General features: G+C 45.4%; 5 protein-coding genes and 1 long non-coding RNA gene across 9 annotated transcripts; 4 read left to right on the forward strand and 2 right to left on the reverse strand.

The window, feature by feature from the left end:
• The first annotated feature begins 13565 nt into the window (after positions 1 to 13565).
• Positions 13566 to 18057, forward strand: LOC122736030 (cytochrome c1, heme protein, mitochondrial). The gene is made up of 7 exons (XM_043978002.1): positions 13566 to 13756; positions 15960 to 16156; positions 16325 to 16451; positions 16665 to 16822; positions 16952 to 17112; positions 17464 to 17564; positions 17725 to 18057. The coding sequence occupies exons 1-7, from the start codon at positions 13643 to 13645 to the stop codon at positions 17827 to 17829; spliced, it is 963 nt and encodes a 320-aa protein (XP_043833937.1). The 5' UTR covers positions 13566 to 13642; the 3' UTR covers positions 17830 to 18057.
• Positions 18058 to 18884: 827 nt separating this feature from the next.
• SHARPIN (SHANK associated RH domain interactor) lies at positions 18885 to 26216 on the reverse strand. Its single transcript, XM_043975523.1, has 9 exons — positions 25894 to 26216; positions 25555 to 25741; positions 25203 to 25319; positions 24854 to 24995; positions 24626 to 24716; positions 24367 to 24535; positions 24125 to 24243; positions 22199 to 22327; positions 18885 to 22067 (listed from the first exon to the last, which is right to left on the reverse strand). Exons 1-9 carry the CDS (start codon positions 26095 to 26097, stop codon positions 21981 to 21983), a joined length of 1245 nt encoding a protein of 414 aa, XP_043831458.1. The 5' UTR covers positions 26098 to 26216; the 3' UTR covers positions 18885 to 21980.
• Positions 26217 to 38032: 11816 nt separating this feature from the next.
• Positions 38033 to 47721, forward strand: MAF1 (MAF1 homolog, negative regulator of RNA polymerase III). Of its 3 annotated transcripts, none has more exons than XM_043978096.1 (8): positions 38033 to 38345; positions 39610 to 39753; positions 43751 to 43879; positions 44018 to 44183; positions 44409 to 44530; positions 46420 to 46539; positions 46680 to 46817; positions 47118 to 47721. In XM_043978096.1, exons 2-8 carry the CDS (start codon positions 39671 to 39673, stop codon positions 47137 to 47139), a joined length of 780 nt encoding a protein of 259 aa, XP_043834031.1. In that variant the 5' UTR covers positions 38033 to 38345; positions 39610 to 39670; the 3' UTR covers positions 47140 to 47721. The 3 variants fall into 3 exon arrangements, with proteins under 3 accessions (XP_043834031.1, XP_043834033.1, XP_043834032.1); XM_043978097.1 differs by lacking the exon at positions 38033 to 38345 and adding an exon at positions 38510 to 38647; XM_043978098.1 differs by lacking the exon at positions 43751 to 43879.
• A 552-nt stretch (positions 47722 to 48273) lies between these two features.
• Positions 48274 to 109603, forward strand: WDR97 (WD repeat domain 97). The gene is made up of 23 exons (XM_043978007.1): positions 48274 to 49082; positions 49432 to 49565; positions 49832 to 50460; positions 50696 to 50817; positions 51218 to 51983; positions 52104 to 52246; positions 53333 to 53575; positions 53893 to 53983; positions 54175 to 54307; positions 54641 to 54762; positions 55764 to 55827; positions 56533 to 56688; positions 57867 to 57935; positions 64088 to 64186; positions 93379 to 93510; positions 95172 to 95321; positions 95781 to 96053; positions 101017 to 101214; positions 101912 to 102033; positions 105812 to 105974; positions 106986 to 107045; positions 108915 to 109330; positions 109395 to 109603. The coding sequence occupies exons 1-23, from the start codon at positions 48950 to 48952 to the stop codon at positions 109474 to 109476; spliced, it is 4500 nt and encodes a 1499-aa protein (XP_043833942.1). The 5' UTR covers positions 48274 to 48949; the 3' UTR covers positions 109477 to 109603.
• Positions 55159 to 110054, reverse strand: LOC122736038. Of its 2 annotated transcripts, none has more exons than XR_006354159.1 (3): positions 109787 to 110054; positions 56758 to 56880; positions 55159 to 55791 (listed from the first exon to the last, which is right to left on the reverse strand). It is a non-coding gene; the product is annotated as an uncharacterized LOC122736038 (long non-coding RNA). The 2 variants fall into 2 exon arrangements; XR_006354160.1 differs by lacking the exon at positions 109787 to 110054 and adding an exon at positions 109654 to 109778.
• Positions 110055 to 134710: 24656 nt separating this feature from the next.
• On the forward strand, positions 134711 to 141109 carry HGH1 (HGH1 homolog). Its single transcript, XM_043978251.1, has 7 exons — positions 134711 to 134780; positions 135176 to 135775; positions 136035 to 136135; positions 136225 to 136323; positions 136909 to 137000; positions 137095 to 137217; positions 139824 to 141109. The coding sequence occupies exons 2-7, from the start codon at positions 135189 to 135191 to the stop codon at positions 139974 to 139976; spliced, it is 1155 nt and encodes a 384-aa protein (XP_043834186.1). The 5' UTR covers positions 134711 to 134780; positions 135176 to 135188; the 3' UTR covers positions 139977 to 141109.
• The last annotated feature ends 397 nt before the right edge of the window (positions 141110 to 141506 follow it).

A 141506-nucleotide genomic window follows, 5' to 3' on the forward strand; every position in this document is an offset into this window, starting at 1 on the left:
TTGCTCCATGGCAGGTGTTAATATTTTATGAGTCCTTCTTCTTCTTCTTCTTCTTCTTCTTCTTCTTCTTCTTCTTCTTCTTCTTCTTCTTCTTCTTCTTCTTCTTCTTCTTCTCCTCCTCCTCCTTCTCCTCCTCCTCCCCCTCCTCTTTCTTCTTCATCTCTAAATCCCCTAATTCACCCTCCCTTTTATCAGTCCCCCTTCTCTTATCCCCTTCCCCTCCTACTTTCCTAGTGGGTAAGATAGATTTCTATACCTAACTGAGTGTATATGTTATTCCTTCTTTGAGCCAATTCTGATGAGATTAAGGCTCAAGTTCTCTTCCCACTCCCATTATTTCCATCTTCCCCTCCACTGTAAAAGCTCTTTCCTGTTTCTTTTATGTGAAATAATTTACCTCATTCTGCTTCTCCCTTTCCCCTTCTCCCAGTACATTCCTCTTTCTCACTCCTTAATTTTCTTTTTTTAGATATCATTCCATCATGTTCAATTGACAATAGTGTCCTCTGTCTATGCATATTTCTTTTACCTGCCCTAATGATGAAAAAGTTCTTAGGAGTTGCAAGTATCACCTTCCTGTGTAGAAATGTAAACAGTTGAACCTTATTGGATCCCTTATTATTTCTCTTTCCTGTTTATCTTTTTATGCTTTTCTTGAGTCTTATATTTTCATCAGGAATACTCAAAAATTCTCTATATCATTGAATATCCATTTTCCCCCTAAAGAATTATACTCAGGGGCAGTTAGGTGGCCTCAGTGGATAGAGCACTGGCCCTGGAGTCAGGAGTACCTGAGTTCAAATCTGGCCTCAGACACTTAACACTTACTAGCTGTGTGACCCTGGGCAAGTCACTTAACCCCGATTGCCTCGCTAAAAAAAAAAAAAAAAAAGAATTATACTCAGTTTTGTTAGATAGGTAATTCTTGGTTGTAATCCTAGCTCTTTTGCTCTCTGGAATATCATAGTCTAAGCCCTCTCTGATCCTTTAATGTAGAAGCTGCCAATTGTGTTATCCTGACTATGGCTCCACAATAATTTGAAGTGTTTCTCTCTGGTTACCTGCAATATTTTCTTCTTGACCTGGAAGTTCTGGAATTTGACTATAATATTCCTGCATGTTTCCATTTGGGGATCTCTTTCAGGAGCTGAGTGGTACATGATTTTCATTTCTATTTTACCTTCGGGTTCTAGGATATCAGGACAGTTTTCCTTGATAATTCCTTGAAAAAATTATGGCCAGGCTCTTTTTTCCCTTACGACTTTCAGATAGTACAGTAATTCTTAAATTATCTCTCCTAAATCTATTTTCCAGGTCTGATGTTATTCCAATGAAATATTTCATATTTTCTTCTATTTTTTCATTCTTTTGACTGTTTTATTGTTTACTAATGTGTGATAGAGTCATTAGCTCTCATTTGCCCAATCCTTTTTTTTGTGTGTGTGTGAAGCAATTGGGATTAAGTGACTTGCCCAGGGTCACACAGCTAGTAAGTGTTAAGTGTCTGAGGCCGGATTTGAACCCAGGTACTCCTGACTCTAGGGCTGGTGCTCTATCCACTGCGCTCATTTGCCCAGTTCTAATTTTTAAGTAATTATTTTCTTCGATAAACTTTTGTACCTCCTTTTCCACTTGGCCAATTTTACTTTTTAAGGAGTTCTTCTCTTCACTGGATTTTGTGCCTATTTTACCATTTGGTCAATTCTGTGTTTTAAGGTGGTGTTTTCTTTAGCATTTTTTTGCATCTCCTTTACTAAGCTTTTTACTTTTTTCATTATTTTCTTGCATCACTCATTTCTTTTCCCAATTTTTCCTCTACCTCTCTTATTTGATTTTTTTCTTATTTGATTTTTGAAATTCTTTTTTAGTTCTTTCAGGAAAATATATGTATGTATATATGTACATATGTGTATATGTATGTATATAGATATGTATATGTATATATGTGTATATGAATGGATAGATAGATAGATAGATAACCTGAGACCTGTTTTGACTTTATTGTTTAGCGGATTTGATTTTATTATTGTCTGAGTTTGTGATTTGAGCTTTCCTGTTACCATAGTAACTTTCTTTGGTCAGGTTCTTTTGTCATTGTTGTTTGCTCATTTTTCTAGGCTATTTCTTGGCTTTTAACTCTATGTTAGAGTGGGGCTGTGCTCCCAGGGTGGAGGGAGAACTGTCCTAAATTTCAAGCTTTTCTTGCTGCTGCTCTCAGACCTAGTTCTGGAGCTCTGTAAGTTTCCAGTTCATCCCAGGTGGTGTGATCTAAGGAAAGGTGTGATCGCTACTCTTCTGGCCTATGCTCTGATCTGTGAGTGATCACAAGCACACTTCTTAGCCCTAGAACTGTGACCAGGGTCCCCACTCCTCCATGGCTGCAAGCTCTGGTGTGCTAGTGCTCCTCCTCACCCTGGGACTATGACCCAGACCCACATATGGACAATGCAACAGAATCCTTCAGCCAATGTCACAAAGGGATTCCTATAATCTTCTGACGAGTTGTCCAACCCTCTTACTGTCTGTGGGATGAGAGTTCTGCAAGCAACTGCTGCCACCATTGACTCAGTCACCCCCTAAGGACTATTGCTGGTTTGTTGGGGCTCAGCCTGTGCATTCCATTCTCACCCTGGTGTGATAGACCTTTCCTGCCAACCTTATAGGTTATCTTGGGCTGGAAAATTGTTTCATTCCATCCTTTTGTGGGTTCTGCTGTTCCAGAATTTGAGGTTTTATTTTAAATGGTTTGAAGGGAATCTGAGAGAGCTCAGGTGAGTCCCTGCCTCCCCTCCCATCTTGGCTCTGTCCCCACATATGATCTTTTAAATATGTTGTATCCTCTTTGCTAATATTTCATTTAAATTTTTTGCATTGATAACCGTTGGAGATATTGTTCTATAGATTTCTTTCTCTGCTTTGTCTCTTCCTGGTTGTGTCAAGACCATGTTTGGAGTTTGGTGGGATCCTTTCTGTGAGAAGACCAGTATTTCCCTCATGTAGCTTTTTTCCTCCCACCCTAAAAAATAGGGAGTCTTTTACCTAAAGGAGAACAAAACTGCCCCTATGACCTTTCTGGCTTTCGTTTTCCTGATACCTGATTCCTGATCATCTAGGGGTATAAAAAAGCCCAGTCATATAAAGCTTAGGCTTCTGAGACTTGGAGACCACTGAAGTCACCATAACCTGATGACCTATGAATCACATGCATTTCCTTAAGGGGACAAGAGAGGCCATATTATCAAAGCTGAAGATAAGTGCCACTGCCTTGTTGCACATCCTTGCTGTGTTAGATGGAATAAAAAGCAGCCTTAAAAATTATACCTAAGAGGGGGCAGCTAGGTGGCGCAGTGGATAAAGCACTGGCCCTGGATTCAGGAGGACCTGAGTTCAAATCCAGACTCAGACACTTGACACCAGCTGTGTGACCCTGGGCAAGTCACTTAACCCTCATTGCCCCGCTCCCCCCAAAAATGATACCCATTTTGTACATTGTACTCCTTTAGTGGAAGGGATCTTGCTAGTCATTTTTAGGAAACCTTAGACATAAGCCATACCTAAAATTTCTAAGCTTTGTCTTGAAAATTTTCTTCAGAGTTCTACTTTGGGAGGGGAGTATTAAAAGTCACAGTTGGTGAGAGAAGGCTGATTTTCCTCCTTTAGGGACAGGTATCCCCCAGAAATCTAGGTTCTGTGTGAGTCAGAGCATCTTATAGAATGGGACCCTAAAAGTCACATATAAAAAATATTAAATGAAAGAAGACATGTGTGGATGAACTATGATTGTAGGCTCTACCAGAAGTATCCTGACCTCTAGAATTTTAACACTGTATTCTATTTCATTCACTCTCACTTCAGTAAATGCATTTAGCTGAATGGTCCAGTAATTAGAGTGCTGAGCCTGAAGTCAGGAGGACCCAGTTTAAATCCAGTCTCAGGTATAACTAAAATGACTTAACAACAACAATGTTGTATTAGACTTTTACTTATTTTGTTAATCCAATTACATTTTCATGTGGTTCGAGCTGCACTAATAAGGTCCTGACTTTTTGTAGTACCCCCTAATTACATGGACCTATATTTCCACATGGGCATGGAGCAGGTGTATTTCTTTTTTTTATTACATTTAATTTTATTTTCAGTTATAAATTATCTCCCTCCTCTCTCCCCATTGACAAAGCAAGAAAAATGAAACCTCTTATGAACATGTATAATAAAACCAAACAAATATATACATCAGTCATGTCCAAAAAGAATATGCCTCAGGGGGCAGCTAGGTGGCTCAGTAAATAAAGCACAGGCCCTAGATTCAGGAGAACCTGAGTTCAAATCAAACCTCAGACACTTGACACTAGCTGTGTGACTCTGGGCAAGTCATTTAACCCTCATTGCCCCGCAAAAACATAAATAAATCAAATAAAAAATAATAATATACCTCAGTCTGTACTCTGAATCAGTTAGTTCTCTGTCTGAAGGTTGGTAGCATATTTCATCATGAGTCCTTTGAAATTATAGTTGCCCATCATGTTGATCAGAGTTCCTAAGTCTTTATAATATTATTATATAAATTGTTTTCCCATTCTGCTCACCTCTCTTTGCCCATCCCCCAGTTGATGGGCACTCCCTCAGTTTTCAATTCTTTGCTACCACAAAAAAGAGCCTCCATAAATATTTCCTGGATCACAATTTTTCTCTCTTCTTCAATATATGAATCCTGTTCCTCTTTCTTTGATCTCTTTGATATATGGACCTATTGGTGGTATCTTCAGCCCACCCCCTAGTGCCTTGTGCCTTTCATCTCCTACTGGGCTCTGTATGTCCCCTAAGAAAAGGATGCAAGAAACCAGGTCAGGCATCTTCCATTGACCCCCCAAAGGACTTCTCCCTGCTCAGAGAGTTCAATACTTCTGGCCACGCCCCATTGCTAGACCCCTCAGGTGAGAAAACCTCATACTGCTGTTAAGGGTTAAAATTCTAGCTAAACTGTCTAAAATATCTAATGAGTGGTCGCCAATAAATTATAAGCTTTAGCAAGAGTTAGACTTTTAAGCATTTATTAAGGAGAATAAGAATTTGGCAAAGAGAGAGAGAAAGGCCTAGATTTCTATCTATTAAAGGGAGAGCACATTTTTAGCTCCCTTCTCCGCCAGCGTCCTCAGGAAAGAGCCCCAGAGTCCGCGCCAGTCTCTTCCTTCCTCCTCCCACTAGTCCGCGTCACTTCCTCCCGCCAAAGAAAAGACTCCTGGTCTTGCCCTCAAAGACCTTCGCTTCATGGGCAGAACTTTTCTACAGTAAGTATCCAGCAGGTGGCGTCATTCCAATCGTTACACTGCAGGAACATCTTGTGCTCTCCACCTCCAGCTGGAAGCAGCGTGTCCCCTGAGGGAAGGTCCAAAGGGGCTAGGCCATGCATCTTCCATTTGCCCCAAAGCAACCACTTCCATCTGTGCCAACATAAGACAACTTCCACCTCCTGCTCCCAACCAAATCTCCCAACTGGGATGTGGAGAACCTCCAGTACAAAGGACAACCTCCCCTTTTGCCTTCATCTCCTGCTATACCTGTTCCTTGAGGGAAAAGGAAGAGGAAAACTGGTTGGAAACAGGCATTCTTTCTCCTGCTGTTCAAGTTTGACTCCCATTCCTAGCTGTGCCCTTTTGCTGCCTAATCTCCAGCCTTTGGAGGGATGAGGAGTTTTGAAGCAGGGCCTCCCACCTGACCATCTGACTATGTGCATCCCATCTGATACTGCTCTTGACTCCAGCCCAATCTCCAACTTCCACTGGGTAGAAGAGTGGTACCCTCCACTCAGTGATGAGTATTCTCACACCTGGATATATCTTTCATATCCCCATTACTCTGAATTCCTGTAGATCATCATCAAAACCCCATTCTTCACCCCACCACCCAATTCCTTATTCCCATCCCTTTCAATCCTCCCCCCACCCCCAAACAATTTCAATCTAACTCTACCCAGCCCAGCCGCTGTGCCCTATGGAGTACCTGTTCCATAAGCAACAACTTCCCTTCATCTTAAGTCTTTTCTTCTCCCACTCCTTCCATCTACTGGCTCTTACTGAAACCTAGCTCCCTGATGATAACATAGCCACCCCCAACCCCTTTCCAGTATTGACTACACCCTCACTCATTCTTTCTTCCACTAGATGGAGTTGGGAATACTTCTTGCTCCCCATTGCCACTTTCAGGTCCAATTCCTACCTCCATCACTCAATATCCTCTCTTCCTTTGAAACTCATGCTAGTCATATATAACATGCAATCAAAAATCCTGGTAGCTATTGTCTACAAACCCCGAGGTCACTTCTTTTCGTTCCTCAATGAGTTTGCTACCTAGCTCACAATTTTTCTCTTCTCCTCAATCCCTGGCCTTATACTAGGGGGTTTCAACATACATATTGACTCTCCCTCAAATATCCTAACCATTTAATTCCTCATCCTACTCACTTCCCATGAGTTACTCTTCCACCCTACCTCAGCCACACACAAGATGGTCATATCCTTGATCCTGCCATCATCCACAAATGTCGCACCTCTATGTTCAAGAATTCTGAAATCCCCTTATCTGAACATAATCTATTTGCTTTTCACCTCTCCTGCCTTCCCTTACAAAACCCACTTCTTCAGCTGTACCATGACCTCAAATACCTTGACTGCTTAATTTTCTCTCAGGCCATCTCCTTTACACTAGCCATTTTCTCCTCCCCATCTTGACCCCTTGCTGAACCAATTCAATTTTATACTGTTCTCCTCTCTTGAATCCCTTATTATGTCACTAGTTACACTAGCCAAGCCTCAGCCTCTGACTCCCCCACTGTTGATTCCCCCACCCCAACCATTTTTCACCTTTGCTCCAACACACATGCTACTGAGCAAAGATAGAGAAAATCACTCAACTCTTCTGACTGTGTCCAATACAAATTTATATTACAGAACTTCAACTGGGCCATCATTGCTTCTAGGCAATCCTACTATACTTCCCTTGTCAATTTACCTTATTCCACAACACACAGTTCTTCTAAACCTTTTCATCCCTCTTCAAACCTCTCATGACTCTCCTTCCCACCATTGTCTCAGCTAAGATTCTTGCCTCATATTTTACATTAAAATTAAAGCCATTCGCCTCTTCTTCCCTCTTTCTCAAATCCTATCACTCAGATGCCTTATGCAATTATCTCTTTCTTCATTCCTATCTCCCATGATGAAGTGGCTTTACTCCTTGCAAAGGTTAACCCCCTATTTGTTCAAGTTATCCCATTCCATCCCTTCTCCTCCAATAGATTGCCCTGTCTGTCATCCCCACTCTATCACTTGTTTTCTTTTCCTTTTTTTTTTTTTAATAAATCTGGGGCCAAATTTATTTAAGGATAGTAGAGTTACAGATGACCAGGCCTCAGGTGACAAATGAATCATCTCATTGGTTCTCTCACTTCTTTCCAGGATAAGAAATACCTTATCTTGACTGTGGGAATCCCAAAATATATACAAGGCAATTTGGAAAGAGAGAAATTGTGGGTGGTTTGTAACTGTCCCTGTATAAAGCACTGGTTGGTTGCCTTCAGGTTGAGCTCACACTGGGTTCCCTGGCATAGTTCATCTCCAGTCTCTGACAGTATTTCTTGTGCAGTTCTGGATTGGATAGAATAGTTTACTCTTGTTTCTTTTCAGCTTTAAAAAATTGGGTAGGGGAGGAGAGAGGGCCTTTTTAGTTATTTTCTGGGATTTATGTGAGAGTTGAACTTTTCTATTATCTTTTGTGTTGCCATCCATCTTTTATTTTATCTATTTATTTATTTAGGGGAGGCAATTGGGGTTAAGTGACTTGCCCAGGGTCACACAGCTAGTAAGTGTTAAGTGTCTGAGGCCGGATTTGAACTCAGGTCCTCCTGACTCCAGGGCCAGTGCTCTATCCACTGCACCAGCTAGCTGCCCCTTGTGTTGCCATCCATCTTAAGCATAAGTCTGTTATGCACAATTTAACAATCTAAATACAAATGAGATAGTGAATTATAAGCCACCTGGATTTGATGGAGCTGCCTTGTTATCTAAAAGAATCTAATGAAACCTTGAATTAATGATATTAAAATGCCCTCCAACTGAACCCAGATAATATACAAGTGAGTGTCAAGCAAACCCCAGAGTTATTTGGGGTGTTGAATATCATTTGCCCCTTCAAATGTTTGAGAGTTTATAGCTAGCAGATAAGATCCTATCTACTGTGACTTCTTTCCCCAGGATAATTGGTAGATTTCATGGCTCTCTAACAAACACCTGTGTCTGCTGTAAACATCATGTTTTCCTCTCCAATATTCGTAAAAACATTTGGGTATCCTTATCTGTGACAACCCCTTTGAATCACATAGTCTTGTCATATTGTTTGCTTTTAAGTTGTACTATCAAAATGATTTGTATCATGCTAATGGAACTGATAACATCTGTGTACTACTAACAAGTCAGAAAAATCAAAAGTTAATCAATCTGGATCTGATTGATTTGCTAATACAAAACTTGGATGATCAAGGTCTGTAACCAGTGAGCCAAGAAGGTTTAAATACTTTCACTAACAAAGGAGTCTTGAGCTTCTTTGGAAGGAAAATCTGCACGTACATGCCTGCTTGCTAAGGGGACAAGAAACTAGTGCTGTGTTTCCCTTTTTACTCTGATATGTTCTGTGAATTTCTCACTCTGTTTTCTGTAGAAGACAGTTATGAAAATATATTTTTTCACAAGTTCAACCTACTTTTTCAGGCTTACTAGATATTATTCTACTTCAAACACTTTCCTGAGCCACCAAATTGCCTACTTGCTGTCCATCACACATGGTATTTCATCTTTCATTACTGTGCCTCTGTATGGGCTATCCCTTTTGTCTGGAATGTACAACCTCCTTACTTCTCCTTCATAGAATGTGGAGGAGTCTACTTGAAAGTTCATCTCCTACATTATCTTCTACATTAGGCCTTTCCTAATACTCCATCCTCAAATTATAGGGTATTTATTTTGAATCTACTTAAACATATATTTGGGGTTTGGGGGGGTTTTTTGTTTTTGTTTTTGTGAGGCAATTGGGGTTAAGTGACTTGCCCAGGGTCACACAGCTAGTAAATGTCAAGTGTCTGAGGCTGGATTTGAACTCAGGTCCTCCTGACTCCAGGGCCAGTGCTCTATCCACTGTGCTACCTAGTTGCACCAAACATATTTGTTGTTTCTTCCCAATATGTTGTTAGTTCTTTGAGAGCAGGGGGTATTTTGTTTTTCTTCTTTTTTTAATCCTCAAGTACGTTTTATTGAACTTGTTGATATCAATAAGAGGTAAAAAAAAGACTACATCATTAATCAAATCATTAGATAAAAGGAAAACCTTTCATAAAAAACAATGTTCTTACAAATATGCCCATGTCTCATACACACTGAAAAAACCCTCACCTGTTTCTTCCATCTTCATTAACAATTGTCCAATATCTCTTCTGCCCTTTGTAGTTAAACTTCTCAAAAAGGTCATCTAAAATAGGTGCCTCCATTTTCTCTTCTCTCACTCTCTTCTTAACCCCTTACAATCAAGCTTCTGACCTTTTCATTCTACCAAAACTGCTCTCTCCGAAGTTACTAATGATCCCTTCATTTCCAAATCCAATAGTCTTTTCTCAACCCTCATTTCCCTTGACCTCCCTGCAGCCTTTGATACTGTTGTCCATTCTCTGCTCTTTGATATACTTTTCTTTCTAGGTTTTCAGAACCCCACTCTTTCCTGGTTTTCTTCCTACCTATATAACCACTCCTTCTCTGTCTGTTTTGCTGTATCCTCTTTCGGACCATGCCCTCTAATTGTAGATATTCCTTGGGGTTCTGTCCCAAGTCCTCTTCTCTTTTCCTTAGATTTGGTGATCTCATCAGCTCCCATGAATTTAATTACCATATCTGGGCTAATGATTCTCAAATTAGCCTATCTTGCTCTAAAGTCTCTATTGACCTCCAATCTCATTTCTCCTACTGCCTTTCAGATATCTCAAACTGATCATCTTAAACTCAATATATCCAAAACAAAACTCATTATATTTCCCCATAAAACTTCCCCACCTACTTTCCCCATTACTATAGAGGGAACCACCATTTTCCTAATCCCTCGGATTCAAAATATAGGAATCATCTTGAACTCTTCAGTATCTCTTCAAGTTTTTCTGAAAGCATCTTGTTCATCTTTTCTGATAGCATAATAGTATCCTATCACAATCATATACCACAACTTATTCAGCCATTCCCCAACTGATGGACATCCCTCAATTTCCAAATCTTTGCCACCATAAAAAAAAAGCTGCTATAAATTTTTTTTTTAACATATAGGTCCTTTTCCTTTTTGTTTTTTATCTTTTTCGGATACAGACCTAGGAGTGATATTGCTGGGTCAAAATGTATACAGTCTTTTTTTTTTTTTTTTAGTGAGGCAATTGGGGTTAAGTGACTTGCCCCAGGGTCACACAGCTAGTAAGTGTTAAGTGTCTGAAGCCGTATTTGAACTCAGGTACTCCTGACTCCAGGGGTGGTGCTCTATCCACTGCACCACCTAGCTGCCCCTTGTATACAGTATTATAGCCCTTTGGACATAGTTCCAAATTAGTCTCCAGAATGGTCAGATAAGTTCACAACTCTACTAATAATGCATCAATGTTCCAATTTTTTCAAATCTCTTCCAACATTTGTCACTTTCCCTTTCTGTCACATTAACCAATCTTATGAGTGTGAGATAGTATTACAATTTGTATTTCTCTAATCAATAGTGATTTAGAGCATTTTTCATGTGACTATAGACAGCTTTGATTTCTTCATCTGAAATTGCCTGTTCATATCCTTTGACCATTTATCAATTGGAGAATGATTTGCATTCTTATAAATTTGACTATTTTCTATATTTTTAAAAAATGAGGCCTTTATCAGAGAAATTTGCTGTAAAAATTTCCCCCCAGTCTCCTGCTTCCCTTCTAATCTTGGAAATATTGGCTTTGTTTGTACAAAACCTTTTAAATTTAACGTAATTGGGGGCAGCTAGGTGGCACAGTGGATAGAGCACTGGCCCTGGAGTCAGGAGGACCTGAGTTCAAATCCAGCCTCAGACACTTGACACTTACTAGCTGTGTGACCCTGGGCAAGTCACTTAACTCCAATTGCCTCACCAAAAAAAAATTTAATGTAATCAAAATTATTCATTTTATATCCCATAATGTTCTCCATCTCATTTGGTAACAATTTTTTTCCTTATCCATAGATCTGACAGGCACACTACTCCACATTCTACTCATTTGTTTATGATATCACCCTTTATGCCTCAGTCATGTACCTATTTTGACCTTATCATGGTATATAGTGTGAGATGTTGGTTTATATCTACTTTTTTGACGAACTGCATTCCAGTTTCTCAGTAATCTTTGTCAAATAGAGAGTTATTGTCAACAAAACAGGGATCTTTGAGTTTGTAAAATACTAGATCATTATGGTCATTTACTACTGTGTATTTTGTACCTAATCTATTCTACTGATACATCACTCTATTTCTTAGCCAATACCATATTGTTTTGATAAAAGCTGTACTGCTAGACCACCTTCCTTCATATTTTTATTGATTCCCTTGATATTGGTGACCTTTTGTTCTTCCCAATGAGTTTACTATTTTTTCTAGCTTTATATAAAAGTTTTCTGATAATTTGATTGGTATGGTACTGAATAAGTAAATTAATTTAGGTAGAATTGTCATTTTTATTATATTAACTCAGCCTACCCATGAGCAATTAATCTGTGAAGATATTTAAATGCCAAACAGAGGGGTTCATATCTGATTCCAGCAATAAGGGATAGGGAGGTTATGCGATCAGATCTTAACTTCAGGAAAATAACTCGGGAGCTATATGAAGAATGGATTAGAATGGAAGGAGGCTTGAAGTTGGGAGGTCAAATTGGAGACTATTACAATAGGTGTGCACATGAGAAGTGATGAGGGTATGAACTATGGTAGTGACTGTGTCAGTAAAAAGGGAGGAATATAGGATCATAGATTTAGAGATGGAAGGGACTTCAGAAGCCCTCTTGTCCTGCCCCCTCTTTTTATTTGTTTTTTTTTTTTTTTAGTGAGGCAATTGGGGTTAAGTGACTTGCCCAGGGTCACACAGCTAGTAAGTGTTAAGTGTCTGAGGCTGGATTTGAACTCAGGTACTCCTGACTCCAGGGCCGGTGCTCTATCCACTGCGCCACCTAGCTGCCCCCCCCTCTTTTTATAGATGTAGAAACTGAGACCTGGGGAAGTTAAATGACTTGGTCACACATATAGTAAGAATCAGAAGAAAGATTTAAATCCAAGCCTTCTAATTGCAGAACCAAAGCTCTTTCCACTGCTGAGAGAGGACATAAAGATAAAACAAGGTTTGAAAATTGATTAGATATGTGGGGTGAAGAGGAATGAGGAGTCAAAAATGGCAGCAAATTTCCAAACAGCTCACTGGAAGTATGGTGGTGCCCTTGATGGGATTAAGGGTGGATTTGAATGGAAAGGTGAGTTCTGGTCTAGACATACTGAGTTTGAGATACTTATGAAAAATGCAATTCAAAATAGGCAAATGGTAATTTGAGACTGGAGCTCAGGAGAGACTGAGATGGATATTTAGATCTGAAAAACATAGACATACAGATAGCAATTGAACCCACAGGAGTTGATGAGGTCACCAGATGGGTGTGAAGACAAGAGAGAAGGACAATAACAGGGATTTGGAGGTGACGTTGAAAATGAATGATGGAGGGAAACCAAGAAGGTGAAGTTATAGATGGGCAGGGCAGCTAGGTGGCCCAGTGGATAAAGCACCGGTCCTGGATTCAGGAGAACCTGAGTTCAAATCCCCTCTCAGACACTTGACACCTACTAGCTGTGTGACCCTGGGCAAGTCACTTAACCCTCACTGCCCCACAAAAACAAACAAAAAACCAGTTAAATAGATGGGCGAACCGGGAGAGAGAAATTCAATGACAACCCAAAGAGAGTATCCAAGAAGAAAGAAATGGTGATCAATACCGTCAAATGCGGCAAAAGGGTAAAGTTCTATAGAAATGCCATCTATAATTTTTTTTTCGTTCCTTGAGGATGCTTAGGTGTATATTGAACTAGATGTCCTGCAGGAACCCTCTTACTCTCTTCCCCTTGTTTTACTTCTGTGGCCCGAGGAAGGCAGGAACTACCACATTCCCATATACTGGGGGAAGGATGCTCGTTCCTATGACAACAGAAGAGGTCCATTCACCTTCCCTCTGTTTCCATGGAAACGGAGTGGGGGTTGGGGCGGTACTCCCTCCTGCATCTCCCTCTGGCGGAAGAGGTTGCTCGAGGTTCTATTCACCTTGTACAACCTTTTAGGCCCTACTCCTTGCGCAGGCGCATTTCCCGAGGACCCTGACTCCCCGCCCCCGCCTGCTACCGTCCTCGCTCTGTGGCGCTGGGGTTGGGCAGTCTGGCCCAGGCCCTGTTCATTGAGGCCCCGCCCCGTTGCGGCGGCTTGAGCTCGGTGGCACCGCTCTCGCGAGGCTTCTCTTCCTCAGCTGGGGCCGCGTGGGCTCACGGGACGGCGGCGGCGGCGGCGTTGAGGAGGCCCGAGATGGCGGCGGCCGGGGCTATGGGGCGCTTGTCCGTACTGTGGCTTCCGCGCGCCCATAGCCGGGTCCTGCTGGGCAGCGCTAGGCCCGGTACTCTCGTGCTGCGGCTGCCTCAGGTGAGTGAGCACCGCCCCCTTCCCCTTCTCCTCCGCGAGTCCCCGCGAGACCCCGCGGCCGCCTGAAGGTCACGGCTCCGGGCGCGCGGCCTGGCCCGACCCCGGCCCGGAGAGCTCGCAATGGGACTCCCGCCCCGCTCGTGGAGCCTGCGCTACAGCCCGATCCAAGCCGGGCAACGTTTCCCCGCTTCCTGCCTTGCTGTTCCCCGCCCTGCTGCCCGGCCCTGTCCCGGCAGTATGGCCCCGCTCTGTAGCCCGGTCCCAGTTCTGGAGTCCCCTCCCTGCAGCCCTGGCCTGATCCCCTCCCAGGTGCATGCTTCCAGCCCTGGGCCCTGTCTGGAGTCACAGCCCCTGCCTAAACCATCCCCTTCCCCCAATCCCCATCATCTTCCTCCCCACGCCACTTCCCTGTCCCCGTGGGGTCCCAATCTCACCCGGCCTTTCCTCCCGGGGTCCCTTGCCTACCTTAGCCTCACCTTAAAATCCCCACTCCCCCGCCCCAGAAGTCAAGCTTGAGGGCAACCCCACTCTTGGGCCTGGACTTTGCATGCATGACCCCCTGTGACCTTTTTCTGTCCACTGAGTCTGTGGCCCCCTCCTAGGTTATTTTGGGGTCACGGAGCCCCTCAGCCTGGGCTCAACTCCCCTAGGTCCCTCTACCCTTGTCGTGGAGCCTGAGGTGACCTTGGCCCAGGACTATGGGCTAGGGAGGGAAGCTGATACAAAGTACAGAGGAGGAGGGGTAAGCACTTGTAACTACCTCCAGCACTAGGTAATGCTTCCCCTCTAGGAATTGGGAAAGGGACTGAAGTGGGAAAGAATGAGATCACACCCCAGTGAGAATCCTCCCCATCTGATCTGTGCTGGTCTGCCCTAGGTGTAGGTCCTGGCTCTTACCTGGAGCTCCCCCCTCTAATTAGCCCCCAGAGCTGGCTGGTCAGCTGGCTGACTGTTGGGAAGTGGGTTTTTGTCCTTGGATTGGTTTGTGGGTTCCTGTGGTCTGTGTCTGCCCACCCTGCTCCACTCAACATTTAGGGGTTGCTGAGGTGCACTCTTCCTCATTCCCCCTTGGATCCCTCCACCCTTGGCAGCCCACACAAGGGGGATCTTGGCCATGTATGGCAACTTGAGCTCCTGGGACCTGAAAGTGGGAGAAACTGACTGATGGTCTGCATTAGGAGAAAGAGTTAGGGGTGTGAGCATGCTGTCTTCCATCCCTGCTGCCTTAGTGTGTAGAGGAAGGATGTGTTGGAGCAGGATGAAGAGAGGTTAGACCACCACTGAGGTGTAGCTTCTTGATAGTAAGTCAGCAGGATTGTATGGTTCTTTAAAAACAGGCTAGATCCCCGTCCTTAAGCCTGTCTAGAAACAGAAGGACCCTGGCTGAGTTGTCCTCCCAAGTATTCTGCTCACAGGGGCATGGAGGTGTTCATATACCTGTACTCTGCAACGTGCTCCTCTCCACTTGTGTCGGCATGACCTCAGCATGTTCTGGTCCAGCTACCTTTGACCTTGAGCTTTTGACCTTTTCTAGGAGACCATCTGAATCCCTTCTTCCCTATGTTCCCCTTCATTCTCTAAACCTCTTAAAATTCATTCCTTGTCTAGGGCTGGGCTGGGTAAAGCCTGGGACTTCAAAAAGTTGTGGCATGAAAAAGATGGGGGTGGTCACCTTTTCTGTTTCTAAAGGGGACAAGAATGGAGCCCTAGGCCTTGTTGAAGATGGTTCTCTCTTTCCCCCAGTTAGGAGAGGTAAAATAAGTCTGAGACCTGGAATGTACCTCAACCATATAGGAATACTGTAGGATTTGGAGCTGGAAAAGCAACTTTAGGGGTCATCTTTTCCTAGTGAGAAGACGGAGGACCAGAGCAGTTAATGAGTGGACTTGCTTAGCATATAGTCACAGTGTGTCAATGGCAAAGTCTAGACTAGAACCTGGACCCAATTTTTCCCCACTGTCTTCCCTAAGGAGACCAGGGGCAGGGTGGGGTGATGAGGGAAGCCTTCAGTCACTCTGGCTATACATAAATACTTGATCTTTGGGGGTATGGGCTTTGAGATAGGCAGGCCTGGGGACTGTGGCTGTAAACTAATTGGAACTTTGTGGACTTCTGGGAACGGGAAGGGAACCATTAGGCACTGAACTGATGAGAATCCCGATTGGGGGTGCCATGAGCTCTGAGCTGAATGGGTACCTTGCAGGCTGCTACAATGTCATCATTCTCAAACCTCTCGAGGGGCCGGAAAGTGGTGCTATCAGCCCTAGGCATGCTGGCTGCTGGAGGTGCAGGACTTGCTGTGGCCCTGCACACTGCTGTAGGTGCCAGTGACCTAGAGCTGCACCCACCAAGCTACCCCTGGTCTCACCGAGGCTTCCTCTCCTCCTTGGACCATAGCAGGTAGGCCTGGGATTTTATTATTGAAGCCTGTGGAATTTAAGTTAATGGGTGAGGTGGGAAGTGGTAGAATGGGGGACTGTGTGAGTTTGCTGCCCTAGAGGTATGTATGCATCAATAGCGGAAGATCACTTGAGGCTTCCCTGAGTTCTTTTGTCTCCTCCACTCCAGCATTCGAAGGGGCTTCCAGGTGTATAAGCAGGTATGCTCTTCCTGCCACAGCATGGACTACCTGGCTTATCGCCATTTGGTGGGTGTGTGCTACACTGAAGCAGAAGCCAAGGCCCTGGCAGAGGAAGTAAGGAAAATGTGACTGTACTAGACCAAATACTGAGATCAATCTACAGGATGGGGGGGGGGGGCGCTCTTTGAAGGGGATGTATGGGAGAGAAGGCTTATGCCTGGGCTATCACCAGCGAGTCTGGGGAATTTGGAAAAGGGGATTTGGGTGACTGGGGATGGTCTGTACTTGTGTATTGCGGTGACTTTGGGGCTGGTGTCTGGTTTATAGATACAGGTTCAGGATGGTCCTAATGAAGATGGAGAGATGTTCATGAGGCCAGGGAAGCTTTCTGACTATTTCCCCAAGCCCTACCCCAACCCTGAGGCTGCTCGGGCTGCCAACAATGGGGCAATACCCCCCGACCTCAGCTACATCATCCGAGCCAGGTACTGCAACCTCTTTTTACCAATCATTGGGAAGGGAGCTAGATCCTAGACCAAAAAACTCCAGTGGGTATATCAGGAGTCTGGGCATGGAGGTTGGGAGGATCTACTGACTTCTTTGTCCTGGACCAGGCACGGCGGTGAGGATTATGTCTTTTCCCTGCTTACGGGATACTGTGACCCACCTGCTGGAATCTCTCTTCGAGAGGGCCTTTACTTCAATGCCTACTTCCCTGGCCAGGCCATTGCCATGGCTCCCCCTATCTACAATGAGGTCCTTGAATATGATGATGGTGAGCTTTATACCACCCCCATCCTCCTTTCCCCTACCCACTATGTCTTATTCTTACACCATCTCCATATGCTTTACTCCTTCCCATTCCTCACTTGTCCTAGTCCTTTTCTCCCTTACCTTATTCCCCTCTACTTACTAGCTTTGTGACCTTAGGCACTTCCCTTGCCCTTCTGAACCCCAGTTTCCTCATGTATAAAAAAAACGAAGAAGGGGTCGGGCTCTGTATTCTTATCATGTGGACCTATCCCCATGGTCCCATTATTCTGAGCCCAGTCCTTTCAATGGTCCTAGTATCAGAACCTGTTGGTAGTGCTTTGCCTTTATCATGTCACTATTCTGGTTCATTCAGGTACACCAGCCACTATGTCACAGATAGCAAAGGACGTGTCTACCTTCCTGCGTTGGGCATCTGAACCAGAGCATGATCATCGCAAACTCATGGGACTCAAGGTGATAAAGACTTGGAAGAGGCTGGGGTTGGGGAAGGAGGAGAAGGGCTGGGGGGCAAGGAGAGAGAGGGAAGGATTGGGGTATTGGGGGAAGAAGCCCTCAGCCTGTTGAGGGAAGAAAGGGAGTTCTTCCCTGAGCTCTTTGAGGTCTCTTTCCGCAGATGCTGCTAATGTTTAGCTTGCTGATCCCCCTCACCTACGCCATGAAAAGGCACAAGTGGTCAGTGCTGAAGAGTCGGAAGCTGGCATACCGGCCCCCTAAGTGATCACACCTTCATGTGGACATCTTCCCCCACTATTGGGCTTGATTCACCTCGGCCCAGCCTGGCACATCTTGTCCTACAGGCACGGTCAGCCTGGCCATCAGGTCCAGCTCAGTCTGGCCACTCCTCTTGGATGGGCAAGGGTGGGGGTGGGGCAGAAGAACTGGCTTTGCCCCACCAGCACTGCCAGACCCTTCCTCCCCCTCACCAGAAATAAATTAAGTTTCTCAATGTGACTGTGTGAATGGCTAAATGAGGGGACTGAAGAGGGCCGGATCAGAGTAGCTAGCTTAAAGTTAGGTTTGTCAGAAAACTGGGTCTTAGTAGGTTTTAGGTGCCATGAGGACTAGGATCCATGCCTATGCTCCTGAAGCAGTTTAGATATTTGTAATTTAGGGCTTAGGTAGGGGCTAACCTTTCACCCTTTGGTAGCAGGGACTTGATGCAGAGGGAGGGACCATGGATAGTAGGGTCAGTCACCAATTTCATTTTTAGAGGCCTGGAGCTATTGATGGAAACCAAGTGGAAACCAAGATTGCCTTGGAGAGGGAGTTTGGGGAAGACTGTGGGATTGACCTGAACTTCCTTATGTTCCAGAGGCACTTTGCCTTTACCCCTCACCTTGTAAAGAGGCCCTCAAAATCCCTCCTCCCTTGAGAATGAAATTTACTTAGGATGAGGGGGGACAGGACTTAGAGGTTGATGTTCACTATAATTTGAACAAAAAGATGCTCTGTCATTGAGCTCTAGGTTTGGGTGTCCCAAGATCAGTTGGAGTTTTGCCTAGGCTCTTAACTTATTCCTCCCTATCCCTCTCCCCCACCCCACAACAAACATAACAAAGACAGTATGGGGGGGGTAGTACAAGAAGAAATGTTTCCCATACATACACATCTATAGTCTTTGGAGAATTGACCTTATAAATTAAGCCAAACAAAGCAAGGGGAGTGTTGTGCCCTGCGTCAGGAGTAGGAAGATGATGGAATTTTGTCATCTCCACTGCAGTTATCATTACCCTTGGTTCCCTCAATTCTTAAAATTCACATGAAAGGGATTGGTATTTTCAAAAATGAGATTTTATTGATAACTAATGATACTTCTATTCTCCTAGAACCCCAGGTTCACACCATGTCATCTTCAGTTCCACCCTCAACTGATGACCTTCCTGGCCCCCTGCTCCCATTATTTCAAAGTCCTATGGACTCTACTTCCAATATCTCAAATCAGTCCCTTTTCCTAGTGCCACTGCCCTGGTCTCAGTCATCTGCCTTCTCTAACCTTCCTACTTTTAGGTAACTTTCCCTTCCTCAGGCACTGTTCTCATCATTTTATGCTTTTACTCAGAAACCTTCAGTGGTTTTCCACTGAGTAAAAGCACAAATAATGTGTCCCAGCATGCAAAGCCTTCCACAACTGGCCTCCAATCTACCTTTCCAGCTTTTTCTTGCTATTGCTATTTACATACTCTATTTGAGGTAAGCTGTGCTAAAAAATGTTTCTAGTCCCTTGTTCTCTCCCACAGATACCTGGACTGGACTGTCCAATCTCTCTCCCAAACATTAAAATGCTTCCTTTCCAGGAACATGGCATGTTCCCCTCCGTGCAGCATTTAGGATACCTTTCTCCTTCCCTGTGTCTTTCCCCGAAATGTGAAAATAATCTTCCTCAAGTTCCTCATAGAGCACCTTTACCTCTCCTTTGTATTCAGTATCTTGCTCTTCTGTGTGTGTTTGTGTTCCCTTCAGGATATGTCATGATTTCCTTGAGAGCATGGCAGTGCCTTATGTACAGGTGTGGTTGTAGGATGCATGAACTAAGGGAAGGAGGGGAGACATGCAAGTTACAGGGCCAGACTCTTCCAAGAGCCAGTCTCTTAGCCCCCACTGACCCACATAGCTTTTATTAAAGAGCTAAAAGAACTACACACACACACTTTCTCAACCCTTTCTCCAAAGTTTTAGCTCCTTGATTTTCATGGTCATCCCTGTTTCTTACTAAAGCCAGTTCCTCTATCTTTGCTCTTCTGACTCTCCTAGAGCTTCATTCCATTTTATCCCCTTCTTTCTTCATGCATCTTGACTTTGTTTCCATTGGCTCCTGCAAGCACATCCTTGAAAATCTAAAAAAGCCCTTTACATTTACACACATTTCTCTTCTGTTTTCAGTGTTAAAACTTAATTGAAAATAACTGGAAAACACTTGACAGATAGGATCATTTTATTCACACAACTACCCTGGGGGGAAAGGTGCTGTCATTAACCCCATTTTACAGATGAAGAAACTGAGGCAAGCAGATTTGATCTGACTCCAAGGCCAGCACTCTCCACTGTACCACCCATCTGCTTCTAAGGATAAAATTTCTACTATTTTCTTATTCTTTCCTCTCTTCATCCTCTTACCTGGCTTTCATTTCATCTCAAGTTTCTGCTGAAAAGGTTGCCAATGACTTCCAATCACACAATTCAAAGGCCTCATTCTCCTTGATTTCTCTGTATCATTTGACCACACTGATCATGGTTCTGCATAGTCCACTTGTTTCTCCTCTGACTGGATTTCCTAAATTGGGCATCCCCCTTGACTGTTGTTTCTACACTCTCCTTTTAGCAATTTTAATCATGTCTATCTAGATAAGGCTAGGTAAATAGAACACCTGGCCTGGAGTTAGGACCTGAGTTCAAATCCAGCCTCAGACACCAGCTGTGTGCACCTGGGCAAGTCACTCATTTGCCTTGGTTTCCTTATCTGTAAAAAAGAGCTGGAGAAGGAAATGGCAAATTCCTCCAGGATCTTTGCCAAGAAAATCTCAACTCACGAAGAATTGGAGACAACTGAAAAACATCAACAAATGTAGAGAATGCTCTGAGCTATGTTCCTAGTTCTAAACTTTATTCTGGGAACTAGCCAGGACATCACCTTGGATGTCCCACCAGAACTTCAAGTTCATCATCGCCAAGAATGGGTTTATCGTTTCCCTCTATGTAAACATGTTTTATTAATCTGTATGTCACCTTGGATATCTTTTTTTCTTCACTCCTTCATATCCAAACAGTTGCCAATTCCTGTCAATTCCATCCTCTCAACATCTCATGCCCATGACTTCCATTATTCCTACTGGCACCAAACTGGCATATTCTCTTATTACCTGCCTAGACATTTCCTAATAACCTTAAGTAGATCTTCCTGACTCTATACCTCTTCCAGTCCTTCACATGCCAAGTGAATATTCCTTATGTAAAAGGAGCTTGTCCCATCAGTCCTGCAAACTCCAATAGTTTTCTAGACAAGAGCCTCTTGAAGGAACCTAAAATTTCATATCCTGGCATCAAAGGCCCTCCACAACTTGGCATCCCTCGCTGCCTCTTTAGCCTTATTTTATATTTACTCCCACAACACTATTCCAGCCAAACTGGATAATTCTCATACACAAACCCTACACGTTCCCACCTCTGGCCTTTTGCTATTCCACAAATCTCTCTACATGGTGGATTTTTACCCTTTTTTTTTTTTTTTTTTTTTTTGGTGAGGCAACTGGGGTTAATTGACTTGCCCAGGGTCACACAGCTAGTAAGTGTGTCTGAGGCCAGATTTGAACTCAGGTCCTCCTGACTCCAGGGCCAGTGCTCTATCCACTGCGCCACCTAGCTGCCCCCTTTTACCCATCTTTTAAAGCCCAAGTATCTACTCTTCTAGGAAACCTGTTCTCATCCATGCCCACCCCAAGTATTACTCCTAACCCTTCTGACTTCACAGAACACCTTGGTTTTTACCTTTAATGAACTTAGGTCATATTCTCTATTCTTATTCCCTTTTTGGCCTGTGAGTTCTCTGAAGGGCAGGGATCCTGTGTAGACATGTGAAGATGCTACAGAGCACAGGACTATACACAGCAAATGTTTAATAAATAAATGTTTGCTAAACTGAACTGATTGCTTCCCAGTCCATTTAGGGGAGAGATCTCAATCATAGGAACCTGGCTTGCATGATGGATGTAAAAGTGCTTTTACACAGTCTTCTCCAAATACGATGGATTTTTTTTTTATTACTATAGTCCAATTTCTATTCAGTGGTCCATCCAGGTGTAAGTGGATAAGTCACTCTTAGACTGCCCTCAATCCAATAAGTTAGCCCCAGTCCACTGATTTGACATCATCTGGTCAGGAGAATTCACTTGACATGTGAAAAAAGGCATGCAGGGACCCGAGGTTGGAGGGAGTGGTCATGTCCTCTCCCCGCCTTGTAATCTGAGGAGGAAACATGAAGTGGAGGTCAGTTCTGGTCCTTAACACAGTGCACTGCATACAAGACCTGCTTCATAAATGTTTGGTGAACCCATGAATTAATGACTGATGCTCAACACTTTGCCAGCCCTTACCCTTGGGGGCTGCTGAGCAGGAGCCTCTGGCTGTGGGCTTCGGAAAGCTGGTCGTTCGGTGCTGCACATCTCGCACCCTGGTCGCCCAGGAACATTGATGAAGGTGCAGGAAGGGCAGGACCAGCCGACCTGGTAGGAGGACAGATGAGTACAGGGATCAATCATTCAACCACCCTTTCTCAAGCTCTGAGACTTAACGTGTCAGGTACTTTGGGTTTTTTTGCTTTTGTTTTAGCAACAAATATTTATTTTATTTTTTCCAGTAACACGTAAGGGTAGTTTTCAACGTTCATTTTCATAAGATTTAGAGTTCCAAATTTTTCTCCCTCCCTTTCCTCCCCCCTCCACAAGACAGCAACCAGGTTATATATGTACAATCCACAAGTGCTCCTTTTATCAGTTCTTTCTATGGGGTGGATAGTATGTTTTGGCATTACTCCCTTGGGATTGTCTTGGATCATTGCACTGCTGAGAGTAGTTAAGTCATTCACAATTGCTCATTGAACAATACTGCTATCACTATGCACAGTCCTCTCAGCTCTGCTCACTTCACTATACATCAGTTCATGAGTCTTTCCAGGTTTTTCTGGGATCATCCTGTTTGTCATTTCCTATAGCACAAGACCATTCCACCACAATCATATACCACAGCTTCTTCCTTCATTCCTCAATTGATGGACATTCCCTTGATTCTCAATTCTTAGCCACCACAAAGAGTTGCTATAAATATTTTTTGTGCAATTTTCCCCCCTTTTCTCTTTTTCATGATTACTATTGTTAACTGTTTCCCTTCCATTCTATTCCCTTGTGTCAGGTACTTTGTAACAGCTGTCCCAGGGGGCAGTGAAAAGAACCCTGGACTAGACTATCAGTCAAGAGTCTGGATTTAAGAACTATTTCTGGCAGGGGATGACAGTTGGGTCAGGTAAGAGGCACAGTCCTGGAATCAGTTGTTTTGTTGTTGTTCATTAGCGTCTGGCTCTTTGTGACCCCATGTGGGGTTTTCTTTTTTTTTTTTCTTTTTTTTTTTTTTTTGCGGGACAATGGGGGTTAAGTGACTTGCCCAGGGTCACACAGCTAGTAAGTGTTAAGTGTCTGAGGCCGGATTTGAACTCAGGTACTCCTGAATCCAGGGCCGGTGCTTTAACCACTTCGCCATCTAGCTGCCCCTCATGTGGGGTTTTCTTGGCAGAGATCCTGGAGTGGTTTGCCATTTCTTTCTCCAACTCATTTTACAGATGAGGAAACTGAGGCAAACAGGGTTAAGTGACTTGCCCAGGGTCACACAGCTAGTAAGTTTCTGAGGCTGGATTCGAACTCATTAAGATGGATTTTCCTGATTCTAAGCTCAGTGCTCTATCCACTTTGCCACCTAGCTGCCCCGGAATTAGGAAGACCTGAGTTCAAATCCTGCCTCAGATACTTAACTACCTGTGTAACCCTGGACAAGTCACTTAACCTCTGTCTCCTTCAGTTTCCTCATCTATAAAGTTGAAATACTAATAGTACCAACTTCCCAGGGTAGTTGTAAGGATAAAATGACAGTATTTGTAAAGTGCTTTTTAGCACTATATAAATGCTAGCTCTTATTATTCACTTTCTTACAGTATGCTCTTCTGTATAATCAGGTGATGGAACTAGAAAATCTAAGAAAGGAACCTTTCAGCTCCTCCAGTTTGTGCAGCATATAGCAGGTGCTTGCAGAATGAACTGAATCTATGTCCAGCTTTTCATCATACCCTTCCCAAAATCCTGGGAGAAGGTATGTGGGGTATTGGGGGTCTTGGGGTACAGGTAAAACAGGCCAGAGGTCAGCTAACCCCTTTGACAGATGAGGAAACTAACTTTCTTGGGGCTTTCAGCCCAATCCCACTCACCACCTACCCTTCACAATAGGCTGGGATACCACTCACATGATAGACTCACCTGAGGGCATCCAGAAAGGTTGGTGGGGGCTGGACGAGAGGCTTGAGGAAGCCCTGGTTGCTGGGCGAGGAGGGAGCTGATCTCCCCATTTGATTTCTGGCTGGCCTCTAGTCCCCGGCCTGTATCAAAAAGTAGGTTATGAGGCAGAAGGGAGTACCCCAACCCCCACGCCTTCGCCTCCAAACTGACCCCCACACCCGGCCCTTATTGCTTCACCACCCCCCCTCCATGCTGTCACTGACCTGGAGGCCGAGCACTGTGAGGCCCAGGGGGCCCAGAAAGCAGGTAGAGGAAGGCGGGGTCTCCATCTCTCTGCACCCCGTAGGAGGCCAAGCTCCTTTCGGGCACACACAAACAACGGCCTATCACCCAGCGCTGCACCCGGGGTGGGAAGCCGTACTCTTTGAACACCTATGATCCCAAACAGGCATCAGGGGATTTGAGATAACAGCCTCCCCACCTTTCCCCTTCCCCAGACTCAGAAGCCACTGCCACTCTCACTTGCTCTTGTAGGGCTGCTATCGTGCTGTGAGGGTGAACCCGGAGGGAGATGTGAGCTGATGATGCTGCATCTTCCACTGTGACCTGCACCCTGGACCAAGAGATGAACCGATGGAAGGGTGGATGGATGGGCACCTTGGTGGCCTGGGGATCTGTCCTGGGAATGATTCCCCACTAAGGCCTTGGTCGGGATGGGATTGGTGTTGGCCAAAGAAAGAGGGCTCTCACCTGATAGGCCCTGGCGGGAAGCAGCTCTCCTGGAGCAGGATGTTGAGAGGCACATGCCTCTGAGCCAGGGCAGCTGCGGCTTCAGCTGCTCCCTGCTCATCTCCTCCACAGATGGCCTGGGTCAGCCGGTTTGCCAGCTCCTCTGCCAGGGACAGGGGGAGAGAGGGAGGGAATGTGAGAATACTCAGCTTACCTAAGGCTTGACTGTCTTCCCACACCAGCCCCCTGATTGGATCCTGCCCTCCCTTCAGTCTCCAGGCCACCTCTCCTTCCCTCCTTAGCCTCATTCTCTCCTTCCTGACTCACCCTAACCCCTGTGACCCAGGCATGCAGTCCCGTTCAGCCTCACCTTTCTCAGAAAAATCCTGGGGGCTCCACAGGGACTCGGCCTCAGAAGCTGGAGGTGGTGTAGAAATACTAGGGGGCAGAATGCCTGGGGAAGGGGCCGAGGCAGGGCTGGCAGCAGCTGAGAGAAAAGACATGGGACAAGACAAGCAACTTCTTACAGAGCGCCTGACCCTGCCTCTGTAATTTTAGCCAGCTCCCTGTGGCATGAACCCATCCCGTGTGACCCTGGTCATCTTCTATGACCCCATCTGATGTGATCTCATAGACAAGCACTTCCCTATTTCTGTGACTGTCTTACCCGAGCCGCGTAAGCCCCGCAAACCCCGGCCCAGGGTCCCAAGTTCTGAACAGACCTGTGCCCCTGAGAGCAGGATCCCGGGCTCTCTCCAGAAGGGCACCCCAGCGCTGGGCGTCCTGGCTGTCTTGGAAACACAGAGTCAGAGCACCTGGCCCGGGACCTTCCTTGGGTGGCTGCAGCTCCAGCTCACGGGGGCCACGGCTGGTGCAGGCCACGGATTCCAGGGGCCACTGAAAGCCTTCCTGGGAGGGCAAGCACGCACCTCGGTTCAGTGCGCCACTCCGACCCCGAGCTCATCCCCCTCGACCACTTCTCCCCACCACCACCACCACCACGCCCCCCCGCCCCCAATGCCCGCTGTTCTCTCCCTCTCCTAGCCCCAAGTAGCGCTCACCCCGGGAAGGCTCCCAGAGCCCTGTAGCAACAGGCGGAAGTGCCCGGGCCTCGAGGCCTCGGCGCTCAGCTTCAGTCGCCACAGCCCATCGGGCCCCGGCCCCGGCCCCGGCCCGGCTTCCAGGCCCCGCACCTCCACGAGCACAGACGCCTCCCCTAGCGGTGCGCCCTCCGCCTCCTCGCCCCCGCCTGCAGGCGGCGCCATCACCCCGGCCGGCCGGGGCCCAGGACCGAGCCTCCCGCCCGCCTAGGGGAAGGGGCGGAGGAGCGAACGGTCCAAGCCACCGGCAGGGGCCGGACTATTCCAGGTGTAGTACGGCAGGGGGAAGAAGCTCAGCGAGGATTATACCACTGATCCGCGGGGGTGAGCGGGCTGAGCCAGTGACGTAGCCGCGCCTCTTCCCCAGAAGGAGCTGGAGAAGGACTATACCAATAACGGGATACGGTGGGGGTGGAGCCGGGGCGGGTTGTATCACTGAAGGGAGGATGGATGGGGTTCGGGGCTTGGGTGCAGATTCTGGGAGAGCAGAAGGCACCTCGCTGAATCTAAACTTCCTAATTCTTGTGTGAAGCGCTAACAACAACATAATGATAAAGGCCAGGCGACTTGTCCATGGTCACAGAGCTAAGTATCTAAAGTATGATTTGAACTTAGGTCTTCCTGTTGCCTGGTCCAAAACTCTATTATCCGTTGTACTCCCTACACCTAGTGTCCAGGCTCTGACACTTCCCAGTGTTACCTTGGGCAAATCACTTTTGGGGGCGTTCATTTCGTTATCAGTATGTAAACTTCTGTCGTAGTTGTTTCCCTCCTAAGGTTTCTTGGATCTTCAGAAAACAACAAAACATTCCCCCCCACCCCCCCCCCCCGCTGGGACAGCAATGTGGCAGGTCTCTAGTGGAGTGACCCAGGACTCTGTACCAAGCCCTGTGCTGTTTCATCGTTTTGTCACAGATTAGACAAAGGCAGGGATGGTCTCCTCATCAAATTTGCAGATTACTCAAAACTGGGAGGAAAGCTAGCATCCTAGATGACCAAAACAGGATCCAAGAATATCTAGGTTAGAACACTGGACTGAATCTATTAAGAATGCAGTTCAAAGAGGGCAGCTAGGTGTCGCAGTGGATAAAGCACCGGCCCTGGATTCAGTAGGACCTGAGTTCAAATCCAGCCTCAGACACTTGACACTAGCTGTGTGATCCTAGGCAAGTCATTTAACCCTCATTGCCTGGCTCAAAAAAACAACAACCAACAAACAAAAATAATGCAGTTCAGTAGGGGTAAATGTCAAGGTTTACAGTAGGTTTTAAAAATGAACATCGCCAGTACAGAATGTTAGGAAACCTGGTTAGGTATCCCTGAGCCTGAAAAAGATCTGGAGGTTTCAGTGGCTGATAAGTTTAATATGAGTTGGCAACAAAATGTGGTGGCCTAAAAGGGTAATTTAGTCTTGGGCCGAATTAAGAAAGGCATGTAGTCTCCAGGAATAAGGAGGTGAGACTCCTTCTGTACTCTGACCTAGTGAGACCATAGTTGGAGTATTGTGTTCAGTTCTGGTACCACGATTTTTAAAAAAATCATAAATGTATTTTATTATTTATTATTATTACATGTAAAGAGTTTTCAACATTTGTTTTCATAAGATTTTTGGTTCCAAATTTTTCTCCCTCCCTCCTCCCCAAGACAGAAAGCAGGGGGCAGCTAGGTGATGCAGTGGATAAAGCACCGGCCCTGGATTCAGGAGAGACCTGAGTTCAAAGCCAGTCTCAGACACTTGACACTTATTAGCTGTGTGACCCTGGGCAAGTAACTTAACCCTCATTGCCTCTCAAAAAAAAAATTACAAGACAGAAAGAAATCTGATGTAGGTTATATATGTGGTACCACGATTTAAAAACATTCATAAGCTGGAGTATGTCCAAAGGAGAGACAACCAATAGGGTCAAGAGCCTTGAGTGCATGTAATATGAAGATCTATTCAACAAATTGGGTTTGCACAATGCCTGGCATATCAGTGAGTGCTTAATACCAGATGTTTGTTGATCAATTGATTGATGATTGACTGATATTTAGGTTGGAGAAGAGAAGACTCAGCTCTCAAATTCTGGGATCCTTTGGCTTGCTTGAGGTCACTTCAACATCCCACTCTAAGATGGAGATTTTTTAAATCCCTAGGCTTTCCAAAAAAAAAAAAAAAAAGGTTCTAAAGAGAGACACTGTAGGCCTGTGAGAGAAGACCCCAATGTGACTCCTGACTGCACGCCCTCTGGTGATTCAGCCATGAGATCAGCAGCCTCACCTACTTGGAAATTATAAGGGCCTATGGAGAGGGATCAGGTGATTGTTACTGTAGCCGCCAGAAGGCAGAATGTTAGGAGACTGCCCTGGACATTGTACCTTTGGACCAGAATGCCTTGTGCTGCAGATCCCCTAACAGAGTCTTTATTGGTGCCTATAGAAAACCAGACACAAAAGACTTGAGTGGGAGAAGTTGAGATTCCAGGAAGTAGCCAGGAATGGAGCAGCAAGGTCACTCACTCCTACGCCCAATGCTCCAGAACTTTGTCCATTTCAATTCCACTTTAATAAATGTACTTGGAAACACATGCATGTATGTGTATATGCATATGTTCTATATATGTACATGTATAAAGATGCACACGTGTGTGGGGAGGGAATAATTCTTTTAGGACTATATCTATCCAGTGTTGATTCCATTCTGTCTTCCACAGCAGATTTCCCCTTCCATCATCCCACTCTCTCCCTTATCTTCAATCTTCTCCTGTCTATTAGCTGCACCTATACAAACATGCCTGTGTCTCCCCCATCCTCAAAAATCCCTCACTGATCCCAACTGTCTGATTATCTCATCTCTCTCCAACCTTGTGTGCCTAAACTCCTTGAGAAGGCCATCTACATTAAAGTCCTCCACCTCCTTTCCTCCCACTCTCATCTTAACTCTCCCATAGTCTGGTTTTTTACTTCATCATTCAACCAAAATCATTCTCTCCGAAGTTTTGTACAATTTCTTTTTTCTTTCCTTTTTTTGAGGAGGGCAATGAGGGTTAAGTGACTTGCCCAGGGTCACACAGCTAGTAAGTGGCAAGTGTCTGAGGTCCAATTTGAACTCAGGTCCTCCTGAATCCAGGACCAGTGCTTTATCCACTATGCCATCTAGCTGCCCCTGTACAATTTCTTAATCATCAAATCCAATGGTCTTTCCTCAGTTTTCATTCTTTATCTCCCTGCAGCCTTTAACCCCATCACCCTCTTCTTGACGATTTATTCCCTCAAGGTTTTCACAGTGATGTAGGAGGCAAAAAGTGGTTAATAGAAAAACCTAAGACCTAAGCTCTAATACAGATATTAGCTCCAAAAGGGAGTCAGATCCCAGTTAATGGATAACTTAGGTTCTCGTACCCATAGTGATCAACATCCATAACGGACCAGAGTGGGTCAGGTCAAAATAACAATAAAGGAAAAAGACAACCTATAGAAATTCTAATGAAAAATGATCATATTTTGAAATTAGTCATGGGAATCAGAAAGAGACATGTGCAGAAAAGGCCAAATTTGTCCCCAGATTCACCTTTTGACGTGTAAACCCCCAAAACACACTTCCACTGAAAAAGGTACCCGCCTCAGGGGTTGGCTTAGGACCCCAGGAACTCCAAATCAGGATAAGCCCTCCCCTGAAACACCTCTAGGTAGAGAATATTATAATGAGACCAATAATCAATTTATCCATACTATAAATATAACTGTCTTTCCTTTCCTTATTTGAGAGATACCTTTCCACTATTCTGGTTCTCTCCTTGTGGTCACCCACAGTATTGCAATAAAAGTTGGGAAACTGAGTCACTGAGTCTTGTAATTCTTTTGGGATGACTCACAATCAATTTGACCCTAAATTCTATCCCACATCAACAGCACCACTCTCTCCCAGTTCTCCCCATCTGATGGCTCCTTCTCAGCCTCTTGCTGCATCTTTATCCAGGGGACTCCCGCTAACCATGGGTGTTCCAAAGGGTCCTGTCCGCTGTCCTCTTCTCTTCTCCCTCTATACTATCTTGCTAGATCTCATCAGCTTCCATGGATTCAATTATTGTCTCTGTGCTGATGGTTCTCAGATCTAGTTATCCAGCTCTAACCTCGCTGGCCTCCGGGCTGCCATTTGTCCAACTGCCATCTCCCACTGAGCATCCCATGGACATCTTAAACTCAACATGCTCAAAACTGAACTCATTCTCTTTCTCCCCAACTACCCTGTTACTGTCCTGGTCATCCATGCCCCAAACCTCCAAGCTCAAAACCTCATCAAATCCTCGATCTTTCTTCACTTCTCCCCTCCCCACTTTTCAATCCGTTGCCACGGCCTGTCCTCTGACATCGTCACCCTTCTACTACAGGTCCTCATCACCTTGTGCCTGGGCTACACGTGTCTCCCCACTCCAGGACATCCTCTCCTCAGCTGCCAAAGTGATCTTCCCCAAACTCGAGTCTGACCATGACACTTTCCTATCTGATTAATGATAGTATATTTATATGGTCCTTACCATGTACCAGGCACTGTGCTAAGCACAAAAAACCCTGAGAGGTAGGTGCTATTATTATCCCCATTTTGCAGATGAGGAAACAGGCAAACAGTAGTTAAGTGACTTGCCCAGGATCACACAGCTAGTAAATGTCTGAGGCTGGATTTGCAGTCAGGTCTTCCTGACTCTAGGCCTTGGTGCTCTGTCTACTGTGCCACTTCAATAAACTCCAGTGGCTCCCTGTCATCTGCAGGATCAAATATAAAAGTTCTTAATAACCTCATCCTCCTGCACACATATCTGTCCAGTTTTCTTTTTCTTTTTTTTTTATTTATTTGTAGGGCAATGAGGGTTAAATGACTTGCCCAGGGTCACACAGCTAGTAAGTGTCAAGTGTCCGAGGCCAGATCTGAACTCAGGTCCTCCTGGATCCAGGGCCAGTACTTTATCTACTGGGACACCTAGCTGCGTGCCCCCTCCCCCCCACCCCACCCCCCACCGTTTTCTTACATATTAGACCACACCCCATCATGTGCCCTGGGATCCAGTGACACTGGCCTCATTACCATTTCTTGAACAAGATGGCTCCATCTCCTGATTCAGGGTATTTTCACTGGCTATTTCCAATACATGGAATGTTTTCCTCCATCTCTCCCTCCTGGTTTCCCTGGCTTTCCATTAAGTCTCAACCCTTCCTAATTCTACTGCCTTCTCTGTGTTGTTTATTTCCCACTTAACCCATGCATATCTTATTTGTACCAGTTGTTTGCATCTGATCTCTCCCATTTGATTGTGAGCTCCTTGAGGGCAGGGACGGGTTGTTGTTTTTTTTAACCTTTCTGTATATCCCCAGTGCTTAGCACAGTACCTGGTGAAACTTAATAAATATTTGTTGACTGACCAACTGATTAGAATCAGTCCGACCTCAGACACTAGACACTTACTAGCTGTGTGACTCTGGACAATTCACTTAACCCCAACTGCCTCACCAAAAAAGAAAGAAAGAAAGAAAGAAAGAACAAAGAAAAGAAAAATAACCCCACATTTACAGGACACAGGTATTCAGCATGCTGGGGCCACACAGTTTATTAAACACAAAACATGAAAGGAAAACAAATGGGCGAAGTTTCTACATGGAACCTTCTGCCTCGCTATCTTCCAAAATTCCTCTTGTATTCATAGGTCATAGAAAGGGAATAATAAGAAAAGAGAAATCAGGGAAAGCTAGAGGTTCCAAAAATGAAGCCTTCTGTCTACACCATCTGCTGCTTCCAATAGCTGATAGTCCCTGCTGCTTTGGACCTGTCTCTACTGTGCTCATCTTTACCATCTGTCTTGAAGCGCTATGGATTTGGGGAGCACTGGTTTACTGGTTTGGCTGAGAGACCTGGCTCCTCCTCCTCTAGTCCTAGCCATCATCATACTCTTGCTTTTTTTTCTCAGTTAAAATGTAATTTTAATAAGTTAAAGACATTTTTATGTAATTATATTTTAAAATACAGAAAAGTAAGACTAATCCCTTCCTTGAATCATTTCACTATCTACCCTCCCATCACCATCACAACTGAATTCCATTTTCATTCCCCAGTATGGGGGAAAGGGCATTAGATTTGGTCTGACTTTGGAGCTCTGCTCTTTGCTCTCTGGGTAATCTTGGGAGACTTACTTCTGCTCAATGGGGTTTCTATTTCCTCATCTGTAAAATGAGGAAGGTTTGGGGGCGGCTAGGTGGCGCAGGGGGCGGCTAGGTGGCGCAGTGGATAAAGCACCGGCCCTGGATTCAGGAGTACCTGAGTTCAAATCTGGCCTCAGACACTTGACACTTACCAGCTGTGTGACCCTGGGCAAGTCACTTAATCCCCTTGCCCCGCAAAAAAAAAAAAAAATGAGGAAGGCTGAACTAAGCGACCTCTAAGTCCTTTTCAAGCTCTGAATCCTACAATCTCCATCCTTACTGATCATGGAGAAAGACTGACTCTTGCCTTCAGCACAGACTCCACACGATGCTCAGGAATATAGCCTCCAAGAGTGTTTTTAGGAGATTAACCTGGTGGAAATGTCAGCAGTTTCTCAGTGCCTGTAATCTGAAAGCCCTTGTGTGCCTGTCAGCCAAGCCTGACTCTTGCTTTCTTCTCTGCCTGACTGGCTTTCAAAGAAGTGCTGTAACCCTCCCTGTAACCCAGACCGGGTTAGCATGGCATGTGGAGTGATTGTACATGAAAGGCCCAGGGCCGAGAACCTTCAGATAAAAGACTGTTTACTCTTTGGGCACTAAGTGCTTACTCCTGCCATGACTTGGGCCCCAAACTAGGTGACCATAGTACTATCTCATTCCCACAATCCATGACCAAGTCATTTTCTAGAATTGTCAAGATGGTAGTCACATTGGAATGCTCTAGGCTTTAAAGTCGGGCCAAAGTTCTTTCTTTCAAGAATACAGGGGGCAGCTTGGTGGCACAGTGGATAGAGCACCAGCCCTGGATTCAGGAATACCTGAGTTCAAATCCGGCCTCAGACACTTGACACTTACTAGCTGTGTGACCCTGGGCAAGTCACTTAACCCCCATTGTCCTGCAAAAAAAAAAAATACAGTGAGAATACTGGACAAAATGTTCTAGGTCTTGTACTACTCACCAGCATTTGACTGACATGCTTATGATGAAACAAAGGAGCCTTTACATCTTTTCCATATTTGTCAAAGTTATTTTCCTTAAAAATGGAACTTGCCATAACTCCTCTGTTCAACAAACTCTAGTAGCTTCCTATTACCTCTAGGACCAAATACAACCTGCTTTGGCATTTAAACTCTTCACAACATTCCTTTGCAGTCTTATCATACACTCTTCCCCTTCGTGCACTACTCTTTTGCTTTTGAGGCAGCTGCTACCACCCAACATTCCAATCTCCAAAAGGTATATCTCTTGCCAGCATTTTGTTTTTTTGTTTTGTTTTAGTGAGGCAATTGGGGTTAAGTGACTTGCCCAGGGCCACACAGCTAGTAAGTGTTAAGTGTCTGAGGCCAGATTTGAACTCAGGCAATTCTGAATCCAGGGCCGGTGCTTTAACCACTGCGCCATCTAGCTGCCCCTCTTGCCAGCATTTTGTTTAGCACCCTGGCTGGGAGCCAACCATCCAGGGACCCAATTAAGAGTTAGCATTTGGGGAGTGCTTTAGGGTTTCCAAAGGGCTTTACCTATGCTACCTCATTTGGATCTCATGACAACTTTGTGCTATTATTTTCCCCATTTTACAGATGAGGAAACTGAAGCTGGTGGAGGTTAGGTTAAGTGATTTGCCTGTGGTTATGCAGTTGATCGGTGTTTAATTCAGATTTTTCTGGCTCCAAAAACCAGCATTCAAACTACTGTTCCACTTGGTGGCCAATTCCCCTCAATGGAAATAGGAAGTCTCTTTAGGGCAAATCAGAGGGAAAAGGAATGACAAACACAAGTCTTCTATGATAAAGATGGAAGGGGCTTCTCTTCCATTGTAAATACAATCAGGACAGTTCCAGGGAAGGGCAAGAGCATGTAGATCATCCATCCAGTTTATCTTTTTCAGATTTATCATCATCGTCTGCAGCATTAACAACAACGCACTGAGGGGGGTGGGATTGTTGTTGTTATTGTTGTTGTCTATCCTTCATTCTCAAAGAGGACTATGACATTGGGAGATGATGTTATGACTTGCAGTGAACTGGATTTAAGTGAGGGAGGGGTATGCAAGGTCACCAACCTCACTCTCTCCAGACCCATCTGGGTCCAGTGGCAAGATATATATCAAGACAACTGGAGATGGCCCCAGATATTTTAAGGCAATTGGAGTTCAGTGACTTGCCTAGGGTCACACAGCTAGTAATTGTTTGAGGTGAGATTCATTTTGTTTTGTTTTTTTAGTGAGGCAATTGGGGTTAAGTGACTTGCCCAGGGTCACACAGCTAGTAAGTGTTAAGTGTCTGAGGCCGCATTTGAACTCAGGTACTCCTGACTCCAGGGCTCTATCCACTGTGCCACCTAGCTGCCCCCTTGAGGTGAGATTTGAATTCAGATGCTCTCAACATCAAGGCAAGTGCTCTATTCACTGTGCCACCTAGCTGCCTAAGGGAGAAATAATGATCATTCAAATAGATAACAGGAGTTTGAGGTTAAGGAGTTTGAATTTTCTTTATTGGGCAATAAATAGCTGCTTGAAATTTCTGAATTCAGGACAAGATCATATATCTAAATATAAAGATGATCCTGCAGAATGCTGTCCCCTGAACTGAAGACAACACACTCATTTTGCAGATGGAGAAACTGAGGCCAAGAAAAGGGGTGGTGACTTGCTCAAGGTCACAAAACCAGCTAGTGGCAGATTAGAAACTCAGACCTAGGTTTTTGGACTCTTGGGCTTCAGTGAAGAGAAAGAGCACCTTATAATCAGAACCAGAGTAAAGGAGGAAAGAATGGGGGAAGATGGCAAAGGATTTTTGCAATGTAGAGGAGAGAGAAAAGAATTCACTGCAAACAGTTCTATTTTCTTAGTCAATCAGTTCATCAAAGAGGGGCATATGGGTGTTCAAGTACTAGCACCTCTGGTGTGAGGGCTTGCTGAGCATCTTTCAGGCTGCTCATCCACCTTTGGTGTCCACCTGACATTGAACTCTCACCTGTGGCTCCAAGAAACTGTAGCATGTGCAGCAGCTACACTCCAGTAAAACCATATCAGCAGTTGGGCTAAATCAGGTTGAGGGTAAACTGAGGGATCTCAAATCCATCAATGAGTAGGAGAATGTCTTCCCCAAACATATGAAGATGTCCCCTAGTGGAATAGTCATGAAGGTAGCTGAAATAGGCTCTGTGGAGTTCTTAGAATTTGGTCAGACATTGAAGGTGTCAAGGTCGTCCACTTCATACTGGGCCATTCCAGTCTTCTTGATTTTTGTCTTGCCACTGAACTTCTATGACTTTGGAACAGAGAGTGAGGCTGTTGACTTGGTGCAACTCTGCCTCACTTAAACCCAATTCATGCACAAGTCTCAAGTCATTGGTCCTCTTTGAAAACAAAGGACAAGGGGCAGCTAGGTGGCGCAGTGGATAAAGCACTGGCCCTGGATTCGATTCAGGAGGACCTGAGTTCAAATCTGGATTCAGACACTTGACATTTATTAGCTGTGGGATCCTGGGCAAGTCACTTAACCCTCATTATCCCCCCCCAAAAAAAAAGAAAAAGAAAAAAGAAAACAAAGCAAAAAACAACAAACATTTATTAAGTACTAGGGTTAAAAAAAGGCAAAAGACTGTTATTATTATTATAATCTGATGAGGGAGACTACATACACACACACACACACACATATATATATATATATATACATAAAGCAAGCTACAGACAAGATAAATAAAAAATAATTAACAGAAGGAAGGCACTATAATTTTTTTTTTTTTAGTGAGGCAGTTGGGATTAAGTGACTTGCCCAGGGCCACACAGCTAGTAAGTGTTAAGTGTCTGAGGCCGGATTTGAACTCAGGTACTCCTGACTCCAGAGCCGGTGCTCTATCCACTGTGCCACCTAGCTGCCCCGGAAGGCACTATAATTAAGAGGGGGTGAGAAAGGTTTTCTGTAGAAGGTGAGATTTTAGTTGGAATTTAAGGGAACTTGGTAGTCAAAAAGAAGGGGAGAGCCACATAAAATGCTTGGCATCAAGAGATGGAGTGTCTTGTTTGTGGAACAGCCACTGTCACTGGACTGAAGAGTATATTTCAGGAAGGATAGACAAGGACTAGGTTATGAGGATTTTGACCACCAAACAGAGCATTTTGTATTTGATCCTGGAGACAAGAGAGTCCCTGAAGATTATTGAATGGGTGGGTGGGTGGGAACATGGTCAGACTTGTGCTTTAGAAAATCACTTTAGAAGCTGAGTGGAGGATGGATCCAAGTAGGGAAGACTCTTGGGGAAGGTCCACCCACCAGCAGGCTGTTGAAACAATCCAGATGTGAAGTGATGGGAACAGCTAGGTGGTGCAGTGGATAGAGGGCCAGGTCTGGAGTCAGGAAGACTCATCTTCATGAGTTCAAATCTGGCCTCAGACACTTACTAACAAAAGCCAATAATTGTGTAACCCTGGGTTCAAGTCTGTTTGCCTTGATTTCTTTATTTGTAAAATAAGCTGGAGAAGGAAATGGTAAGCCACTCCAGTATCTTTGCCAAGAACAACTCTGATGGTAAAGGCTTGCGCCTGAATGGGAGCTGTGTCAGCAGAGAAGGACGCACATTCCAGAAATGTTGCAAAGGTGAAATTGACAGGATATAGGGATTGAGAGATAGTGAGGAATCCAGGATGACTCCTTGGTCGTGAGCTTGAGGGACTGGGAGGATAGTGTTATCCTAGTAATAAAGAAGGGCGGGGGAGGGGGGGGAGAGGAGTGGAGTGGTTAGGGGGAAAGATGAGTTTCATTTTGAACATGTTGAATTTAAGATGTCTACTGGACATCCAGTTCGATCCGTCTGAAAGGCACATGGAGAAGTGAAATTGGAGGTCAAAAGAGAGATCGGGGCAGGAAAGGTAGATTTGAGAATAATCAGCATAGAGATGGTAAATAAATCCACTAAGTCCTTAGTAAAGTAAGAGGCAAGGTTCTCTGCAGACAGACGGAAGAGACACCTGCTGTGGGGGACTGTGATGGAGGATCAGCTGGGGAGGAGTACAAAGACTGATTGACTCGCAGCCACGGAAGCTCCAGCTGAGATCAGCTAACTTATTTGCAGCGGACCAGTCAGCTCGGGTGACACAGTGGGACCAAAGGACCAGAGATTTAGAGGTAGAAGGAGCCTTGGGGCCGTGGAGTCCTCGTTTTAATCGATGAGGAGTTGCCTTCGGCTCTGTACAGCAGCAGAGGAATAGGAGTGGAAGAGGTCAGTAACGGGGGTGATTCAGGTTTGGGGTCTGGCCAAAGAGTAAGCTGGGACAGGTAAGGGGAAAGAGATTCGAAATGAGAGGTCAGGATGAAGGCAGAGCCGAGGTGATGGCCCGTGGCTGGAGGTCACAGGGAGGCACCGGGAGAGATGAGGTTGAAGGACACCAGATCCCAACTCCAGCTGGCCGGCTGAAGGGGAGCTTTCTGAAGGCCAGTATATGAAAGCAAATGGTGAGACTAACTAACGTGAACAGCAGCCAATGGTCGTTCTGTTCCCCCTTGCATTCTTTGTCTCCAAGCGTCCAACCCACAAGCGCGACCTAGCCTACTCCTCCCCGACCCCGCCCCTTTCCAGTCCCTCCCTATCCCCTGAGAGGAGTTTGCACCTAAAGCACACAGAGAAGAGGGGGGGCGGACAACAGGGGAAACAAGATTGACAAGCGGGTGTACCAACGAGAAACAAGGCAGGGTCTGAAGACACTGCAAGGGAACTACACCAATATGAGAACGCCCCTACAAGATAGACCAATCAATGGGACGGGCGCACCGGCTGTAAAAAAAAAAAATTGACGAGCAGGAATAAAAGCCAATAGCTATGAAGGACGTAATGAGCGGCGGAGAACTAAACCAATGGAAACCGGCTAGTTAGCCCAGGGCGGGGAAGAAGAACCCAATCATCAAGGCAGGATCAATGGTGGGGGCGGGGCCGGGCCTAGCGGGCGCTTGTTGTTCTCGGGGTTGAGGGAGGCGGAGGCGGCTTCCCCTGTGTGTCTGTCTCTAGCTGTGTTGCCATAGTCGGGCACTGAAGGCAGCCAGAGCCGGGTCGGCGGTGGGGCCATGTCTCGGAGATCGCCCGCGCAGGCGGGCGGGACCCGGAGAAGAAGGTTGTCGCTGCGAAGTTTTCCTCGGATACAACGCGGCCCGAGCGGAGGCCGCAGCGTCGTAGCCCTCAGGGACTGAAGAGCCTCTCGGACCCCTGGATTTCCTGGTGCCCCGCAGCTGGACGCTTCAGCCAGGTTGGTGTCGCCGACGTCTCAGTGGCTGTCCCAGGACTACAGCTCCCAGTAGCCCCCACACCCTCCCTTCTCGCCTTCCAGCGCCGCAATGCCTCATGGGAGTTGTAGTTCCAGGGAGGCGGGGCTTGACCTGGGGGTGTGTCCGGCCTGGGTTCCGGGAGGGGGTGAGCTGGGAGCGGGCTCCCGGGAGCCTCTGGTTCCTTTAGGTGCTAGCGTATGGAGCCTCCCTCTCCCTCTGGGGAGTCGAGGCCGGTACTGTGGAGATCTCCAAGTGCTTTAAGCAACCTGGCGTACCAATCCAGGTAAAGGAGATTCGGCCTTGCTCTCTGGGGGTGGGGGTGGGGCTGGGGGTGGGGGTGGGATGGAGGCAGCTTGGGTTGGTTGGTGAGAGACTCCCTTGGGTGTGGCTTTGGATTTCCCTTCCTTTGCTCTCTCTAGGGGCAGCAGGTGTCCAACCCCTCAGGCCCTGCCTTCCCTTCTGCTGGGCCTCAAGAGGCTTGTGGACAGCTTCCCACACTGCCCCCTCCTACATCCCCTCCAGGCCGAGCAGCACCCTGGGGTAATAGACATATCTACACACACACACACACACACACACACACACACACACACACACACACACACACAGATATGTCTATGTGCACAAAAATATATATACATATATACACTTTTATGTGGACACACATTTGTACATATGTATACATTAAAGGAAGAGAGGAGGGGCTGTCAAAAGGGTTTTGTAAGTGCTTGGAAATCATGGTGAGGCCTCAGGTCATTCCTTGGGAGAGAAAGAGATACCTTAAACTGGACGTGAGCCCCACACCTCCCCTTTCCTCTTGGGTAAGGGGATCTCCTCCCCGCCTGATACCAGAGCCCTCCGGTAGGGGAGGGAACTGGGGTTCTCGTGTCTTAGGGTTTAGATATGGGAAGGGAGGTATGTTTGCCTCAGGTTGGCACTTGGTCTCCCTCCCTGCTGTTCTCTCCACAAGCTCTGGGCCAGGGCCAGGGCCAGGGCTCTGCTTGTTTACAGTTTCTCCACTTAGGAGACAGGCAGCTTGTGTGTTTGGGGAAGTGGAAGGCTTCGGGAAGACTCAGGCCTGGCTGGGATGGGGGATGAGAGATACAAGGTCCCTTTTTTTCTGGGACCTGAGGCCCTGCCATGGTAAGGGTAGGTGGTTCTGAAATTTTAACAATGACCTTCCCCACCCCTCTCTCAAACAAGACAACCCAGAGCCACAGTTGACATGCCCCATGTTCCCAACAGGCACACCTTTGCTGCCCTAACCCGAGGCCCTTGACTTCCTTGTCCCTGGCCCCTGCAGAAGATGAAGCTCTTAGAAAACTCCAGTTTTGAGGCGATCAACTCCCAGCTAACGGTGGAGACAGGTGATGCTCACATCATTGGCAGGTGAGGCCCTCAGCCCCTCAGGGTGCCACTGCCCTAAGGGGAGGAACTTAATTTGAGATGGGCCCTGAGGTTCCTTTCCCTGTGAAGGTAAGGGGAAGGCAGTGTGGTTAGTGACTCCACCCTCCCATTTCCTTCCTCTCTTTTATTCCCCCTCCCCACCATTTCACTCACTGCAGCCTTCACATCTTGTTTTTAAAGCCAGGTGCTCTTGACTTCCTAACATATGTCGAAGGATTAGAGGTTCTGCAAGAATTGGCCTTAGAACCAGGTTAGGCTAGACACATAGTGGAGGGGAACGGTGTCAAAGCAAATAGAAACAGGGCCACTAATCTGTATGTAAGGCTCCCTGGGAGCCACATGTTGACTGAGTTTTAAAATGGCATATTGTCTGTTTTAGTGTATTTCTATTCCTTTTGTTAAATATTTCCCAGTTACATTTGAATCTGTTTTGTATTGCACTTGGGAGTATTTCAGGCGGCTGCCATGTGCTTGATGCCTCTGATGTAGTAAAGTGCCAGTCTTCAAATCAGGAGGAAGTGGATTCAAATCTAATTTTTGACAATGGGTAACATTTTCTTCATCCATAGAACGAGGGCATTGTACTAGGTGGCCTCTAACATCTCTTCCAGCACAACCCTAATCCTTGTCCTCTCCTTCCTCTCTGTCTTAGTTACTGCCTCCCAACCAATGTATCTGCCATCTACCCCCTGTGTATGTGTCCATCCAGTTTCTTATCTTCTCCATGTTTGTGTCCAGGCTAATAACCTTTTCTCCATTACTACTTGTCCCCATTTTCTCTTCCCTTGAATGTATCCAGGCCCTTTTCAGACTCCTCACTTACATCAGCTCGCAGAATGTTAGCATTGGAAAGGTGCCTTGGTGACCACCGAATTCAACCTCTCACCTTTTCCTCCCCTCCCCTCCCTCTCTCTTCATATCCTCTCCCTTCCCCTTTTCTCCTTTCCCCTCATCTCCCTGCATTTTATAGCTTGAGCAGCTGAGACTGAGAAAGCAGAAATTCAATTCATCAGATTTATTAAGCCCTTCCTTTTTTTTGCAGAACTCTATGCTAGGTGCAGGGGGAAGACATAAAGTAGATAATTTAATTAATCAACATTCATCAAGTGCCTACTGAGTGCTGTGGTAGTAGCTAGGAATTCAAAGACAAAACCAAAATAGTCCTTTCCATCCAAGAGGCTAAATTCTATGTGCCTAGATTAGGAAATATGAGGTAATTTGAGTAGGACTAGAGCATGAAGAACTTGAGGAATTAAGATAAGGCTTCAAAGAGGAGGTGACACTTGGGTTTAAAGGATGATAAGGAATATGAGAGCCGGAGGTAAGGAGAAAGTACTTTTTAGTGGGGGAGGGTGGCTTGTGCAAGTACTTAGCATCAGGAGTTGGAATGCCAGTTTTTCAGAACAACTTGTAATCCATTTTGATTGGAACCTAGTATGAGGAAGAGCAGTGAGATATGAGGCTGGTAAGGGTAGGGAGCCCTCAAACAAGTGAGGGACATGGTCAGGACCGTGTCCTAGGAAGATTATTTTGGCTTCTCTTAGAGGATTAGATGGGGGAAAGACCAGAAGCAAAGAGATCAATTAGCAGACTATTACAGCAGTCCAGGCAAAAGGTAATGGCCATGTAAGTGAAGAATACAGATTTGATGTTATGCAGGTGGACTTGCCACCTGGTTGGATGTAGGATAGGGAAAGATCAAAGATGATACTGAGATTGCAAACTTGGGTGATGGGAGTATCCTTCCCAGAGATAGGGAAGTTAGGGGAAAAGATGATGGGGTCGATTGTGGACATTCAGAGTTTGAGATGTTGATGGGACATTGAGGAGGTGGTGTCCAGCACACATTTAGTGTGACTTTTGGAGATGCAAGAGACAGATTAGCCTGAGATGTTTAGATTTGGGACTTATCTGTGATGAGAATTGAACCTATGGAAACTGATGAGGTCACTAAGGAGGAGAGTACAGAAAGAGAAGAACGTCGAGGACTGCCTTGGAGGATTTACCCGTGGTTAGAGGATGAGAGGCAGATGATGAATAACCACAGGAGTAGTCAGGTGGGAAGAAAAAAACCAAGAGAGTACAGAGGCCAAGGAAGGAAGGAAAGAAGGAAAGAAAAGAGGGAGGGAGGGAGGAAGGAAGGAAGGAAAGAGGGGAGGGAGGGTCAGCAATGTTGAAAGCTGCAGAGACATCAAGTAGCATCTGAAGTAGACAACATAGCAATGAAAGAAAGGTGAGGGGGCAGCTGGGTGGCGAAGTGGATAGAGCACCGGCCCTGGAGTCAGGAGGACCTGAGTTCAAATCCGGCTTCAGACACTTAACACTTACTAGCTGTGTGACCCTGGGCAAGTCACTTAACCCCAATTGCCTCACCAAAAATAATAATAATAATAATAATAATTTTAAAAAAGAGAAAGGCGAGATTGTCCTTTGAGGAGATGGAAGGATCAAGTTTAGGTTTTTAAGGACTGGAGATGCTTGGGAATTTTTTAAGGCAGCAAATAAGAAACTTGTAGAAATAAGGAGATTGAAGATGAAAGAGGGGGGAGTGATTGGGTTATACTCCTGAAAGCAGGGATTATGTGCAGAAGCAGAGGGCTTTGCCTTGACAAAAAGGGTTGTTTCTTCCTCAGAGACTAGGTGGAAGAGACAAAGGAAGGAGGAACAGACAGATGAAGATACATAGTTTTGAGATGTGGAGGAGAGTTGATGATGATGGCCCCTGTTTTCTCAGTAAAATAGTTGGTGAGGGGATTTGGTAAGAGAGGAGGGAGATGCAGACAGAGTAGGGAATTCAAGGATATTGAGAACAGCTGCTCTGGAGAATGGGCTAGTCAGTCATGGAAGAATAAAAGCATCACTTGCAGTAGTTAAGACCATTCTAGTACAGGTCCTTGTTACCTATACCACTGCATGGCCTTCCAACAAGTTTTTCTGCTCCTAATCTCTTCCTCCTCCAAAACATCGTGAGTGTCCAGAGTAATTTTCTTCACACATTGATATGGTCATGTTAGTCCTCTGTGCCCTCAAGTCACAGTCAGACTCCCTGTCATGTTAAACAGGGCCCTCCTTAACCTGGTTTTGCTTTGGCTTCCCAGTTTCCTTTCATGTTATTCCTCTCTGTACCATGTATACTCCAACAGAAATGAATGACTGTCTTCTAAACATACCTTGCACCAGACCACTTTTATATCTCACCCTTGCTCAGACAGTTCCCTCTGCTCTTCCTTTCCACTCTTTGCCAGTAGAATTCCTGCTCATTCTTTCCAGCTCAACTCAAATTCATCTCAGACCTCATGTGGCAATTTTTAGGGTCTTAGATTTAGGGCTGCAAAGAAGATTAAAGTCTATTGGATGCTCCTTTCTTTTAGAGCTCCCGAAGGCCCTTTTATTATTGAATATTAAGGTTATCTCCTTTTGTATCTTATCTCTGTATTTGACCTGAGCTCTTGGAGGGTAGAAACCAATTATCTCTTTGTCACGGTCCAACGGTTTGTTGAATGAATGAATGTTAGGCTGGAGGATGAATTGAGGGGAATGGGGAATGCTTCCTGGAGGGAGTGGACTTCATTTGAATTGGGCTTTAAAAGGGGGCTATTAGGGATCACCCTAAGGCAAAATGTGAACAAAGGCAGGGAAATGAGATGTGTTTAGAAGATGGTGAGTTGTCTAATGACATTTGAGATTAGCTCCCTGGTTAGTGGAAAGTGCACTGGACTTGAGATCGGGAGGATCTGGGTTCAGATTCTGGTTCTGACAGCTACTAGCTGGGTTGCCAGCCCTGGTCAAGTCACTTAACTTCCCTGCACCTCAGTTTCCTTTTTGTCTTTATACGACCTACTTCTTAAGGCTATTGGGAGAAAAACTTTACAAACTTCAAAGCTCTAGAAATATGAGTTGTGGTTGTTTCCTGACTTCTAGTCCTGTGCTCTTTACATTTTCCACCCTCATCTGTGGATCCCTCCCCCCTCCCCCCCAGGATCGAGAGTTACTCCTGTAAGATGGCAGGGGACGACAAGCACATGTTCAAGCAATTCTGCCAGGAGGGCCGGCCCCATGTGCTAGAGGCTCTGTCGCCCCCCCAGACCTCTGGCCTCAGCCCCAGCAGGTATGGTCTGTCCTATAGGAAAGATGGGTTCTCCAAGCCCCAGGGGAAGGGCACCCAGGGATTCTGAATCTGGGGGTGGCAGGTGGGCACTTGCCAGAAGTGGGGTGGGGAAGGATGACAGGGCCATGTCCCTGGCAGGCTGAGCAAGAGCCAGGGAGGGGAAGATGAAGGGCCACTGAGTGATAAGTGCAGCCGAAAGACCCTCTTCTACCTGATCGCCACTCTCAACGAGTCCTTCAGGCCTGATTATGACTTCAGCACCGCCAAGAGCCATGAGTTCAGCCGAGAACCTAGCCTCAACTGGGTGAGAGAGGAGGTGCCGGGAAGGGTGGGGCAGGGGGAGTGAGGCTGGTCATTTTCTTAGCTGGGGCAGAGTACGTGTATGGGGGAGAAGTGTGACTTTAGTGCTGGGTGGACAGCTAGAACAGCCCCTGCCCCACATCTTTGGCCTCTGGCCATGAGAGGTTGCTTGTATTGGAGGTGAACAAAATATTCTTTTCATTATTCCTCCCTCCCCACACCTCTCCAGGTGGTGAACTCAGTAAATTGCAGCCTTTTCTCTGCTGTTCGAGAGGACTTTACTGCTCTGAAGCCCCAGCTCTGGAATGCAGTGGATGAAGAGATTTGCCTGTCTGAGTGTGATATCTACAGGTGGGAATCCAGGAGGGATTTGGGAGTCAGTCAGAGCATGAACAGGGGACTATAAGGGCAGTTTGTACTCTTGGCTACACCTCAGAAGCCTTTGCTGGATCATCATTCAGGTCTGGCTCACTATGCATGGATGCCCTCACTCTGTCCTCTTTTTTATACCTGTGGCTTATACCTTTTTGGTGTCCTGCACCCTTTGGAAGTCTGACGGAGCCTATGGACCTCTTTTTTGGGAGGTGGGGTGGCAATGAGGGTTAAGTGACTTGCCCAGGGTCACACAGCTAGTAAGTGTCAAGTGACTGAGGTCAGATTTGAACTCAGGTCCTCCTGAATCCAGGGCCAGTGCTTTATCTACTGTGCCACCTAGCTGTTCCTCATACTTTTTTTTTTTTTGGTGGACCTCTTCTAAGAATGTTTTTGAATGCACAAAATAAAATACATGGGATTACAAAGGAAACCAATTATATTGAAGTAAAAATATTAAAAAACCAAATGCACAGGTGCCAAGTTAAGATCTCCTGTTCTGTACACTTGGTGACTTATCACCTTCCAAGGATTCTACTGTGCGTGCATATCCAGCCCTCATCTGTCCTCACAAACTACCTGCTAGACATCTCTACCTTGATTCCCCATAGGCATCTCCAGTACATTTTTTTTTTTGGTTTGTTTTTTTGCAGGGCAATGGGGGTTAAGTGACTTGCCCAGGGTCACAGAGCTAGTAAGTGTTAAGTGTCTGAGGCTGGATTTGAACTCAGGTACTCCTGAGTCCAGGGCTAGTGCTTTACCACTGCACCACCTAGATGCCCCCCCCCCCAATAGGCGTCTCAAACTCGGTATCTCCAAATTGGAACTAATAATCTTTCTCCCAAACCTACCCCTCCTTTTTATAATTTCCCTTTATCTACCAAGGTCACTACTATCCTTCTGGACACCCAGGTTCACAACCTCATAGTCATCCTCAACTTGTTCTTCTCCCTTATTTCCCATGTTCAATCAGTTGCCCACTTTGGTCAAATTTTCCTCCTCTTGTAACATTATCCAACCTTTTATTTCCATTCAAATGGTCCCCAGCCCCTTGGTGATGGTTTAGGCTTTTATCACTTAGACTATTGCAGTCACTTCCTAATTGGTCTCCATGTGTCCTGTTTCTTCCCTCTCCATAGCTGCAGAATTGATATTCTTTTTTTTTTTTTTTTTTTTTTTTAGTGAGGCAATTGGTAAGTGACTTGCCCAGGGTCACACAGCTAGTAAGTGTTAAGTGTCTGAGGCCAGATTTGAACTCAGGTACTCCTGACTCCAGGGCCGGTGCTCTATCCACTGCGCCACCTAGCTGCCCCCAGAATTGATATTCTTAGAGCACCAGTCTGACTATTCATTCCCTACTCACAAAGACTCAGTGCTTTCCTGTTCCCACTCAGATAAAATAGAAACTGTTCAACATTTGAAATGTCTTCCCATTAAGATCCTAGTCCATCATTCCAGATTGGCTTCATATTGCATCCTTGAGCTCACAATTCCACCTTCAGAAGGGGCTCAGATTTCTGGTGCACCTGCTATACAAGAGGAGCCTTTCATTGTCCTGTAGTTTGTTGATATTTTTTGTCACCTGGAAATGACTTTTATATTTATTGAGTGTTTGTGTTGTACATACTTCCCCCAATACACTGTAAGCTCCCTGACGGCTGAGCCTTTCATCTTTTGTGCGCTCACCATCCAGTAGAGTAGCCCGGCTCATAACCAGCACTTAATGAATCAAGGCCACCTGGTCTTCACCCTTCCTTTAAAGATAGAACTCTTGTTTGGGGCTCTCCCACCCCAAATAAGATGCTGGGGGCTGGGGGCGGGGTCAGGTACCCATGGGGATCTCTAATGATGTCCCACCCCCCACCCAGCTACAATCCTGACCTGGACTCTGACCCCTTTGGTGAAGATGGCAGCCTCTGGTCCTTCAACTACTTTTTCTACAACAAGCGGCTCAAGCGCATAGTTTTCTTCAGCTGCCGATCGATCAGGTCTGCTCTGTCCACCATCCAGTGTGCCCACACCTTGGCCCTCAGGTCTTCTGAGGCCAGCTGAGCTGTGTATGTATGGGAGAAGGGGTGTTGGGATGGGAGGGGGTCCTAAGGCCAAGTGTTCCTTGCTCCTCCCACAGTGGCTCCACATACACTCGATCAGAGACTGGCCATGAATTGGACATGGATTTGGGAGAGGAGGAAGAGGAAGAGGAAGAAGAAAGAGGGGATAGAAGCAGTGAGGGGGCAACAGAGGAGACCAGCACCATGGAGGACAGGTTTGCCTTCAGGATTGGGGCCACTTTTCATGCCCTTCTCTCTCACCCTGGCCTATCCCAGAGAGAGGGAAGTTCTCAATAACCTAGCTTTTCTCCACTCAACCCTCATCTCTCAATACCTCTCTCCTTCTTGGCCCTACCCCTTCAAACACCTCACACCCCTGTCTCTGCTACCCCCCACCCTCTTTTCCCTTCCACCTCAGCTTTTAGGGTTGACCAACTCTTCTTTTCTCTCCCCGTTTTGGACTCCTGACTATAACATACGCCTGACTATAATACCCTTCTGTCCTCTCTTCTTAGGCTCCAGGTGATCTGCATGTGAGAGGTACAGGAACCACCCATCTTCACTGCTCCTGGGCGGGGACTTTTCCTGTCTGCTCGACCCCCTTGGGCCCCCCCAGTTGGCCATCCCTCTGCAACCAGCTGGGCTTAGCCCTCCTAGCACTTTGGCTCCAGACTGTGAGCAACTGACTCTTCCCCCAACCTTTCCCAATCCTACAGAACCAGCACCAGAGCCCCTGCCTTCTCCCTCATGCTGCCTAGCCCCGGACTCTTGGGGAAGGATTGACTGTGTCCTTGGAGGTGGCAGGGCTAGCTTTGATCTGCTCCCTCTGGCTCCCAGATTGTATTTTTATATTTTGTACAGGGGCACTAGCCCCTCTTTACCCCACCACACTCCACCCCAAATCCCTGGGGGCAGGTGGGGGGCTGTACTCTGGGCCTGCTGGTAGCTGGTCTGGACTCTGGGCACAGCCTTCACCTAGTGGTGCCGGGGCAGGGCAGGACGGGACCCAGGCCCCAGGCCCCTCCTACCTCGGCCCAGCCCTGAAGGGCAGCCAGTGTGCACTGAGGGGTCACTTTGCTGCAGCTCTGTGTTTGTCTCCAATAAAGTTTCTGTGACTTAGCTTTTGAATGCCTGGGCTGGGAGGAGAGGGGAATGATGTATCTAGATCCAGCTGGGATGGAGGTAGTAAGGAAGAAATGAAGGCGACACGGCGGCAGGGGCATAGCCCTATTGGGTGCAGTGTCCTCGTGCCTGGATGGAAGGAAAGCTTCCTAACCTCGAGCACAGTTCTTGCTTGGAGGGAGGGGGGAGGGGTCTGGTTCAGCGGGTCTCCTAGCAGCCAAAGGTGGAGCGGTAGGAGTGACCGGTACTGGACTCTAGCTGTAGGTGAATTCTAGCGGGAGGGGATTAAGCCTAAAAACATCGAAGCGTTTGCTTAAGCAAGACTATTTGGCGAGTAAAGTAAGGAAGCGCTTCGCCTCTGCCCCGAAAAACCCTATCCTGAGGGTTACGGTCACACATGACCCGGGTCTGCCCCAGGATTGGACACTGCTATGGGAGGAGTTAGTGAGGCGGGTTGCCGCTGTGCAGGGCACGGTCCTGAGGGTGGTGGCACTTGTGGGAGGGGCTATCCCAATCCTCAGGAGTATAGTAGTAGGGAGCAGGGTTCCGCACTGCAATAAGGGCGACAGTTCGGAGGGGTGGTGCGCTGTTACGGGGAGACTGGTGGGGTGAGATATGGCTATGCGAACCAGGATGGAGTGCTGTTATGGGAGGAGTTCTGGAAGCAATGAAGAAGGGCGATCCTGAGGGATGTGGTTTGGCGGTCCATTTCAAGATGAGGCACTGCCATGGGAGATGTGCAGCCCTGAGGGGTGTGATTAAAGGGTCCGGTCCGTGTACCGGACGGTACTACCCAGAGGGAGAAGTGGAATCATCTGCCCGTATTATGGAGAGCTTGCTGCTGGAGGAATTGGGGAATGGGGCGCTACTCTAAGGGGCATCAAGTGCTGAGAGATTCGATTGAGGAGTCCAGTTCTGGGGAGGGACGCTGCTATTGGGGGGGACTTCTGTGGCGGCACCTACTGTGGGGACGGAGTACTGAGGGGTGTGGCTACAGGACTCAAGGGTTGGGAACACTTGCTTAGGACTGACTGTCCTATGGGGCGCATTTATTTATGCGGGAGGGTGGGATCAGCTCTGTTACGTGGATGGGCTACAATAGGGGGGGCACTGTCCCCTTAGGGTGCAGAGGAGGGACCCTGCGCCTCTGAGCGCTGCTCCTGCGAGAGGGAGCTGTATCTGGGGTGACGAGCGGCGGCCCCCAACCCCAGGTCCCAGACCCGCAATGGATCAGAAAAAGCCTGAGGCGAATGGGTCGAAAGGTCAAAGCGACTCCAAAATGAACAAGCCGGAGACGGCGGAAGAGCCGTCACAACCGATGGAAATTGAAAGCCAGGCCACAGCCCAGATTCACTCAGGTGAGTTTCGAAATGTATGCGAGTCTGAAAAGATTTTAGAACAGGAGAGCCCCAAAATGTCAGCACCAGATTCTCCCCTCGTCTCCTACTTTCCCGTACTTGACCCCTCGCCCCGCCTTCCCCCTCCCTCTTCCCACTTCCCATACTTGAGAACTCCTCTCTCCCACCTTTCCAAACTTCTCTCGGGGCACTCCAGACAAGGTGCCTACTTCCACCTGAGGGCAGCGGAAGCAGGCTCCTCCCTAGCCCTATGTCCCCATCTTTGGGGCCCAGTGAGGGAGGCGGGAGAAGGGGACAGGGAAGATCCTAGGTTATCCCCGCCACGGACTTTGTTATTCATGTCCAAAAGTCGAGGACGTGACCACGACGACGACTACGGGCTCCTTCTCCTCGAACGAGCTGTGGTGGAGCATCATGCCTTTTACCCGGGCTCGCCGCCTCTGGCTTGTGTTGCGCGCTGGCTTGTATCGTTTAGTGGAAAGGGTAGGGACCCGGCCCCCATCCTGTCTTTGCCACTGTGCAGTCCCATCTATGACGCCGTGTGGCGGACCCCTGCCTGTGACGCCCCCCGCGGTGTCCCCCGCATTCTCCTGTTGGGTGCCCCCTACCCAAAAACATACACCCTTGGGTGATCTTTGCACAGTCTGGTCCCTTTTCCCAAGATGAAGCTCTCTTCCAGTTCACCCCATCGCGGGCGCCTGTAGAGCCGACAATGTTCTTGCTCACCAGCGGTCCTGTTCTCTCTTCAGATGAAGCGCGCCGAGATGCAGGTGGCGCATTTGACACACGGGCTGGAGTCCCTTCGGCGCTTGGAGGTGCCCGCAGGGCTGCTGGCAGTGGCGCAAGACGTGGAAAGCTCACGCCTTGTGCTCCTGGATGGTATGGGCCAACTCCATCTGCATGCTCAAGATGGCTGGGCCCGTGGCCACGCCCATTCGCCCGCAACCCTTACTGGGCTGGTGGCCCTCGTGGGTTTTCAGCACCTGGGTCAGAACCCAGGCCGCTTTATAGGCTGGGGGCCCGAAGGAATGGTGGTACTGAGCGAGGACCTGCAACTGCTGTCCCGCAACTTCTTGGAACCATCGCGACTGCCCTCGTGCTGTGCTTTGTTGCCTGGAAAGGGGATGGTGGCCATTGGCGAGGAGGGCGGTGGATTGTCAATTTGGGAGTTTCGAGGTGGTGGTCGGCGTCTGGTGCAGGCAGCTTTGCTCCCGGCGCTCCCAAACCAGGGACAGCCCTGCGCTCTCAGCCGCATGGCTCTAGACGTGGCACCCCGTGGGGTCTTCCCGCGCTGCTTCGCTGTCTGTGGAGCTGAGCTGCTCACTTATGACCTGGCTACCCGCTCGATCATTGATGTGCGCCGGAAGCTGCACAAAACGTGAGAGGTGGAAGGGACCGACTGGAAGGGGTTGGGGGGAAGGAAGAGGGGCTCTGAGTTTCACTGAGAAGGGAGCAAGGGAAGGGGGTGAGGGGTGGGGCAGCCTAGGGCTTACCGGGAGGGCAGTGTAGGGAGCCAAAGGTCCGGCACTGAGACCATAGAGCAACCTTGTGGCGTCCACGGCATGTCTTGCGAAGGAGTCTTACATCAGCCTCACCCCCTGCTCCCTCCCTAGCATAATCTCGGACGTTCTGTACTGTGAAGCCGCAGAGGCTGTGGTAACAGCCTCTCGAGACAGCACTGTGAAGGTGTGGGACGCTGACTGGCAAATCCGCAGCGTTTTTGTGGGGCACACAGGTAATGACGGGACACATTCTGCAGACCTCACCTGTAGTTATCTATATTCCACAGCTCTCCTCTATATCCTCGGTAACCTAGGATCCCCTGGGCCTCCTGATGTCTGCGATCCCTTCCCTTCACCCTATTCACCATCAAAATGCGGCACCCCTCGATATATGGCCGCACTCTATGACATGTCACCCACACCCATGGCGTGAACCCTCTGCCACCTTGCCCTCCCTTTGTCTTTCCTCATTTCCGTCGCTCTCCCCTCCTACACCCCCCCATACAATACACACGTGTCCCATTCCCATGGAGGTAGCCCCCTGCCTGCACCCTCTGGTGTGTATCTCCTGCTCCAATTCCTGACGTGTGTTCCCTGGTCCTGGTGACACGTGCTGTGTCCCGGGCCCTACAGGTCCAGTGACGGCTTTGACCGTGTTGCCTGGCTCAGTGCTGGTGTTGTCAGCATCGCAGGACATGACTCTGCGCACTTGGAACCTGGACACGGCGCAGCAAGTGGGTGAAGTGTCTCTTCGGAGTCATTTGGAGTCCACGTCGGTGGTGCGACAGGACGCTGGGAACGAGGTTGAGACGCCGGCTCCCCCTATCTCTACTAACTGCTTCGAGACCGTGTGCCATCTTTGGCCCCCGGTCCGCCCCGGTGCTCCTCTGCTGGCACAGGGCATGGCGTGCCTGGAGCTGTGGATAGTGCGCGAGCTGCACCACCCTCTGGTGGCCCTTAACTCCAGCGTGCAAGGCCTGGAACTAGCGCCTCCGCTTCCGCAACCAGACCGGGACATCATGCCGCAGCGCGTCGTGGGCAGGTGCGCTGACGGCACGGTACGCATCTTCTCAGCAATCACCGGACAGATGATCTCGGCGCTGCTGCTGGCACCCGGAGAGATGGCTGCAGCCACGGCCTACTGCGTGCCTCGCGAGGTCTTGCTGGTGCTGACCCAAGAAGGGGTCCTGCTGCGCGCCAACGCAGCACGCTGCCCCATGCCGGTGGTCCGACGCATCCAGGCGCCTCAGCCGCCAGACGCCCAGCCCAGCTGCCTCCACCTGATTAGCCACATTGTCGACCCGACGCGAGCCTACAGCTCCTGGGAAGGCGTGCGGAATCGTGGCGGGGAGCTCCGCAGGAAGAGCTGGCTGGGCACTACGTGGGAAGACAAGAACAGGTCAGCACACTGACCCTGGGAAGGCCGCAGGCTTCGGAATGGGGTCGGGGGGGGGGAGGGCGGGGCCCACAAGAACCCGGGCCATGGGAGAGGTTGTGATGGCCCGCCTTCGGACCATAGGTTCTTGCCAGTGTTAGGCTACACTGACGGCACGATCGCAGTCCTGGATTGGCAGTCTTTCCGGAAGCTCTTTCACATAGAAGCCCACGGCCCAGGCTCCACGACCACCATGGCTTCGAGTCCTCACAGTCTGGTGACCTCGGGTCAGCGAGCCCTGCCCTCTTCTCCTGTCCAGCTTTCCCCTCCCTCTCCAAACAGGCTTTCACCCCTTCCTCCCTGTTGACCACCTCATGCCCTAGCCTGACCTCCACATGTCTCCTTCCTCCCTGACCCGACTCCCTCCACCCTCTACCCACTTCTTCCTAATCCACTAGTCCTTCTTACCCATGTTCTTTCCCCTGCCTTCCCCTTTCTGGTCCAGCCTTCCATGTACAGAGGTACACTTTTTTTTTTAGTCACACCCCCCCCTTACCCAATTAGCTAATATCTTTCTCCTCCCCATCCCAGAGAACCATCCCTTAAAGAATTGAAAAAAGGAAAAAAAAGTTCAGCAAAATTAACCAACATATCAAGCAAGTCTGATGTACGATGCAGTGTTGGGCACCCAGAGGCTCCTACCTCTATAGGGAAGGGAGGGAGGTTACTTGTCAGATTTCTTCTTTGGGGCCAAACTTGGTCATTATAATTTCATGGAATTCACTTTCTGTTTTGTTGTTTCCCTTGTTCTTTCCATTTAGGCATTGTGTATATTTTCCTGGTTCTGTTTACTTCACTTTGCACCAGATTTTACAAGTCTTCCCATGCTCTGTATCCTTCATCCTTTCTAAATGTGCAGTAATGTCCTATTACCTTCATGTTCCACAGTTTGTTCAGCCATTTTGCAACCGAAGGGCATCTACTTTGTGTCCCTTTTTTCGGGGGGAAGAAACTGCCTATTTTGTTTTACATATTAGACCTTTCTTTGATCTCCTTTGGGGTATGTGTTTAGCAGTGAGACCTTTGGGTCAGCATCACTTTCTTAGCATAATCCCAAATCAGAACAGCTGCTCTGATGCCCCAAGCTCCAAAAGACTTCAAGGCCCCGCCCTAATGCTCTGAGAGACTCCTTGGCCTTACCCCGTGGCATGTACCAATATATATCAAACCCTGTCCCAGAACTTCTGCTCACCCCTCCCAGTGATCCTCTCCCCAGCCCCCTTGTTCCCCAGGGCCCTACCCCTCAGTCATCCTGATGTTCATCGGTAGGAAAGCTCCCTGATGTCTCCCCTCTCTTTTTTTCTGGGGTACAGGCACAGACATGACTGTAAAGATGTGGCGGGTATTTCCCTACTCAGAAGAGAGCTTGACCTTACTTCGGATATTTTTCTGCTACCAGTCAGCTGTGGCACTATGCCCCATGGGTACTTGTGTCACTGTTGCCTTTGAGGACCCCTGCAGTGCCACCTACAGTGTGGTGCAATATGGAACAGCTGACGGCAATGAGATACGGAATGACCATGGCCCCCAAGATGATCCCACAGACCACATCACAGGTCGGCAGCCTCAGTTGGTGACAGTCCTGCACTGAGCATCTGATACATACCCCCCACACACACTTACTGGAGAGGGCTTCAGCACATTTTTTTTGGGGGGGGTGCGGCAATTGGGGTTAAGTGACTTGCCCAGGGTCACACAGCTAGTGTCAAGTGTCTGAGGTCAAATTTGAACTCAGGTCCTCCTGAATCCAGGGCCTGTGCTTTATCCACTGCGCCACCTAGCTGCCCCATCAGCACATATGTTTCCCATGGACTAGACTGAGACTGCCATCCTGATTCCAGCATTCTTCTTCTGTCTCTTTCCCAACTCCCAGGCTTGTGTTGTTGCCCTTACTTGAAGCTTTATGCCTCCTCAAGCCTGGATTGCACTTTGAGAATCTGGACTCAGGACAATAAATTGCTCAGGTATGTGACAGGGCATAAGAGTATGTGTATCCAGAGCCCAGGGGACCTATGGAGTCTACTGACCCTCCTTGGGCTTCCCATTCCCTCCCTGCAGAATGAGGGGCTTTGGAGAAGCTGGGTTGGAGGAAAGGTAGAATGAAACTCTGTTCTCAACTTCCCTGCCCCCTTTCCTCCCTGCCCTTCCTCTCCAGGCTCATGCATCTGAACATGCTCCCAGAGGCCATAACCTTCTGCAATGACAAGGGGGATCTGATCCTTGCCATGGGCTCACAACTTTGCCTGCTCTCCCACAGACTCTACCTGCCCACATCTTACCTGGTCAAGGTACCTGCCAGCACCGAGTTGGCATTCAGAAACCCTAGCTTCAAAGCCCCGGCTCTACGATTTAGCCACCTGGGTGATTTGGGACAAATTCCTTTCCCTTCCTGATCCCCATTTTGTCAATCTATCAAGTAAAAGGGTTGGATTAGATAATGGGGCTGAGGTGGGGGTGGGAAGGGCTTAATTCTGACTCTGACTCCTGGTAACCCAGATATTCTCCTTCCTGGCAAAAGGGAGCCAAGGAGACATGTTGGAGGGGGTTGCTGTTTGGAGGGTATAAGGAGAGTGGGCTCTCCGACCTAGCACATATGCTGCTCTCTCTTCCGAACCTCACAGGTTCTGTGTCGGAAAATGCCAAACCCTAAGGATGACCCGCCGCTGCCAGTGACAGACCCGGAGCTGCTGCCTCCAGAGGAGCTGAAAAGGCTAAAAGGATTTCGGGCTCCCCCGAGAATCCGGTCAGACCAAGCCCCGTTCTCTCCACCCTCGACGCACATATCTTCCCTTCCTCTAGCCCTACCCTAACCCTAGCACCTTGACCTCCCCCCCCCCCCCCCCCCCCCGCCGCCCCAGTCTGGCATACCCTCAGTCCCTACAGATCTCTCAGGCACTCACCCTTTCCCACTTGTCATACTCATAGCTTTAGACCCCATAGCCACTGTGGATTTCCAGACTCTTAATACCCCCCCATACAAGCTCCACAGACCTAATTAACCCTAATACTTGTCCCATCAGCTCCATAAACCCTCACACTCTCAACTTTCAGACCACCCCCACCCCCTGCCCAGGCACAGCTTGAAAACTCTCAGACCACTTGATCTCTCAAATCCCAGAGTCCCCCAGGCTCTCAGTTCAGGGCCCCAGCCCTCTGCAGACTCGATGGCACAGGCTGTCAGCAGGAGAAGAGAATTTCCAATGTCTAAGCAGGAATCCTTTTCTAATATCCCTGAGAAGTGGGCCAGTTTTAGAGAAGCCACAGGCTCTTGAGGTGGCCAGTCCCCTTCCTTATAAGATCTGATTGTTGGGATGATTTTCCTTGGGTGGAATTTAAAACTGCCTCTCTCCCACCTTGTAGTTCTGCCTTCTGTGGCCAGGTAGAATAAGCCTGCTATCTCTTCAAATGAGATTCCATCTATACAGTGCTTTGTATACACACATCAGCTATCTATTAATTATTTATTGATTTACTCCCCATGGCAACCCTTGAAATGCCTGAAGAAAGCAGGCCAACGGTCCCTATGCCTCTTCTAACATTAGAAGGTCCTTCAGCAGGTTCTTGGATGGCTCAGGCAATGGGATTCCTCCCTTTTCCACAGAGGCCACTCTTTCAAGGGCACCGCATGGGCCCCAGCTCTCCTCCACCCCTACTCCACTCCCCATTGTGCTTAGCGGTCCATGGATGTCCCAAAAAAGGGCTGGGTCCTTTGTTTTTTCTCATCCCATGTGTCCTTGTGTGCAGGATGAAGCAAGCTGTAAAGCAGGAGTATCTGGAGGCAGAGATGAGACAAATGGAGATAGATAAGGTGTGTAACAGAAGGGAATGGAATAAGGGGAATAAGGGGTGGATGGGGTTGGGGGTTGATCTCCCTGGACTAACTCCTTACCTAGAAGCATCCCAATACAATGTGTCCATGCCCTGGAAGTCTTCCTTGTCTATGTGCCTTGGTATCTTTCTGTTTCTGTTCTTTCCTTTTGTGTGTCTCTCTATCTCTCTCTTTTTTTTTTGAAGTATTTTTTGTTTCTTTTTTTTTGTGGGGCAACCAGGGTTAAGTGACTTGCCCAAGGTCACACAGCTAGTATGTATCGTGTCTGAGGCTGGATTTGAACTTAGATCCTCCTGAATTCAGAGCCAGTGCTTTATCCACTGCACCACCTAGCTGCTCCTCTACCTCTCTCTCTCTTTCTTAATATTTCTGTGTATAAGCGTCTTTCTCCATTTCTGGTCCTGTGACTTAAAAAAAAATCTTGACACTAGCTGTGTGACCTTGGGTGCAAGTCACTTAACCCTCGTTGCCTCCCAAAAAAACCCAAACCAAAACAAACCAAAAAAAACCCAAAACATCTCCCTGGTTTTGTCTCTCTTTTTGCCCCTGTCTGTTAGTGTGCCTCCCTGTTTCTTTGTCTCCCTTGGGCATGCCATTGGGCAGTATTGGGTGAGGACTCTCTTAGAGCTTCTTCTTGAGGAATGGGTTGGACCCAGGTTGAAAGGTACCCTTTGACTCCCTTAGGCCTGTTCCAGGCTGACTGCCAGGGATGAGGAGGTGCGGAGCCTGGCCTTGGGACAGGTAGAGCCCTTGGCCCAAATACTTTTCACCCCCCAACTTCGTATGGAAGCCTTCCACAACTACCTACAGGTCATCTATGGCTCCCGAATGGATAGTGTGGTGAGCTCGCCTTCCTCCATACTGTAGCTCAGAGACATCCCCACAAACGTGCCTACAGTTCCTACTCACATTCTTCCCAGGCTCACGTGTGGGTGCTACAGACTCGGGCTGTGTTCTTTCCAGCTCAGATTCTCACTCAAGTTTTTCCCCAAGAAGCCAAGTTCCCCTGTTAGACCCTGGGGATTCTTTGAGCTGAAAGGCAACAACAGTTGAGCCAAAGATGTAGCTGTCTGCAATTTTGTGACAATTGTGCTGGTGAAAGTAGGGTGGGAGTGGGAATGACTGCAGTGTGGGTAGATGAGCAAGGGTGATGGGAAGCCCAAAGGCTTGGGCAGGTGGCTGGAGGCAGAGTTGGTGTCTGCCACTCCCTCCTGAGCATGAAGCTCCACCTACAAGGAGTTGGGTAGATGCTGGGGCCTGTTACACAAAGCAGTCCCAGGCTGGGGAACAGTGATGACGGGTCCTAATCAGCTTGTTTATGGCTGAATGAACACAGTTCTGAGCCCTCTCTTTTCCACCTGGAAAATAGTATAAATAATGAGGTGTAAGAAGTTATGGTAGTGAGACTGACAAGGATATCCAGGTGGGTCTATAACACACTGAGGCTCAGGTTTTCTCCCTTCTCACACTTCTCTCTCTCTCTCTCTCTCTCTCTCTCTCTCTCTCTCTCTCTCTCTCTCTCTCTCTCTCTCTCTCTCACACACACACACACACACACACACACACACACACACACACCAGATTTCTGTACCCCTTAGATTCTTCCCCCCAGTCAGAATTACTCCTCCCAAGTTTGGATTTTTTTTTTCTCTTTAGGCTCAAGTTTTCCTCTAAGTTTTCTCCCCCCCCCCCAACCAGGCTCACATTTTTCTCCCCTCTTCAATTCCAACTGGGTTCGGGTTTCTCTCCTCTCCCCCAGCCCCCCCAACTCAATCCCATTTATTCTTCCTCCAGACTCAGTTTCCCCTCTTCCTGTCCCCTGGGCTTAAGCTTTCTCTTCCCCTTCCCCATTGCCAAGCTGAGATATTTTCCCCCCAGTTTTGGGTTTCTGCCCTGCTTGGGCCCTGGAGTACCCACATAGTGCAGGTACATTCTCGAACCACTCAAACATCCCCCAACTCCAAGCTGGAACCTTCAGCCTCATGATCCCCATCATCTTTTCCCTTCCCATGGCAAAGAGCAAAGAGGAGGGTGAGGCATTGAACACCATTGGTTCAGACTCTGTGGAGAAAAAGACTGTGAGCTCGGTGAGACTTCCCTAACCTTCCTTGGACCCTCCCCTATCTATGTACTGCTATACCCTCCCCAGAAATATTTTTCTAACTCTACCATACAATCTCTCCTTGACTTTTCAATATAACCTTGGACTTTCTCCCACCATTCCCTTGGACCTTCACCCAGTATTTCCCTAAACCTTTTCTACCATGTCTTTTTGCTTTTAACCACCCCACCCCCCATCCTCACCTAATATCCTTGTGGGAACCCTAAATATCCTTGTGTGACTCTCCACTAATATACTTCAAGACTCATTCTTAATAATACCCTCCTGGAAACCCCAACTTCCCCCTCCCCCCTCCTCCCCCAAGCATATCTAGAGAACCCTCCCTCATGCATCCTTCCTGAATATGCCTCTTCAGAAGCCTCCCTTAACTTCCTCCTAGATGGTTCTTTTTCTAGTAATCCCCCCAGATTCCTTCCCAAGAAAGTTTGAACAGGATCTTTCCCCAATATGTCTTCCCAGGATCCTCTTCCACTTCTGCAGAGGGACCTTTCTTCATTGTTCCCCCAGGTCCCTCATCCTCAATCTTTCCATGTATGGGCCCTTGTGTGACTGACTCCTACAAAATACTACTAACACCCTTTCTCCCTGAGATTTGCCCCTCTCCCCCATCCCTAGGATCTTCTCCCTCAGCATGTCTGAAAAGGGCATTTAGGCCAATATTTCTTCTGGACCACCCCAATTTGCTTCCTCAGGACCTCCTCCAATATTCCCTCAGATGTTTCCCCACTGCACCCATAGAGCCCTCTCTTAATATCTCCTGGGACCCCTCCCCCAGAATCTCCCTAGATCCCCCCTATATCTTTCCTCTTGTTTTCATGCCCACACATTTCCCAAGTACCCTTTCCTAATATACTCTTGTTATTCCCCCTCCCCCAATAAAACTGCAGGCTATTTGCCCCATACTGTTCTGAAATCCTTCCCTTCTTCCCTTCCCAGTCTCTCCTAGGACCTTTCCCTTCCTCAGTATCCCCTAATATCTTCCTCCCCTCCAGTATATTCCTAGAACCTTTCTCCGATTTCTTCTTCATTTTCTTCTCCAATAACTTTCCCCTTTATTTACACCCTCAAAATGTCTCTAGCACTCTCCCATAATGAACATTTTTGCTTTCCCCTCATGATTCTCTCCCAGTATACCTACAAATCATTTAACAGATGCCTATCTGGGACATCCCCACCTTCTTTCCCCTTCCTTCTCCTCTCCCTCCGTATTCCCCTAGCTTCAGTATACCCTCATTCCTTCTTCTCAAGATCCCAGGAGAACCCTACCCAATATTTGACTAGGTCTCTTCCCCAACATCTCATCCCCTCTCTTCAGCATCCTCTCTTTATATTGCTTGGGAACCCTTCCCTAATATCTTTGTTACCTAAGCTCCCCATTATTAACTTCAGGATATGTACCCCTGATACCACATAACCCTGACACATTTCTCCAGGACCCTCCTGCAATACTACCCCAATAACCACTGGAGCCCTCTCCTCCCCTAATATCCCCTGGGACCTTTTCCCTTCCTCTTCTCCAATATGTCCCTGGGACCCTCTCCCAATATCCCCTAGTATTTTCCTCCTACTTCTCATCCCCCAAGATCTTATAGAGCCATCTCTTAATAAGCCCTAGAAACCCTCTCTTAATTTCCTTGTGTGATTGTCTCACAATACTCCTGTAGGATGCTCCTCAGAATACTCCAATATTCTGGGACCTTGCCTCAATATGCTCCCCCTGGGTACGTCCTCCAATTTCTCTTCCCCTGTGTTTAGCCTAGTGAAGAGAAGGTTAGAGGGGATGGGGAGGAGACTTCATTTAACACCTGGAGAAGGGTTTAAGATTTGTTTTGTTTGGCCCTAGAGGGCAAAACTGGCAGCAAGGGGTGGAAGCTGCCAAGGGGCCCGATTTAGGTTCTATGTAAGGAAAAGCTAATTTATTTATTTATTTTGGGGGGCCAGGCAGTGAGGATGAAGTGACTTGCCCAGGGTCACACAGCTAGTAAGTGTCAAGTGTCTGAGGTCGCATTTGAACTCAGGTCCTCCTGAATCCAGGGTCGGTGCTTTATCCACCTAGCTGCTCCAGGAAAAGTTTCTTAACAATGAGAGCTCCCCAAAAGTGACTTGGGTTGCCTTGGGAGGGAGTGGGCTCCCCCTCAATGGAGGTCATGAAGGCTGGATGATTACTAATAATTGGGTATGTTATAGAAGGGATCCCTTTTCAGGTATGGGTTAGACTAGGTGGCTATGGAGAGATTCTGACATTGGAAACCATATATTTTGTGATTGAACCTCTCCCCCCTACCCCCCAGTTAGCATCCTTTCCTAATATTGCTACTGGAACATCACTCCTAATACTTTGTCATACTTTGTCACCTTCCACTGTTAAAAATGAAAGATACTTCCTGGGATCTTCCCCCAATATCCTTCCAGGGTACTTCCCCAATATGTCTGCAGGACACCCCTCCATTGTCTCCCCAGGACTCTCTCCCCATATACCCGGCCAAGACCTTCTCCCAAGATGCCCCCCAATATGTCTGCAGGATATTTACTCAATACCCTCCTTTGACATCTTCCAGTGTCTCCCCAGGAGCCCCCCCCCCATTATGCCTGCAGGATGCATACCATTTATTTTCCTAGGACACCTTTCCCTCCTTCCCCACCCCACTCCCAAATGTCTCTGGAATATCCTCCACCCATATGCCTATGGGACACTTAGATAATGCTTTCCTCATACCCTCTCTTCCTGGGACCCCTACCCTTCTAAAGTATTTCTACAGGAGCATTCCTAAAATACTTGTGGGATGCTTAACCACCTACTGGAAGCTTTTCTCCATAGTATTCATCTTGGGAGTTTCCCTTCAATATTTCTCCAGAGCCCTTCCCTTTAGGTATACCTCGCTTTGTGTGTGTGTGTGTGTGTGTGTGTGTGTGTGTGTGTATCTATATATCTCCCTATTTCTACTCACCCCAGCAATATCACCTAAGATCCTCTTCTCATTTTCTCCTAGAAGTTTCCTAATATCCTAATGTGTGACTATCAGTATAGTTGCCAGATATAATACTTCTCCTGGGATCCTCCCCCAGTATTTCCAGGAACTACCAACATACCTGCAAGACAGTTATCCAAGACCCTTCTGGGACCTTTTCCAACTAAATGCCCAGCAACTCTAGGATACTCATCTAACAGCCTCTTGACACCCCAATTATAACCAAAGGACATTTACATACTTCTGGGTGCTGTCTCTGAGACCTTGACCCAGGACCTTCTCTTAATATGCCCAGGGATTTCCCCCCGGTATCCTCCCAAGTCCCTCCCTCCCCCATATCTCTTCCCCTGAACCTTCCCCCAAATTCCTTTAGCACCCTTTCCTAATATCTATCCTTGTTTAACCCTCCTTTGATATATCCACAGGATGCTTACCCAGCACTCTTCTGAAACTCTACCTCAAGATCTTCCCCCAGGATATTTGTTCAGTACTCGCCTGGGATTTTCTTCCAATTCTACCAGTTTCCCCACAGCTTTCTCACCAATTAACGCCCCTAGGACCAATCCCTAGCATTTCTTGGTACCCTTCTCCAATATACCCTCCTCTATTTCCAACTCCCAAATCTCTTGTACCCTTGATATGTCCTGAGGTCACTCTAATATTTCTCTGTGACTATCCCCCAATATAACTTGTCCAACACATTCTGGGATGTTGTTCAATATTCCACTAAACTCACCCCCAGATATCTTCCTAGTACTCTGTTCCAATATCTTCCCCCAGAATCATCCTATAGCCTTCTCTCAATATGTTTTCAGGCTACCTGATACCCTTCTGGGACCCTCTGTCCCTAATACACCCTGAGGACTCTTAACTAATATCCCTTGTGACCCTCACTCGATATTCCACTAGATTTCTTCCCCAGTATTTTTTCTCTTCTCTCTATACTCCATTACCTTTTCCTAATATCTCCTCATATCCTTGTATAAACTCCCACCCCCCCCCACCCCCCACACACATACACACATAACACCAAAATTATCCATCCTTCTCTTGGGACCCTTCCTTAGGATACAGCCCAAGAATACTTACTATTTAGTACCCTCCTAGGACCCTCTGCCAAAATGCTCCCTAATATTCCTAGGGGACCGATTTCTGTTTCTACCCTAAAATAGTCCATCAGCACCCTCTTCTAATTTCTCCAGAGGACCCTTTCAAAATATCCTTCTGACTAGTCGCATTGTAAATTCAAGTTACTTCCAACACTTTCCTGGGACCTAACCCCCACCTTTCCTAAGGATGCTCTCCCAATATCCCCGCAAAATACCTATAGAACACAGCTGAGATCTTCCCTCTCACTAAGAACCCCAAGGACCCTTTCCCAATATTCTCTAATGTGCCCTCCAGAAAACCCTCTCCCACTTCCCCTTGGGACCCTCCCCCCAAATATTTTCCTTTGTATCCATTCATCAATATGCCCAAGAACCCTCTAACCAGTTACCTATACAGGATTGACCCTGTATGGTCCTAGAACCCTCTCCCAATATCTTCTGGACCTACCTAGGACCTTCTCCCATTATCTTCTGGAGCCCTCTCCTAACATCTCTTCCCAGTTTTCACCACCCATATCCTATCAGTAGCTTTTCCTTAATATCCCCCAGAAATATTCCCCAGTGTACCAAGAGGATACTTATTTACCCAACAACCTTCCAGGGCTTTCCCCATATATCTCTCCTAGGACCCTCTCCCAATATACTTATGGGACACTTGCCCAGTTTTCCTCTTTGGACCTTTCTCCAGTGTCCCTCTAAGACCATTTCTCAGTATTACTTCTCAGGACCCTTTGCCAATATCCCTATCCATATCCCTATCCGTAACCCTATCCTGCTATGTCCTGAGCCCCTCCCCCAATATATCCCCTATTCCCTTAGGAAAAAATTTCCTCACCAAAAATCTTTTTCTTTGTATCCACTCATCAACCTCACCTAAGGACCCTTTACTAATAGGCCTGTTGGGAGTGCCTTCCCCCGCCCCCCTTTCCAGTATCCTTGTGATCTCCCAATACCTATAGGCCATTTACCACAATCCTTCCTAGGACCTTCCTTCAATATCACCTGGGACCTTCTACCAATATATCCCAGGACCCTCTTTCTGTATTCCTTAGGTCTCTTCTCAAATATCTTTTCTCGTTTCTTCTCTGCCACCTACCCCCAGCCAGCATATGACACTAGCACCCTCTCCTAATATTCTTGGGTGGCCCTTTCCCAATATACTGCAGGGCATAAACCCAACACCCTTCTAGGACCTTCCTCCCTTCCCCCACTTTCCCCCCAGGATGTGCCCTTAGTGTACATGAAGTCTACTTAACCTTGAGACCTTGCCACCATATTTCCCTTAGGACCTTCCTCTCAATATCCTTGCAGGATAGATATGCAAAAATTTCCTGGAATTCTCTTTCAATATCTCCCAATACTCTTCTCCAGTATGCCTCCTCTGGACTCTTTCCCAATATCCCCTGGCACTTTCCCCTAATATGCCCCTAGGACCCTCTCCCAAGATAGCCTGTGACTCCCTTCCCAGTACTTTCCTAGGTCCCTCCTCCAGTGATTCTTCCCATTATTCCACCTCCCCAATATTCCCTGAGCACCCTTTCCTAATGTCTCCTAATATCTTTGTGGGACCCTCCTGCCATAACCTAACAATCCACATCCAGTATTCCTCCAGGTCCTTCCCTAGGATACTATGGGGGACCTTTGCTAATATCCTCTGTGGTCCCTCTAACAGTATCCCCCTGGGACCCTTCCTCAACATCCCCCTGGAGGGGGGACTTTCTGCCAACATCTTCCCAAGGGACCCTTCCCTGGTACCTCCCAGGAATCCTTCCCCAATATCCCCCTGGGACCCTCCCTCAGCCGGTGTCTCAGAGCTCCATATGTCAGAAGTTGGGGCTGAACTTAGATGTCATATTCATGCAAGGAGCGACATCCACAAAGAGTCCTAGAGTTCGTAGGATCCGGAAGCAGGCCCGAGTGAGTGCCATAAGGGTCGGGGATTTGAGATGAGGGTGTGAGGTCCTCAGGGAGGTGGGAGGAAGTCTTGCCTGAGGGCCATCCTTAAGCTCTCAGTGCTTCCCCCCTCCCCCATCCTCTAGATCCCACTGAGCGAAAGGATCCTGAAACCTTGTTCAGAAACCAGCGGATTCTTCCCCTCCTCCAAAACCCAGCCCAGACGATCTTCCACCAAAAGCAAGGTGAGGAGTCAGTCCCAACAGAGGTGGGCAGAGACATGTGTACGCAGAATAAACCCAGAGATTTCTAGCCAGAGATCATCCCCCCATGTACACAGAGAGAGACCCCTCCCCATCCCAACCACCATATGAAAAAGAAGCAAAGGAGCACCGCCCCCAACCCATTCGAAGAACTGGATGAGGATATGACTTCCCTCAGACCCCCCCTCCTAGATATCTCCTTCAAGATCTCCTTCAAGATCACACACATAGCCCTCCAGTGATTTCTGCGAAAGAGCCTATAAATCCCCTCAAGTCTTAGCACCCCACAGAGACACCCTAAAATCCCCTATACCCTTCAAACAGAGAATCAGTCAATCCCTAGAGCTATCCCTGCCAACATATAGACCTCTCCCTACCCCTAGAGATTCCCAGCAAGGCATGTACTCCCACATATCAAAAACATACAGAACCAAATGAGTTCAGGCAGGGACAGGAAGGTGGAGCACATCTTCCCAAGGAGATGTATGTACACATGGACCACCCCATCCCAGAAAGATCCCTCCACCCACAGAGACCACTCCCTTCTTCAGAAACTACCTCCCAGAGATCTCCTGGAATCCCACCCCAAAGATTCTCCTCTAGACGACCCACCTCAGACCCCATACACACCCAGAAAATCCCTCAGGAAGAAAACACATGCCAGGAAAATACCCCCAAGAACTTCTTCTCCCCCACCATAGTCGTGTGCTAGCTCTCAGGGTCACTCCCACTACCCTTCAGACCTCACCCACCTCAGGGGTTTCTAAGGGTTTTGCTGCTAATATTAGCAGGGACATGTGTGTCCCCTAGAAGGAGAGAATTGTCAGTGCAGACAGGGTGACTTAAAAGCTCAGCATGGGTATGGTTTGTCCTCAGTTTCCACTGGACCTCAGATGGGAGTCAGTCCTCATTCCCTCACCTAAAGCTGCTTTGCCCTGACCCTTTCCCCTCCCCATGGATGTCCCTTGGGCTGTTGCTCCAGATTCTCCCTTCCTATTGTAAGGAACTCCTCCCTCCTTCTCTTTTCTGTAGGTGAGGAACCGCGGGTTCTAATTCGAAGGACTTTTCCCAGGAATTGTCTGTTGTTCTTACTATCCATATCAAGCGTTCTCTTGGAAACCATAGGGAGAGTGTTCTGGGGTGGGACTGGGGGCCACTTCCCTTAGGGTGGCCAGACATCATGGGATCATAGATTTGATGTAGATATCATTGGAAAGGAGCTTTGAAATCATCTGGCCAACGTCCTGTTTTACAAATGAGGAAACAGTGGAAAAAAGGGAAATGACTTTCCCAAAGTCACACACGGAGCTGGAGCTGGAATTCCAACCCTAGGTCATTTGACTACAAATTCAAAGTTCTGCAGCCACACTGCCTTTTGGGGTTGAGTCATTAGACCACAGCTGGAAAAATGAATAGAACTACAAATCCAAGGTAGGCCCGCTGAAACACTGGGCTGAGAATATATATCCACGATGGCCCCATGAGCAAGAGGCCACCTTGGAAAAGAAAGAAGGTGGACCAATGGTGGTGGGGTGGGAAAAATCATAGAATGTCAGAATCAGAAAGGACCTTAAGAAGCATTTAGTGCAACTCCCTTTCATTTTCCAAATAAGGAAACAATCTCTAAGGGCCAACAGAAGGGGCTGAAGCCAGCCCTTGAGGGAACAAATCCACAGGAAAAGGGAATACCCTCCTTCAAAAAAGAATAACCACTAGGGAAATAGATGGGAGATGGAAAAACTAAGCCACACTGAGTAAGAGACCCAGCCCCTAACCCCACTGGCTAGTAAATGGGTTTTGGGGACTGACCTGGACAGAAATAGACAAATCATGGGCAGAGAAGGACTGTGGATTCAGTCCAAGTCAAAATGATAGCCAAACCCCCACTAAAAAACCCTGATAACTCTCATGTTAGGCAGGCCATGGCTATGTAAAGAGGTATGATGTCTTGAATAAGGGAGGGCCAATCTTGTTTGCATTCTGTCCCAGTCAGACTCTACCTCGAGACAGTGCTGAATTTGGGGTTTTTAGGAGAGACATTGATTAGTTATAGAGTGTCCAGTGGAGGGTACCCCCAAATTATACCAGATAAGGGTTGGTTGAAGGAACCAGAAATAGCCTGAAAAAGAGAAGACTATGAAGGAAGGATATGATAGCTAGCTATCTTTGGAGGGTTATCATACAAAAGGACAATTATCAGACTTGTTTTGCTTGACCTTTTGAGGACAGCACCAGGAGCAGTACATCGAAGAGAGAGACAAATTTCAGCTCAAAGCAAGGATAAATTTCCTAATTATTACAACTGTCAAAAAATGGAATGGACTTCTGGAGGCAGTGAGTTCCCTGTCATTGAGGGTATTGAGGAATAGAGTGGATGACCACTTCTAGAAAAAATTATAGAGGTTTTTGGTTTTTGTTTTGTTTTGGGACAGACTGAATTAGCTGCCCTTGAAGGACCCTTCTAACCTTAAGATTCTGTAATGTTCAGGGGTCAAAGCCACGGGGGGGCCTCTAGGAAGGTGAAGGAAGGGAGGGTAAAGACAGGCTGAAACTTAGAAGAATGTTTGGGGCCCAACAGGGAAGGGGTTTTTTGTGTGGAATTCACTGAAGACAAAAGGTCGACACTGGCCTCCAAATTCCAGGTTCTGTTTTGTGAGATGCGTTCTCAGTCCTGATACACTCATCCCCCCTAGCTTTGTTGGTTAGTACTCTTCCCAGAAGCCATCTCTTTTCTCCTCAGGCTCCCTCTCTGCCCTGTCCTGGATCCCTCTTCCAGTGAAGGGTGGAAGAGGTGTAGTTAGACATAAAAACCTAGGGGTTTTGGTGGATCACAAGCGCAGTGAGTGGACATTTTATGAGAGCAGCCATGGATGCTAATGTTGTTTTAGATTGCATGAGTGCAGGTACACTACTGCCCAGATGGGAGGGTGGGGGTTAGGGGTGGGCATAAGAGTAGTTCTGCTATACTCCGTGCCAGTCAGACCATAGCTGGAGCATTTTGCCCAGTTTTAGAGGCCACATTTTAGATAAAACATTAACAAAATGGAAACTCTGTCAGAGAAGAGCGAGTTCATGTTGTGAGAAACGACAAAAGGCCAGCTGTGAATGATTGCCTTCCCTGTCAGAGACCGGAAGGAACCACAGGATACTTCAGCCCAGAAGCAGTGAGATAGAAGGTGGGGTCCAAAGAGGTAAGCTGGGTTTCTATTTGAGCCCTTCTCTTGTCAACAACAACTGGAGGATGTTTTCATTAGAACTCAGTAGGACATTGCTAATTACAAATCAAAGATGAAAAAAGGAATATGGTGAAGTGACACTCCATGAGAATTAGTCCATAGAGCTACCAAAAAAAAAAAAAAAAAGAAGAAGACAATTGAGGGTCTTGCTTCCCATATACCAAGAACCAAGAGAAATTTTCAGTGACCTGTCCCAAAGGACACCTCCTTACTTGGATGTTTTTTACTTTCTGGGTTACCTGTCAGTATGAAAATTTATTCCTCAAAAAAAAAAAAATGGGGTAAGTGCCTTGAAGAGAAAATCTGAAGAGACAGTGGGGAATCCTAACTGGTCCATGACACTGGAGGTGGGAAGGAGGTATATTAGAAGAATGTGACCCAGAAGAAAGAACTACTGAACATTTGGAGCTATATAGATAAGTTCATCCCTTTTTTTTTGTATCCTGGACCCCCTTGGCAGTCTGACAAAGCCTAGAGGCCCCTTCTAAGAAGAATATCATTTGTGGGGCAGCTAGGTGGCACAGTGGATAAAGCACCGGCCCTGGATTGAGGAGGATCTGAGTTCAAATCTGACCTCAGACACTTGACACTTACTAGCTATGTGACCCTGGGCAAGTCACTTAACCCCCCATTGTCCCGCAAAAAAAAAAAAAAAGTATCATTTGGAACTCCATAAAATGAAATAAGACTACAAAGAAAACCAGTGATATTGAAAATAGTTATCAACATTTTTTTTAATTCACAGTCCCTAAGTTAAAGATACCTATTGTAAAGATTGAAGCTGTACCCTTTAAGGAGGAAGTAATTTTTTGGTCATCAAGGAATGCTGTGGACCCATAAGGGCCTACCACAGAAAGGTGACTGGCCAGGGGAAAAATAGTGATGGTTGATGACTCCATGTCATGGCTTCCTGGTGTGTGTAGCCAGGATGATTCAGAGAACCTTCCCGAAGTTCTAAAACTTGACAACCACCACTCAACTCTTGGTGATATATGTAAGAAAGAATAACTGCCAGAAAGAAGCTAGATAGTATTGCTAGGGGTTATGAAATCCTTGGCAAGGAGTTGAAGATCTTAGGGACATAGGTGGTACTTTTTTATTACTGCTGTCAAGTGAATGTATGGACTTTTGAAAGAGCCAATTTTGTGAAATGAATATGCTAGTTGGGAAGATGGGGTCTTGAGAACAGATTCTGGCTTTCTGGACTATGCTGTAAAAGATAGGAATGATGGATTCTTGTCCTAAACACACCTATCAAGGACTGGTAAGAGTCTATTTGCTTTGAGCCTTACAAATCCAGTCAAGATGGTTTTAACCTAAAATTGGAGAAGGAAGGACAAAACTTCCACATATAAATCTACCAAGCTCTAGTCCACAGAAGATAGTAGGCACTATATAGGAAGAATATAGCAGTATCAAGGACCCATAATTTACAGAAGACCCATCAATAAAACATTGGCCCCAGGTGCCAGTATACAAATGTACATAAATATAAGAAAGCTACAGCCATCTGAGGCTGAACTAAGAGGGATGGTGCTCAGCCTAAGGAGGAACAAGTTCTCCTGTCCTCTGCCCAAGTGTTTAATACAGTGCCTGGTATGTGGAAAGTGCTTAATGCTGAATGAATGAACAATATAAAATGAAAAGGTGAAGTTCAACTCCATCTTTTTATTTGCTAAAAGTTCTTTAAACTGAGAAAGGCTAAAACAAAACCCGGTTAACAGGAATTAAAACCCAGGATAACAGAGGAGGGTAGTAAAAGAGAACCTACCTGCTCTCAATTACTTATCACCAAACCTAGATGAACTATATTCAAGGGTACTGAAAGAACTGACATACGTGGTCATTGACACCGATTCTCAGAAAGATTGTGGAGAACAAGAGAGATAACAAGACTGGAGAAATATGTCTCAATTTCTTAAAGAGTGGAGTCTTCAGAAGTATGACCTTTGGGCATAACTGATGCCTTACAAAGTTATTAAATTTAACCACCAGGTGGCATCACTAGTCACTCACCTGATCTTGTTCAAAAAGGATCTGGCTCTGAGTCTTCCCAAGCTCAACCTTGGTGGTGTGTACTCCTTTCCTGCTGAGTGGAAGTACTAATTTCAGAGCTCTCAATGGTTCTTAGAGAGCTATTGACTTCACTCAGCTCTGCCATCTGACTTTTTATCCATGCATGTATGAATTTGAAAATCTACACAGTTAAAACAGCTCTGAGAACCCACCTACTGGCCAAACCTCACCCCCTTCAACCAGATATATTTCAGTGAGACCTAGTCATGTGACCCTGGAATAATGTCATCAGATCTTCACAGAAGGAGACATTCTTGGGTACTATATGCAGTATTTATTCTTAACACAGGAATAATAAAAGCAAAAGCTACAGAAGAAAAAATTACAGAAGAAAAATCTACCAAGTGGCTGCATTCCTACTACTCTTCTAGATCCCTGAAGTCCCCAGACACAAGACTGATTAGAACCCCCAGGAGTTTTGAGAAATGAACTGCTAGCAGGGAAAGAAGTATCTTCCTTGATGCTTGAATTACTTCCCATAAGATAAAATGAAGACAGAAACTCTGAACTCAGAATTTTAAGTCAGTTCAATTTAGGATATAGGACTCATGAGGGTCAATGATTTTCTCTGGTTTTAGTTGAACTGTCCTTGGCACTGATATGTGATTCTGGCCCCAGATGGCTTCTCAAAGCAGCCAAGCGACCTGGCAAGGAGTAGTAACCCATTGCTCTGCCATGGCATCTCTCCATTAGAATGTATTCCTGAGCATGGCATTCCTACAGCTTTATTGGGCCATTTCCTATAACTTTCTTGCTCTGCCAAGCTATAGCACTACCATTCTGCATCAGGAGAAGGCGGGAGACAGTGTGAAAGGAGGTACAACAGTAAGGGATGGGTTTACGAATTTTTAGAAAGGGAAGCAATGGTAGTTAAGAGCAAGTATTAGTTGATTGAAAACAGGTCCCAGATCTGGGAAAGCTCATAGATAGTAAATAGATATTTCAGTCTTTTATGCTATCTTTATGGATAAGGTAGAGTGTGTGTGTGTGTGTGTGTGTGTGTGTGTGTGTTTGTAGAGAATGGGCTTGAGGACAGTAAACTTAGCACAATTAAAAAATGGTTTAAATAGCTAGATTCTCCACCCCAGTATTAGTGGTTTATGTCAATTCTGGAAGTCAGTGAAGCAGTGACCTGTCTTTGACTCTGTTCAACATTTTTTGTCAGGGACTTAGATGAAAACATATAGATGGCATCTTTATCCTTTTTACAGATGACACCAAGCCAAGGAGGGTTAACTGGTGGGATGCCAGAATTTAAAGAGAAGGCAGTATGCCCAAAGGATCTAGAAGGATAACAGGGATAAATGGAAGGTGCTACACTTGGGTCTAGAAAACAAATGGTAAATATAGAGTTTGGAAGGAGTAACTAGTCCATATGAAAAAGATCTGGGCGTTTTAGTAGGCTGCAAAGCTTTCTGTGAATCAATGGTAACCAAAATGGCAAAGGCAGTCTTGGGCTGCCTTAAGATGAGTGTCATGTTCAGAACCAGGGAGGGGAAATAGTCTTGCTGTGCTCTGTTCTAGTCAGATCACATCTGGTTAAGTTTATTTCAGGGAACTACATTTAGGAAAGACATTAATAAACTGCAGAACATCCTAGGTGGGTCAATTGGGTGGGGAATTGGTGACTATTCCGTAAGGCTCAGCTGAAGGAACTGTGATATTAATCCAAAAAGGAAGAGGGCATTAGGGGTACATGATGACTGTCTTCAAGGATTTGAAGGCTTGCCATTGTGGAAAAGGGATTAGGCTTATTCTGCTTTACTTTAGATGGTCTAACTAGGAGTAAGAGGTGGCAACCACAGAAAGATTTCTCTCAATGTATCAGGGGGAGAAGGAATTGGATTCCTGCTCAGGTATGGGTCAGACTAAATGAACTTTATTGTCCTTCCTCATTCTGACAGTTTATGATTCTCTCCAGCCCTCAGATCTGTTCTTTCCCTAGTCTAGCAGACACTGCCATCTCCAACCTTTGTCTGGAAAGATGGTCCCTGGTCTTAATCTTTCTCTCTCTGGACCAGTAGCCCAGAACAGGCTCATTGGCCCACCAAACCTTCTTTAAGGAATGGCCAGTTCTTGCCCTGCCTCACCCAGGAGCCTCAGAATAGCTCCCTCCCTCTCCACACATTCTGATGAACAAGGTCCAGCTTCTCTCTGTGGCGTCTCCCTACATATTTAAACTATCAAGTCAGCCACCTCCATCCTTCTCCCTGTGGGCTCAGAATGATAAATTTGGGGGCCCCACTGGCCTGCTCAAAGAGACTCCCCTTTATATGGTGTATTAGTCTGACAAACCAGTGCTTGAGTTTGAATTGCAAGTGCTGAAAGTGACTGTGTGAGTGTCTTATGTTTAGAAGGCCAGAGACACTTAATTGAACACAGAGGATCAGGTAGGAATGAGGAGTGCCCTGGTCCAAACCCAACATTCTTTTGCAATGCAACTGACCCTAAGCCTGCCCTTCTTGCATGGGGAGGGGTGTGCTTCAATACCCACTAATCAGAGGTGTATGGCTACAAGTGAGACATTGCTCGGACACTGAGTGGGCCACTCCTTTGAAGCTGAGGAGTTTTTTTGTTTTTTTGTTTTTGGTTTTTTGCGGGGCAATGGGGGTTAAGTGACTTGCCCAGGGTCACACAGCTAGTAAGTGTCAAGTGTCTGAGGCCAGATTTGAACTCAGGAACTCCTGAATTCAGGGCTGGTGCTTTATCCACTGCGCCACCTAGCTGCCCCAAACTGAGGAGTTTTTATGCCCCAAAGAAGGGATAGATGGAAAAGTATTTACTGTGCCCTCATGACCCTGGCTGGATTGTCTGGGACTTGTGATCATCTCCTGAGACAGCCTTAATGTAAGGCATCCCAGGGGAGTGAGGGGAGACATGAAGGCTATGAGAGATCTTCACTCTGAATGAATGATCCCTGCCTGTTACCCTGATGGTCATGGAGTTAGTAGCCCTTCACATGTGGTTATCTGCATGGTTGCTGGGAACAGGAAATGTTTATTGGGTCACCACCACTTTCCCTGGCACCAGAGCCAGGCAGGGGCTCTATAACCTGTTATATGGTGGGTCAGGTCTCAGCCCTCTTAGGGTGAGGACATTGTGCTCTGGAAATGACTCCTTTTAGGCATTTGTAGAAGCCTCCCCCAACCCCCTCTCATCACCCCTACCCTGGACAAATCCTAGTGGTCCAGAAAATCTGTGTGTCCTGGAAAGGTGAAACCAGGAGGGGCAAGAACCCAGAAATGATTGGCAGGAGGGCCAAAGGGCTCAGAGAGCTGACCCTTAGGTGGCATCAGAGACCATACCTCTATACACACTCAACATACTTCATTTGCCACAGGATAAATGCCCATAATGACAAAGTTGGGCCTTTGGGGGTCTGGGATGAACAATGAATACAAAGGGGAGGGCAGGCATCCTTAGCCTATCATGCCCATAGAGGCTTACATAGCTAATGCAGCCTGGTTAGAATGAATGTACTCCCCAGGGTCTGACGAATCCCCAAATCACCCCCTCCCCCCCCCAAATCCCTTGGGGCCTTCGTCTCCCAGCCTTCTGGAGTGATTAGTGTGTCCATCATCCCTCTTGGGGAGCCAAAGTTTGACCTTCAACCCATGAGCTGTCCAGTCTGTAGGAAAGTCTTGAGTTCCAAAGGGGAAGGTTGCTATCAGCTGTTATATTTTCCAGGACACAGAAAAGAGGATGCCATGCATTCATTAAGCAAACGCTGGGTAGCAACTCTGCCTAGGGAGAAGAGAGCCCTGCTCCCCAGAAGCTCCCAAGGCAGCTGAGATAAAACACGGATACATGTCCCTGTGACACACAAGGAAGGAAGGAAGGAGGGAGGGAGGGACATTGCTTGGGAGCAGACACATGGTCATGAAACCTGGACATCCGCCAAAGTACTCCAGTGCTGCATGACAGTGTAGAGGTGACCTTGGATTCTGGCAGGTCCTCCCAAACTGGAAGGATTTCAAGGACAAGCTGACTAAATGCCAAGAGGTTTAGTGTTGGCCAAAGAAAGCTGCCAGGGCAATTCTCAACCAAATTGTAGAGGAGGGGGGTTTTAGCTGCACCAGAGGAGGGACTGTTCACACCAGGACGACATTAGACCTGGGAAGTGCTGATAAGTTCATCCCAGGGAGGGAGGTCCTAGCATAAGATAATTGGCAGAAAGAACTGGGAATGCTTGAAGAAGAGAAGACTTGGGAGGAGGGGGTGGGATGGGGGTAGGGGAGCGTGTCTTCGAGTATTTGGAAGGCTGCCTTGTAGAAAGGGGATCAGGCTCGCTGTTTACCCCACTCCAGACACAATCAGGAGCAAAGAATGGAAGTTGCAGAGAGGGCATGGAAAGAAGAATCAGTAGGGGTTAGCCCAACCACTTCGTCTTATAAAATCAAGGGATTTACAGTTGGACGAGACTGTCCAACCTACTCATTCTGTGGAGAAGTCTTGGGGGGAAATTTGCCCATGAACAGACAGTAGCAGAACTGGGATGTCAGTTTGGATCTTCTGACTCCCCATCCACAGAATATACCTTCCATTACAGCACTGTCCAGCCAGACTCATAGTTTCAGAGGATTTAGAACTGGAAGACAGAGGTCATTAGCTCAACTCCCTCATTTTACAGATGAAGAAACTGAGGCTCAGAGAAATTTAAGTGACTAGCCCAAGGTCACACAGGTATAAAGTGGGAGAACTGGGACTTCAACATGTCTACTGACTCTAAACCCAGTACTTTTCCAAACGCAGCATGCTATCTAACTTTCTCTTCTTCCTCTCCTCTACTCCAGGGATGCCAATCCCTGTCATGAAGATAGTTATATTCCGGGCCCCCTCATTTCCTTACTCTCCTGCCCTCCTAGATCTTATAGTGGGGGAGACACAGGTGCTCATGCTTTGCTGGTTCTGAAACCAGATCCATTTGCATCTCAGTAATTGAGAACTTCAAAGTTGGATTTTGTTCATCAAATTTCTTCCTACTGAGATATGCCAGCTTGGGTGTTGTCCCATCCTGTGGGGTCACACACACCTCTATCCTGGTCTGGCTTGGGTGGGGGGAGGGAGTCTTGAGGGGAGGAAGGTAGGAATGTGGAGGTTTGGCTGTTGTCCTAAGGAAATGTTCTCTCCCTATCTGGCTCTGTACTTCTGAGCTAAGCGAGGCCAGCCATAGGCTCTAGGCACTAATCTAACACATTTACTAAGCACCTAATGTGGGCAAAATCCTGTGTTTGGCGCTGGAGAAGTTCCTGGTCTAGCTAAGACGAAGTTCCTGACCTCAGGGAGCAAGCAGTGAAAGTCTACCCAGGTAGCAAGTGGCTCTGCCTTAACTTCAGTGATGGAAGGTAGTTGGATGCCTCTGCTCAGTATCCCTTTGCTCTTCTCTTTTCCCCATCCCCTTGACAGAACCAAGAAATTTGGTCATCTTGCTATAGACATGACCCCAAATACCTACTTCCAAGCACATCCCATAGCATTCTTCCTTGGCCAGTGTGGGCTCTTAATTCTTTCCCTCACCATTTCTAAAACCCTGCAATATGTCTCACCTGCCCTTTTAGCTCTTGTTTTAAGAGGGACCATCCCTACTAATCACCTGAAACCCAATTGCCTCCCCCAGGGACTTTGCCTTTGGGGCCAGTTGATCCCTTTCCCTTAATCCCTCTTGGAAAGTTGAGCTCTGAAAATGTAACCAAGAGCTTGGCTGTCTGGAGAGATGGGGAGAAGGAGAAAAGCTTTCTGACTATCCTGGGAGAGAAGGTGCTACAGTTCTGAATTCATGCAAGTACTGAGCACCAACTCTAGGCAGGAAGCCTTCCCTGTGCAGACAATGCTACTGAGGCAAGAGAGGTAAGAAGAACCCCATTCAGTTCTGAGCTCCACCTTTCAGGAAGGGCATTAACAAATAACCAGAGAATGGTTGCCAGGAAGGTGATGATGGGAGTGGATACCTGGGCATACTAGGATTAGAGAAGAAAGGAAATTGAGAAGGGAGGGGCAGTATGGGACAGTAATTGTCTTCAAGTATATGAAAGAATATTCCCTCTTAGTCACAGAGCTAGGAAGAAGGGAGTAAATTTAGAGGAAGGTACATTTAAGGACCATGAAAGGAAAAACTTATTAAAGCTGTCTGAAAATGGAATGGGCTATCCCAAGAGCTCCTTTTACTGGGGATCTTCAAGTGGAAGCCAGATGACCATTTGAGGTTATTGTAGAGGTGATTGCTGCCCTGCTCAGGTACTGGTCAGGCCAAATGAACAATGATAATGTTTATAGAGCCCCTATGTAGAATCTTGTTTTTCCTCCTTTTACAGAGGAGGAAACTGAAGCTGAAATAGATTGACTTGCCCATGATATACACAGCTAATGAGGCAGGATGGACTTCAGCACTCTAACCACCACTTAATTGTCTTAGGTCACCTCTGAGGTCTCTCCTAATTCTTGGGTTCTGTGTTTCAGTTTCTGCCTAAAGGGAATGCTTTCCCTGGTGGGGATCAAAAGGATGCTGTGGGCTAGTGCCAACTTCACTAAAGCTAAGGGAAGGGAATAAGCATTTGTGTAGCACCTACTATGTGCCAGGCACAAATATCTCATTTGATTTTTTTTTAGTGGGGCAATGGGGTTTAAGTGACTTGCCCAGGGTCACACAGCTAGTAAGTGTGAAGTGTCTGAGTCTGGATTTGAACTCAAGTACTCCTGAATCCAGGGCAGGTGCTTTATCCACTGTGCCACCTAGCTGCTCCCTCATTTGATCTTTACAACAAGAAGTAGGGTGCTACTGTATCCTCATTTTACAGTTGAGGAAACTGAGATAAACAGGTTAAGTGACTTGTCCAAGGTCACAGTGAGTAAATATCTGAAATGAGGCAAACAGGGTAAGTAACTTGCCCAGGGTCACACAGCTAGTAAGTATCTGAGGTTAGTTTTGAACTTGTCTTTCTGATTCTAGGCCTAGCACTTTTTTTTTTTAAGACATGCAACAAACATTTTATTTTTTCCAGTTACATGTAAGGGTAGTTTTCAACATTCATTTTCATAAGATTTAGAGTTCCAAATTTTTCTCCCTCCCTCTCTTTCCTCCCCCCACAAGACAGCAACCAATTTTGTACAGGTTATATATGTTCAATGTACAAGTGCTCTTTTTATCAGTTCTTTCTATGGGAGTGGATAGTATGCTTCATCATTAGTCCCTTGGGATTGTCTTGGATCATTGTATTGCTGAGAGCAATTAAGTCATTCACAATTGCTCATCGAACAATACTGCTGTCACTGTGCACAATGTCATCCCAGTTCTGCTCACTTCACTATACATCAGTTCATGTAAGTCTTTCCAGGTTTTTCTGGGATCATCCTGTTTGTCATTTCCTATACCACAATACCATTCTAGTACAATCATATACCACAGCTTCTTCAGTCATTTCTCAGTTGATGGACATTCCCTTGATTCCCAATTCTTAGCCACCACAAAGAGTTGCTATATTTTTTGTACAATTTTTCTCCTTTGGGGGCAGCTAGGTGGCACAGTGGATAGAGCACCTGCCCTGGAGTCAAGAGTACCTGAGTTCAAATCCGGCCTCAGACACTTAACACTTATTAGCTGTGTGACCCTGGGCAAGTCACTTAACCCCAATTGCCTCACTAAAAACAAAAAAACCAAACAATTTTCCTCCTTTTCTCTTTTTCACGATTGCTATTATTAACTTTCCCTCCATCCTATTCCCTTCCCCATGATATTTACTCTATTATCTATCTTCTTTCACCCTATCCCTCTTCAAAAGGGATTTGCTTCTGTCTGTCCCCTCCCCCAATTTGCCCTCCCTTCTTTTGCCCCTCTCTCTTTATCCCTTTCCCCTCCTATTTTCTTGCAGGGTTAGATAGATTACTCCACCCAATTGAGTGTGTGTGTGTGTGTGTGTGTGTGTGTGTGTGTGTGTGTGTGTGTGAATACCTCCTTGAGCCAACTCTGATGAGATTAAGGTCTTTGAGCCTATTCTGGTGATTGTAAAGTCCATTTACTACCCTGCTCCTCCCCCATCTTTTCCCCCACTCCATAAACCCTTTCCATTTCTTTTATGTGGAATTTCACCCCATGCTACCTCTGCCCTTCCCCCTACCCCAGTGCATTCCTCTCACCCCTCAATTTTACCCTAAAGATGTCATCACAGGGCAGCTGGCCTAGCACTCTTATTTACTGTACCATCAACTGTCTCTAAGTAGGTGCCAAAGTTTATATATAATTACTTTGCCTAAAATGAGATCAGAATGGTTAGGTCACCACCACCATGCCATTCAGGGAGTATACGAAGGAAGTAGGTAGGTGGGCATTGTTAGCCTTGAGAAGTCAACATAGATTTATTAAGTGTTTGCTATAGACTAGGCACTGTGCTAAGTGTTGGAGGTACAAAGAAAAGCAAAAAAAAAAAATCCCTGCCCTCAAGGAGTTTTTAGTCTAATGAGGAAAGCAACATGCAAACAACACTGTACAAAAGATATATTTAGGGTAAATTAGAGGTGAATTAGGAGGGAAGCTATTGGGGGCTGCTAGGTGGCACAATGGATAAAGCACCGACCCTGGATTCAGGAGTACCTGAATTCAAATCCAGCCTGTGTGACCCTGGGCAAGTCACTTAACCCCCATTGCCCTGCAAAAAATAAAAATTTAAAAAAAAAAGAATTGAGTCAGAGGGAAACTATTGTATTGAAGAGAACCTGGAAAGGCCAATTATAGACCTATCCTTTCCAAGCTAAATATTTACATTCAACAAAAGCAATGGCCCCAAGTCAAGATGACTACCAGCAGACTTAAGTCAACAGATTAGAGTACTCCAAATTGAACAGTTGTTGCTAACTTGTTGGGAAAGTTGAGCCAACACATGAAACAACATGGAGCAACAGTGGAGCAGAAAAGGAATGAGCAGCTTTTAGAGATTTGGTGTATAGCACTGCAATTACTCACCTCAGCCAGAACACTCAAACATCAAGATTGGTTTGGGGGGAAAAAATGATGGTGAAATTCAGAAGCTGCTAAACCAAAAACAAGAACTCCACAGGGTTTACCAGTTGGATAGCTCACCTGTCTCTAAGAAAGTATTATTTAACTCTATCAAAAGTAAAGTGCAAGTGAAGCTTAGAGAGATACAGGATTCTTGGCTTAGTGAGAAGGCAGATGAAACTCAGTTTTACACTAATGGTAGCAATCTAAAGCACTTTTTTTTTTTAAAGCACCAGGACCAGACAGATTTATTTATTATTTTTTGCGGGGCAATGGGCTTTCCCAGAGTCACACAGCTAGTAAGTGTCAAGTGTCTGAGGCCAGATTTGAACTCAGGTCGTCCTGAATCCAGGGTGGGTGCTTTATCCACTGTGCCACCTAACTGCCCCCCCAAAGCATTTTTATGATACCTTGAAGGTGATTTATGGGCCAAAGACCTATAGTTCATCTCAACTACTCAGTGCTGATAGAGCCACATTGATTAGTAATAAGGATATGATCCTGGAGAGGGCTAAAAACTTCCATAGTGTTCTCAACAGACTGTCATTAATCAATGCTGAAGCCATTAACTGTATGCCTCAGGTTGAAGTCAACCCCTGTCTAGCTGAACTTCCAACTGAAAAAGAGGTTTTGAATGCCATTCAGCTCCTCTCATGTGGCAAAGTACCTGGTGCTGATTCTATTCCAGCTGAGATTTACAAGTCAGGAGGTCTATTGTTCATACAAAAGCTGACTGAAATTTTCTGGGTTGTATGGCAAGAGGAGATTCTCCCCCAGGAGTTCAAGGATACCTTCCATTGTCTATTCTATAAAGGTAGAGGAAATAGATTGTTCTGTGATAATCATGGGGTGGGAGGTTCTATTAGTCATTGCTGGCAAGATTCTTATGAGAGTCCTCCTTAATAGGCTGCTCCTTTACCTGGAAGATAATTATCTATTCAAGAGCCAGTATGGCTTCAGAAAGGGCTGAAGAATAGTTGATTAGGGTGATATTTGCTGCCCAACAACTCCAGAAAAAATGCTAGGAGCAGAACAGAAGTCTGTATAATCTGACTAAAGCCTCTGATACTGTCTGTCATGAGGGCTTCTGGAAAATTATGGCAAAATTTGGTTGCCTGGAGAAATTCATCAATCATGATGGCATGCTTGCCTGGGTTCTGGATAATGGACAATGCTCTTTCACTTTCCCAGTCACCAATGGAATGAAGCAGGGTTGTGTGCTTGCTTCCATGCTTTTTTAGTGTGATATTTTCAGCAATGTTGTCAGAAGCCTTTAACAAGTATGAAAACAGCATCAAGGTCAGCTACCACATTGAAGATAAACTATTAAACTTGAAAGGGTTACAAGCCATGACTAAAGTGGAGGGAGAATTGGTGCATGATTTTTTGTTCACTGTGCACTTAGTGCCGACTCTGAGGCCAAGATACAACAAAATATGGATCAATTTTCTGCTGCTTATGTCAATTTTGGCTTAACAATAAACACCAAGGAAATACAGATTCTCCACCAGCTAGCATCACATCATCTATAACCATTGGTTATAACAAATGAAGAAATATTGAATGCTGTGGATAATAAGTTCACTTACCTTGACAGTATTCTTTCCACAGATGTGCATATAGATGATGAGGTTGACATATGCATTGTCAGAGCTAGCTCAGTGTTTGGGAAATTCAAAAAGAAAATATGGGAGAGAAGAGGTGTTAGTTCTGTTTTAGACATAAGTTCTGTTTTAGTTCCAAATTCTATCCCTCTCTCATTCCCTATGAGTTCTGTTTTAGACATGTTGAGTTTAAGCTATTGGGCTGACTTCATTGTTTTATGCCTGCGAAACCTGGAAAGTATACCAACTCCATACCAGGAAACTGAATCACTTCCATTTGAATTGTTTTAGGAAGATTCTGAAGATAAGGTATCAGCCACTGAGGTCCTTTCTCAACCTAAACTGCCAAGCATTCAAACTCTACTTTAGAGAGCACAACTCCAATGGGCTGACCACATTGTGTGAATGCCAAACATATGTTTGCCTAAAGGACTATTTTACAGAGAACTCACACAAGGCAAGTGCTAACATAGAGGTCAGAAGAAATGATACAAGGACACTCTGAAGGTCTCTCAGAAGAACTTTGGGAAGATGCTAACACAAGACCACCCAGCATGGTGCACCCACATCAAAGAAGGTACTGTGTTCTATGAACAAAGCAGAATTGCAGTAGCTCAAAAGAAACATGAGATGTGCAAATTTAGACAGACCTCATATGTGGCAGGCTTTGTGCTAAGTAATGGGGATACAAAAAAAGTCAAAAGACAGTTTCTGCCCTCAAGGAGCTTACAATCTAATGGAGGAGACAACATGCGAATAAATGTATACAAAGCAAACTATATACAGGATAAATAGGTAATAATTAACGTGTAAGGCACTAGAATTAAGAGGGGTTAAGAAAGGCTTCTACTGGAATTTTGTTTGGAGCTTAAAGGTAGCCAGGGAGGTCAGTAGTTAGAGTAGAGGAGACAGTGCATTCCATATGTAGGACATCCAAAGAAAATGCCCAAAGTCAAGGGACTGAGTGTGTTTGTTCATGGAACAGCCAGAAGGCCAGTGTCACTGGATTGAACAATATATAGATGGGGTAGTAAGGTGTGAGAAGACTGGAAAGTAAGGAGGGGCTTTGAATGCTAAACACTGCATTTTGTATTTGATCCTTGAGGCAATAGGAAGTCATTGGAGTATATTGAGTAAGGAGTGGTGATTGTGATCACACTTACACTTTAGGAAAAGCTCTTTAATAGCTAGCTGAGTGGAGGATGGATTGGAGTAGGAAGAGACTTGAGGCAGACAGATCCAACACAGGTTATTGCAATACTCCAGAAGTGAGTTGACGAGGGCCTGCACCAGAGTGACAGCAGGGTCAGAGGAGAGAAAGGCATATATTTGAGAGAGGGTGCAAAGGGGGAATTGACAGGCCTTATTTAGCAACAGTCCTGGTTTTTTTTTTTTTTTGGGGGGGGGTTTGAGAGTAAGGAATCTAGGATCACTGCTAGATTGTGAGCCTGAGGGACTAAGGGAATGGCTTTGCCCTCTATGGCAGTAGGGAAATTAAGAGGGGGAAGGATTGAGGGGGGTGGGGAAATCAGTTCTATTTTAGACATGTTGAGTTTAAGATGTCTACTGGGGGGCAGCTAGGTGGTGCGGTAGATAGAGCACCAGCCCTGGAGTCAGGAGGACCTGAGTTCAAATCCAGCCTCAAACACTTAACAGTTCCTAGCTGTGTGACCTTGGGCAAGTCACTTAACTCCAATTGCCTCACCAAAAAAAAAAAAAAAAAAAGGAGGCAGACTTTAAGATGTTTACTGGGCATCTAGTTTGAGATGTCTGAAAGGTAGTTGGAGATATGGGATTGGAGCTCAGCATAGTTTGGGGCAGGAAACTGAGGAGGTCATCATAGGGATGGTAATTAAATCCATAACCATGGATGAGATGACCAAGTAAAATAGTATAGAAGAAGAAGAGAAATGGGCCCAGGCCAGAACCCAGAGGGAGCAGTTTTGGTGGAATGATAAAGTCAAAAGCCAGATTGTAAGGGGTTAAGAGAGAAAGTGGAAACATCTATTGTAGATGACTTTTCAAGGAATATAGCTTCAAAGGGCTAAAGAGATATAGGACAGTAGGTAGTGAGGATGGAAGAACCAAGTGAAGGCTCTTTCAGGATAGGGGAGAGGTTTATGGGCAGGCTTGTAGGCAGTAGGGAATTCCAGCAGACAGGAAGAGCTTGAAAATAAGTAAAAGAGTGGGGATGACAGAGAGGGCAATCTGTTGGAGGAAATGGGATGATGGGCTAGCTCATAAAGGTAGAGGTTAGCCCTGGTAAGGAGTAACACCTCTTCGTCATATGAGATAGGAATGAAGGAACCTGAGTAATAGGAGATGAGGAAAAAGGGAGAAGAAGGAGCTTATAGCAAATGGTTTTTATCTTTTCTATAAAATATAAGGTAAGGTTTTCATTCAAGACGGTAGGGTCGGGGGAGGAAGAGCCATGAGAAGTTTGAGGAAGGATGAGAAGATTTGTAAGCCTCTATGGAGAATGGGATATAATAAGTTGAAGGGGAGGTATAGGAGAATTGCCTTGTGGCAGTGAGAGCCCAGTTGAGGTTGAGTAACAAATTCTTAGTAGACCCAGTCAAAATGTTGCATGATTCTCTCCACCTTCTTTCATCATGACCTCCAATCCCTTGACCTCGGTTCTCTCCCAGGCCATCTCCCCTGTACTATCCACTCTCATTAAATGTGTAGGCATGAAGAGGACAAATGGTGAAAGTAATCCAAGGCTGAGGCTTGGCTGAGTATAATTGCTGATACGATAAGGGGTGGGGGTAGAGATTCTATAGAGGAGAACAATGTAGAATTAGATTGGTTCATCAAGAGGTCAGAATAATGAATGTGGCTACTGCAAGGGAGATGGCCTTGGAGAAAATTGAGGGGTTAAGAGATTAGAGGTCATGGTGCAGATGAAGAGTAGGATTTTGTGAAGGAAGAGAGAGGGTGAGGTTATTGTTGGTAGTCCTTCATTCTCTAAAAAGACCAATGATATCAGAAGGGTCTTGACTTGCAAGTGAATTGGTTTTAAGTGAGTCAGGGCTTTGCAAAGTCATCAGCTTCACTCTCTCCTCAAGAGTCATCTGAGTTCAGTGATAAGACATAGGTCAGGATGACTGGAGATGGTCCCAGATGCAGTGGGAGACCTTGCCTTTTTTAAGCTCAGGCCTTCCCCAGGTCTCAGTTTGTCTGAGGCAACACCCATTCAGTAATTTAAGGCTGTTAGAATTGAGGCAAATAATGACCTAGTTTGCCTACTCAAAAGAATCAACCTAGGAGAAGAAGACCCTCAAGGTTTCTGCCCAAAATAGAAACAATTGCTATTTATACTCTGAGTCATCAAAACCAAAATAATGAGCAAGTGAGACTTGGCCTGGGACCTATTAGTGGCCACTCAGTGAGAGCCAGAGTGATTTGGGTTTTGAATCCCAGTGGGCTTATCAAAGCCTGGGTTTCCAGAGCTCTGTTTCAAGAAAGAAAGTGAGGTAAAAAGCCAATAGATTAAGAACTTGGAAGTGGCTGCAGGGAGTGAGGAGTATTTCAACTGCTCTGCCTCAAGCAGGGAGCAGAGGGAAATGAATAAAAGTTCAGCCAGTACTGGGAACGGTGACCAGGGAGGCTTTGTTAAGGGAGAGGGTGGAAAGGGGGAGCCAGGTTTCAGTGATAACTGAAAGATGTAAAGAGTGGAAGAGGAAAATATTTAGGATGAAGGGAAGTGCGTTGCCTATGGAACAGACATTCCAGAGAGCACAGTGAAAAGGGAGGGTGACATTTGGTTGGCATTTTGGCCTGGAAGGATTGAGAGGAATTGAAATAAGGAGTCAGGTGGTAGGAGGTGAGGAAGAGTTTCAGTGATGACCTACAGGAGTTCAGAATCATTGGAATGTGTAGAATATGACTGTATATGTTCATCAGTGAGTAGAGGGGACCACCCCTCTTCCCAGAGGAGGGTGAAGATCAGTCTAGAGACAAGTGTGGCAGAAGATAGAAGGCACACAGTCAAATGTGAGACTCAACTACTCTTCCATTGGAAGGATGGAGATTAGGCAGGGGATGGCACAGTAGGAGATGGGAGTACCTCTTTGTACCAGAGGCTTTTCCCTATCAAGGGTGGGAGATCAGGCATCAGGAGGTGGACATTGCCTTGTGGTGATCACCCTTGCAGATGGTTGCTCTGCTGGCCCCTCAAAGCCTTCCCTCAGGGGCCAAACACAGCAGGAGACAGAAGGAGAGATCAGAGGGAGTTCTTGATCCTCTTCTCACATGAAGCCAGAGATGAGGCAGGAGCAGCAGGAGGCGGAAGCTGATGAGATCACCAAGCAAAATAATGTGGAAGGAGAAGAGAGCCCAGGACAGAGCTTGGACACCCATGGTTAGTGGGAGTGACCCAGATGAAGATATGGCAAAGGAGAAGTCAGGCAGATAGGAGGAAACTAAGAGAGAACAATGACATGAAAATCTTAGAAAGAAGATGTTAAGGCGGGAAAGGGGGTAATTGACAGTGCTAAAAGCTGAAGAGAGGTCATGAAGGATGAGGATTGAGAAAAGACCATTGGATCTGGCAATTAAGAAATTATTGCTAACTTTGGAGAAAATAATGAAGAGGTGAAAGAAGAGACACAAAAAGCTATCTTTAAATATCTGAAGGGCTATCGTGTAAGAGAGTTTCATCATGGTCTAATTTGACTTGGGACAGAATTAAGTTCAAGACTTTCACCTGCAGATTTAACTTTTCTAACTTGGGATTTTCTAGAACCATAATTTACGAGCTCCTTGAGGGCAGGGACTATCTTTTGCCTCTTTGGTATTTACCACACTGCCTGGCACATTTTTTGTTGTTGTTTAGTTTCAGTTGTGTCAGACTCTTTGTGATCCCATTTGGGGTTTTCTTTTTTCTTTCTTTCTTTTTTTGTGAGGCAATTGGGGTTAAGTGACTTGCCCAGGGTCACACAGCTAGTAAGTGTCAAGTGTCTGAGGCCAAATTTGAATTCAGACCCTTTTGACTCCAGGGCCAGTGCTCTATCCATTGCACCACCTAGTTGCCCCTCTTTTTTTTTTTTCATTTGAAGTTTTGGTTTTGGTTTTTTTTGGTGAGGCAGTCGGGGTTAAGTGACTTGCCCAAGGTCACATAGCTAGTAAGTGTCAAGTGTCTGAGGCCAGATTTAAACTCAAGTACTCTTGACTCCAGGGCCGGTGCTCTATCCACTGCGCCATCTAGCTGCTCCCTGAGATCTTTTTTTGACAAAGATACTAGAGTGTTTTACCATTTCCTTCTCCAGCTCATTTTACAGGTGAGGAAACTGAGTCAAAATAGGGTTAAGTGACTTGCCCAGGGTCACCCAGCTAGTAAGTGTCTGGGGCTAGATTTGAACTCAGGATAATGAGTCTTCCTGACTCCAGGACTGGCATTCCATCCACTGTACCCCCTAGCTGACCTGCCTGGCACATAGTAAATGTTTAATAAATTGTAATTGACTGACCATAGAGATCATCTAGTTCAGTCCAAACCTGAAGAGGAATCCCTTTTCCAACATCCTTAACAAGTGGTCATCTAGTTTCCTTCTGAAGATCTCTTTTGGAGGAGCACCCATTCCTTGCCACCCCTAATAGTTGCAGAGTTTTTCCTTACATTGAATCTTCGCAACTCTCCCCTCTGCCTCCTCCCCTATTGCTTTTCGTTCTCTGAGGCCAAGCAGAACAATAATCCCATCTGCAGATAATAGCCTTTCAAATACTCAAAGACAGTTGAGACTGTTTTTCTGCAGGCTCAATTTCCCCAGTTCCTTCTTGCTATACCCATATGTCGGGGTCTCTCCCAATTAACTTCTCCATACTAATTGCCCTCCTCTGGATGTTCTCTGGCTTGTCAGAGAATCACATATCTATCTATCCATCTATCTATCTATCTATCATCTACTTATCCATTTATTTATTTATCCATTGACTCATTTATTTATTTATTTTGTCTTTCATTTTTATTTATTTAGAATTTTCCCCCAAGTTACATGTAAAAACAAATTTTAACATTGATTTTTAAAACTTTGTCTTCCAAATTCTCTTCCTCTCTCCCTCCCCATCCCGCCTTAAGATCTTGGGCAATTCATACATGTGCAATCATGCAAAACATTTCCACATTAGTCAGGTTATGAAAGAAAACAGGCAAAAAAAAAAAAAGAAAGGAACTAATGGGCAGCTAGGTGACGCAGTGGATAAAGCACCAGCCCTAGATTCAGGAGGACCTGAGTTCAAACATGACCTCAGACACTTGATACTCACTACCTGTGTGACCTTGGGCAAGTCACTTATCCTTCATTGCCCTGCAAAAAACAAACAAAATTGAGAAAGGAACTAACAAAAAATTATACTTCAATCTGTATTCAGATATCATCAGTTCTTTCTCTGTAGATGGATTGCATTTTTCATTAAGTCCTTCAGAGTTGCCGTGGATCACTGCATTGCTGAAAGTAACTAAATCATTCACAGCAGATCATCTTACAGTATTGCTGTTACTTTGTATATACTACATTTCACTTTGCATCAGCTCATGTAAGTCTTTCTAGGCTTTTCTGATAGCATCCTGCTCTTCATTTTTTACAGCACAATAGTGTTCCAGAGGATCACATATTTAGAACTAGAAGGGACCTCAAAGGCCATTTAGTCTGAACTTTTCATTTTGCCAAGGAGGAAACTGAGGGCAGTGAAGAGACTTGCCTGATGTCACACAGAGGGTAAACACTAGAGGCTGGGATTTGAACCTGGATCACCTGGCTCTAGAACTAATGCTCTTCCCATAACAGGTACTGTCTCCCAATGGTCTTCCTGAAATATGGTCCCCCAGAATTGAATAGAAGACTGGTTGTGGTCTGGCCAGGGCAGAGTAAAATAGGACTATCCCCTCCTCTTTTTTTGCCCTCGGTCAATGCAACCTAATCAGGCTAGCTCTTTTTGGGGGGGGGGGGGCGGGGCTTCAAGGTCCCACCGTTGGCTCCTATTAATCTTTAGCTCATAAACAAAATCCTAGTTAATCTTTCTCACGCAAAGTGTTTTCAAGCAAAATCTTTCTTATCCTATATTTGTGAAGTTATTTTTTTTTAAACTTAAGCACAAAACTTCACATTTCTTTGTGCAAAGGCAGGCAAAATACCTGTGCCCACACACAAAGGCAAGCTGTATTTCCAATGGTCTCCCTCCTAAGGAATATGACAATAAGATATACTCCTGGAGGTAGAGATGTCAAACATGCAGAACACATGGGACCCATGACACCCCAGAATGTGGCCCAAAAAAGATTAAAATGTAATTGAAAAATATTTTACAAAAGAAAAAATACAATAAAAACAATATTTTTATCTTAAAACTAAGTCAATATGCAGCCCTCAAAAATGGAGGAATGGCCCCAGTTTCTATTTAATTTTGACATCCCTTCTCTGGAGCACAATATCTGTGTAAGCCAGCAGGTGGTGATCTTAGCTCACTTTTTAAAATATTAAGTTATTTTATTTTTCCAATTACATGTAAACATAATTTTTAACTTTAATAAACATTTTAATTTAAAGTTTTTAGTTCCAAATTCTTTCCCACTCTCCCTCCCCTTTCCCCATCTTTGAGAAGGCAAGCTATTTGATAAAGGATATAATCAGCCATGTAAAACATTTCCATATTAGTCATGTTGTGTGGGGAAAAAAAGACAAACAAAAATCCAAAAAAAATAAAGTTAAAAAAAATATGTTTCGGGGCAGCTAGGTTGCACAGTGGATAGAGCACCGGCCCTGGAGTCAGGAGGACCTGAGTTCAAATTCGGCCTCAGACACTTAACAATTACTATCTGTGTGACCCCGGGCAAGTCACTTAACCCCAATTGCCTCACCAAAAAAAAAAATGCTTCAGTCTGCATTGAGATTCCATCAGTACTTTCTCTGGAGATGAATAGCATATTCCATAATGGGTCCTTCAGAATTGTCTTGGACCTTTGTATTGCTAAGAATAGAGAAGGCATTCACAGTTGATAACAATATTGTACAATATTACTTTTATTGTGCATAATGTTCTCCTGGTTCTTTTCACTTCACTTTGCATTAGTTCATGTAAGTCCAGGTTTTTCTGGTTATTATTATTTTTTTGATTGCTGCTCATTTCTTGTAGCATAATATTCTTTTTTTTCATCGTATATTTATTTATTTAGAATTTTCCCACACCTTACACGTAAAAACAAATTGTAACATCGAGTTTATAACTTTGTGTTCCAAATTCTCTTCCTCCCTCATCACCCCCCCCTTAAGAACTCAAGCAATTCAACATTAGCTATGCATATATAGTCAGCACAATAATATTCTATCACAATCATATACCACAACTTGTTCAGTCATTCCTCCATTGATGGATGTCCTGTCAAATTCCAAATCTTTGCCACCACAAAAAAGACCTGCTATAAATATTTTTGTACATATAGTTCCTTTTCCTTTTTTTTCTTTTTTAATCTCTTTGGGATATAGTCCTAGAAATGGTATTGTTGGGGCAGCTAGGTGGCGCAGTGGATAGAGCACCGGCCCTGGATTCAGGAGTACCTGAGTTCGAATCCAGCCTCAGACACTTAACACTTATTAGCTGTGTGACCCTGGGCAAGTCACTTAACCCCAATTGCCCTGGGGGGGAAAAAGAAATGGTATTGTTATGTCAAAGTGTACATACAGTTTTATAGCCCTTTTGGCATAGTTTCAAATTGCTTTCTAGAATCAGTTTACAACAGTTCATTAATGCATTAGTGCCCCAATTTTCCCACATCCCCTCCAACGTTTGTCATTTTCATCTTCTGATATATTAGCCAGTCTAATAGGTATGAGGTGTGATGCCTCATGAGTTCTTTTAATTTGATTTTTTCTAATCAACAGTGATTTGAACCATTTTTTCACGACTATAGTTAGTTTTGATTTCTTCATCTGAAAACTTCCTGTTCATATTCTTTGACCATTTATCATGGGGAATGACTCACATTCTTATAAATTTGATTCAGTTCTCTATATAATTGAGACATGGAGCCTTTATCGAGAACCTTACTATAAAAATGTTTTCCCAGTTTTATGCTTTCCTTCTTCTTCTTCTTCTTCTTCTTCTTCTTCTTCTTCTTCTTCTTCTTCTTCTTCTTCTTCTTCTTCTTCTTCTTCTTCTTCTTCTTCTTCTTCTTCTTCTTCTTCTGTCATTTGCCCAGGGTCACATAGCTGTGTGTCAAGTGTCTGAAGCCAGATTTTGAACTCAGATCCTCCTGAATCCAAGGCCAATGCTTTATCCACTGCACTACCTAGCTGCCCCCTCACAACTCACTTTTTTTTCTGGGCAATGAGGGTTAAGTGACTTGCCCAGGGTCACACAGCTAGTAAGTGTCAAGTGTCTGAGGCTGGATTTGAACTCAGGTCCTCCTGAATCCAGGGCTGGTGCTTTATCCACTGCGCCACTTAGCTGCCCCCACAACTCACTTTTACTGCACATACAAGGCAGCTCGCAGATTTCAATCAAACAATTGCCTTCCTGTTTAAGTCAGGAATTCTTAACCTTTTTCTTTATCAAGAACCCCATTGGCAGTCTAGTAAAGCCTTCTTAAGATAATGGTTTCAATTGCATCAAATAAATCACACAGGATTACAAAGGAAACTAATTGTATTAAAATACATGTATGGGGGCAGACAGAGAACTCTGAGTACAGATTGAAATATATCTTTTTTCCTTTGTTTTTTGTTTTATTTTTTGTTTGCGTTCTATTTTTGCAACATGGCTAATATAGAAATGTTTTATATGACTTTACTTGTATAATTGATATAAAATTGTTTGCCTTCTCAAAGAGGGACAGGTTGTAACCCAAGGCTATGTCCTGGTTGTTCTTATATTTCTACATGCTTTCTCCTTGACCACATCAGTCCTTATAGTTTTGATTATTTCTGTGCAGATGACTTGATAGATAGATAGATAGATAGATAGATAGATAGATAGATAGATAGATAGATAGATAGATAGATAGATAGATATAGATCCAGCCTTCATCTCTCCGGTTTGCCTTACTTATCTATGGGACATTTAGAACTGAATAGCCTGTAGGTGTCTCAAACTCAATATATCCAAAACAGAACCCATTGCTTTCCTTCTCCACCTCTTCCAAACTTCCCTGTTTCTGGTGAGGGTGTCACCATCCTTCTGGTCACTTAGATTTGCAACCTTGGAATCAACCTCAATGCCTCACCACTGCCCATCCAACAAATCCAACAGGTAGCAACCAGGACACTTGGTTGCCAAGTTTCATCAGTTCTTCCACATCTCATATCCTTCCCTCTCTTTCTGCTCCCGAGTTCAGCCCTTTATCACCTGTCACTTGGACTGTTGCAATAGCCTTCCTCCTTCAAGCCTTTCTCATCTCCAATCCGTCATCCACACAGCTGACAAAGTATTTTTTCCCAAAGCACAGGTCTGCCCATCAGTCCCTTTTTTATTTTTATTTTTTTCTGGGGCAATGAGGGTTAAGTGATTTGCCCAGAGTCACAGAGCTCGTAAATGTCAAGTGTCTGAGACTGGATTTGAACTCAGGTCCTCCTGAATCCAGGGCCAGTGCTTTATCCACTGTGCCACCTAGCTGCCCCATCAGTCCCTTTTGTAATAAATTCCTGTCAAAGATGAATTCCTCTGGTTGGCATGTAAAAACTATTTCCAGGCTACCTCTCCATCCTTCTTATTTATTACTACCCTTCATGCATTCCATAGTCTTGTCAAAATGTTCTTCTTGTTTCTTATCCATGATATTCCATCTCTCATGCTTGGGTCTTTAAGGGTTCAGTCCATGTCTGAAATGTGTTCCCTCCTAAAATCCCTGGTTTCCTTCAGGGCTCAACTCAAGTGATGCTTCAGTGTGTTGGAAACTCTTTCTCAGCAGGAAATGTTTCATTTGTGTTATGTCACCAGCACTTGGGGCAGCTAGTGGATAGAGCACTGGCCCTGCAGTTAGGAGGATCTGTGTTCAAATCTCACCTGAGACACGTACTAACTGTGTGACCCTGGGCAAGTCATTTAACTCCAATTGCCTTAAACATCCTGGGCCATTTCCATTCATCCTGATGTGTATCTTGCCACTGGACCCAGATGGCTCTGGAAGAGATAGTGAGTTTGTGATGAGTTTGGTGACCTTGCACAGCCCCTCCCTCACTTAAATCCAATTCAGTAGAAGTCATGATATCACCCCCATATCATGGTCCTCTTCAAGACTTAAGGACAAACAACAAGATCCCCAGTGCTTAGCATAGTACCTGGCACATAGGTGCATGTTGACCAATTGAGCAAGAGGATCAGGAGGACCTAGACTCAAATCCTGCCACTGAAAATTACTACCTCTGTGACCACAGACAAATTACTTAACTTCTCTGAGCCTGTTTTCTCATCTGTAAAATGGGGATAATACCTCACAGGTTTTGTGAGGTTCACATAAGGTAATATTTTTGTTATTGTGTCATTTCAGTCATATCGGACTCTACATGATCCTTTTTGGGGGGTTTGTTGGCAAAATTACTGGAGTGGTTTGCCATTTCCTTAAAGCTGTTTCTGAACTTTTCAAGTGTCATGTAAATTTTAGTTCTTATTAATACAACAAATATTTATTAAGCATCTATTGTGTTACAGTGGGTCATGAATGACAAAACCAGGGGGAAGCTCCCTCAGACTAACCTGAATAGAACCTCCCTGTCCATCTATCCATTCCTTCCTTCATTTAGGAGACATTTATTAAATTTTTATTACATGCAATGTCCTGTTCTGGGATACAGTGTGAGGAGACAACATGAATAAGAAATCCTATCCTTCTTCCAGAAGGAACTGGAGTTTACTCCCATTGTTCTACCTCCCTGATTTCCCCCAAATTTCAGTCTGCCCATTCATTGTGTAGTGTACAGACAGGAGATTGATTCTGAATATTTCCTGGTCATTGTCCATGGTGACCCCACCATTCCTGTTTGTTTGGCTTCTCTCCTGAGTATAGTTCAGGTTACCTCCCTGCCAAAGTGATGTCCGAGATTAATAAAAACAGGAATAAAACTAGAATGGGGAGGGGAATGAAAGACTGTGTCACTCAGTATTGGTTGGCATCTCTATCCTGGAGAATCTGACAGGCTTTCATGTGGACAAGATTTCAGACATGGCCCTATGGGGCAGAAGTAGAAGCAATGCTTGGAAGATGGGAGAGACGAGGAAGGAGGAGTTCTAAAAAGGCAGATTTGGCCTTGATAATAAGGAAAAACATCCTAACCATTTTTCCTACCCGCTATCCATGAGGGCAGCGGGCTGCCTCTGGAAACGGTATGTTCCTCATTCCAAGAGGCATTAGAGGATCATAAGATTTAGAAGTGGAAGGAGACTTACAGGTTATTTAGTCCATCCCCTTAATCTTTTTTTTTTTTTTTTTTGGTGGGGCAATGGGGGTTAAGTGACTTGCCCAGGGTCGCACAGCCAGCAAGTGTCAAGTGTTTGAGGCCAGATTTGAACCCAGGTCCTTCTGAATCCAGGGCCAGTGCTTTATCCACTGCGCCACCTAGCTGCCCCCCATCCCCTTAATCTTACAGAAGAAGAAGAATCTGAAACTCAGGTGTCCAAAGTCACACAGATTACTTAGTAGAAGATTCCAGGATTTAAAGCTAGTTTCTTTTCCCACTGTACTTTGGGACAATAGAGGTTAAGATGAACCCTTTGTTGGGACTGTGGATGATCATTGCATTTCCTTCTAGCTCTGAGGTCTGAGGTCTTGGGGGGAGGGGGATGAAGTTCCTGTTCTGTGATTACTCTGCTGTAGCAGATAATGATCCTCTTTTAGCCAGAGGTTGTCCAGTGACCTCTCTGATTTGCCTTTCCATCCTGGAGGTTGTACTGCAGCTGCAAGTGGCATGATCCCTTTCTAGTCACCCTGAGGAGAGCTCATCCTGGAGCTTAGGACCCCACATGGGCAGCCATACAGCTCAGAGTGAGTAGTAGCCTGTCCTTGCAGCTGTTTTAAGAGCAGTTCAGCCACAATGCAGTCTGTGTCTCCAGCAAGGCCTGGACAGACAGATTGAAGAGTCTCTCAGGCAGGGATAACTAGGGGCTCTGTAAAGGCTGAGTTCTGTCTCCCCTCTCACACAAGAGGCTTGGCCATGTCTCCCCCTCTCTCAGAATATCACAATAGGGCTGAATGAGAAAATCAGTCCCTGGTTTCCTTGTCTTCTAAACGCTGTGACCCCCTGGTTCTCTGATGTCATGTTGTTTTTTTCTCTCTAGAAGATGTCTCCACTGATCCAGTTCCCAGGTTACATCCCCAATTCAGTGGCAATACAGCAACTATGGCGAAAGACAGATTTGAAGGGGCTTGGGAAACTTGTCCACCTGAAGTCAGATAGCTTTGAAATCTTGGAGGTATGGAGACAGATGACCCTTAACTTTGTGAACCCCCACCTAGTAAAACATTTCTATGACTTCCATACTTGTCATCACCCCAATTGTGAGACTACCTCCTTCCAGTGGCCACCATCCCTGTGACCTTTCTTCCCTATGTTCCTCATCCTTTTCTTTGATCCTCATCCCCATAACCCTTATCTGTTACCTCCCATCCCTTTGACTCCTATGACATAATATCTATGCCATCCAGTCCTGTAACCATCATTTTCCAAACACCTATTCCAATGAGGCTAATCAGATTTGGAGATGGCACCAAGCCAGAAGGGGTAGCTAACAGGTGAGATGCAGAAAGATCTTGATCAGCTAAAGCATTGAGTTGAACCAAATAAAAGTAAATTCACTTGGGTTAAATTGGGTCTTACATTTGGAAAAAAAATCACCTTTGCAAATCCTAACTTAAGCAGGCATAGAGGGCAATTTGGGTAGAAAAGATCTGAGTCTTAGTGGTCCGCAAGCTCATTATCACTATATTGATGTAACTGACCAAAAAAAATGATCTTGGGTTTCATTAATAGAAGCAAAGTATAAGGAGGTAAGAATCCCTCTGGTTTCTATCCTGGTCAGAACACAACTGGAGTATTATATTCATTTCTGGGTACCAGTTTAGGAAGGATGTTGATAAACAGAAGAGTCATTAGAGGGCAGTAACCTGGATTTTCACAATTTTCATGGATTTTGAATCCGTGATTGAAGGAACTGGGACGTTTAGCCTGAAGAAGAGAAGACTTGGGGAGGCGGGGAGTAAGAAGAATGTCATATTTGTATTCAACTATTTTTGGAGAGCTAGCATGTTGGAAGGGGAATGAGATGGTTAGCTGCCAGGATCTCACCCCATCTGTGTGAGTCCATGGGGCTTCTGGGGTCCTTGGGCCATGGGTTCCAGACTTACTCTATTTGGTCCCAGAGGGCAGAACTTGAAGCAATATATAGAAGTTGTCAGGTTAAATATAGGCTTGATGTGAGAGAGAAACAAAACAACTTCCTCACAATTAGAGCTGCCCCAAAATGAAATGGCTTGCCTCTGGGAGCAGTGGGTTCCCCTATACTTAGTCTTGGGGCAGGGGTTGGATAGCCACTTGTCATATATGTTGTGGTGGGGATTTCTCTTGGACTAGTTAGCCCCTCAAGTCCCTTCTGAATTTCATATTCTGTAATCATGTCCCCAACTAGAATGTAAACTCCTTGAGATTAGGGACTTTTCCATTTTTTTCTTCTGATTTAATTTTCTTTTTCATTTTTCCCCACCATGTAGCATAATGCTTTGAATCCTTCATCCCTATTTCCTTCAATCCCTATGACCCCCTTCCTTATGATTCCCCCCCTTTCCAACTCCTATCTTTGTTATCTTTCCCATCCCTTTCAACCCGGTCCTTGAAACCACTCATTCCCTTGATCCTGATCCAAGGGACCTTTCTAGGACCATCCCCAACACCCCAATTCCTCTGAAGTCCATTTGTATGATGCTCCTATTCCTATGACCTCCTCCTGTGCTTTTAGTCACCATTATTGTTACTTTCCCATCTCTGTGATTCTCCCTTTCCTTTTCCTACAACCCCTCCTCTCCTGAACCTATCTCTTCCTCATGACTAATCCATCTATGTTCTCCTGTCTGTGATCAGCGTGAGATGGACACGATGTGGCTTCCATGGGGGACGAGTAAGAAGAAAGAGAAAGCCTGGTTGAAGAAAGCCTTGGGCTTGAGCTCTAACCTCATCCAGGATAATGTGCTTGATTTAGATTCAAGCACTGTGCAACAGAAAACTTCCCCTGTAGGTGGCTAGACCCCTAGATTTCAGTTTAGTCAGGCCTGGGGCCCTGCCCTACCCCATTGGAATCCTCAGAACCCTCTCCCCCAACTTTCTAGATACTCTTAGAAAGCCCCTGGGATCCATAAGACCTCCCTCTGATCCCCTATTGGGATCCATAGACAGCCCCTGGGATGAGCCCCCAGACCTCTTAGGTTTTCTCAACTCCTTCCATCCCGATCCCTCTGAGACCTCTGGAATTAGCCTCCAAGACCCCCAAAAGACACTATGTGCTGTGTCTCCTAGACCCACCCTCAGATCCTCCCTCTAAGTCCTCCTAGTCATTTTCCTGATGTACCCCACCCCTTGTCTCTTTGGAGTCCCACATGCTAGATAAAATCCTATGGAACAGAACCCAGTTATCACTTAGTGCCTTTCATGGATACTGGGAACTAGAACAGACAACCCTCCTTGTGATCCTAGGAGAGTATCTTCCCTGAAGAGCTTCATGAAAAAGAAAGTCAGAAGGAACTTGAGAAGGAACTTGAGAAGGAACAGATAGTGCCTGAGGTTGTTGTGACTGCAGAATTACATTCCCAATTAGAAGAGTTCCTGAAATCCACGGATACTCCGGCTACATGGGACCCTGCCTCAACCTATGTTTCTGATGAGGTCACTCAGCATGTACCCGACTTTCTCGTCTCTTTGTTGGATCAAGACTGGTTCCAGAAATATTTTCCCAATTTCAACTTGGAGGTACATGGCAGAGGGTGGCATGAAGGAGGGAAGAAAAGTGTTCTTGAAGATTGCCCTTTCCCCTTTCCCCAGTCTTCTCTCAGCCCTGATCCCAGATCCCTGACTCCTCTTCTCCACTCCAACAAATTTTGTGGTTGTTCTTGGAATCTTTAACCTTGTGGTATAACTAGGAAACTCCTAAACCTTCCCAACCTCATGGTACACCCCCCTCCTCAATTCTAATAATCTCTAATGGCACAGTGTAATATAGCACACACATCCCCATGGCTACTAACCTTGTGGTATAGTCCCAAGAAAGTGAAATGCCCTTTAGCCTCATGTCATGGCACTGGTATCCCCTAGCCCATTGTCTCCAACCTCCTGACTTCCCCCAATCTTGTGATGTGGTTGAGGGTCTGTGATATACCCTGTAATCACATGGGGCCTCAGGATACCTAATAAGCTCTAAATTCATCCCTTACCACTCTTCTGCTTCCATATCCCTTTTACTGAATGCATAAACAACCTTGGAATAAGTGCATTGCTCCCTCTTTCCCCACAGGCTCCCAGGCTAGACCTTGTCTGCTTTCCTTATCCACTCCAACTCCATCTCTTCCCTGGGTTTCTCCTTTGCCAGGTACCCTAGGGAAACAAGATACATGCTCCAGTGTGTTTTTCCCAAACCCCCAGAAGTTGCCACATGACCCCCTGTGGTTAAGGGCTTCCAAGGGAAGCATGTAAAATGATGGAAAGTCCTAGTTTAGAATTCTGGCTCCAGCACTTAGAAGTCATTTGACCATAGCTAAATCATTTCACCTCACCGAGTTCAGTTTTCATCTTCCAGAGAATGGGGGTAATCAATAATATGTGCACTACCCATCTCACAGAGTTGCTATAAGGAGATTTGGAAGTCATTAAGGGTTTCAATGCTTGCAAGGGCAGGGTAGGACAAGAACCTAGAACACAGTAGAAGATAAGAGAAAGTTATCAAGTATCTGCTACTAATATTTAGACTAGACAACCCTCCCTGTGATCCTAGGAGGTTATTGTGCCTGAAGGGCTTCGTGAGATGGAACATGAGAAGGAACGTGAGAAGGAACGTGAGAAGGCACAGTGGATGTATAAGGTTACTGTGACCCCAGAATTCCTTTCCCAATGAGAATGCCTCTTTAGCTCTCCAGATGCTAATACAACTTCCCAGGCTTCCTTGTCCCCTGCCTTGTGTCTTGAACCTGGCTGGAAGTGGGATTGGGCACACAGAATTACTGGTGCTGGATCTTTGGGGACCCAAAGGGTTAAGGTCAAGCTTGGGTTTCTGGTCTTGGCTCCCCTGAATCCTCCCTCAGCCCCTGTTCTCTTGCCACTACTTCAAAGATATACCCAGAATGCTGCACAGTGGAGGGCCACAATACCATTGAAGGCCTTGATGGAAAGACCCCTGGACCTAGAATTGGGAGAGACCTAGGTTAGAATTCTTTTCTAGCCCTTACTTCCAAGCCATTTGTCTCTAGCCAAATCATTTCCCCTCTCTGAGTTCAGTTTCCACCTTCCAGAGAAAGGGGCCAATCAATAATATGTGCACTGCCCATCTCACAGAGTTGCTATAAGGAAAGTGCCTTGTAAAACTCACAGCCATAGAGACTTGGAAGGCATTGAGGGTTTCAGTGCTTTCAAGGGCAAGGTAGGACAAGAACCTAGAACCTAGTAAAAGATAAGAGAAAGTTATCAAGTATCTGCTACTAATATTTAGACTAGACAACCCTTCCTGTGATCCTAGGAGGTTATTCTCTCTGAAGGGCTTCATGAGAAGGAACATGAGAAGGAACGTGAGAAGGAACATGAGAAGGCACAGTGGATGTATAAGGTTACTGTGATCCCAGAATTCCTTTCCCAATGAGAATGCCTCTTTAGCTCCCTAGATGCTAATACAACTTCCCAGGCTTCTCTGTCCCTTACCTTGTGTCTTGAATTTGACTGGAAGTGGGACTGGGCACACAGAATTACTGGTGCTGGGTCTTTGGGGACCCAAAAGGTTAAGGTCGAGCTAGGGTTTTCTGGTCCTGGCTCCCCTGGATCCTCCCTCAGCCCATGTTCTCTTGCCACTACTTCAAAGATATACCCAGAATGCTGCACAGTGGAGGGCCACAATACCATTGAAGGCCTTGATGGAAAGACCCCTGGACCTAGAATTGGGAGAGACTTAGGTTAGAATTCTTTTCTAGCACTTACTTCCAAGCCATTTGACCCTAGCCAAATCATTTCCCCTCTCTGAGTTCAGTTTCCACCTTCCAGAGAATGGGGGCAATCAATGATATGTGCACTGCCCATCTCACAGAGTTGCTATAAGGAAAGTGCCTTGTAAAACTCACAGCCATAGAGACTTGGAAGGCATTGAGGGTTTCAGTGCTTGCAAGGACAGGGTAGGACAAGAACCTAGAACCTAGTAGAAGATAAGAGAAAGTTATCAAGTATCTGCTACTAATATTTAGACTAGACAACCCTCCCTGTGATCCTAGGAGGTTATTCTCTCTGAAGGGCTTCGTGGGAAGGAACGTGAGAAGGAACGTGAGAAGGAACATGAGAAGGCACAGTGGATGTATAAGGTTACTGTGATCCCAGAATTCCTTTCCCAATTAGAATGCCTCTTTAGCTCCCTAGATGCTAATACAACTTCCCAGGCTTACCTGTCCCCTGCCTTGTGTCTTGAACTTGACTGGAAGTGGGACTGGGCACACAGAATTACTGGTGCTTGGTCTTTGGGGACCCAAAGGGTTAAGTTCAAGCTTGATTTTCTGGTCCTGGCTTCCCTGAATCCTCCCTCAGCCCCTGTTCTCTTGCCACTACTTCAAAGATATACCCAGAATGCTGCACAGTGGAGGGCCACAATACCATTGAAGGCCTTGATGGAAAGACCCCTGGACCTAGAATTGGGAGAGACTTAGGTTAGAATTCTTTTCTAGCACTTACTTCCAAGCCATTTGACCCTAGCCAAATCATTTCCCCTCTCTGAGTTCAGTTTCCACCTTCCAGAGAAAGGGGCCAATCAATAATATGTGCACTGCCCATCTCACAGAATTGCTATAAGGAAAGTGCCTTGTAAAACTCACAGCCATAGAGACTTGGAAGGCATTGAGGGTTTCAGTGCTTTCAAGGGCAAGGTAGGACAAGAACCTAGAACCTAGTAAAAGATAAGAGAAAGTTATCAAGCATCTTCTACTAGTATTTAGACCAGACTACCCTTCCTGTGATCCTAGGAGGTTATTCTCTCTGAAAGTCTTCGTGGGAAGAAACATGAGAAGGAACATGAGAAGGCACAGTGGATGTATAAGGTTACTGTGATCCCAGAATTCCTTTCCCAATGAGAATGCCTCTTTAGCTCCCTAGATGCTAATACAACTTCCCAGGCTTCCTTGTCCCCTGCCTTGTGTCTTGAACCTGGAAGTGGGACTGGGCATACAGAATTACTGGTGCTGGGTCTTTGGGGACCCAAAGGGTTAAGGTCAAGCTTGGGTTTCTGGTCCTGGCTCCCCTGAATCCTCCCTCAGCCCCTGTTCTCTTGCTACTACTTCAAAGATATACCCAGAATGCTGCACAGTGGAGGGCCACAATACCACTGAAGGCCCTGATGGAAAGACCTCTGGGCCTAGAACTGGGAGAGACTTAGGTTAGTTCTAGCCCTTACTTCCAAGCCATTTGTCCCATGCCAAATCATTTCCCCTCTCTGAGTTCAGTTTCCATCTTCCAGAAAATGGGGGTAATCAATATGTGCACTAAAAAAAGTGCCTTGTAAAACTCACAGCAATAGAGACTTGGAAGGCATTGAGGGTTTCTGTGCTTGTAAAGGCAGGGTAGGACAAGAACCTAGAACACAGTAGAAGATAAAGTTATCAAGCATCTTCTACTAATATTTAGACCAGACTACCCTCCCTATGATCCTAGGAGGTTGTCTCTGAAAGACTTCGTGGGAAGGAACGTGAGGAGGAACATGAGATGGAACGTGAGGAGGATCGGTTGATGCCTGAGGTTACTGTGATCCCAGAATTCCTTTCTCAATTAGAATGCCTCTAGCTCCCCAGATCTTAATACAACTTCCCAGGCTTCCATGTCCCCTGTCTTGTGTCTTGAAGCTGAACCTGGTAGAAATTGAGACCCAGGCACATAGAGCTACTGGTGCTGGGTCTTTGGGGCCCAAAGGGCTAAGCTCAAGATTGGGTTGCTGGTCCTGGTCCCCCTGAATCCTCCCCCAGCCTCTGTTATCTTGCCACCATTTCAAAGGCATATCCAGAGTACTGCACAGTGGAGGGCCACAATACTCCTGAAATCCCTGATAGAAAGACCCTTGGGCTTAGAATTGGGAGAGACTTAAGTTAGAATTTTCTAGGACTTACTTCCAAGCCATTTGACCCCAGCCAAATCATTTCCCCTCTCTTAGTTCAGTTTCCACCGTCCAGAGGATGGGGGTAATCAATAATATGTGCACTGCCCATCTCACAGAGTTGCTCTAAGGAGATTTGGAAGGCATTAAGGGTTTCAGTGCTTGTAAGGGTAGGGTAGGACAGGAATATAGAACCTAGTAGAAGATAAGAGAAAGTTATCAAGCAGCTGCTACTAATATTTAGAACAGACTACCCTCCCTGTGATCCTAGGAGGTTATTCTCCTTGAAAGGCTTCGTGAGAAGGAACGTGAGGAGGAACGTGAGAAGAAACGTGAGAAGGCACAGTTGGTGTATAAGGTTACTGTAACCCCAGAATTCCTTTCCCAATGAGAATGCCTCTTTAGCTCCCCAGATGCTGATCCTTTTTCCCAGGCTTCCTTGTCCCCTGCCTTGTGTCCTGAAGCTGAACCTGGCTGGAAGTGGGACCGGGCACATAGAATGCTGGGTCTTTGGGGACCCAAAGGGTTAAGGTCAAGCTTGGGTTTCTGGTCTTGCCTCCCTATCCTGAATTCTCCCTCAACCCCTGTTCTCTTGCTTCTACTTCAAAGGATTACCCAGAGTGCTACACAGTGGAGGGTCTGGCCACATTGCTGCTGAAAGTCCTGGAGAAAGCCAGCTGGGAGGATGGCACCCAGGTTATGATGGTGCTTGTGGAGATGATTCCCCGGCTGGGAATAGACTTCCGAAAGAAGCTGCAAAACTTGCTGTTGAAACTTCTCAACAAAGAACCTCCCCCAAACCTTGTGGTATGGCCTCAGATCTCACCATACCCTACCAAGCTGCTGAATTCACATTCTGTTTAGGGGAGCCCTCCTTAGTGGACCTTAGTGACTTCCAACATATCCCCAGCCTTGCGCTGGTCATATAGCCACGCACCCCCCAGTTCCCTTGACCTCATGGTATAGCCTGTTGTTTGTTGTTTAGTCGTTTTCAGTCGTGTCTGACTCTTCACGACTCCATTTGGGGTTTTCTTAGCAAAGATACTAGAATGGTTTGCCATTTCTTTCTCCAGCTCATTTTATAGATGAGGAAACTGAGGCAAACAGGGTTAAGTGAGTTGTCCAAGGTCACATCATTAGTAACTGTCTGAGGCCTGACTCCAGGCCCAGCACTCTATCCATTGTACCACCTAGCTGTCCCATTGTATGGCCTATAGGGTTTCTTTTGGGGACCTGCCTTAGCTCCTCAAATGGTTCAACAACCTCACTCTCCCAGAACCACGCCCTGATCCCTCACCTTCCAAACCTGAAACTCCAAAGCCCTGGAGAGTCCCCATCACTACCAACATGTTTCCGAAAACCTGTTGCCTTCAAAGCCTAGGACACCCTTAGCCCCAAGGATAATGCCCCTTAGGGCCCCTTAAACACAAGGACTAACCGTGGAAGGACTGGGACAAACCTGGGTGTGTAGACATTGACTCAACCCCAACCTTGGAGTCCCCAGGACAAGATAGAGAAGAAATTTGTGATGACAGCCCTGCAGATGCTCATGGTTGTTTCCCTGGGCTCACGGGACGTGGTCCTGGAACTCATGTCCTACTTCCTCTACTCACCCCCTCGGTGCAGGTGAGATACTCCCACCCACTACCACCACAGAGGTGGGACCACCCATGGGAAAAGAGTGAGAACCCCCTGGGACACAGGTGAGATCCACCCCCACACACAGGTGTGATCTCTCCTGAGATATGAGGGTAACCTTGCTGAGAAATAGGTGAGAGCCCTCCCCCCACAAGTGAGACACAAAAAGGTGAGAATTCCCCACACAAGTGAGCAAGCCCACCCCTCCCTGCTTCACCCAATCACAAGTGAGACACCACCCACCCCCTGAGGGCAGGTGAAACCACATGGAGACACCACACACACACACACACACACACACACACACACACACAGAAGATACCTCACTTAGTTATGGCCTTATTCGTGAATGGAATTCTCACACAAGTGAGACACAAAGGTAAGTCCCTACAATTTAGTTCAATAAGCATTTATTTAGTACCTGTTCTGTGTCAGGCACTGTGCAAAGTGCTGGGTATGCAAAGACAAAATTGATAAACATTCCCTGCTGGGAGGCAGCCTACATCCTACTGGGGATACAGCATGCAAAGAGGTAACTATATACAGTATAATTATGAGGAGAAGGAGGAGGAGGGCATTGAGAACACTGTCAACTGGGGGACCAGAAGACTTCCTAAAACTCAGGGCTCATTAGCTAAACCATGAAAAACCTAAGAAGGCAGAGGTGAGAAGGGATGGCATTCCAGGTGTGAGATGGCGCATGGGGAAGTGGGGGAGACTTAGAAGCTAGAAGACTGAATGCTGAGTTCCAGGAGGAAAGTAGGCCAGTTTGGCTAAAATGAAGAGTGAGTAGAAAATCAGTCCGGACAGGCAGACTGGAGCCCAGACTAAAGGGCTTTAAGGACTGAGCTGAGGCATTCATATTTTATCCTAGAAGCAATAGGCAATAACAATAAACATTTACATAGTTTGCAAGTTACTTTAAATGTATTATTTCATTTGATCCTCATACCAACCCTCTTAAGCAGGTGCTATTATTACAAGTGAGGAAACTGAGGCCAAGAGAGGTTTAATGACTTGCCCAGGGGTACACACAGCTTGTAAGGGTCTGAGGCTGTATTTGAATTCAGGCCTTCCTGTCTCCAGGTACAACTCTCTATATTCTATGGCATCATGGTTAAAACTGTTTGGGGCAGGTTATTTTGTCAAGTGTGCTAGGTATGGACTGGAGAAGGAGGTGGGAGACTGGAAGTGGGGAGTCTAATTAGGAGAACATGGGGCTGAATTAGAATGGTGGCTGTGTCAGTGGAGACAAGGGGACAGATGAGAGATGTGGAGTTAAAATCAATAAGACCTGCTAAATGATTGAATAAGGAATGTGTGAGAGGAAGATGCTGAAGATGATTCTGAGGTGGTGAATCTGGAGGACTTGAAGAGGCCCTGGACAAAAATAGGGAAATCTAGGGGATAGGAAGATTTAAGGGACTTGGGACTGTTTGGGTTTTGTTTTTGTTTTTGTTTTTGTTTGGTAAAGGCTTAATAAGTGCTTGCTGATTAATTATGGAGGGAAGATAATGAGTCATGTTTTAGACATAATTGAGTTAGATATGTCTACAGGGCATTCAAAAAGCAGTTGTAAATGAGGGAGTAGAGTTTGAGAGATTGGGGTTATATTCTGGCAGGTGAGCTCAGCTACTCATATACCCTTGACAGATAGACCAAAACATCTCTATAGGGAAGGTCTTCCTCTTTGACTGAGCTCAAAGCTTCGGGAGGGATGCACATGGAACAGTGAGGGAGAAAGGGGACACCCTCCTAGCCAGCCCAATCAGCCAAATCAACCCTGGAGATCAATGGGGTGACCGATAGAAATAGGAGTCATATACATAGAGTTGAGCATGTAACTCATGGTCCTGAAGAGATTACTGAGAGAGGATCTAAAGAAAATACAAGAGGGGCAGCTAGGTGGAGCAGTGGATAAAGCACTGTCCCTGGATTCAGGAGGACCTGAGTTCAAATCCAGATTCAGACACTTGACACTTACTAGCTGTGTGACTCTGGGCAAGTCACTTAACCCTCATTGCCCCACAAAAAGAGAGAGAGAGAGAGAGTGAGAGAGAGAGAGAGAGAGAGAGAGAGAATACAAGAGAGCTCAGAACAGATCTTTGGTCCCACACTGTTAAGACTCCCCCCACCACACATATATACAAATGACATTCCCCACACACTTAACATGTATTCTAAAAAGATGTACAGAAATTGGGAGCAAGGATGGGTGACAGACAGTGAATACAAAGGTAAGACACAATCCCATAAGAAGAGCATCAAAATGGACTAAGAAAATGACTAGATGTCCATACCTCTTGATGCAGAGATTCTACTCCTAAGCACATACTTCAGGGAGGTTAGCAATAAAAAAGAAAGACTTCATATACACCAAAATATTTATAGCAGCACTCTTTGTAGTAGCAAAGAACTAAAAACAAAGTTGTTTCTGCTCATTTATTGAGGAATGACTAAATAAGTTGTAATGGAATATTATTGTGCTATAAGAAACAATGCATATGATGAATTCAGAGAAGCATGGGAAGACATGAATGGTTACTGAATGAAGTTAGCAGACCCAGGCATAAGGACTGCAGCAATGTAATTGGAAAGAACAACTCCAAAAATAATTGCAACTAAATGCTATGAAATTATGATGAACAAACGTGGTTCCAAAGAAGAACTATAATAGAAGAGACATGGTTCCTTCTTAGGAGAAATGGGACATCATGGATGTAGAATACTGCATGTAAGATCTGATTCTTTCCATTTGTCAATGAGTTTTACTGAACTGTGGCATTTTTTCCTATTTTTTTAATCCTTTGTTATAAGGCATAGTAGCTCTCTAGGATAGAAGGCAGGAGGAACATCAAGTGTAGATAATGTTAAAATGAAAAGATATCAACAAAATGATAAAACCAAAAACAATAACAAAAGTAGTATCAGGAGTACTAAAGTTCAGGATGACTGAGAGTGGGTGAGGGAAGCTAAAGACAAGCTTTAATGAGGAGGTTTTCAAATAGCTATATTGATAAAGAGAGGCAGTTCAAAGAAGTAATAAGAATGCAGCTTCTAATGGATATCATAGTGACAAAACAGAAAAGGAAAAGCTAGCCAATGTTTATATTGCTTCTGTTCCTTCTACCAAGGAGTGATCTTTTGACTCAAAAGGAAAGAACAAATATGGAGAATAGGGAATTGATACCCAAGATCAGTAAGGAGATAGCAAAAGAACCCACAGATTCCCCTGATGACTTCAAGTCATTGGGTCCAAATGAACTACACACAAGAGTATTTTGAAAGAACTGACAAGATTGATTGCTGGGCTATCATCAGTGATCTCTGAAAGATCATGGGGAATGGGAGAGATACCTCCAAGATTAGTGGAAATGGAGGAAGATAATGGAGTCTGCAAACTATAGAAGAGTGAGCTTCACTTGAATTTACCAGAATTTGAGGTAAAACCCTTACACAGAGGTGGACTACACACACACACACACACACACACACTGGTCAAACCTCACACACTTATGCAAGACTCCTACACACAGGTAAGAATCACATACTCATACATAGGTGAGACCATATACACACAAGTGAGACTATACACTTAGGTGAGAACACATACACCACATACACACAAAAATGAAATCATGTACACACACAGGCACACGTATACAAACACCAGTGAGAGCTTCACACATCGGTGAGACATATTCTATTGCATACTTACAGGTGACACTCCCTCTCCTTCAATTCTGTTCTCCCCTTGACTCTCTAGACCTGCACTGAAGAAACTACTAGAAGACTTGGGCCTGAGGGACCCCCATAATTTCCTGTTCAAGGAAATGGTGACTTGGGCAGAAGGGAAAGATTTAACCAACAAGGCAGCCCTGAGAGGGCGCTGTGGACAGAAACTGGAATTTTTGATTGATAACCTTAAGGTTAGTGAGGGAGGGAAGGAGAGAGGGAAGGAGAGAGGGGAGGAAGGAAGTGGTGGGAATTGGAAGGGATGATTTTGGTGGGGCAGGGCAATGAAGGTTAAGTGACTTGCCCAGGTCACACAGTAAGTGTCAAGTGTCTGATACCTGATTTGAACTCAGGTCCTCCTGAATCCAGGGCCAGTGCTTTATCCACTGTGCCACCTAGCTGTCCCTACCTTTTTTTTTTAAGTGAGGCAATTGGGGGTTAAGTGACTTGCCCAGGGTCACACAGCTAGTAAGTGTTAAGTGTCTGAGTCCGGATTTGAACTCAGGTCCTCCTGACTCCAGAGCTGGTGCTCTATCCACTGTGCCACCTAGCTGCCCCTTTTTAAAAATTTTTAATATTTTTCCCAATTACATGTAAAGACAAATTTTAACCTTCTTCTTCTTCTTCTTCTTCTTCTTCTTCTTCTTTTACAATTTGAGTTCCAAATTATCTCCCACTCTCCCTCCTCTCCCCATCATTGAGAAGGCAAGCAATTTGATAAAGTTTATACACATGCAGTCATACAAAACATAGTTCCATATTAGTCATGTTGTGAAAGAAAACAGACAAAAATTCAATAAAAATAAAGTAAAAATAACAACGGTACACTTCAATCTGCATTCAGATTCCATCAGTTCTTTCTCTGAAGGTGGATAACATTTTCCATCTTAGGTCCTTCAGAATTACATTGGTTCTTTGTACTGCAGGGGATATTCACATTTGATCATTTGTACAATATTACTGTTACTGTGTACAATGTTTTCTGGTTCTGTTCGCCTCACTTTGCATCAGTTCATGTAAGTCTTTCCAGGTTTTTCTGAAAGCATTCTGCTCATCATTTCTTATAACACAATAGTATTCCATCACAATCATATACCACAATTTGTTCAGCCATTCCCCAATTGATGGGCATAAAGAGTCTTTTTGGAGAGAAGTGGAGAAGTATGAGTAGTTCCAACCCTTCTGACCTGCCACCCTTTCTTTAGAACCACCTGAAGCAGAACTTCCTAGTGCCTAAAACTTGGGAGGAGGACATAAAGCAATATGTATGTATCACCCTCTCCTCAACCTCCTTCCACTACCCCTTCCTTACAAGAAACATACCCCACCCTGGCTCATCCCCTCCCCATCTCCCTTCCTCTACCCCCAATCCCCACCACCCCTTTGCTCCTGGTTCCCCTCAATGTCTTTACTTTCTTGCTTTAGGCCCTAATTCTCCATCTCCTTATCCCTTTTCATAAAATGCATTCCTCTCCTTTCATCTAACCATCTTCTTGTGTCCATATCCCCAGTGTCTCCATTCATCTTCCCCCAACTCCACAAATCTCTAATTCCCTATCCCTGTGCTCCCAATATTTCCATCTCTCTACCTTTGTGCACCAATTCCTCAGCCTTCTTCTCCATTGCTTCTAATCCACTCACCGGCCCCTAATCCCCTGACACCCCCCCCTTCCTGGCTTCTAACCCTCCTGCCTGGTGCTTCTAATCATTATCCTCCTATCCCTATGCCCCCTATTCTCTCATCACCTTGCCATTGTAACCCCAATGACTCCATCCACCAGCCTCAGAACCCAGTTTTCCTGCCCCTAAACTACAATGTTGCCATCTCCCTGCCTCCATACCTCTAATTGTGTTCCCTACCCCATGCTTCCATTTCCCTCTCCCCTTTACCCATACTCCAAATCCACCATTTCCCTGCTCTTGTGTCCTTAATCTCACATCCCTGGTTTCCTAGGCTCCACACCCTTCATCTCCCTGTCCCTGTATCCTCTTCCCTCATTTCCCTAACTCTCCATTCCCCCACCCCAGTGTCTCCATTATTTCTATTCTCTTGTCTCTGAACCCCCAATGCCCCACCCTCATACCCTGTTGTCCCAATTAGCCTCTTCCCTGCCTCCATACCTCCAACCCTCTATTTCTGTGACCTTGTGCCCTCAACTCCCAGGCTCTAGTTCTTAGACCCCAAATTCCTCCATTTCCCTGTCCCTGTATCTCAGTATGCTATTCTCTTCCCCGTTCCCCAGATTCTCCATCCTCATATCCCAGTATCTCCATTTGTTCCATTGTTCCCTACCACTATATCCTCAATCCCTCCTCCTCCTTCCTTCTCTATCTGACTGGATACTCCAAATGGCAACACTCCGTGCCCAAGGGCCCCTAATAACTCAGTATTCTTATCCCTGTGCCCCTAGTGTTCCCACACCCTCGGTATATCCCCCAATTCTCCACCTCTTGCCATTATAGTCTCAGTTTTCTAAGTCCCAGGCCCACAAGGTTTTATCCATCCAGTGTTGTGCCTACATTATGCAATTTCCCTCTCCACCTCCATTGCCTCTATATCCTCAATCCCGCCATACCCTTTGTAGCCTTGAAATTGTAGCCTGAATGTGACTACCCCTTATCTCTGGTCCCCTCTGTTCCCATTCCCATTCCTGCTTCTATGCCCCTCCAATTTTCTATTCCCCTTACCCCCGAATTCTCAATTCCCTACCCATCCCTCAGCTACCAGTTTTGAGCTCCCTACTTTTGTACTCCCAGTGTTACTGCCCCTGTTCCTCAATCTCCTTTCCACTTTCCCTATTCCCCTAATCCTCCATCCCAGTCCCCCTGCCCCTAATGCCCTTTCCCCATGTGTCCTCCTGCCCTTCCCTTCCCCCAAATCCCCAATGACCCTGACTCCATCTTCTCAGCATTCCTTTACCCTGCCTCTGTAGCTTCCCTTTAGTCTCCTACCTCCAAGTTCTCAATGCTTCATTTCTTACCCTCTGTATTCATAATTCTCCAGTCTTGCTATCTCTCTGCTTTCTCTGGCCCCCTGGGCTCTCCCTCCATCCCTCCTCCCTGGGCTCTCTGTCCTTTCCTCCCTTTAACGATGTGCTCCCTTCCACTTGAAGTGCTTGCCTTTCCCCCAACAGATTTCTACGAGTCCCAAGGAGCAGCAAAGTCGGGAAACCTCTCCGGTCTTGCCTACAACCATGACTGAACTCCCCCAATTCAAGTTCCCACAACCTCCCACTCCTACCCCCTCTACAAAGGACAGGACCGTTTTACAATTCAGATCCCAGCTTCCCCCCAAGCTTTCTCCCAAGCATTCCCCCAAGCTTTCTCCCAAGCATTCCCCCAAGATTTCTCCCATGCATTCCCCCAAGATTTCTCCCAGGCATTCTCTCAAGCTTTCTCCCAGGCATTCCCTCAAGCTTTCTCCTCAGCAATCCCTCAAGCTTTCTCCCAAGCATTCCCCCAAGCTTTCTCCCAAGCATTCCCCCGAGCTTTCTCCCATGCATTCCCCTGAGCATTCTCCCACACTTTCTCCTCAGCAATCCCTCAAGCTTTCTCCCGATTTACCCACCACAGTGCCCCCCTCCCCCTCTTTTCTTCGTTTGGGTTTCAGCCCCGAAATCCCAACGCCCCCAGAGTCTAGGGCTATCTCCCCGCCTTCCTATAAATTCATTTCTTTCAGCCAGCCTTCTCTCCTGAGAAGGACGGTGTCTGAGCCCCACTGGCACCAAACCTTTGAAAAGAATTTGCACTCCTGCTACTCGGCTCCGGCCTCCATAACGGCAGGCTGGCTGTCGTTTCTAGATTACGAATACCCGACAGTGGAGTCCCCAATCTCTAAGGCTCCGATTGTGGAGATCGAGATTGAGGTCACACCTATTGATGCTCTCAACTTCTTCTGTGAGCAGCAGCTCCAAGCTCAAATGGAACGAGACAGGATGCGTGCAGCGATGCGCCATGCCCAGCCCAACACCATTGTCATGCAGCCTCGGGGAGCCGTGTTACCCACCTATCAGTGAGCAAGCATCCTGCTCTTTTGATCATCTTCCCATAGAGGCGCAGAATCAGAAAGCTGGAGGCTGTTGGGGAGGGGATCTGAGGAATCATATAGCATTTCTAACCTCCCAGTTCAGGCAGGAATCCCTCCATATCACTTCTGACAGATACAACCTCACCTTCAACCCCTCACTCCCCTCCAGTGACAAGGAACTCCCCCTCTGATGAGGCAGCCCCTTACATTTGGGGGCAGGGGAAAGAATGGGACCAAGCACTTACTAAGCAACTACTATATGCTGAGCTCTGTGCTAAGTGCTTTACAAATATTCTCTCATTTGATCTTCACCACAAGCCTGGGAGGCAGGTACTATTACTGTCCCCATTTTCCAGTTGAGGAAGCTGGCAAAGAGGTTAAGTGAATTGTCCAGGGTCACACAGCTAAGCAGGATTTGGACTCAGGTTTTCCTGATTCCTGGCCCTATCTACATCACCTATTTTCTTCTTTCTTTTTTTAAGTGAGGCAATTAGGGTTAAGTGACTTGCCCAGGGTCACACAGCCAGTAAGTGTCAAGTGTCTGAGGCCAGATTTGTTTGTTTGTTTAATTTTTTGTCTTTCCCACTGGCTTAATTTTTTGATAAACTCTTGGAAATTCCTTCCAGACCATTTGGTATGTATGTTTGTTTTTTGTTTTGAGGCCAGATTTGAAGTCAGGTCCTCCTGAATACCTAGCTGCCCCCTTCTACATCACCTATTTATTTAGAACTGTTAGGACACTCTAATGTGGTTTAGGAAGCTTTTCTTGACATCGGTCTGAAATTTGATTCTCTATAACTTCCACCCGTTGCTCCTAGTTTTACTCACTAGGGTCAAGAAAAAACGCTTTCCACTCACAGCCTTTCAAATACTTGGAGTGATTACATATGCCCTAAGTGTTCTCTTCTCCAAAGGAAACATTTTTTACTTCTATCCAAGGACAGTTTCGAGTCCCATAGGGACAGTGTTTATACTAACTCAAGAGATCAAGTGGCTCCTCAGGCTTGAGCTCTTTGGTGGCATAAGCCACTAAGCCAGGTCAAATCAGCAAACATTTATTTATTATGTTCAAGGCACTGTGCTAAGTACTGCAGATACATTAACAGCTAAATGATAGTAGTTAGCATCTATATAGCTCTTTGAGGTATACAAAACACTTTATTCATTGATCATCTCATTTAATCCTCACAACTCGGCAAGGTAGGTGCTATTATTACACACACCCCTTTACAATTCAGGAAACTGAGGCAGACAGAGGTTAAGTGTCTCGCCCTGAGTTATACAGCTAGTAAGTATCTGAGGATGGATTTGAACTCAGGTCTTCCTGAGGCCAGGTCCAGTGCTCTATCCATTGGAACACTTGGCTGTCTAACGAAAGGTAAGAATAGTCCTTGACTTCAAGAACCTTGAATTCTAATTGGAGGACCAACATGTAAATGACTAGATACATAAAAGATATATACAGAGTAGATGGAAGGTAATCTCAGAAGGAAAGGTCCTAACAACTAGAGGGAATGGCAGAAGGTGGATTTGAGCTGAGTATTAAAAGAAGTATTAAAAAGGAAACTAAGAACCAGAGGTGATGGGACAGAGCATCCCAGGCATAGAGAATGGCCAGTATAAAGTCATAGAGGTTGGAGAGAGATAGACAGAGACAGAGAGAGTCAGAGACATGTTCAAGTAGCATTAAGCAGTCTAATGAAGCTGGATTTCAGAGTGTATGAAAGGGAGTAAAGTGTAAACAGACTGGAAAAATATGAAGAAGCCAGGTAATGGAGAGCTTTATATTTGATCCTGTAGGTAATAGGGAGCCACTGGAACTCATTGAGAAGTGGGTTTATGCTTTGGGAAAATCACCTTGGCAGCTGAATGGTAGGTGCATTGGAGTTGGGAGAGAGAAGGCAGGGAGAAAAGTTAGAAGTCTATTGCAGTAGTCCAGACGATTAGTGATAAGGTTCCGCACTGTTGTAGCTGTGTGGATGGAGAGAAGGAGATATACAAGTGCACACACACGTATGTGTGTGTATATAATTTTCTTTAAAGGTTATATAAACAAGATTTGGCAATGGAGTGGGTATGTGGGGTGAATGAGAACTTTGAGGTAAAGCCTACATGCCAGAACAACTTTGTTCCAGCCCACTGAGTATTTATGGCAATATTTCTGAGGGGTCAGACATTGATATTCCTTCCTCAAGCCAAAATTTTTCTACTCCCTGCAAAATCACTTTGAGGTACTCTAGGGTTCTACAAATATACACCCTAAACTTCATGATCTTCTATTTGGCCTATAGTTGGCATTGTAAATAAGGGATTCTAGATTTTTTTTAGTATGATATGTATGTGTAACTTGTTGCTTTGGGAAATTTCATATGTTTTTTTTTTTATGAGAACACCTTAGAAGCTGCATTTTAAAAGTGACCATTTCTCCTGTAACATCATAAGTTAGCTTGATCACAGTTAGAATGGTCCTGGATCCTTTGTGATTTGACCTTTCTATACCTAGACCTGAGCTGGTATCACTCTTATCACCACTATCCTCACCTTCAGAGGTATGAGCTGCATTTCTAAACTGGAACTTACTGGGAGCCCAGACTACCTATCAGAAATTCCAAGTTTTGTATATTATCTCTGTGCCCAAGAGGTCCAAATAACTGAAGTTCTATTGAGAAAGATACTGTCTCTGAGTTCTGCCCTCCCTTCCTATTTGACCTGGGATTCTTTTTTTTTGTTTGTTTGTTTGTTTGTTTTTTTGGTGGGGCAATGAGGGTTAAGTGACTTGCCCAGGGTCACACAGCTAGTAAGTGTCAAGTGTTGGAGGCCGGACCTGAACTCAGGTACTCCTGAGTCCAGGGCCCGTGCTTTACCACTGTGACATCTAGCTGCCCCCGACCTGGGATTCTTAGTAGACCCAGGACAGGGGTCTTATGTGCAAAGTGTTGTGCAACTGATTGGATATGAAGGATCTGTTAGAGTGACAATTTGAGGATGACACTGAGGTTGTGAACTTGGGTGATTTGGAGGGAAGTAATAGTTCAGTACAGTTGGGAAGAAGGATTTGAGTTTTGGGGACAGGAGAGAGAATAAATTCTGCTTTGGACATGTCATCTTTGAGGTGCCTATAGGACATCTAGTCCAAAATATATCTGTTTATTTATTTAGAATTTTCCCCAAGTTACATGTACAAACACATTTTCACATCGATTTTTAAAACTGTGTTCCAAATTCTCTTTCTCCTTCCCCCCCACCACCCCCCTTAAGAACTCAAGCAATTCAATTAAAATAAATCTGAATAGGAGCATCTCTCTAAAGCATCTCCCTGCAAAGGTCATCCAGCCTCTGCTGGAGCACCTTCAGTGATGGGAAGCTCATTATCTATCAAAACAACCCATTCTTTTTAATTTTATTTAAAATTTTTAGAATCTGCCTCCCTGTGTCTTCTGCACATTGTTCCTAGTTCTTCCAAACAAAGCAAATCTAATCTCTCCTCCTTCTGGACATACAAGGCCACTCTGACATTCACCTCTTTTATCTTTCCTATTCCTTTGGGACAGAGCCTACCACATACTATCATATTCTAGTCTTTAGATACATCTCTGCACATCTCAGTGATTTCCATATATCAGCTGCCTTTCAGTATAATTGTAGCACACCCTCTGGGTTCACTCTTCTAACTTGGACTGGACTGGAAGTTTGGGTTACCAGAGGGTGGCTGACTACTTCTCATTTTAAGACTCTAAAGATAACTCTGAGAGGTTGTGACTTCTAATACTATCACAAACAAGTTTCTATCTGGTGTACTTACCGTCCCTCCAATATTATGATGATGGTTGGTTTGTTGGATTTTGTCCTTCATTCTCAAAGAAGACAAAAATGACATCACTATATTGGAGTCAAGGTACAGTGTGTCCACCTGTGGCTGATCAGACCAATATGAGCTTGAAAGGCTCTACCACAGGTCAGGCACAAATAATCCATGTGAACATTTCAATTGGAGATGTCTAAATTTGTGTTATCTCATGTTTCTTTTGCACTCCTACAATTTTGCTTCACTTATAGAGCACAGCTCCATTTTGATATGGGCACACCATGCTTTGCCAGTGTCTCCCATGTCATGATAATAATGATAATAAGATGATGGTTCAATGGTTCAATTGTGAATGATGGGTAAGAGGATCTGGAGTAGCCTAGAAGTATACCTTAGGTTTTCCCAAATCTTCCCCTTCTTTCCTACATTTTCTGGACACACTAAGTTATAATTTATCTTCCCTTCTTCAAACCACACTTGTTTGTAGTGTGTCCCTCGTACCTGGTGCTATGATATCTATGGACACCCATTTATCACACTTGGGGTGTTTACACTAAACTTTATCACCTTATTCTAATTGTGGGAATTCCAAATAGGTAGAGGAGGAAATCAAATAGAGCCTTCCTATGACCTTGCTGGGGAAGGGTGATGTGAAGGGTAATGTGGAGACCTGAGAAAATCGTCTCCTTCCTTCCCCAAGGGAAGCTGGCGCCAGGTACCTTTGTGACATTTTGTTCTCCCTCCTATTCCTGGATAAGGGCAGTACGAAATGAGGTTCCAATCTGGATATCCAAACCTCCAGCAGAGGGGAGTCTTGAGAGATTGAACGATGACTGCTGCTTGTAGTCACTCAGTATGCTGAAGGCTGGTTATCTCTGGTCATAGGACTACAAGCAGGCTCCCTGTAAGTCCCTCAATCTCTACTAGAGTCCAGTGGCAAGCTAAGAGCTGCTTTTCAAAAGGTGTATAGTTTGACATAGCCCCTGTTAGAGTTCAAGTCTAGAATCCCTGGGACCTTCATAGTCTCCAATTAACTATGTCATTGGTGACTGACACTTGTAATTCAGTGTAGTCCTGGGCATGACCACATCCCAGCAGTAAGGTTTGTTTAATTGCCTCTTGGACTTATTTCAAGTGCACGTTGCTCTTCAGATCCCCAGGAAGAGTCCTTGCTTGACTGAAGCAGACACTGGATACAAAGGTTGGAGCAAAAGACCAAAGTGAGAAATGTGCTGCCGACAGGAACTAAATATTCCTGTCAATTTTAGCTCAGCCCAGCCATCCCCTTTCAAACTTAAGAGGTCCGTCTTTACTTACTCCGCCTCTTGTTCCAATTGGACCATCAGCACAATGTTATCTATGTCATGAAAGGCTGTAACCCCAAGAGGGAAGGAGGCTTTGGACTCCTTTTACTCTACCCACAGGTGACAAATAGTGGGACTGTTCAGTATCTGTAGAGTAGGACAGGGGTGTACTGCCTTTTTTTTTCTTTTTTGCCAAATGAAAGTAAATTGGCTCTAGTTCTGTCCTTTGAGAGCACAGAAAAGAATGCATTTGCAGACAAGCCTATCACAAAGAGAATCTTCCCTCCAGTTCACTGAATTTTGGAAGATTCTGGGAGGCGGTGAGGAGAAGGGGGTGGCTGGAACGAGATCGGGGTGCATTCAGTCCACCCACCTCTCCTTTAGATTTCTCCCCTCTCCCCTTCTCCGCTTCCCTCTAACACACACACACAACTTAGTCTCAGGAACTGGCTGTCCTTGGGGATTTCAAGTGCTTTTGCCCAGAACTTCACTTTTCTTCTCTGTTCTGACATTTTTGCTATATAATAAGATCTGATTTAGGATCCCATCTATATATCTTTTCGAGGAATGCTTTGATCTAAAGATGGCCACAAGAAACTAGACTTCCTAGAAGGGGCTGGGGGTGGGGGCGCGAAATACAAAGAGCTTGGGGTTTTCCCCTTCCTTTTTTGGGGGGGGTTTCCTTGCCTTTCCCCTCCTTCCCCTCTTCCCCTCTTTCCCCCCTCCCCGCTTTCCACCATCTCAACTCCCATTCCGTGACTTCTGGCAAAAAATATTTCCAATGTACTGCTAAGGTCTCTTCCGGCTTGCATACTTAGGAGATGAATGTCGGTGAAGCGCTATCTTTGGGCAGGTCGATGGAGGCCAGCAGTCTGACGTATAGGCATGACAGAATAACATGCTCAATGTAGCCTGCTAACTGTCTCCGAGGGAATTTGCTGCTTAAGGGGGACTGGCCGTGGGAAGTACTTGGTCCATTCAGAATTCCATAGGCATTGGTCTGAGGTCTGACCATCAATGGAGGGTGGCCATAGTATTTGAAAGGAGAGCTACTGACAATCCCCGCTCTCGGTCCCTCCCACAAAGCCAGGAATTTTGGGGTAACCTAGGGGACAACCGTGAGCTCCACCCGAATTCATTAACCATTATCCTGTTCTCCATCTCTATACTTTCCGCCGCTGTATGCGGTCTAACCTCAGTTCCCTTTTTACAACGCCCCCTTTGAGTCATTTCAGGTATGAGAGCAGCGGTTTGTATTTCTCCTAGGGCTTTCCTGTCTTCTCCATAATAGTGAACAATTACCACGGGAGTAAATGTTTTGCTTCCCTCGGATTGGTTTTAACTTCTCCCTCGCACTGAACCCAAGAAGTGAAATCCTTTAAGATCTTGGGGGAATAATTCCCTCAACTGTTGAGCTCCCTTGATAGCACTTCCCCAGGAACTCTGCCACCTTTTCCCATGGGGATTCTTCCCAACCTGATCCAGAGAGGCAGGATCACGAACCATATCCAACAGAACCAATAGAACTTCTGACACTAATTGTGAGGAGATCGTGGGTGAGGTACTTAAGAAGGAATTCAATCATTCAAAAGATCCTAAGTCAAATAATTGATAACTCACAGACATGCAAGCCTAAAACTTTCCAGGCCCACAGTCTCATGGACAGTCACAGACCTGGTGTTGGGCATATGGGGGGATGTGTACCCTGACCTAGGTTTCAGATCTCTGGATCTCTGCCATCATATCCTATTGTTATTGCTGGTCAGATCCACAGGGACCAAGGGAAGGGGGACCTTAGGGACAGTCAATGAGTGAATGGCCTGGACTTTGACACTCTCTCCTCCCCACTTTACTGATCACAAAGGTATAGTGATTAGGAAAGTGTCATGGGGGAAATGGTTGGTGTGAGGGTCCTTAGGAATTCCTCTTTAAAGAATTATACCGGGGCAGCTAAGTGGCGCAGTGGATAGAGCACCAGCCCTGGAATCAGCAGGACCTGAATTCAAATCCAGCCTCAGACACTTAACACTAGCTGTGTGACCCTGGGCAAGTCACTTAACCCCAATTGCCTCACCAAAAAGGAAAAAGAAAAAGAATTATACCCTCTCGCACACAAATCCAATTAAAATAAAATTTCATTTAGGTGCTAGAGAAAGGAAACCAAGAGAGAAGGCCTTGGACTTTTCTCACCGGAGATGGGTCTGAGACTTGGTTCTCTGAGACACCAATCTCCTCAAGCAGGAGAAAGTCCATAGGTTTTATAGATCATAGATGAGGTGCTCACCTGAGCCCTTATTGGGGGTGGGCTCTGAGAAGTTGGGAGAGGGGGTGATCACCATGTGACAATGGAAAATTCCCTCTGTGGGTGGGGAAAACTTGAGTGAAGATTTGAATGAGAGGACTTCTGGAGTTATTCTCTGTCCCCTTGGCACCATTCAGGCAGCAGCCACACCTAATTAGGATTATCTCAGGAGGGGTGGGGGAGGCTTCTTTAAGGGTGTCTATGTGTGTCCTTTGGTTTAGCTTCTTAAGGAGGAGGTTCCCTGAGTTCCCCCAGAAAACTTCTGAGGTACCCCAGGCTCATAGCAGAAAGTTTGCCAACCTTGAATATCTGGATTAGATGAAGTTTTCTAAACTGAATATGATTGGTAGAGCTTTGCATTCCTTGCTTAACATGTAGCTGACTGAACTAGTATTGAGTACATAGGATTTCCCAGTAGGTAGGTTGGTCAGTCAGTGGTCAGACATGAAGTCACTTCTCTCAGCTAGTCCAACAATAAGCTAATCTTCACAGATACTCATTCACCTAAGATAAGGAAAGAATACACTAAAAATATACAGGCACCATGTATTTAGGGACACATGGCAGCAAGATGGGAGATGGAGCAGCCTGTTCCACCCCTTCAGCCAGTGGTTGACAGCAATCCTCTTTACATGATAGCTTCTAGGGAAGATAGTAAGAGATTGTCTCTTCAAATCTTTTGTATGAGAATTAATTTCTGGCTCCTCAGCCAATGAGAAAACTCCTTATTACCACATCATAACTCCGCCCCCCCCAGTTGCTTATGGCTGAAAGAAGACTCCCCAAGCCTCTACATGTTGGATCAAAACCAGGCAGTGAATATTGTCCATTCTCTGTATGTATCCACAAATGCCTTTAAGGACTAGACTTTCATTGGTCAGTCTTTCCATTGTACAATATCATGTCCCTTTATCACCTACACTAAGCACTTATGCACAGACATCCAAATCATGATTAGCTACCCCAATGAGAGAATTCCCTGTTCTTCCCATGACATGAGAAGAAGTATGGCAGAGTAGAAAGACTCCTGGATTTGGAGTCATTGAATCTGGATTGGAATCCTGGTTCTACCACTGTGTGACCATGGCTAAAACACTTCCTCTCTCTGAGATCCAGTGTCCTCATGTGGAGAGTGAAGGGATTGGACTAAATGATTTTTAAAAGTGAATTTTTATAAATATCTTTTGTTTTTTACATCACCTAAATTCCCTCCTATTTCCCTTCCCAACTTCCAGTCACCCTTTATAACAGAAACTTAAAAAAAACCAAGAAAATTGGAAAAAGAAGTTAATTGAAAAATTAACCGAACATCAAAACACTGGGAAAAAAAATCTGACAAAAATCTGGGGCAAGGGCAGGTGCAAAAGTTTCTATATCCATGCACCCTCACCTCCATCTAAAGGAATAGGGGGGTATATCTCTTCTTTGAGGTTGTTTAGCCCTTTCAATTTTGGTAGTTCTTTCCATTTTCCTTAAATGAATTCTAAGATCTTTCCCAGTACAAAATTCTTTTTTTTATTATTATTTTTTGCAGGGCAATGGGGGTTAAGTGATTTGCCCAGGGTCACACAGCTAGTAAGTGTCAAGCGTCCGAGGTCAGATTTGAACTCAGGTACTCCTGAATCCAGGGCTGGTGCTTTATCCACTGCGCCACCTAGCCACCCCCCAGTGCAAAATTCTAAACCCAATGTACCTAATATTGTGCAAGGTCAAAGATGTACAATCCTTACCTTGGACAACTGGAGGGTGAGGGTTGACAAAACAAAATAAAAGTAAGAGGAGGGGGGTGTGGGGGCAGCTAGGTGGCGCGGCGGATAAAGCACCGGCCCTGGAGTCAGGAGGACCTGAGTTCAAATCCGGCCTCAGACACTTAACACTTACTAGCTGTGTGACCCTGGACAAGTCACTTAACCCCAATTGCCTCATTTTAAAAAATTAATAAAAAATAAAAAAGCATTTAAAAAAAAGATGAGGTGGTGTGGGACTAAAAGGGACAAAACTATAGGAGGTGGTTTTAAAGCAAAGGGAGGAAAGGCATTAGCAAAGGGATTGGTCCTGCAGAAGATGATAGAGTTTCAATGAAGGAATAGGGCTAAGTGATCAGTAAAACTGGCAGTGGGGAAGCCAATGAAAGAGATGGTACTATATGGGAGGTGTGAGGGCTGGGCCAGATTCATGTTGGCTTCCATTTCTACCAGTTACACTCAAGGACGAAAGATCCTTCGACTTCAGGAGCGTGATGGTTCCCTGACAGCCCTGGATGGTAAGTGGGGGGTGGAGTGGGCAGGTAAAGGGCATGGGTGTCTGGGAGTCAGATTCTTTACCTGTCTTTTCTCTCATACCCTATTCCCTAGCCCTGACAAACAATCCTGACCCTAGTAACCTACCCAACCTTGACACTGCCCCCCCTTATCCTGCTCCCCTCTGCCTGACCCTCTCCAACCCTGTCTCCTGGCACCCTCATCATACTCCTTTTACCCCCAAATTTGAATCTCCTAGTTCCTGGATCCTCTTCCCAGACCCTCAGATCTTCATCAATCTTCCTCCTTCCCCCTTACTATGTGCTTTCTCCCCTAGCTCCTGGGGTGGCAAATTTCCAGAGGACTCGATATCGCATGAGTACCATTTCTCGTTCACTGAAGCTCCCCCTGCCCCGAGTGGAACCGATTCCCTTCCCACCAGCCTGGCCACCTCCATCCCGTCCGCTACCTCCCTTGATCCTGGAGGACTCCTTGCAACGTTATTTCCTACCCAAACTTGCCCGACCGGAGAACTATCGCTGAGCCCATTCAGGCCTGTGACTACCCCCACCCCTACTCCCAACCAAGCCACAGATCAGTCCCTGGCCAGACTCAGCTCAATTTGGCCTGGCTTGGCCACTCATAGGGAACTTCATTGTGGACAGACACGACTGCCAACTGTCCTGTCCTGACCTAGCCATCAGCAAAACCTCAAGCCACAGCTGTTCCAGTCACAAGAGACTCTGGACCCAAGACCCACTGTAGGTATAGGCAGACAGGACCAACAATGGAATAAAGAGAGGATGTTTTACCTGGCACAGACCCACTGGGAAACTGACTTCAACCCTACCTTACCCTGGACCAGGACTAGTTAGTGTCCTGGGAGCAGGGCCAGAGGCCTGAAGGTTGGGATGGGGGTAAGGGGAAGGAATTAGGCCTCAGAGAACTGTGGCTAGGGGGCCATTTACTGTGTCTCTCCATGTTGGCACCAAAAAATGAAAAAGAGGTGCTTAGCATGATCATAGATTCAATCCTGGAAAGGACCTTAAAAGAAAACTGAGGCCCCGGAAAGAAATTTAACACCTCTGCCCCCTCCAAAAGGAAGTGACTTGCCCAAGATCCTAGGATAAGAGACAGGACTCAAAACTAGCTATTCTGACCCGAAATGCAGTGTTTTTTCTAACACATCACATTGTGAATCATCTAGACAAAAAAATCACAAAATCTCAAAATTGCACAAGACTTCAAAGGTCACCTAGACCAACTCATGACTGAACAAGAATTTTCCCCGTATCATGCCCAACCATTGGTCACACAGCCTCTGTTTGAAAGCCTCCAGTGATGGGGAACCTGCTACCTTCATAGTATCTCGTTCAACTTTGGGTCCATTATCATTAGGAAGGTTTTCCTTATGTCATGCCTAAATTTATCTCTTTGGAACTTTCTGTCACTGCTCCTAGTTCTGTCCTCTGGAACTAAGCAGAAAGTCTAATCCCTCTTCTGATATGGCAGCTCTTCAAATACTCCAGAGCTACTTAAAACTTTTCTTAAAACTAACCATCTCCCATTCCTTCAACTGATCTTTACAAATCTGCAAAGTATACAGAGTTAACTTTTTGTCTTGGGCTTCATTCAAACAAGTGTACCTATGAGGCCAAAGTTGCCTAATATGTAAGAATCTCTTGTTTATCCGGCTATTAATTCATATTTAGTGCATTTATATATAGGTCCAGAATCACTCTCCCAGAACAAGACTGGCTATATCTTCCCTTAAGGGTTCCAAATTGAGCCCCTCCCCCGCCACCATCCACTTGTGAAGCTACTGAAAGGAGTATAAATATTTCTTCCTCTACCACCTGAGAGACACATTCTCCTCTATACCACCTCAGTTCTTAGAGAAAGTGGGTTTAAACAATTGTTTTTACTTAGCATTTGCTTTATCAAGTCTACAGCCAAATGTGGCATAGAATCTCAGCTACCTTTGAGATGGGTCCCTAACATCATTCCTAAATGCTGGACTGGCTGGCTAACAAATCCATCATGGACTTCATTCCAGGACCTCCAGGTGGCTCATTCTCTTAACTTTTGGAAACTTACAAGGTTGTAAGCATCTTCTATCTCCTTCACTTAAAATAGAGCCATGAGCTCCCAAGTCATATTGTGGCTTGGTGGGGATGTAAAGTACTATGGCCTCTCTCCCTACCAAAACATTAGTCTTTGCCTTTTCACTCGAGCATTCTAGGAAAGAAAAAACCAGACCAAACAGGAGACAGGCCTGGGCTGACTGATACCTTTTGAATGCATCCCAGTTCTAGCTGAGCAGCTAATAAAGGGGGAAAAGATTCTTCTTCATTATGGTCTAATCTAGCAGACTAGAACCAGTTACAGAATGAGAATCCTTCAAATTGGGGAGCAAGGTGCTTTATTTTGTATCACTATGGTATTCTGGAAGCAGGTTCCCCAGCCTCTTCCATTTAGGGGACTGTATCAGCCCTCTGTTACATGTGTATAAAACATCCAAAGCCATGGGTTGTATTACCTATTCCTTTCTTAGATTTTTGTCTCTTCTGAACTTCTGGAACACTACTACTAATCTTTTTGTTTGTTTGTTTATGGGGTTTAATTGGTTAATGCAGTTGCTCTCTGTAGTATCTAGCTTGTTGAATATACATAGGCAGTTTTCTCTCTCCCCCTCTCTCTACAGTTAAAATTCCCTTTCAATTAGATTTGTAAGACACAGGCAAATAATTCCTACCAACCCTTGTTATCCCTGGCCAGGAGTCCACCATTCCTATAGTTTAAGCTGTGATCCAGAAATCCAAATTTTATTCCTAAATACTACTTACTTCACCAGTTGTTAGCTTCCCAATTATTCTTTATTTTCTGAAATTCTTCTCCCTGATAGGCAATAGTGATGAAAACATTACCTTTTCTCTTTAAAAAAAAATTTTTTTTTTTTGGACAGGCAATGGGGGTTAAGTGACTTGCCCAGGGTCATACAGCTAGTAAGCGTCAAGTATCTGAGGCCGGATTTGAACTCAGGTCCTCCTGAATCCAGAGCCGGGGCTTTATCCACTGTGCCACCTAGCTGCCCCTACGTAGAATCCTTCTAACTGCCCTAATAATGATAAAGTTCTTATAAGTGACATGCATCATCTTCCCATATAGATATATAAACAATTTAACTTTATTGAGTCCCTTATAATTTCTCTTTCATATTTACCTGAACCTAATTCTTTTTGTTTGTTTTTGCAGGGCAGTGAGGGTTAAGTGACTTGCCCAGGGTCACACAGCTAGTCTCAAGTGTCTGAGGTTGGATTTGAACTCAGGTCCTCCTGAATTCAGGGCCGGTGTTTTATCCACTGTGTCACCTAGCTGTCCCCCTGAGCCTAATTCTTATCTGAAATGGACAATGTAAAGTAGAAAACTCACATAAATAAAAAGTTTGGTGGAGAATGCATCAAACTCAAGAGAGAGGTGGAGAGTGGGTTATGGTGTAGAAAGTGAGATTTGGAAGGAGGAAAATACCAGGGAGGGAATAGTTACAAGAAAAACAAACATATTGAGCCAATATGGAGTAGAAACTGAAGCCCAGCCAAAATCTCCCAATATCCCCCTCCAAATAACTTGAAAATAATGTCAAGTTGTATCCTGGAGTGACAGAGCCAACAAAAGGTCAAGGTGAGACATTTATCCTGCCCAAGACAACTTATGAGGTTGGCAGGAGAGGTCTATGACATCAGGACAAGATACCACACTGCAGCAGCACCAGCAGCAGGCCTTGGAGGCAGGTGAATTAACAGCAGGAGCAGCAGCTGTGGGAGTTCTCAACCTAGGGATAATAAAGGGGTCAGACAACTAGTCAGAAAGAGACTATAGGGGACCCTGACCTGACACTAGGTGCAGGATCTATTTATTGCTCATATGCACTTCTGAGTCACAGTTCCGGTTTGAAGAGGAACACTTGTGGTCAGTCACAAAGGAGCAAGGTCACAGTTTCAGGGCAGAGAGGAACACTAGGTCTTGGGGGTTTTTTTTGTTTATGTTTTTGTTTTTAATTTAGTCATAAAATTGTCTTATTATTTTCCAGTTATATGTAAAAATAGTTTTCAACATTTGTTTTTATAAGATTTTTACTTCCAAAATTTTCTCCTACCATACCTTCCCTTCCCTCTCCCCAAGACATAAAGCAATCTGATACAGGTTATATATGTACAATCACATTATGTTTTTTTTTTGGTGAGGCAATTGGGGTTAAGTGACTTGCCCAGGGTCACACAGCTAGTAAGTGTTATGTGTCTGAGGCAGGATTTGAACTCAGGTACTCCTGACTCCAAGGCCGGTGCTCTATCCACTGCGCCACCTAGCTGCCCCTACAATCACATTAAAAACATTTCTTCAGTAGTCATGTTGTGGAAGAGGAATCAGAACAAAAGGGAAAAACCTCAAAAAAGAGGGGAAAAAACAACAAAAAAGTAGAAACAGCATGGTTCAATCTTCATTCAGAATTCAGTTCTTTTTTTTTTCTGGATATGGAGAACATTTTCCATCATGAGTTCTTTGGAATTGTCTTGGGTCATTGCACTGCTGAGAAGAGCTAAGTCTATCACAGCTGATCATCACACAATGTTGCTGTTACTATGTACAATGTTCTCCTGGTTCTGCTCACTTCACTCACATCAGTACACTTAAATCTTTCCAGATTTTTCTGAAATCTGCCTGCTCCTCATTTCTTAAAGCACAATAGTATTCCATTACATTAATGTACCACAACTTGTTTGGATGGGCATTCCCTCAATTTCCAATTCTTTGCCACCACAAAGAGAGCTGCTATAAATATTTTTGTACATGTGGGTCCTTTTCCCTTTTCTATGATCTCTTTGGGATACAGACCTAGTAGTGGTATTACTGGGTCAAAGAGTATGCACAGAAGGCAGCTAGGTGGTGCAGTGGATAAAGCACCAGCCCTGGATTCAGGAAGACCTGAGTACAAATCCAGCCTCAGACACTTGGCACTTAGTAGCTGTGTGACCCTGGGCAAGTCACTTAACCCTCATTGCTCTTCCAAAAAAAAGGATATGCACAGTCCCATAGCCCTTTGGGAATAATTCTAAATTGTTCTCCAGAATAGTTGGATCAGTTCACAACTCCACCAACAATGCACTGAACACTAGCACTTGTAACTGCAGGAAAGCAGGGGCCTATCTTGGGTAAAGACCACAGTACACACCAGAAGAGCAGTGACCATACCTCTACCTAGATCATACCACCTTAAAAGTGTTGAAAAATTGCAGACCTCCAGAAGTAGTTCTGAAAATAGCAGCATGAAAAAGCCTGGGACAGTGCCCCCTCCACCATGGAAACAAAGCCCAACTTTAACATTAAGTTAAAAGTCAAGAAATATGCTGAAAAATGAGCAAACAACAAAAAAAAAGGAACCTGACCATAGAAAGTTACAATGGTGACAGGAAAAATCAAGACACAAATTTAGAAGAAAGCAACAAAGTTAAAGTAGCTACATCCAAAGCCTCAAAGAAAAATGTAAATTGGTCAGTTTCACCGCCCCCCCCCACCTTCCAAAAAAAAAAAAAAGAATTCCTAGAAGAGCTTAAAGAGGATTTTAAAAATCAAATAAGAAAGGTAGAGGGAAAATGGGGAAATAAATGAGAGTGATGCAAGAAAATCATGAAAAAAGAGTCAACAGCTTGGTAAAAGAGGCACAAAAATACCAGAAAAAAACCCACCTTAAAAAGAATAGGTGGGGGGGCAGCTAGGTGGCGCAGTGGATAGAGCACTGGCCCTGGAGTCAGGAGTACCTGAGTTCAAATCTAGCCTCAGACACTTAACACACACTTACTAGCTGTGTGACCCTGGGCAAGTCACTTTACCCCAATTGCCTCACTAAAAAAAAAAAAATTAAAAAAAAAAAGAATACGCGGGGCGGCTAGGTGGCACAGTGGATAAAGCACTGGCCTTGGATTCAGGAGTACCTGAGTTCAAATCAGGCCTCAGACACTTGACATTTACTAGCTGTATGACCCTGGGCAAATCACTTAACCCCCATTGCCCCTCAAAACACACACACACACACACACACACACACACACACACACAACACACACACAAAAAAGAATAGGCCAAGGGGCAGCTAGGTAGCACAGTTGACAGAGCCTTGGATTCAGGAGGACCTGAGTTCAAATCCGTCCTCAGACACTTAACACTTACTAGCTGTGTGACCCTGTGCAAGTCACTTAACCCCAACTGCCTCACCAAAAAAAAAAAAAAAAGAATAGGCTAAATGATAAAAGAGTTACAAAAAGTCACTGAAGAAAAATACTCCTTTTTTTTTTTTTTGAAAAATACTCTTTAAAAAGGAGAAGTGGCCAAAGGGAAAAGGTGGTACAAAAAGTTCACTGAAGAAAATAATTCTTTAAAAATTAGAATTGAACAAGTAGAAGCTAATCACTCCATGAAACATTAAGAAACAATCAAACAAAATCAAAAGAATGAAAAAATAAAAAATGTAAAATATATCAGTGGAAAAACAACTGATGTGAAAAATAGGGCAAGAAGAGATAATTTAAGAATTATAAAACTTCCAGTAATATTAGTCATAGACAAATTCTAGAGCTCTCAAGTCAAGCAGAAAATATTGTAGGCAGCCAGAAAGAAACAATTCAAATATTGTGAAGTCACAGTCAGGATAACACAAGATTTAGCAGCTTCTACCTAAAAGGATAAGAAGGTTTGTATCAGCATTCAGGGGAGAAAATAGATATTTAATGAAATAAAGGACTTTCAAGCATTCCTGATGAAAAGACCAGAGCTGAATAGAAAATTCGACTTTCAAATACAAGACTCAAGAGGAGCACAAAAAGGTAAACAGGAAAGAGAAATCAGAAGGAATTCAATAAGGTTAAACTGTTTACATTCTTACATGGGAAGATGATACTTATAACTCCTAAGAACTTTATCATTTTTCAGGCAGTTAGAAGGAATACACATAGATACTCCTTATGTTGACTATGATGGGATGATACCTAAAAAAATAAAATTAAGAGGTGAGAGATAGGGATGCTTTGGGAGAAGGAGAAGGGGGAAGGGAGAGGGAGAATGGGATAAATTATCTCACATATAATATGCATAAAAGGAAGAAGTTTTACAGTGGAGGGGAAGATGGAGGGGCTTGGCAATGCTAGAACGTTACTCTCATCAATATTTATTCAGAGAGGGAATAACATACATACTTAGTTGATTATAAAAATGAAGAAAATTATCTCACATAAAAAAGCTATTACAGTGGAATGGAAAATGGGGGGCAGGCAACATTTGAACTTCACTTTCATCAGAAGAGTTCAAAGAAGGAAGAAAATGTATGTGTGTGTGTGTGTGTGTGTGTATGTTTACATACATTTACACTCAGTTGAGCATATAAATCTATCTTACTCAACAAGGAAGTAGGAGAGAAAGAGGATAAAAGAAAGTGAGGGGGTATGTGTGATAAAAAGGATGATAGATTAAGGAAAGCAGTGGTGAGAAACAAAACAGACTTTTGAGAAAGAAGAGAGTAAAGACAGTTAGAGAAGAATAAACAGAATAGGATGAAGAGAAGTGAACAGTTAGTAATCATAACTCTGAGTATGAATGGGATGAATTCACCCATAAAATGGGATAGAAAGTGGACTGGATTAGAACCCAGAATCCAACAACATGTTGTTTACAAAAGACACACTTGAAATGGAGAGACACACAGAGTTAAAATAAGGGGCCGGAGCAGAATCTTTTATGCTTCAAGTGAAATAAAAAAGGGAGGGGTAGGAATCATAATCTCAGACAAAGCAAAAGCAAAACTAGCTATAATTAAAAGAGACGATCAGGGAAATAATACTTTGCTAAAAGACAATGAAGAAATATTTTTTAAAATACATCTAGTTTCTCTGATAAAGACATCATTATTCAAATATATAAGAAACTAAATCAAGTTTATAAAAATACACCATTCCCGACCAGAAGGCATGGAATATGAATGATATTCCAAAGGGCAAAGGAAATGGGATTACAACCAAGAATCACCTACCCAGCAAAACTCAGCATTATCTTTCAATGGAAAAATGGGACTTTAATGAAAAAGAAGACTTTCAGAAGAAATCAAAACTATCAATTGTCACATGAAAAAATTCCCTATGGGGCAGTGAGGTGGTGTAATAGATAAAACACCAGCCCTGGATTCAGGAGGACCTGAGTTCAAATCTGGCCTCAGACACAAGACACTTACTAGCTGTGTGACCCTGGGCAAGTCACTTAACCCTCATTGCCCTGTGTTGTTTTTTTTAATCTCTAAATTACTATTGATTAGGAAATGCATATTAAAACAACTCTGAGGGGCAGCTAGATGGCACAGTGGATAGAGCACCGACCCTGGAGTCAGGAGTACCTGAGTTCAAATCCGGCCTCAGACACTTAACATTTACTAGCTGTGTGACCCTGGGCAAGTAACTTAACCCCAATTGCCTCACTAAAACAAAACAAAACAAAACAAAAAAACAACTCTGAGATACCACCTTACACCTATCAGATGGCTAATATGACAGTAAAGGAAAATGACATGCTGGAGGGGATGTGGAAAAACAGGTACACTAATGCACTGTTGGTGGAGTTTTGAACTGGTCCAATCATTCTGGAGAACAATTTAAAACTATACCCAAGGGGCAGGTAGATGGCGCAGTGGATAGAGCACTGACCCTGGAGTCAGGAGTACCTGAGTTCAAATCCGGCCTCAGACACTTAACACTTGCTAGCTGTGTGACCCTGGGCAAGTCACTTAACCCCAATTGCCTCACTAAAAAAAAAAAAAAAACTATACCCAAAAAGCTATCAAATTGTGCAAACTTTTTGACCCAGCAATACTACTACTAGATGTGTATCCCAAAGAGTTCAGAGGAAAAGGACCTATACGTACAAAAATATTTATAGCAGCTCTTTTTTTTGTTGTTGTTGGCAAAGAATTGAAAACTGTGGGGATGCCCATCCACTGGGGAATGTCTGAGCATGTCGTATTATATGATTGTGTTGGAATATTCTTGTCCTTACCCTCAAGGAGATCACATTCTAATGGCGGAGATAACATACAAACAACTATGTACTCAAGATAAATGGAGTGTAAATGGGAGGCAATACCAGAAGGATGGTACTAGCAGTGGCCAGGACAGGAAATTCCTCTTGCAGAAAATGATATAACAAATCAATTGCTAAATTTCTACTAATCTACTCTATGACAAATATACTTTATGACAAATCTATGGTAGATGTTTCCTTTTCTCCCCTATCTAGCTCAGGCCCTCATCACATCTCACCTGACTATTGCAACTTCCTCCTAATTGGTTTTATTCCTATTGGAATCCATACTCTACCAAGATGCCAAAGTGACCTGAAGCATATTTGTCCCATAAAAGGCTTTATTTTTCAGTTTTTGGGAATGATTTATGAAGTATGGGTACTAATGGTTCCTTAAAATGTTGATAGAATTCTCCTGTGAATCCACTAGAACCAGGAGTTTTTTCTTTGGTGGTTCCTTAATGCTAAATCTACTTCCTTTTCTTTTTTTTTTTTAATTTTTTTTTTTTTTTTTAGTGAGGCAATTGGGGTTAAGTGACTTGCCCAGGGTCACACAGCTAGTAAGTGTTAAGTGTCTGAGGCCAGATTTGAACTCAGGTACTCCTGACTCCAGGGCAGGTGCTCTATCCACTGTGCCACCTAGCTGCCCCTCTACTTCCTTTTCTAAGATTGGATTATTTAAGAGCTCTAACTGGTCTTCTAGTAGTTTGTATATTTTATAATTTTGAAGATATTCTTTTGTGTTCTCAGTTTTGTTCACGTACGAGTAATACGTTCTGATTATTCTTTTTATTTCTTATGGTTTTGCTGATTTCACTTTATTCATTTACTATTTTGTTGATCTGTTTTTCTGCTCTCTTTAAAATATCATATTAGGGGTGGCTAGGTGGCACAGTGGATAAAGCACCGGCCCTGGATTCAGGAGTTCCTGAGTTCAAATCCGGCCTCAGACACTTAACACTTACTAGCTGTGTGACCCTGGGCAAGTCACTTAACCCCATTGCCCCGTTAAATTAAAAAAATTTAAATTAAAAAAAAATAAAAAATAAAATATCATGTTAGCTAAAGGTTTATCAATTTCACTAGATTTCTCAAAGAACCAGCTTTTAGTTTTATTTATCATGTCTATGGCTTTTTTATTTCCAATTTACCTATTCTTCCACTAATTTTAATGTCCTTTTTTGCATTTATTTTAGGACTGTTTATTTGTTGACTTTCTAATTTTCAAATGCATATTTGGTTTATGAATTCTCTTTTTTAATATATTTTTGTAAGGGTATGATTTCTCCCTAAAGGACTGCTTTAGCTGCATCCCAGAAATTATGACATATTGTTTCATTATTGTAATTTTATTTTACATATTTATTAATTATTTCAATGATTGGTTGTTTGACTTACTCATTATTTAGGTTTTCATTATTAAGTTTCCATTTTGGTCTGTATCTTTTGTTTGTGGTCCCTTAACCAATTACTGTTTTTATTGCATTATTGTCTGTTAAGGATATAGTAACTATTTCTGCCTTTTTACATTTGTTTGCAATACTTCTGTGCCCCAGCCTTTTTGTAAAATTCCATATGGTGCTAAGAAATATGTATATATATTTTTGCTGCCCCATTTAGAAGAAGCCATAAATCTTTTAACTCTAGATTCTTCAGGAGTTTGTTCAGTTACTTTTTGTTTTCCTTTTTAATTGTCTTTCTTTTAGACTTATCCAAAACTGAGAGAGAAATATTTAAGACTCCTTTCACTATTGGGTTACTATCCATGATTTCTAGTAGCTCAGATAATGTTTCCTTTAAGAATTTGGTTTCTGGAGGCAGCTAAGTGGCACAATGGATAAAGCACCAGCCCTGGATTCAGGAGGACCTGAGTTCAAATCCAGTATCAGACACTTGACACTTACTAGCTGTGTGACCCTGGGCAAGTCACTTAACTCTCATTGCCCTGAAAAAAAAAAAAAAGAATTTGGTTGCTAAGACATTTGGAGTGTATAAATTTATTGCTGATATGAGTTTGTTGTCTATGGTTCTTTTCAGTGTAATATAGCTTCCTTGTTTATCTCTTTATTTTTTGAATGTTTGTTTTTGCTTTGTTAGGTAGCATGATTGCAACTCTTACTATTTGGATCCATTTCATACATAGTAAATTTTTTTCATCCCCTCAATTTTATTTTGTGAATATCTTTGTTTTATAAAGGTATTCTTTTGAGCAGCTAAGTGGTGCAGTGGATAAAGCACTGGCCTTAAATTCAGGAGGACCTGAATTAAAATCCAGCCTCAGACACTTGACACTAGCTGTGTGACCTTGGGCAAGTCACTTAACCCTGGTTGCCCTCCAAAAAAAAAAAAAAGGGTTCTTGTTAAGCAACAGGTTGTAGGGGGTTGTTTTCTTATCCAGTCTGTTACTTTTTTTTTCCATTTTATTGGATTTTTAATCTACTCATGTTTAAAGTTATGAGAGGTAGGTTTATATTTTCTTCCATCAGTCTCTAATATCTTCTCCAAATGATTTTTACCTTCTTCTATGAACTATCAGTTACTTTAATTTTTTTCCCACACCCTTAATCCCTTTCTTTCATTTGTTACCTCTTTTTCCCTTTGGAATTTTGCTTATTAATTCCTTTTTTCTCCTGTTTTCATTTGTTTATATAATTCTTCCTCCCCCTTTTTTTCCTCTCAGTCTCCTCACCTTCAACTAGTCCTATTTATTAGTTTTTCTTAATTTCATTTTTTCTTCCCATTCCAAAAAAGGTCTCATGTTCTCTTCATTATCCATCCTTTCCATCTACTCTAGAGCCTCATTCTCTAATTCATGACCCCTATAATTATCAGGTCTCATTCTTTCTCTATATCTCATGCAATCAGAGCTTCCAAGGTTTCTGTTCTAAACTCGCCTCTCTAGGCAGGTTCTGCCACTGCCTTGTAGAGCTTGCCCTGTGGATTCCCCTTTTCCATTATCCTTAACTCCCAGAATAATGCCAATTATTGCAGGTGTCAGAGAGGACACTGCCCCATGGTTGGGCCCCTTCCCCACCATATCCCTGCTTAGATAGCCCACCACCGATCTATACTTTCCTCCTCATTACCTTCCCGACCCCTCCATTTACCTCAAAATATGTTCCCTGGGTCCATGCTCTCCCATTCTCCCAGGTTCTAGTTGTTCCAATTTGTCCCCTCCCCCTCCCCCCAGGTAGTACAAGTAGATTTTTCAAGCAACAAATCCCATAGACCACACCCATCACAGATTACCTCATTTCATCCACATGAGCGTTCATTATTGGAACCTCTTCCCACCCCAGTAGAAGGCCTTCTTCCTTTCCCCAACTTTTCAATCATTCCCCCTTCCTCCTCACCTACTCCTCTATAGGTTCTTCTCTTTCTGAGGCCAAAAGGGACACTATCCCCTCATTGATAGCCCTCAATTTGACTCCAGTGCATCACACATTCCTTTCTATTCCCCTGCTTTTTCCATCTCCTTTCATATGCTCTCCTATGTTGTAATGTAGCACCTCGCACAGACACATTGATTCACTTGTAGACAGGGTTTGCCATATTACATCCATGTAATCCCATGTAGTCTAATGCTCACTTCTTCACTGTGATCTCTATTAGCCTTCCCTCCTGTATCCTTGTATACATTTAGAAAGAAGTTTATCAGTCTCTGCTGTCCTTGGCTGCTGTATTCATTCATTCCTGTGTTTCTGTTGTTTGGGGTGTTTGAGAAGTGAATGATCTCTTTAGTCCTGATTTTCTTTCTAAAAATGTTTCAAACTCTTTATTTTTGAACATCCATCTTTTAAAATGTATGATTAAGGGGCAGCTAGGTGGCACAGTGGATAGAGCACCAGCCCTGGATTCAGGAGGACCTGAGTTCAAATCCGACCTCAGACACTTAACACTTACTAGCTGTGTGACCCTGGGCAAGTCACTTAACCCCAACTGCCTCACAAAAAAAAATAAATAAATAAAATGTATGATTAAACTCAGATTTACAGGGTAGGTCAAGCTGGGCTGCATCTTGAGTTCTGTTTCTCTTCTGAATATATTATTCCATTCCCTCCTATATCTTCTCATGAGTGTACAACAGTCTTTCATTTTTAGAATATCCTTTCCTTGCATTTGAAGGTCTTTCCCATGATCACTTGTGGACCTTTTAAAAAATTTTTTTTAAATAGAATTGTTAAATTCAACTACTAAGTGTCTTGGAGTTTGCAATCTTGGTTCTTTTTCTTTTTCTGGATGTGATCTGTGAATTCTTTTAATTTGCATTTCATTTTATTTTCATAAACTCCTTCTGGGGAGTTCTATTACTCCCTCCATTAAGGTGTTAGGGTTTTTTGTCCTGTTGTGGAGACCCATTATTCTTAGGCTGACTCTACACATTCTGCTTTCTTGATCAATATATTTTACTTCCCAAGATTTTTGACAATTTTAGTGTTTCCTTTGCCTTTATTTCCCCCACCATTCACTTCCTGATTCTGTCTCCTCTGATGGTAGTTTCCTTGGGAGATGGATTTCAAAGCATCTGTCTCCTCCTTTGTTGAGGCATTCACAGTTTACCAGCCTGGATCTCTGTGCCAAGTGAGTTTTGATGGTCAGAACTGTTCCCAGATGAGGGTGGTGATCTTTCCCTCAGACTTTGTGGAGTGCTACACCACTCCCCCACCTCCCTACCATCTATTCTGCTCCTTCCATTCCTTAGTTCTATGAGCCAGCATTTCTGCTATGGGGTTGTGACCCCTTTTTTACTTTCTCAGTGTAGGCAAACTTCTACAAGCTGGATCTGGGGTGTCCATAGCACTGGAAGACAGAAGGGGGAATCGAGGTGTGGCAGATCCTCAGGTCTGCTAGTGCAGCCTAGATGCTGATATTGTGAGATGTGAGGGAGGCATGCTGAATGAGCTCAGTATGGATGAGCATCAATTCATGGGTTTGGATTTTTTTTTTACCTTTTTTTGGATTCTGTTTGTCCTAGAAAGCTGATATAGCTGTTGTTGCTTTATCTTTGGCACATAATTTCTGTTTTGGAGAGGTTTGAGAGGTCATGGGGAATCTGAGAAAACTTCTAGATCCCCATTTTATTGTTCACATGACCTAGAAGATGCCGTCTCCCCTTTTTAATTGATTCAGCAGACTGCTCCTTTCACTATCTCCCACCTTACTCTTCAACTCTCCACTGATGTCATAGGACTAGGGAAGGATTGGGAGACCACCTAGGGTTTACTGTGTCTTACCAGAGTTCTAAGTCTTTTTGGCCTTGAGTCACATGTTCCCCCATGACTAAGGTAATGACTCAGCACAACATGGAGTGTGCTCTAACCCAAGCAAGTGAGTAGGGCCTGCTGTGGACCCACTCTCTCCTCAGCCCCCCTTTCGTCCTCCTATTACATGTGCACTAGCTACCTCATTGGGCTGTGTTGAGGACAATCTTTTCAAATCGCTAAGCACAATAGACATGAGATTGTTGTTGTTTTTGTACTGTTATTAACATGGTAAAGTTCACTAGATGCCCCTGTTTAAGGATGGCTTTGCATCAATCATTGTCAGTCCTGAAATACTATATAATGGGTCCTCTTCAGTGAGATGCAGAGCCACTCTAAAGAAAGCCATTCTGATAATTTGCACAGAGAAAGCCAAATGGATGAAAACCAGAATGTAGGCATGGAAATAGTGCTAGATTTGGAGTCAGAAGACTGGGACTCAAATTCTGAAAAGTAGGTGGCTCAGCGGATAAAGTGCTGAGCCTTGAGTCAGAAAGACCTGGGTTTGAATCCAGCCTCAACACTTACTAGCTGTGTGATCCCCAGAAAATCAAACTCTCTCAGCCTTAGTTTCTTCAACTACAAAATGAGGGTCAAAGAAAGCACTATTATGTCAGTGGAAGTCCTTAGAACGGATAAAGTGGCCAGGAAAGATGCTGTTTGCCACCCAAAAAACCTCTGAGACACACAGCCCACTAACCCAATTGGAGCCGGGAGCTTTCTGAGACCAAGTTCTAGTTCTCTGATAAAGTTCCACTATCCTCTTGCTTCCTCTCCAGAAACTACATCTCCCACAATGCTCTTCACATCACCTGGACCTGGTGGACGGCGTTGATTGGTCAGAGGCTTCTTATTTCTCCGCCCCTTCCCCCAGGCTCGGCTACCTCTTATTGGCTGTGTTGGGGCTCATGCGGCGGGGTGACGGTAGCTGCACTAGCTACCTGAAGGTAAAGCTCGGGTCTGGGGCTCCCCCCAACTTCCCCCTTACCCCCGCGGGGGTTCAGTCCACTCCAGCTAAGCTCGGCCTCCTGGGTCCTGGGACGAGCGGGAGAACGTCTTGTTCTGAGCTGGGGCCTTAGGGGAGGAGAGAGCTCAGCCTGGGGAGGGCCCCTCCTGAGAGCTCCCAGGGAGGACGGGCGTGGGGCACATGGAAGAAGGTTAGGTCATTGATCCATCTCCCGGCTTCCTAATGGAGGTGAAGGAGGAGGAATTCACTGAGCATAGAGGAGCTGGACCCCGAGGCCCCTTCCGGCTGCTTCTTTTTTGGAAAGAGGAGGCAATCCAGAGGCGACGGGTATGAAACACTGCCAGTCACGTGTATATGTTTCCCCCCTTACCCCAGCCCAGGTGAGCCCATGGAGTCCGGTCTGAAGGCAGCGGACGTGGCACAGGAGTTCGTGACATTTCTGACCCAAGGTACCCGGCCAGACATCCAGGCAGAGGCAGTCCATCACGTCCTGGGACTTACAGGCTCCGAAGCCGGCCGGTCCCTGCTGGTAGCACAAACAGGGCTGCTGCAGGCATTGGCAAAACTCTTAGAGGCCCCACCTGGGGCAGCAGCAGGGGCCGTGGGAGATGCCTGGCGGGCAGTGGTGAACCTGTGCGCAGAACCCAGTGTCCACGACTCTCTGCTGGCTGCGCTGCCTGGGCTCCCTGTCCAGTTGCTGGCCCGGGCGCTAGCCCCAAACTGGCCCTGGGCTGGAGAGGCAGCAGCTTCGCTGGCCAACCTGAGCCGGGAGTCAGGGCCCTTCAGGGAGCTGTTGGAGAAATGCTTGGAGTCCACCAACGACGAGGCAAATCAGGAACCCAGCCTGGCCCTCCTGGTGACTGCCTTGACCACCCCAGGCTATAACCCCCATGCCCCACTCCACTACCTGGCTTCACTGCTCTCCAACCTCAGCCAACTACCAAGAGCCCGAGCCTTCTTGCTGGACCCAAACAGGTAGGAGAAGAGGAGAAGGAAATCTGGAAGCTCAGCATCCTTGGAGCAGGTAGGGGAGGAGGTGGGCCCTTGTGGATCTGTGCTGGGAAATGGTCCTGACTAAGCCATAAAGGTAGGTCTGCAGTTGTTAATTTAGATATGGCTTCCACCTGCCTACCCCACATTGAGAATAGCTGTGCTTACAAAAGTTGGAGGCAGGGACAGTGAATTACTAGAAGAGGAGGTGAATTCACGAGGGGACCATCCTCTGTTTTCCTAGGCAACTGATCCAGCATCTCCTTCCCCTCATCCAGTGCCCAGACTCTGCTGTTCGAAGGATGGGAGTGGTTGGGACACTGAGGAACTGCTGCTTTGAGCACCGTGAGTAGCTCAGAGGTCTTAGGGGAATCAAGGGGAAAAGAGAAGAGAAAACGGTATCAGGGGCCTTCATAGGATCCCCATTCCTCTAGGTTCGCACGAATGGCTCCTGGGACCCCAAGTAGAGCTGCTTACCTACCTGCTGATGCCACTGGCTGGCCCAGAGGAGTTCTCCGAAGATGAGATGGATCGTGAGCAGGGCTGGTGGGGGCAGTGGGGATGGGGAAGGGGTGTTCCTGGGGACTTTGTTAGAGCCCTGAGGATCCTATAGTGTTAGAACTAGGAGGAGTCCTTAACTACATTGAGTAGTCCCAAGGAGGTTTGAAGCAGCTGGGTGGCACGATACAGCTCTGGGCCTGGAGTCAGGAAGACCTAAGTTCAAATCCAGCCAAAGATACTTACTAACTGAGTGACTCTGGGCAAGTCACTTGACTTCTGGCTGCCTCACTTTCCTCATCTATAAAATGGAGATAATAACAGCACCTATTCCACAGAGTTGTTATGACAATCAAATGAGATATTTGTAAAGTGCTTGGCACAGTGCCTGGCACATAGTAACCACTCAATAAAAGCTTATTACTGTACTTTTCACCCCCCTTCCCTCCCCCCAAAAGAAAGAGGGAAATGAAGACCCAGAGAGGATAAGGGATTGTTCAAGGTTTTTTTAGTGAGCCAAGGTCAGAGGCTGGACTGGAATCTGGGTCTCCTGACCCCTTGTGTCCCTGACATGGGAGACTGGGGGTACATCCAGGAAGTCAGATCCATGGCCTCCCCAGGATTGCCAGTAGACCTGCAGTACCTGCCCCCAGACAAGGAGCGTGAACCAGATGCTGACATCCGAAAGATGCTCATTGAGACCATTATGCTGGTGAGTAGAGCAAGCCCCAGGGATCTGCCTGTACCCTTTCCCCCTCCCCCTACGTAGTGAGACTAGATCCCCTGACCTCCATTTCTCCCTGTAGCTCACAGCCACAGCTCCTGGACGGAAGCTGGTGAAGGATCAAGGGGCTTACCTAGTGCTTAGGGAACTGCATAACTGGGAACATGACCCTGATGTCCGGGTGGCCTGTGAAAAACTCATTCAGGTGAGTGGGAGGGATGAGGATGGTCTAAGAGCTTCCCCTCATCTGTGGAGCCTTTTGTATGTTTCCCTATCTTCCTCTTACTCCCTACCTGGACCCTTACCCTCAAGTCAGTAAGGTCTGAGTGCTCTACTCCATGGCTAATGCTTTCTCCCTTCCGAGTTCTATCATCAGGCCTGAATCCCTTAGAACAATCAGTCACTAGACATTTATGAAGCCCCCACTGAGCGCCAGGTACTGTGCTAGGCTCTGTGTGTTCAAAGACTAAAATAAAAGTCCTTACTTATGAGGATCTTATGGTCCAATGGAAAAGACAAACAAGGGCATATACAAATATACACAGGAAAAATATAAAATGAATAAATACACATGTGTGTAAAATTAAATATAAGGTGGTTTTGGAAATAGGGCATTAGTAGTTGTGGTGATGAAAAAAGGCTTCATGCAAAAGGAAGTGCTTAAGCTATGACTTGATGGACAGGAGGGGTTCTTTGAGGCAAAGGTGAAGAGGGAGTTCATTCTAATCCTGGGGGAGACAGCCCCTCCAAAAGCATACTGGGAGATGGAATGGAAGAACAGAAAAAAGATGGGATCAAAGAGTGTGAGAGACTGGAAAGATGGCTTGGGACCAGTTTTAAAAGCTATACAGAGTAGTTTATATTTTGTCTTAGAGGTAATAGGGAGCCACTGGAGTTTATGGAGAAGGGGAGTGACGTGGTCAGTTCTATACTTAAGGAAAATTACTTTGGCAGTTATTTGTAGGTTAGACTGGAGTGGTGAGAGACATGAAGCCTGGGAGAATAATAGGAGGCTACTGCAATAATCAGGGAGAGATGATGAGAGTCTGGACATAGGGGATAGCTTTATGAGTGGAGAAAAGGGGTATGATGCAAAACACTGTAAAGGTGGAAGTGGCAAAATCTGGCATTTCATTCAATACATGGGGTGAAGAATAATGAGTCAAGCAGGTTAACCTAGGAGACTGGAAGGATGGTGGTGGTGCCTTTTATAGAAATAGTGAAGTCTGGAAGTAGGGAAGGTTTTGAAGGAAAGATAAAGAGTTCAGTTTTGGACGTGTCTGTGGGACATCCATTTGGAAAGGTGTAGTTGGCAATATGAGATGAAATTCAGGGGAGAGATGAGGATGTCCAGATGTAGGCCCTGGATTTGTAGATCTGAGTTATCTTCATAGATACGATGATTAAGCTCTTGGGAGCTCATCATGTCCCCTAAGGACAGTGTAGAGAAGAGGACCTTGGGGAACGTGAGCCCCCAAAGGAGACTGAGGAGAGGTCATGAAAACTCAGAGAGGAGAGAGTGCCCAGGAGGGAGGGGGGGAGGGGTTGGTCAGCAGTGTCAGATGCAGCAGAGGTCAAGAAGGATGAGGAATGAGAAGAGAGCATCAGATTTGCCAGTTAAAGAGGTTGTTGGTAACTTGGAGCAAGCAGTGTCAGTTGGATGATAAGCTTGGAAGCCAGACAGCAAAGGGTCGAGTGAAGTGAGAGGAGAGGAAGCAAACCTAGACAGCTTTTTCTAGGAATTTGGTTGACAAAGAGAGGAGAGACATAGGACAATAGTTTGAGGGGGTGGTAGGGTCCAGTGAAGGGTTATTTTTTAATTTATATTTGGAGGGAAAGAGAATTGGGCATGTTTGAAGGCAGTAAGGAAGGGGCCTGGAAATAAGGAGAGGTTAAAGGGGTGAGAGAGAATGAGGCAGGGGTGGGGGAAGGGGGAGGGAGAGGAGGAGATACGCTGAAGGATATGGGAGGGCATGGAAATGAGACCAAGGGCATAGGTAGAGGAGTTGGTCTTGGCAAGTAGAAAAGCCACTTCATTGTCAGAAACTTGGGGAAAGGAAGATAGAGGGGAGGGAGGAGGTTAGTTGCTTTTGAGATGAAGAGAGAAGAGGAAGCTTACATGACATGGTCTCAAACTTTCTAAGTCAGAGGTAAGGCCTGTGGCTGAGGGAGGAGAAAGAGGAGTTGTGGGAGGTTTGAAGAGGGAAGAGAAGGTTTGGAACAACTTGTGGGGAGAGAGATAAGGCATTAATGAGGGAAGAATAAAAGTCCTGCCTTGCTACAGTGTGGGCCCAGCTGAGTTTGGATAACATGAATATATAATGTACTGAGTCAGCATTGTTGTGTGGCTTCCTCTAGTTCTCTTCAGTGGCCCTTGAGTAAGAATGGAGGAGGCTGATGATAAGGAGTGATATGGGAGTGAGGTTTGGCAAGAGATGAGTGCTGATAAAATGTTGGGGGAACCCTGGGACCACACCACAGAGCCCCTCCTATGCCAGCCTATGCCCAGGGCTGAATGTCTCCTCTGAGCACTATAGCCTATCTTGACCCTTATCTGGCCCTAAACGATCCCTATAAGGGCTATCTCTCATCTCTGTGACACCTCTTTGAATATTGGAAGACAACTCTCACTTCTAGGCCTCTGCCCTTGCCCTGACCCGTTTTCATCCCCTCCACCTCCATGTTGCTGAGTCCTCCCCACTTATGAGCAGGCCAAAGACCCTGAGTTCTATAACTTTGTGGAAACCCCCAGCCTGTGCATTGTCTCTGAGCCTGAACCCATGAGATCCCCCTTTCCCTGTGCCTGGGCAGGTGCTGATTGGGGATGAGCCAGAAGCAGGCATGGAGAACCTGCTAGAAGTGAGTGTCCCCCCAGATGTAGAGCAGAAGTTGCAGCAACTGGACCAGCAAGAGCAGGAGCAGCTTCGGCAGGAGCGAGAAGAGGCTGGACGGCCTGGGACCTAGCTGATTTCTTCTCCCCAGACTGGGGCTCTGGACCCTCCCCATCCCCCCTTGCCCCAATCACAGGGATCTTGTGACTGGTAGACACACCCAAGGTTGGTGTCCAGATTGCTGTGCTGCTGTGCTTGATAAACCAGCCTTCTTTCACTTCAATCTTTCTTTCCTTGGGTGGGCAGAGCCTGGACTCAGAGTCCCAGCTACCTACTGCTTCTGATGATCCACTTCAACTTGATGAAAATCTGGTAAAGTCACTCCTGCCCTAAGTCAGGTATTAGAAATGGATTATGGGGGCAGCTAGGTGGCACAGTGGATAGAGCACCGGCCCTGGATTCAGGAGGACCTGAGTTCAAATCCAGCCTCAGATCCTTGACACTTACTGGCTGTGTGACCTTGGGCAAATCACTTAACCCCAATTGCCCTCACCCCCCCCCCCAAATGGACTATGAACACTCTTGGGGTGCTTACAGTTTGAGATGTCCTGGGTGGGTGGCTAAAAATGGAGTCCCTTGGAATGAAGCTGTCCTAGTGAACCTTCAGGCACAAGACCATTGGCCAGGCCTGTCTCAGAGGCATCTCATTCTGCTTTTGGGGAGCTCTTCCAGTTGGGTAGTTACTCCTTAGCAGAAGCTGGAATTTGCCTCTCTGTAGGTTCTCACTATGGCTAACGCTGCCCCTTATTCTGGGGCCGAGCAGAGCAGAGCTTTTTTTGTAACACCCCTTGGAATACTGGAAGACAGTTCTAATGTCATCGTTGCCATCATCTTCCTCCTCCCTACCTGATTTCACCAGTTCCTATGTCATAGTCTCCAGACCTTTCACTATCATGGTGGACCTCCTCTTCACAGGTCTTAATTCATTCGTATCCTTTGTAAAATGTGGTGCTCAAATCTGACCACCAAAGTCAGTCAGAGGAGTGGACAATAGGGCCATCCCTTTCCTAGTCCTGCACACTGTGCCTTTATCAATATAGTGTTCCATGTCATCCTATTGATTTATATTCCCAAATCTTTTTTATACACACTGTTGGCTTAGATCCATGCCTCTTCCTTCCCCTCCTCCCTCCTGTGTGTGGTTGATTTTTTTGAGCCCAAGACTAGGAGTTTACATTTATTCCTATTAAATGTCATGTTGATTCAGTTCATTCTTCCAGCCTTTTCAAATCCCTCTCAGCCTCATCATCATCTCTAAGTCCGATCGACAATGCTTCTATGACTTCATCTAGATCATTGGTTAAAAATGTAGAACAGCGTAAGACCAAGAACACAAGCTTTCCCACAGCAACTGTGACCCTATCAGTCACTGCTCTTGGTCTGGTTCTCCTGGATTGAATCTCTTTGGCTCTACAATTGTCTACCTTGGGTTTGTCCATAAAGATAATGGGAGAGACTTTGTAAAGTGTTTTCATAGAATCCATCAGGAAGTCTCAGAAGTTTTCGTACAGCTTTAGTAGCTCAAAACCGCATGAAAATTTTGGAATCCCCTTTACGATGTCCTATATTTCCCGGACTTACCAGTCCAGTAACTATATTGAAA

The sequence above is a fragment of the Dromiciops gliroides genome, chromosome 1, assembly GCF_019393635.1.
Source record: "Dromiciops gliroides isolate mDroGli1 chromosome 1, mDroGli1.pri, whole genome shotgun sequence".
Classification (NCBI taxonomy): domain Eukaryota; kingdom Metazoa; phylum Chordata; class Mammalia; order Microbiotheria; family Microbiotheriidae; genus Dromiciops; species Dromiciops gliroides.

Coding starts and splice junctions, on each gene's coding strand:
- SHARPIN (XM_043975523.1), bottom strand. CDS start 26,097: ATGGCGCCGCCTGCAGGCGGGGGCGAGGAGGCGGAGGGCGCACCGCTA. Junction 24,717..24,853: donor TTCCCGCCAGGGCCTATCAG/GTGAGAGCCCTC, acceptor CTCTTGGTCCAG/GGTGCAGGTCACAGTGGAAG. Junction 22,328..24,124: donor ACCTTTCTGGATGCCCTCAG/GTGAGTCTATCA, acceptor TCCTCCTACCAG/GTCGGCTGGTCCTGCCCTTC.
- MAF1 (XM_043978096.1), top strand. CDS start 39,671: ATGAAGCTCTTAGAAAACTCCAGTTTTGAGGCGATCAACTCCCAGCTA. Junction 43,880..44,017: donor TCTGGCCTCAGCCCCAGCAG/GTATGGTCTGTC, acceptor TGTCCCTGGCAG/GCTGAGCAAGAGCCAGGGAG. Junction 44,531..46,419: donor TCTGAGTGTGATATCTACAG/GTGGGAATCCAG, acceptor CCCCCCACCCAG/CTACAATCCTGACCTGGACT.
- HGH1 (XM_043978251.1), top strand. CDS start 135,189: ATGGAGTCCGGTCTGAAGGCAGCGGACGTGGCACAGGAGTTCGTGACA. Junction 135,776..136,034: donor TTCTTGCTGGACCCAAACAG/GTAGGAGAAGAG, acceptor CTGTTTTCCTAG/GCAACTGATCCAGCATCTCC. Junction 137,218..139,823: donor CCTGTGAAAAACTCATTCAG/GTGAGTGGGAGG, acceptor GTGCCTGGGCAG/GTGCTGATTGGGGATGAGCC.
- LOC122736030 (XM_043978002.1), top strand. CDS start 13,643: ATGGCGGCGGCCGGGGCTATGGGGCGCTTGTCCGTACTGTGGCTTCCG. Junction 13,757..15,959: donor TCGTGCTGCGGCTGCCTCAG/GTGAGTGAGCAC, acceptor GGTACCTTGCAG/GCTGCTACAATGTCATCATT. Junction 16,823..16,951: donor AGCTACATCATCCGAGCCAG/GTACTGCAACCT, acceptor GTCCTGGACCAG/GCACGGCGGTGAGGATTATG.
- WDR97 (XM_043978007.1), top strand. CDS start 48,950: ATGGATCAGAAAAAGCCTGAGGCGAATGGGTCGAAAGGTCAAAGCGAC. Junction 107,046..108,914: donor AGGAGGACATAAAGCAATAT/GTATGTATCACC, acceptor TTCCCCCAACAG/ATTTCTACGAGTCCCAAGGA. Junction 109,331..109,394: donor CCTCAGCAATCCCTCAAGCT/TTCTCCCGATTT, acceptor GGTTTCAGCCCC/GAAATCCCAACGCCCCCAGA.